Genomic DNA, 144,179 nt, shown 5'->3' with positions numbered 1-144,179 from the left:
AGAAGCGTTGTTGTCGCGGAACTGTTGTAATTCCTGCAAGACAGTGACACGTTCATTTATGTCAAAAGGTGTTTCTGCTGCCTCCACGCCAGGACCATCAAGATCTGGAATATACATTTGAGTTCCAGACAGGCACTGGTATGAAGTACAACCTCCCCAGGGACATTCTAGGCAGATTGTTAAGTGCTCTCTGCCAACTACGACCCGTACCTAAGACTCTGGCTGTTAAGGACTGCTTTATATCACGGTTTTACTTGCTCCACAACACTATTTCCCTTGGGATGAAATGGAGACGAGTAATGGAGTTGGACCCCTAACGAAGCCATGGCGTCCCTGAATGCTCTTGAGGCGAAAGCAGGGCCTTGGTCCGAGTGAAAAGCTGGAACTGTATATGTGCTGATAAAGACTTGCAAATCTTTAATAACATTCCGAGCGTCAGCCAAGCGTTGTGGCCACACCCATAGAAATCTGGAGCAAGAGTCAACAACGACTAAAATATATTTGTATGCACTGTCCAGTGTTAGGGGACCACAATGGTCCAAGTACACACTTTGTAATGGTTCGTTGGAAATTAGGAAAGGTGTCTGCAGTGGGCGTTTGGCGGTGGAACCCTTAATTTGTTGGCAGATGTCACAACAAAGGACATACTGCTTGGCCTGTTTGTATAGACCTGGCCACCAATAACGTGCTTGCAATAATGCTGTTGTAGCCACCACATCAGCATGGGAAGATGCAACCCTGTCATGCACTGCTCTAATCAACTTTGATCTAATGTCTTTGTTGGGAATTACTCAAACCCCCACGCTAGGTATTTTTACTTCGGCGTCAAGGCTGCCCCCCTTCGGTAGGAATATTTAGCAGGAAATGCTTTTGGATAGGGCGTGCCTTCAGCCATACCTTTCACGGCAGCCCATATGTCATCTTCCGGTTTCTTTCCAAAACGGGCTACTGCAGCAACAGCAGCCATAGCTACTGCTGATTTGGCTGTTTCATCAGCCAGTGTATTTCCGGCAACGTGTTTTCCTATGTGCTGTTGTCCAAGTGTATGTACAGCATGGAAGTTTGGTAGCATTTCATTTAGATCCACTACTTTCCCCAACAGAAGTCTGTGTTTGATGGGGTTGCCTTTATAATCTCTGAACCCAATCTGGCGCCAGTAATGTAGGTATTCTTTGAAGGACTGGACACAATAGTACGAATCACAAGAAATCAGTGTTAGCTGTGCAGGATCTGTGTGTTCCAGTGCCATCACCAGAGCCTTTAGCTCTGTTAGTTGTGCTGTGCAATCCCCTAGGGTTTGCATGAATGTATACTGGGGACAAAATTTATTATCCTCCATGTAGCCACTTACGACTGCGCATGAAGCGGAGTATTGATGTTTTGTGCCAATTGCAGGTTGTGCAGAGTCATCGGTGTACATGACTCTTTGATATTGATCAATAGGCAATGTATTTGCTGGAACTGGGTATTCTAGTTCATATTGCAAAAATTCTTGAGTTTGTAACTTTGGGTTGAAAATGTAATCAACATCAGTGGCTGTCAGAGATGTTGCCCATTGAATCCTTTGTGGATGTAATGCTTTAGCGTTCAGAACGCTGGATGTTGCCCATTGAATCCTTTGTGTATGTAATGCTTTAGCGTTCAGAACGCCGGCTTTGGTAACAGCTTCAAGGGCTGGAATTGGAGAGACAACAATAATGCGTTTTCCCTGGGCTAGCGGTCTTTCTTTAATGACGGCCATCTGAACAGCAGTGAGAATTTTCTCATTTGGAGCAAAGCATTGTTCTGCTGCTGAATACAAATATGATTTGTAAGCAATCAGGACTGTCTCACAATTCATTGAAAGTTACGTAGGTGAAACCAATGGCACCAGCAATTACTCTGATGATCAGATGTTCTTTGTTGTCCCTTTTGTTTAGGTGTTGTGCTGCAAGCATGTCTGTTTGCAAAGCTCTGAGAATGCGTGTGTTCAACTATCCAAAATTTACTTGAAAAGTCACAACGTATTAAGTCATATAAAGGTTTTATGCGTGATGCGTAATATGGAATATAAGTTCTGCCAAAATTTAAGAAACCCAGTAGGGACTGGAGTTTTTAAATTGTTTTTGGAGGTTGTAACTGTGCGCTTTTTTCCAAGAATTGTGGCGCTAGGCTCTTTCCTTCGATTGATAGCTCATATCCCAAAAACAGAACACTAAGGAAGGTTATTTTTGTTTTATTGAAATTGAATTTGTAGCCAAACTCGGCAAATCCCACAACAATGTGGGCTAGCCATCTTAAATGTAGCATAATTCATAATTTATGAGATAAATATCATCTACACAGGACAATGCTTCAGGGTCAATGTCCAATACTGAAGTCACACGAGCAGCGAACAGTCCTGGACTGTTCTTGTACCCCTGGGTAAATGACAGAATTTTTGTGGGAGCCTAGTGTGCTGAAACTTGTTAGGTCTCTACTCTCAGGCGCTATATTTTGGCAGAAGAAACCATTGGAAATGTCCAGTGTTGTTTTGTGTTTTTTGCGCACTATGTTGTTCATGAGTGCTGTGCTATGTAAGTTTTGTATAGCATATGTGCATGTATGACTGTTCAAATGTCTGTAGTCTAACACTATTCTGTATGAATGGTCAGGTTTAGCTACTGGGAATAAGGGATTATTTATTGGTGAAACGCAGGGTTCGATTACGCCCTGGTACTCCAGTTATGTGAGGATTTCTCTCACGCGTGCTTTTGCATAATGTTTTATTGGATATTGGGGTTGTTGTTGGAATTGATTTTTAAAATGGATTACATGATGGGGGAGTCTTTATCCCATCCTGCGTGGTTGTGCTATAACGCGGGTGTCTGCACCAATGCCCAATCAATGGCTTAGGACTCTGCTAGCTCCTCGTGAACAAGAGACAAGAATGAAGCTTTGATAACATCTTCCCTATATGGGCAAGTAAGGACAAATTCAGGTGGGCAATCCTCTACGGCCAGTAGAACATCATATATATTTACGACGCGGTCCCAAAAGATTGCGTCAATTGTGCGCTCAATGTCTCCTTCTAACTGTATCGTTACTTTGTACACCCTATCAGGTGTGGAGACTCGCATGTCCACAGTTTGTACTTGTAGGAAGTCATCAGTTGCTTTCACCTCCAGATGCTCTAGAAGATTCTGGCGAATTATTGTGACCTCTGCCGTGCTGTCTAATAGCGCTAATGCCCACTTTTTGTTCTTCAATATAGCCCTTTTCTTTGGTGGCATGTCGGACTGCAACTGCTGCCACCCTTTTCTTTTTGAATTGGGTTTTTGTTGGGGAAGTTTATTTTCTTTTTTAACAGAAACTTCTGTTTAGCGTTGTGATTCCTGTCTTGGTTTCACGTACTCAGTTCTTCGCTCTGACCGCCCACCTCTCTCACTGAGTTTTTCCGGTGAGTCCTGAAAGGAGCGAGATTGGCGTGTATGATTATATTGATATCTGTCAGGCGTTTTTATTTTATCTCTGTTTCTGAGATTAGATCTATTTTGTGGGGTCTCTGTATGTGGAGATTCTCCCCTTTCTTTTTTATGTGTTTGTTGTTTTTTATCCCAGCGTTTCTTGGTATCCTCATGTGCAAGTTTGATATAATTTATATTAGATTTACCCTGAAGTTGTAGTTTTGTGGGTCTGGCCCCCAGACTATTTTGACCAATGCTAGAGTAGATATCCACAATAATCTTTGACAGCTCACATTCTTGATCCTGTGGAGGAACATCCCGGAGCCAAATGCGCACTGCTAGTGCGACTGCTTCCCCTTTAAGGTTACTTAACATATTTAAGGATACTGTGGCAAAATTGCCCATTAGTTGCATCCCCAAGTGCAGGGCTGGGGCAGCCCCGTAATTATCTTGAATTTGTTTCAACACTTCCGGTAAATTGGCAAGTGTCGGTGTACCATGTGCGGTAGTACAGGGTGCGGCAAATACTGTGCCCCAAGAATTACAGTTATCTATAGTGTGAAGGATTCCAAATGGCAAGCACATAGCATATATTCTATGCTTATCCTGAGGTCCTGTATGGGGAAATACTGCTTGGAGTGCATTTATTTTTTGAGCTAACCCAAACGGTATTTCTTCTTGTTTGGCGGGTACTTTACCCATGATCCAATGTACATTTGCATGATTAATGCCTGGCGTTACTGCATGTTGTTGCACCAAAGCAGCACGTGCTGGGTTTGTATTTACTGTTTGCATTTCAAACTGTTCTAATCGTCTATATATTTCTGTCAGCTCAGCGTATAAGCAGCAGACTTCAGCTACTGCCAAGGTTGCTGCATGAGGGTGTGGTGTATAAGTGGCCAATAAAGGCCACGTAGGACCATCATTACTTAGAAGACCTAACCTAACATGTAAAATTGTATGGGGGAGGGAGCCATCAAGCCAATTATTATGTTCTTGATAAGATAGTGGTATTTCTAGATATGCATATGCTCTGTATTGTGCAGGTATATTTGCAGGTGTATAGTGATGAAATGTATTTCTTTTCCCATCAGCTGCTGGAAATGTGACCACAGAATAGAACATTTCTGTTCTATAGGCTGGATGAGCCTCAACAACAAATGTGACTGGACTCCCCTGGGCGTTAGGCAACGCACCAGTAAATGTGCAGTAAGGGGTGGTTGCATATTGACTGAAATTGCTACCAGTTACGAATGGTAAATTATGTTCAGAGATAAGCACACCAAATGGGGATTATCCTTTTAATGGTTCAAGCTTGAACAACCTACTGTATTAGTTAGATGCTCCCTACTTAGCTGAGGAGGAAAATCCTCAATACCACGGACGTCTACATACATAGTACTGAGGTTTCTTTGTATGTAGTGTGACAGAGATATTCAGGAGGACCTGAAGATTAGAGCCTTACCAAACGTTTGCGGCGCCATGTCGCGTAGGCTCTCATTATCCTAATGAGACTACTGGATTTGAGCAGCAGAATCACCTGCAGTCTGGGGTACTGATTCTGAACCCACTACAGGTGACAACTGTCAGCCTAATCCGGGTTTTCCTCTGGCTAACTAGCAGTGCCTTGTCTCCACCCAACAGCAGGGATGATTGGGCAGCCGAGCACATGACACAATTGACTCCTCAGGGAAATCGTGGTCACTCAGGTCACATACGTTTCTCTCAGTTACATTAGTCTCACATATACAAGGACAATCAGAGGCAGTATATGTTTCAATAAGGTTTTAATGAAGCAACTGTATCTTAGATAATAAAGCATGTACTGCAATAACCAAGACGATAAAGCATGACAGGATTTAAATAGTGACAAGGAGAGTAAAGCATAGAAATACCGCTACCATATTGTCACTAGGATCATTAAAATAATTCCTACTAAGGCTTTGTTAGAGCACAGCATGCTAAGCTCTAGTTCTGCCCTTCAGGTTCCCCTGGGAAGACATCATCCCTCATACCTGAGCAAGAGGCCTGTAGCCTACGGAAGCAGCTGTAGCGAAGCGTACAGCAATCAGCATACATTTGTGGTCATCTGCCTGGAATCTCCCTCTAACGTGTATGGGGCAGAGATGTGTTTTTATAATAAAACAGCTGATGTTCTGACAAAATGTCCCTACTTAAGGCTGTGTGTGTTTCTATGAACACCAGAGACAAAGCGTTAGCATGTTTGCCGGCAACCTATCTTACTGCAACCTTAAGAAAAGCACACAGTGAAATAAATGTTTTGTTTTAAGAACGCAGTGCTGACCTAGGCATTGAACAGCTAGATAGAGAGAAAATAAAACAAGACTGCAAATGTGGCTGTTGTTAAAATAATAAACAAAGCTGAATAGAATCTATCTAGGTTAAAGTGCACAGCGGCAGGCTGTATGGAGCTATAACTAAAATGGCTACACAACAGTCCCAGAGGGGTCCGCCACCACCAGGGAGTTTCCATTGGAGGAGGAATCAGAATATGTTGTTGTAGCTCCTGTCTCCTCCATGGTGCTACCCTCGCCCTCCAACTCACTGGTCCCCTCAGCATTGGTGGACACTGCCTCCTGGGTTCCGTGGGCTGCAGCTCCCCCACTCACTGGTGCCCCTGCTTCTTTGCCAGATGATGCTGATGCACACAAAGACAGGATAAGAAAAGAAGAGAGGGTGGGGAAGAAAGAAAGGGCGCACCAGCTTAATCACAGCAATAACATCACATATGCATACTAATCACAATTACTCACTGGAACTAACACTGTGCAGTAACAACCACAATACCAAACCATTGCCCCGGAGCAACAGCAGAAATGAACTCAGACACTACCATCTGCACACCTATTGGGACTGACTAAGTCATGTCTGCCATGGTATTCCATCTACTTGCCAATACCAAATGTACATACCACTCACCATTGCTAAGCTGGACTCTACATGAGTAGCCACACAGGCATATTGGGCCATACACTGACTACAACCTTGCACCCAAACACCATGGCAGGCATCAGGACAGAATTCCACACAGTGTGTACTCACCCCCTTGTGGCTGCTGTGCAGCCTTCAAGAGCCGATCCAACTCCGGATTGGCCACCACCAGTATACGGGCCATTAGGGGGGTCAGGGTCCAAAGGGCACCACTCTGTCATTGGGTGGTCGTCCTCTGCTGGGCCTCCGCGGTCTTCCAGGCCCAGGGCCGCAGGTCCTCCCACCTCTTTCTGCAGTGGGTGCTCCACCGGATATGTCTGCGCGTCCTTGGTGATGGCACGCCATAACCCTTTATTCTGATGGGCACTGACCTGCATAGGGAACACAGACAGAAGGACAGCATGAACTCCACACTACATTCTGTTACAGCAATGGCTCACATACTGCATAGTTCCCACATTGACCTTACACATAACTCGTACCTCAGCATACACCTTGCATGCAGCATAGACTACACTCCCCAAATGACACCCTGCCTGCACACACATACAACTACATACAGCCATGTTGCATTAAATTACCCAAAAGGTGCTCACCTGTTGATCTGGAGGCCCATACAACTGTCCATACAAGGGTAGGACCCCATCCACAAGATTCTAAAGTTCCTCAGATGTGAATGCCTGGGCCCTATCCCCTCTAGCATGGGCCATTGTGGGTTCCAGACACAGGACACAGCAGCACACGCAGTGGCAGTGTTGATGTGGTGAGAGTCAGGAAACAAGTGAAATGGGATTCAGAAAATGGCAGTCACAACCGTGCCGGTAAAAACCGTCACCGCTGGCGGTGATCATCATTGGCCCCTGTGCTTCTTAGACTGCCATGTTGACCAATGAGAAGTTGCACTGCAGTGCAGACCACCCTCCGCCATGACGCCAAACGCCAGTGGAGTGAGGACACTTCCACCTGTACCTGCATGCAGGACTTGAGTTGCCATTTCCTGTTGCTGGCACTCATGCCAGTCAATTCAATGTGCGTCATAGGTACCAATGGTAGACACCAAGGCAATTCCAGTCTGCTACATACTTTGGTTTGGTTGTAGCCTCTGGCACTCCAATTAGATCTCACACCAGTGCACTGCTTGCAAATGAGTAGTTGACAGAACATATAAAATGGGATGCTACAAATCACGAGACACTACTCTGACTAAATCTGTGTGACACAATGGCAAATGAAAAGCTTATATTTTTTAGGAAGTCTGTTTGCATGTAGAGGACACAAGTGCAAATTACAAGCATTGTTTGCGTGAATTGGATGTGAGTGCTCTGTATACTGTGATATTGTGTGTCCATCCTTCCTGTTGTCACACACTTCTGATGTTGTGTTTACTTAGATACCAACCACCTGGGAGGAGGCAAGCACCCGTGTACAGACCTCTAGTCGACTTGGCTACATTGGAGGAATGCCACATTATACTCTCTTATCGTCTGGACAGGGTCACAATTGCTGAACTCTGTCAACAATTGGAGCCAGATCTAATTCCTGCTATTTGTAGCACTACAGCAATACCCCCTGCAGTATATGTACTGTCAGTGCTCCACTTTCTGGCCAGTGGTTCTTTCCAGATCACTGTGGGCTTGGCTGTAGGTATGTCACAGCCAATGTTTTCAAATGTGCTGAGAAGGGTTTTGGCTGCCTTGCTGAAAGACATGAGCAGCTATATCTCATTCCCCCACAGTGATGATTTGCCCACTGTGAAGGCTGCATTCTACACCATGGGACACATACCACATGTGATTGGGGCCATTGACAGGACCCATATTGCCTTGGTCCCCCCCCAGGGCAAATGAGCAGATCTACAGAAATAGGAAGAGTTACCATTCAGTAAATGTCCAGGTGGTGTGCCTTGCTGTTCAGTACATTTCCCACTTTACTGCCAAGTTTCCAGGATCTGTGCATGATGCCTATATATTGAGGAATACCAGAGTCACACAGGTGATGGCCCAACTACAAAGAGAGAGAGAGAGTGTGGCTCACAGGTGAGCTTGATGTTTCACCCAATGTATGTCACTGTATACCACCTAGAGTTGTCCTCTGTGCTATTGTTTATGAGTAATGTGTGTCTCTCACTACTTCCAGGTGACTCCGGCTACCCAAACCTATCCTGGCTGTTGACATCATTGATTAATCTGAGGACAGTGCTAGAGAATCATTACAATGAAGCACATTGTCGGAAGAAGAGTAATCAATAGGACTTTGGGGCTGCTGAAAGCCAAGTTCAGGTGCCTCCATATTTCTGGTGGATCCCTACTGTACGCCCCTGGGAAGGTCTGCCAGATAGTGGTGGCCTGCTGCATGCTGCACACTTTGGCCCTCAGACGCCATGTGCCATTCCTGCAGGAGGAGGGGGAGACAATGCGCCTGTGGCAGCAGAGAACACTGAAGACAGTGATGGGAATGGGGATGAGGAGGATGTGGATAACAGGACACATCTGATACAGCAGTACTTCCAATGACACTCAGATAAGACTGTATTTCTGTTCATACCTCCATTACAGTTAAGTGCTGTGTGGCTGCTGTGTTGTGCCAAGCACAAATGTGTGCGTTATGTGACCTGACACTGTTCCATCTGTGGTCAGTTGCGCCAGTGGTATGGTGATGGTGATAAAGCTTATTCAGCCCAGGCAATGGGTCAGTAGTTTAGCATTTTCAAATACATGCCCACTGCAAACTGTGCCCTCATTCCATACAGCACTTCGCATATGTTGCTGGGAGTGTCATGTCACTTACAATGTGCTTACACAACCGTTGTGTGACTTCCATTTCCCTGACAGTGTGGCCCAGACTAGGTGGTCCAGAGGAGGGATAGGCATACTGACAACATGGTGTCGCTAATACTGTGGTATCTTGTGTGTGGGACTGAATTGAGTTGTTCCTCCTCACTTATGGTGGTTGGAGTCAATTGCTGTGCAAATTTCTGAGTTGAACTGAACAGCTGAATGTAGACTGCTATGTTACATGGGCTCATGTTGCTCTACTTCCTTTACTTCTCAATTGATTGACACTAATGTTTTCCCTTTTTTGCAGATGTTGGTGTGGTAACTACTGTGAATTCATGTGATGCCTACAGGCTGCTTTCACACAGTTTGGTGGATGGTGACATGTGGCCTGCTCTCAGACTGGTTATGTGTACACCCAAAGTGACTGTCCATTGGATGGCTTCACATTTTACATAACATTTGCACAGGATAATAGAGGTCAAGCCATCGCATATTGTTGTAATCATATCACAAAATCTTCAATTGTGTTCAAGTGTGTTTATTTAATTGACATAAGAGAAGGAATAGTGCAGTAGAGTGGGTTTGATGGTGGACAAAATCTTCAGTATAGTGGCCCAGTTGGTTTGTAGCTCAGGCCCTGTATCCATGGGGCCATAGGTAAAGGAGCAATCGCAGTCCAAAGTAAATAAGGTGTCTCAGTGGCACACAAGGGAGACATTTGAAGGGGCTCATTTCCTGGTGGTGGTTTGGGTCTTGGCTACAGTCTCTGGTGTTTGTCTGGGTCGCAGGGAATGTTTGCGGGTGGTTCTTCTGCTGCAGAGGGAGGGGTACTGGTGGCCCGTGAGTCCATCAGCAGGTCCTCCTGTCTACTAGCTGCAGGAGATATGGAGGGCTAGTCAGTACACTGGCTAGTGGAAGGGGCGCGCTGGTGTGTTGTGTACTCACGCATGATGTTTGCCATGTCACTCAGCAACCCTGCAATGGAGGCCATGTTGGCATTTAAGGCGTGCAACTGAGGCAAGACCTCCTGGTGGTGTTCCCCCTGCAGCCTCTGGTTCTCCTGCAAGATGGCAATTACCTTGCCCATCCTGTCCTGGGATTTCTGATGCGCTCCCAGGACAGTCGGTTCCCTGGTTAGGCCCACCCCTTGGAGCACACCTATCCTCTCACTGGCCCTGACCCCCTGTGCCTGTGTCCCCTGAACTGTGTGCCCACTCCCACTGACACCAGGACCTTCATCGTATTGCCTCTGTGGGGTCGACCCGGGTCCCTGTACAGGTGGGCACACTGTTGATTGTCATGTCCTGGGTACAGAGGTTTGGGGACATTGGGTGTCTGCTGTGGAATTGGAGTCCGATGTGGGGTGCCTTGTGGTGGACTCTGTGTTGGCTGGGGTGTCCGACTGACCAGTGGTTCCAGATGGACCAGGGAGTTCATCCAGATCCAGACATTCAGAGTTGTTGTCATCACTGGAGCCTTCTTCTGGTAGAGGACTGGGTTGACGTGGCACATGCTGGCTGCTGAGATTGGCTGGGGTACCTGTGGACAAGTAAAAGTTTGTTACAGTCATTGTCAGTTACATAGTCAGCATTTCTGGCTTTCCCTATGGGGTGGGTCTTGTCCTTCCACCTTTGCTTTGTGTATGGTGATGGATTGTGGGATTGGTAGTGCTACATGCTGCCCATGTATTACTGTTGTGTGTACAGGCTGAATTTGGAGGGGTGCGTTTGCAGTGGGTAGGGCATGCAGGGGTACACAGTTTAGGGTGGTTATGGGGGTGGTTCTGTGTTTGGGATGGAGTAGGGTGAAGGGAGTCAAGGTGACAGGATTACATGGCGTGCAGGTATCGGTGGTGGTGGGGTAGTAATGATGACTTACCAGTGTCCATCCCTCCAGTGACTTCAGTGAGGCCCTTTGGATGCAGGACAGTCAAGACTTTCTCCTCCCATGTTGTCAACTGTGGGGGGAGGAGTTGGGGGTCCACCGCCAGTCATCATGACAGCAATGTGGTGCCTGGATGTCATTGCACGCACCGTCCCCCATCGGTCGTTCCACCTCTTTCTTATATCGTCCCTTGTGCGTGAATAGTTTCCCTTGTCCACATCTTCATGGCAATTTATATCTCCTGGACTTGTGCACCGAACAGCTGTGGCTCTACCCTTACGATTTCTTCTACTATCACCCGCAACTCCTCATCAGTGAAACAGGGGTTCATTTGTGGGGACATGCCTATTGTGTAGTGGGTGTAGTGTGTATGTTGTGCAGAGGGTGTTAGGTGTTGAGGTATGGTGTGTGGTGTGTGATGCGTGAAGGTTGTATAGGTGGATGTGGTTTATGTGTGTAGTTCTGTAAATGTTTGTGTTAGCAATGTGTAGCTGGATTTTGGTGTTTGCAAAGGATTGTGGGATGTGTGGGGTGTGTATTATAGTGCTGTTGGTAGGTGTGTCCAGTGTGTGTATGTGTGTCAGGTGTGGGTTTTTCAATCTGGCCAATTTTGGCTTCTGCTGGTGTGGAGTGGCCAAATCGACTGTGGCGGTCTGCACCACCAATGGGTAACTGACATTGAGTGACCACTCTGGTGATTCGTGGGTCATTATTTGGAGGGCGGTGTGTTGCAGGAGGGGTGGGGAAGGTGGTGGGACCGACTGTTTTTCGCCTTCATTCAGTCTAGCAGGATTGTTGTTTTGGCTGTTTTCTGGCAGTTTTGTGTTTGTGTGTCATAATATGGCAGGCGGATTGCCGCCTCCGCGGTGGTCAGTTTGTGGCCAGCACTATGGCGGTCTTTTGAAAAGACCGCCAAAGTCATAATGAGGGCCATAGTATTTATGTAATTATAAAATTATAATTAATTGTAAAATATCCCTTTGAATTTAAAAATGAGCAATAATATTTATGAAAATATAAGTAAAATTATTCTATTGATTTACTATATACATCATTTTTTATAATTATCAATGTATATTGAAAATATCTTTAGGTGGGCATATATTTTTTAATATAAAATTCATAGAAAATAAACTTCATTTAATTTACTTTATTTATATTTATGATAGTTTTAAGCCAAAGTTACGTTAATAGCGTTGTAGAATTTTTTCATTTTGTTCTACAATAAAAAATAAATATGTAAAATTAATTTACAATAATATTCAACAGTAAAATATTGTTTTTTATTTACTTATAATTTGTATTGGATTTTGCACTTTTGAATATCAAAGCATTCAAAGTAAGCCTCTTCATCACTTATTAGTGTTGTCAAATTAGTTCACTTACAAGGATTTAAGAATTTGTTAACTTTGTTTGTGTCTATAAAGTATATACAAGACAAACTGATAAAGCAGCCCTCTGTTAAGTCTGTCGATCCTTGCTCTTCTAGGGTTCCCCTTATAGGGTCCTTCCAAATCGGCCTTACCCTACATTCTCCAATCGCCCTACACTTGTAATGTAAACACATTAGTTCCCCATCCATTCTACAGGACACTAAACATTGTGGTGTACAAACCATTTACCATCTCTCTCATTCATGTAATGCTCCTCCAAATGACATTTTTAACTGTAGCTCAAATATCATCCAGAATATTGGTTTATACATTACTCAGTTTCTCAACAGAGCGGGTTCCCTGTCCCGGATCCATTTAGGGAGGCCTGGCATTTGGGGGTCTGTTAACAATCTAACCATTTCAGCCCGACACATTCAATCATTAGACAATTTACTATCCCATCAAGTGCTTTTCATATGGATCTCTTCTGAGGTGGCCCATCCTATCATACTCTTTGCCCACATGTTGAGCGCTGGAGTTGTGGTGGCAAGTCAAAGTACTGCAAATTTGTCTTTTTGCTTTTACCAGGCCCAGCACTGCCAATTTTCTTGTTATTTTCCTTAATTACTTAGTCCTCTGGAGGAGCCTCAGCAGACATTGTCTGACCATTAGGGGTATTGTGTAGCCATTGCACTGCTTTAATATATCTAGTATCTCCTCGCGGCATCAGCTCACAGCCTGCCAGGTCCATGTTAAATGTACAAAGGCCGCTCCTTTGTGAGACATCTCAGACATTCGGAGATTTGCTCTGGATGCATTTTACTCAGTATAGCTAAGGTTAGGTATGTCATTGGGAGACACTTGCATTGCGTGAATGTGAAGCACAAATTGCTCAACAACTCTTTAGTTGCTGCTCGTACCCTATCCCTCTTTGCCTCTCTTATAGGCTCTTCCATATGATCTTGCCATTTGTGAAATACCTTCACCCTGTCTAAGGGCTTATCCGCATGTAGCGCTCTATACATATTGGATAACAGCCCCCTACGATGTGATGATGCATACAAGTCCACCATTGTTTGTGTGTGAGGGGGCGCCTCTGGGAAGTTTGGCTGCATTTCCCTGGCCGTGCGTGCAAGTTTGCTCTACAGTAAATGCCCTAGCCTTACCCCAAATGTTTCTTGTGGGTTGATTAAAGTTATAAATCTACCAGCAAGGTAGAGATCGGCTAGCATCGTACAGCCTTCCTTTCCAATTTGCGTCAATCACTCTTAAAATGACAGTGAGGAAACAGGGGTATACTCCATATGTGGATATCCAGCTCAAATGGTGGTCGCTTCAAAAAAACTTTTTAGTGCTATCCCCCAAGCCCTGCTGGCCTGTTTAACAAAAAAACGCCATGCAACATTAAAATATTGCTAATATTGTTTTTCAAGATAAGTTTTTTATTTTTCCCTATACTTTACTACTTTACCTACTACTGCGGAGTCTCCCACAGCTTTACTCAACAACAGTAAATTAACATCTCTATCTATCTGACCTATATATTCTGGGAATTGTCTAGTAACCTAAATGAACTGGTTGAGGGAGCGTTGTGCACAACATTTTCAATGGATCATTTAATCTCATCCCATTCCCCTGGTCTAGCCAAACGACCAGGAAGCATTTTTGAAAAAATAGATGTTACTGTCTGTGTTTTTCCAAAATGTTCATCAAAGCAAGCAAAATATATACTGACCCCTTTCAGCCAATAGACAGACTTTGCTTAGACTTCAGAGGGAGACTGTGTACTTCCAAACACAGAGACCTTTGCCAGGATAAGCCTAAGGTTTTGGCTATTTGCATTTCAATAAAAGGTCGAGATATCAGACCTGGAAAACTTGCATATGCAAATTACTGTTCCCCAGAAATAACTTAAAAGTGTACTCCCTGATGTGCCAGAGATTGTCGTTGCAGACTGGCTAATAAAAGTACAATGGCGGCATGAGAGAATTTGTAGTAAATATTGTAAATGACGTGGAAATGGAACATGAATGTTACATTAATATTTGCCAAGGTTTCCTAAAGGACGATTTAAAAAATATATATGATATATAGTTATAATTTGACTCCAACTCTCATATACATTTAGGTATGCAAACATCATTATCTTTTATAATGAGCGATTTTTTACATTGCACCCACAGATGCATGTGCATAAATTGCATGTAAACCAAGGAGGCAAATTCCCAGTTTGTGCTTGTGGGCACAAAAGAGGCTGTATATGCATGCAATATTGCAGAAGGACTGCAGCCCCCATAATATGCAATCCTTGAAAGACACGTGCAGTTTGTGAGAATGCACAGGAAAGAAGGAATGTGTGTGTATATTGCATGGGTCCATAGAAGAACTATGCTAATGCTCACTATGAACAAGTCCCTCAATCATAATTATTTCTCCTTTCACACGTATAATGTGAATAATTAGCAAACTGAGGTACCTCTATTCCATTCTGGCTACTCCTCGAATAGTGGGATAGAGGCGTACTGCAATATACATTGTTGTTACTTATAAAGGCTATTAACTACCACATGAGCTCATCTATGTACCTCTTGTATTCCTGGTGAGAATTTATTCATGCTGCTTGCTTTCTCTCGGAAGGCTTGTCTGCATAATTAGGGTCAGGGGATCCTTTTGTTAGTTTGCTCTGTACCTCCCAGACTTTTAGGGGCAGATTTATGAAAAGTGGAGCTGGACCTAGTGCAGCGCCACTTTTCTTGCACCCCTCGGTGCCCTCCTAATGCCACCATTGTGTGCCCTATTTAAAATACGGTACACCATTGTGGTAGTCAGGGGTACTAGCGCCATAATTTTTGAAGATAGTCTGGTGCTTTGCAGGATTAGCGTAAAAAAATTTCACACTAATCCTGCAAAGAACCGAGAGGCCCTTTAAAAACAATGGGATGCTCCCTTTAATGCCTGCTATTATCAGGCATTAAAAATGCCGATAAAAATGACGCAAAGAAATCTTTTAGATTTGTTTGCGACATTTCTTCGGTCCCCCATCTCCCATCAACACCCCCCTTGCATACATTATGCCTGACGCAAACGTAATGTGGCTCAAGGTGCTTCAAAGTGGCGCAATGCAAGCATTGCGTCATTTTGTAAATACGGCATGGCGTTTTTGGCCTTCCATTACCACATTAGTCTAAAAAAAAAATGACGCTAATGTGGTGTTGGAATGGCACTAGGCCCTCTTAAATCAGGGCCTTAATTGTTACAATCCAGTGTTTTCAGACTCATCTGTGAATCTGGAGTTTTCCTCTTCATCTTCACCTGCTATTTACTTGCTGTTCAGCCATGCCCAATACCATCTTAAGTATGACTAGTATGATCTGAAGCTGTGGATATGAATTATATATCTGCTGTCAGATTTCTGCATTGTAATACCAAATGTCACCACATATTTGTGCTTTGGTAAAATAAGCTGTGCAGGTAATAATTAACCTTTCATCGTATTGTGGCTCGAAAGCTTGATATCATTTTTTATTTTATACAATTTTTGGGCGATTCATTAAAAATCTATAGTAACTTCGAGTGGGGGTCTTTTGCTGCAACACTCTATCAGGAAAGGTGGTAAGGAATGGAAGTGCTGTCTTCTATTTTATACTGAACACTATCGGATGAGAGAAGATCTCAGGGAGAAGCCTTCTTTTTGTTACTGTTTTCTCATTGGGACAGATTTGTTTCGTGGCTACCTTATTAATGGGTGTTATATTCACTGGTGGTGGTTTCAGTAGTCTAAGCTAGGAGGGCCCTGGAAGATGGCAACTGAAGAAGAGGCCTTGCTGGAAGAAAGAAGACTTCTGAATCCTGCTGAAGAACAATAAGTGGAATCCGGACTTCATCTACTGCCTCTTAGGGGCTGGAACTGCTCTCAAATGGTCAGTAGCTGACCTTCTGTTGCCTGCTACAGGGGCAGAAAAACAGAATGACCCTGACTCCAAGAGGGTCCAGCTCACAACAAAAGACTGGATGCTGCAGGTGCCCTGGATGGGCATGATTTAGTGCCTTGAAGTCTGTCTCTGGGGCTGCAAGGCTGACTAAAAGGATCTTTCTCAGTTGTAAAAGAAAAGTGAGACTAAGCCAGAAGGTAAAAATGCTGACCAACATGACCCAATTGGCATATCCGACATCCACTCTACCTTGGTCAGTTTGAAATCACATCACTGGATCAGTCAACTGGAAAGTGTTATTTTTCAACAAATGTTTACTTTTCCTAGCACTCATTTCCTTAAAACTTTAAAACTGAACTTGCCATCCAATTACACACCTTACACATTATTCTAATCAGTCCTTGAAGGTTGTAGAAGGCTATAGTGAGCCCATATGGCCCCAGAGCGTTTGCTGTTTACCATCCTTTGGTTGCTTTGATAATCTATTTGTTAATATTATTCCTATTGAGCCCTTCCCCCTGGTCTAAAGAAAGTTGTGAAAACCCCAACATTTTCAGATATGGAAAGTGCCAATTTCCGCTTCCTGGGTCTGCTGAATATACAGCTGGATAGTATTCCCTGAAAACTTCTCTAAATTAATGTACTGTACTTTTGTAGCCATGTTCCCATCTTGTATTTTGGTGCATAGGCTCTGGACTTAGGATTGTCATTTTTGCAATTTGAAGACCAGTGTTTCTTGGTTTTATTCTCTCAAGGGTGCCTGCATTGGTGCTGGGCAGCAATTTGTGCACCAGTGCAGGGGGAAGGGACAGAAATGCACTGTATTTCTTAAATACAGTGCATTTGTGCTCTTTCCCTGCTGCCCTGCATCACTTTATTGTAAATATGCCCCAAAGTTTTCACCATACATATCATTTGCATGATTCTCAAAGAACGCCCCACCTTTCTGAAAATTAGGCAGATTAACCACTGGAGGATTTCTGAATTACTCTATGATGGTTTTTGGCGGTTTCTATTAAATGTGAATCTTTTCAAATGTCCACAAATACCTAGACTGCACTAATGTCTTGCATCTTCCTATGTATTAGGCAAATTATCACTAGAGTGGAGCCTTGAGATGTGAACAGTGGTCATGCTCCACCCCAGTGTCCATCGATATATTTAACAAAGGAAAAACCTATGCATGATATTTCTGCAACACCCCATTATTTTAATGTCACATCCTTTAGTGGTTGCAGATAAGAGCAACCATTCGCATGACTTTGGGGCAACAGTTCTACAAACAAAACTCTGGCCCATATTTATGAAACCTTGGCGTCGCCTTAGAGACATTCATTTTGGTGCTAAAGCGGCACCAACCTAACTACATATTTATATTTTGTCGCTAGACCCATCTAGTGTCAAAATATTGGAGCTAGCTCCATGTTTAGAATGTGTGAATCCACCTTGTGTCAATGAGATGCAAGGTAGGTGTTCCCGCCCCAAACATGGTGTTAGCCCCCAGTGCCATATTTACCTCCTGGTGCAGAAATGACACGCGGGTGGGAGGCGGACCTAAATAATGGTGCTAAGCCTGTTTAGCACCTTTATTGAACGCCTGGGTCAGACCAGGCGTTAGAGTGCAGGTAGGCCCATTTCCATGGTGAAACACCATGGCATGGGCACAAAGATGCCCACCCCAAGCCCCAGCATCACCTCCACCTACTCCACAGGGACACTACAGAAGGAGGAACCCCATCCTAGGTAAGTTGCAGGTAAGTGTTTGTGTATGTGTGTGGTGTGCCATTGGGGGCCCCTTACATGGGCCCCCCTGCCAGGCACTGGGTATGTACGGCTTGCCCAGGGGACACTGGTCCCCTGTGGTGGGCATTGGGGTGGTGGGCATGACCCCTGTCTAAACTTAGACAGGAGTAATTTTTGGGCTGCTTGTGCATCAGAAAATGACGCTCGACTGACTAGCGGCATAATTCTTTGGCGCTAACCTGCCTAACGTCATTTCTGACCCACTAGTGCCATTCCCCCTAACGCCCCCCCCCCCCCCCCCACCCCCGGCTGGCGTATTTTTTTTACGCTAGCCATTCCTTAGCACCATTGTGCGTCATTTTCTAAATAAGGCGCACGGATGGTGTTAGTGAATGGAGTTAGCTCGTGTTAAGAAAAATGATGTATAACTGCGTTAGCGCAGTTGTGCACCATTTTTCATAAATATGGACCTCTGTGCGCAGTTCAAAACTGGTTTGTGTAACTCACAATTTTAAAAATTGTCCAGCTACCACTTTTCCAAAGTTGCATTTGTTATGATATTCAAATAGTTCACAGATTTAATCAAGAGTATGGCTGTGATTTATACATGGTAACTCTGAATGAATTACGAAGGACAAGTTCTTCTCCTGACATGATCAGCAGTGAGATTTTTTCACCACTGCTGTCCCTTAATTTGCTGTGATGAGCTCTCTGACCTATTGCTAACAGAACGTGAACTGATGGACAAGATAATACTGCTGTCAAGTAACACAAGCATAGGTAATGCAACAGGTCTCGCATTAGTGAGAGTTAGTGCTGTTGGCTTTATAAATGATAAGGACAACCTCGTATTTGATACCTTATAAATATTTAGCCATGCAGCACATTAAACCTTTATCAGAAATAAACTGTGTTCATGCATTCCTTCATACACTTGGCATTAGAATGTAATGGTCTGAACAGCCCCTTCAGAGCACCACAGTAAAAAGAGCATTTGGAAGAAACATGGTCAGGTAACCATATATTCAGCCCATAGAGGGCATAATCATATAAAAAAGAATGCTAAAATATTTTGGTGCTACTCCTGCGTAGTACATCAGTAGCGTCATGAAAAATGATGCTATTGGCCCGTACCCTGCGCCATGGTGCACTGTATTTTAAATACGGCACACACATGGTGGTGGTAGAGGAGTGCTAAGGGGCGCAAGGAAAGTGGCGTTGCACTCGGTGCAGCGCCACTTTCCATAAATCTGCCCCTCAGAGTACAGTGTCACAGAACGCTGCCAGAACTTCTTCTGACGTCAGAAGCTCAGAATGTCCCCCAAACCAGGAAACAGCTTGAGAAATACCAGGCCCTCAATGAAATGGCTGAAATATTTAGCCATGCCACACATTAAACCTTTATCAGAAATAAACTGTGTTTGTGCATAACTTCACACACTTGGCATTAGACTGTAATGGTCTGAACAGCCCCTACAGAGCACCGCATTAAAAATAGCATTCAGAAGAAACATGGTCATGTAACCATGTAGTCAGCTCCTAGAGGGCATAATCACATAAAAAGAATGACAAAGAACATTGCAGTGTAACCATATAATCAGCCCCTTAAGGGCATAGTGTATTACACATTTTCAGGCCTAGCAGGCCTTTCAGATATTTACCTGTGGAGTCAGCGGCACAAGGGTGCAGTGCTGCAGGTCGTTACTAGATGTCCATGTAGTGTCAACAGCAGAAGGTGCAGTACCACTGGTGGTGGCTAGATGTCCCTGTAGAGTCAACAGCAGAAGTTGCAGTACCACTGGCTGTGGCTAGATGTCCCTGTAGAGTCAATAGCAGAAGGTGCAGCACCACTGGTTGTGGCTAGATGTCCCCCTGGAGCCAAAAGCAAGCATTCAGGGGCATATTTATACTCCGTTTGCGCCGAATTTGCGTCGTTTTTTTCGACGCAAATTCGACGCAAAACTAACTCCATATTTATACTTTGGCGTTAGACGCGTCTAGCGCCAAACTTCATGGAGTTAGCGTCATTTTTTTGCGTGAACACCTTCCTTGCGTTAATGATATGCAAGGCAGGCGTTCCGGTCTTAAAAAATTACTCCGATGCTATTGCGTCGGATTTATACTCCCGGGCAAAAATGACGCCCGGGAGTGGGCGGGACTAAAAAACCTGCATTTGCGCCGGATTTTAGCGCCTGGGTCAGGGCAGGCGTTAATTCTGAGCCCAGAGGTGCCCTCCCAAGCCCCCAGGGACACCCCCTGCCACCCTTGCCCACCCCAGGAGGACACCCAAGGCTGGAGGGACCCATCCCAGGGAAGAAAAGGTAAGTTGTGGTAAGTTTTTTTTAAAAACATTTTTTGTGGCATAGGGGGGCCTGATTTGTGCCCCCCTACATGCCACTATGCCCAATGACCATGCCCAGGGGACAGAAGTCCCCTGGGCATGGCCATTGGGCAAGGGGGCATGACTCCTGTCTTTGCTAAGACAGGAGTCATGTTAATGGCGTCTGGGCGACCCAAAAAAATGGCGCAAATCGGGTTAAGGCGATTTTTTTGCCTCAGCCTGACTTGCCCCATTTTTGGACGCCCAAACGCCATTTTTCCCTACGCCGGCACTGCCTGGTGTACGTGTTTTTTTTTCACGCACACCAGGCAGCGCCGGTCGGCTAATGCCGGCTAACGCCATTCAATAAATACGGCGCCCGCATGGCGCTTCAGAATGGCGTTAGCCGGTGCTAATTTTTTTGGCGCAAAACTGCGTTAGCGCAGTTTTGCGTCAAAAAGTATAAATATGGGCCTCAGGGTGCAGATTCACAGAACACTGCCAAAACTTCTTCTGACCTCAGAAGCTCAAAATGTCCCCCACACTCAGAAATGGCTGAAGAAGTACCAAGTCCTCAGTGAAATGGCTGAAATATTTAGCCATGATTTACATTAAACCTTTATCAGAAATAAACTGTGTCCGTGCGTTCGTAAACCTTTATCACAAATAAACTGTGTTTGTGCATTAGCAGAAGGCCCAATACCACTGGTCGTGGCTAGATGTCCCCGTGGAGCCAACTGGGTTAGTAGTGCCTTGGGGCAATTCTCATCCTTCAGCCCTTGGATTGCATAGTGCATTTCACCTTTGCAGGCCACGCAAGGCTATCAGAATAATATTACAAACAATGCCTTCATAACACAAAATGTGCTCAGCTATAACAATAAAAAAAGTGTCAGCTATGAGAGAATTTAATTATGCATTGAATGATGGAAGAGGTTATGGTTTTGGACCCCCTCTAACCTCATGTGGCCCACAAGAAAGAGCACATCATTCTGAGGCCCATATTTATACTTTTTTAGCGCCGCATTTGCATCTTTTTTTGACGCAAAAGCGGTGCAAAGTTAAAAAATACAATGATATTTTGTAAGTTTCTGCTGCTTTTGCGTCAAAAAGCAGCGCAGATGCGGCGCTAAAAAAGTATAAATATGGGCCTGAATGTTTTGGTGGTGGTCCTGTTGTCCTAGGACCACCACAGGCTGAGTCATGGCCAAAAATATATTCCAAAAGGAATGCCTGCAAAACATTATGGGGTGAGTTTCAATGCATACATTAAACCTTATTCAGATTTAAACTGTATTTGTGCATTAGCAGAAGGTGCAATACCACTGGTGGTGACTAGATGTTCCTGTTGATCCAACTGAGCTAGTAGTGCCCTGGAGCATTTATCATCCTTCTACCCTTAGAAAGCATAGCACATCAAACATTTGCAAGTTGGGCCCGTATAACACAAACTCTTCTTTGCCATGAAAACAAAAGCTCCAACTATAAGAGATATTAAATATGCATTGAATGGTGGGAGAGGATGTGATTTTTGGGCCCCCTCTTACCTAGTGTGAGCCGCATGGCCTGGACAGAAAGAGCACATCATTCTGAATGTTTTCATGGTGGTCCCATTGCCCTAGGACCACCACAGGCTGAGTTATGGGCAAAAATGTGTTGTAAAAGGAATGCCTGCAAAGAATTATGGGGTGAGTTTCCCCAAGTGCATTGAATATTGTAGTATTGGCTCTCATGCTGTGTGGTGAGAGCCGCTGTTGAGGATTCATTCCTGGGTCGCTTTCATGCTATATAAAGCCACTAAAAAACATACAAAACACATGCCCTACAGAACTACTTGCCGTTACTAATTAGGTAAATTAAGGACCAAGTGAAGGGCAAACCCTGGAAACGAACTACGCTTGTAAACACAGGTGCTTATTGGTGAACACGAGAGGCAGGAAACAAAGAAAAATAGTCTGTCCATTCAACAGAAGCTCATTCCAGGTGTAATTAAACTGTACTTGGCCGGTGCTCATCAGCCAAATACAGGAAGTGATGTATGGGCAGCCAAACAAATTAGGAGGCAGCAAAACAAGAGCAATACTGCATTCAACCTATGGTAAGCGGCAGGCAGCAAAAGTCCTATTCTCCCCGTCATAGAGGTCTCGCAGACAATGCGTGCAATCTGTCTAGACTCAACCTAAAAATCATGTTTCATATTAACAGATGGCCATGTAATACCTGTCTTTTTTGTAATTTCCAAATTTCTGATATTCGTGGGTATGTAAATCATATGTCTGTGTATTTTTGACAGTATTTTGATTGCTGGATTCCAGTGTTGCTTCCACACATTGTTGAGATATCAAAATGAGATGGTAAATGTGAGACCTGTTTTCACTTTGAATTTGACATACCCTGGTATACTGGCATCTCCTGAGCTACTTTCTTGTTCTTGAAATATAAATGCTTCATAGCCATACACAACATGTATTGTATTGTATATTTATTTATTGAGTGTACGGCTCCCCGAAGGCTTCACGTGCTAGTTGAGTCTGAGCCTGTGTCCAAGATCCAGAGATATGCAGGATTCCTGATGCTAGTTAGTGTGGATATAGCCAAGTTTTCAATAGTTTCCCGACGGTGGTTTCATTATGTTCTTTTCTCAAAAAGGCCAGCATTGAATTCCAAAGTTTAGAAGTCAGATAAGAAAATGGTCTTTCCCACCATCTGCACCTTTGGGTTGTAGAGACCTTCAACAATTAGTTTTTTGAGGACCTTAAAGTCCTTGTAGGATTGCACAGAAACAAAAGGGCCCTGGTCAGAATTGGTCCCTTCTGGTTGATTCCATTGTGTGCAAGGCACAATGTCTTACATTTAATTCTTTCCACCATGGGGAGCAAACGCAGGTCGCCACAGTATTTTTTACTGTTACAAATTTGGGTATGTTGGGTGGTTCTAGCAGCCGCAATTTGGTCTACTTGGAGTCTCTTGATGATCGCTTTGGGTGAGCCCATTTACAGGTAGCCCTCATAGTCCAGGTGTAAGAGAATACATGCCTGAAACACTATTCTCCTGGATTGCATGGGAAACAGGTCAAGGATTTTTTGTCGGGCTTCCATCAATAAGGTGCGGTCCAGCCACATGTCCAGACTTTTTATTGAAGATGAAAGCGTTGGAGGAGTGCAAAAGCATTCTGGCCATCTGAGTGGTGCTTGTGGTGTTGGTTTATTCCCTGAAAGCACCATCTCAGCTTTGCCTCCATTTAGTTTCAGTGAGCAATTCGCCGTCCAACAAGCCATCTTCTCAAGGGAAGGGGCTATCTGCTGTTGAGTACCTGTCTCCAGGGCAAGGGACACAACCAAATGGGGGTCATTTGCATAAGAAACAATCAACAATCTAAATTCCATAACAATATCAGCTAGAGGCCGTACATATATATTGAAAAGTGTGGGGCTAAGTGCAGAGCCCTGCGATAACCCACACTTCAAGGAGACTGCTTCTAAATAACTGGTGGGGGAGCTCATAGATATGAAAAGACCTATCTTTTAAAAAGGGGGATTGTCATCTCAGGTACTGCCTGTTATTCCACATTCACGCATCCTGACAGCCAGGGTCTTATGATAGACCGTGTCGAACACTACGCTCAGGTCGAGAAGGATCATGGCTGTAGATCCTCCATTGTCCAGCAATATCTTTAACTCCTCTGTCACTGCTACTAATGCCGATTCTGTATTATGATTTGGACGGGAACCCATCTGGGTAGGAATAAGAAGGGAATTTCCTTCTAAATACTTTGAGAGACTTTGAGTCACATATTTTTCCTAATACTTTCCCACGAGTGGGCAGCAGGGAGAAAGGTCTACAACTACAGGGACATGCTGGCTCTAAATAGTTTTTTTCAACAGCAGTTTGACTACCGCATGTTTCCAGACGCGTGGAACCATTCCAGTAATAATACAAAGATTTCAGGGGCTTGTTAGCGTAAAATTTGTGGTGGGGCTGGGTCAAAAGGAGATGCTGATTTAACTTTATCAAAGAGAGTTCTGAAGGCTTCCCTTGTGATTAAAGGGAAGTTAGAGAGACTAATCATCTCATTCAACGTAGCATATGTACCTGGTGAGAGGGGTAAATTATCCTTAGTCTTTTTAAAATCATTCTGGCAACTTTATCTTGAAAATAGGCTGCCAATTCATGCTCCGAGTTTCTGTGGGAGTGGGCAGCGAGTTTTCAGCTTTGGAAGTGGTGAGGGGATTCACAATGCAAAAAAGTTCCTTCGGAGCACTGGCAGCATTAATCATCGGAGTTTCATAATAGGAGGAGTGAGCCTTCTTAATTTCCTGATGGTATGTTTTGGTTTTTCTTCATACTTTTGTCTCCATTTCCTTTCTAGCTCTTTGCACTTTTTTAAGGAGGCCATATGAATGTTAAACCATGGTGCCCTTTTTTCTTTGTTTCTTTTTTTTTATAGTGATGATAGGATTGTGTCATCGAAAGAGTTACGTATCCATTTTTCTACCTTATCATTTGCCTCTGATGGGTCGTTTCCTAAGGCTGGCTTCTTCCTTGCCAGAGAGGACATCCAGGTCACTTTATTCAACTTTGACCATCTCTGGCCTTGAGAGGTCTTATTACTAGTGTCCGGTCATGCAGAAGAAACCTCTAATATAAAAGGGATCATAGCATGGTCTTCTAAGTCACAGGGCATGGTTTACCCGTCTTTAAGTTCTGGTCATTGCTAAACACTGGATCTAACAGATGTCCATTGTCATGTGTAGAGCTTACTACTCTTTGTGTAAGCTGCAGGCAGCTTAGATTGTGTAATATGCCAGCCACTAAGGGTGCTAAGCTGCTAACATGTTGTCTCCATCCAAACGTTTCTAATGAATACATCCTTTGTTTAATATAGCCTGGTTTTCAATCAATGTAAAATGGTGTTATGTTACACAACTCATATATTCTTAGGTAAGTAGCATGCATCACAGTTTAATGCAGATAGGTTACATTTATATACACATCCACATACTCAAATGAGAAAATTCTGTGATTTAAATGTACTGAAAAATTAGGGGTAGGGATTAAACCTCAGGAAAAACAGTTCACTCAAGGGTGTGACTGAAAGAAATTTGCTGTTAAATGCCACTTGTGGACTACAGCTTCTATTGTGCCATCCATTACAGTGGAAGTGCAAACATTGCTACAGGCCTACTCTGTGTAGCCTGACTGCTGAAGTGTAAAACCTGCAGCACAAATTTCAAAATAACCCTTTTTGAAAGGTAAAGACCTCCCTTTTAAATATTATCAAGTCATCCCGTGTAGGCTTTGTAGCCCACAAGGCAAGATGCATGCATTTCCAAGCGGGGCATGTAGAGAAATAGTATTATCATATTTATCACAGTGAAAAATCCAAAACAGCAATATTCACTTAGCAGGCCTATGTAGAAAATGTTGAAGTAAGATTTTGAAAACATATAATGGAAAAATAATCCTTTATCTGCCTTAGCTTTCAGAAGAAAATAAGAAAGAATTTTCCTTATCCTCTGCCAACTCCAACTGTAGCTCAATGCTCAGCCTTGAACGAGAAGAAAACGAGGTGTGAAATTCCTTCCTGAAGTTATACATTCGGTAGACCTGAATGGCCAGGGATGATTTCGCAGAGCTGTGCAAAATCTACATGGTGTGGGCATTGGCCATCCTGTTATTGCACAGTGTCAAATATGCATGATAGGTCTGTGTGAGCCACATGTAATACTTTGGTGCACTTGAAAAGAAGTAAAAGCGATGCCAGAGCAATTCTTTTTCAGATTTGTTCTATCCCTTTCTGGGTGCTGTCTGACTTCGCCTTTATCCTACCAAACTTATGTCTCCTAGTTTGTTGTAGGTGCAGGGCCTGCTAAAAACTTTATTTTAATGTTAAATGTGGGAGGACACTAGTGCACTCCCTTACACATCCACAACCTGCAGAGTTAGGTTTAGGGTGGCTGCAGATTTCAGCCATTTTGAAAATGCCCTGTACATGGTACTTTGGGCCTGTTTGCAGTAAAGCAAATGAGAACCATTGACAGAGTGCCACTGGGAACTTGGACCTAATTGGTGAGGGAATTCCCAGTAGTCATTCCCAGTCAGTGACTATGCAAGGAAAAAATATTGCACCCTAGGTCACCACATCAGAACACTTTCTGGACCCAAGGAAGAACAGAAGAGGACTGGACCTGCTGTCTGTGCTTTTGGCTTCTGCCTGATATCCTGAGGGTCCATAAGTGCCTCATTTATACTTTTTTAGTGCTGTCATTTTTTTACACAAATGCGGCGCAAACGTACAAAATATAATTGATTTTTGTACGTTTGCGCCATTTTTGCTTCACAAAATGACACAAAAATGCGGTGCTAAAAAAAGTATAAAACAGGTCCTAAGTGCCTTCTGCTGAGTTCCTGGGTCTTTGAAGTGTACTCCTGTAAATATTTGGCCACCAGAAGGCAGTTTGGATACTTTGAAAACATTTTGCTCCATAGCTCCAGAGCCTAAGTAGTACACACTGCAGAAAGTGTCCAACTCGTGTTCAATGAGGACAGATTGAATTTCAGCTTCAGTTCTGCCAGCAGATCATTGAAAAAAGTTATTTTGTTCTTTGTTAGGACTTGAATGATTTTTTTCACTAAAAAAAGTGAAAATCTCCAGAGCATTAGCCAGACCAACCTGCTTCAAGTGTCCCACATAAAGTTGCACAGCAGTGCTACAGTTTCAGCTTCGACCTACTACAGAAGGATTTTTAACTAAAAAAAGTAACACGCTTCTGTGGATCTAATCCACTTGTTGCATCCAACCAGTGCTCCTGTGCAGTCGGCCTTAAGTCATGCCTAGTTCCTGATTTTCTGTGACCACTGACAATCATTGGCGCTTTGTGCTTTTTGGTTCTGTTTCTACTGAATTTTTTAAAATGTATACCTCGGTTAACTTTGTAAGATTTTTTTCGTTTTCATGTAATTTCATTTATTAAATGTTTCTAACTTGGTTTGAGACTGCTTAGCATAAATATCTTCCCTATTGCTCTAAGTTAAGTCTGTCTGAGGGGGCTGAGCTCATTATAATTTAGTAACTTTAAGGGTTCACCCTGACAAGAGCTGTGAATTTTCTTTGAGGTAGGCAGCCGCCAGTAACAGTGGACAAGTGTACTCTGGGCATGGCCATTGCACCCTGTGCCATGCAGGGGGCCCCACGTTAGGGCCCCCAATGGCACTTTAAAAAAAATAAAAAATACTTACCTATACTTAACCTACTCACCTGGGATGGGGTCCCCCAGCCTCTGGTGTAGCCTCTGGTGTGGGTGTTCCTGGGGCTTGGGGAGGGCACCTGTGGACCCATTCCATGGTATTTAACCGTGGAAATGGGTCCACAGGTCCCCTAACGCCTGGTCTGACCCAGGCGTTAAATAATTTGGCCCCTCCTCCCACCTGTGCATCATTTTAGCACAGGGGAGAAATATGGGGCTATGGGGATAGCACCTTTTTTAGATGGGAACGCCTACCTTGCATCTCATTGACGCAAGGTAGGTACACTCATCCAAAAAATGGTGCAAACTCCTATATTTTAACGCTAGACATGAATAACATCAAAATATAAATAATGAGTCAGGTTTGAGCCAAATTTGCGTAAAAAAGTGACGCAAATTAGGCGCAAACAGAGTATAAATATGCCCCCCAATTTCTTACAGTGCCATAAAAGCACAACGGAAAAGGTGTGGCATATAAGCAAGGCTACTGCTAAAGTGGTATATACCAAAATGTATTTCCCTTTCCTGAATAATGAGAGCTCCATGGAGTTATTCAGGAAAGAAGCCCCTGCAGAAGGGGATACTCACAAAGCCTGTGATCAGATGATGAGTGGAATCTGGTTTCCACCTAATAAAGTAACAACAAAGATGGGTTATGTGGGAAATCATTTTAAGAGTGTATGACCTTGATACCTAACTTTGCCTACAATGCTGTGCCATTATTACCAATGACCATCAGCGATATGAGAAACTATTGACAAGTTGTCTCAAAGCCAAAAGAAATGCCCTGCGAGAAATAGGATTTTAAGAAAACAGAGGAGTACCTTGGTAGTGAGATCAAGAACATTGAGTTAAAACTGGGTGAACCAAAAAAGAATGTGCCACTTAGCTAATCTTACCCAGTTTGTACCAAAGACAGAACTGAAGAGTAGAGTACGCAGATTACAAGGATATGGTCGGACCTTGGTAGGATGATATCTGGGCCTTTGTCCACTTACTCTAAAAGTTGAACTACTACTGTGTAGCTTGTTGTATCTGGGAAAGTACTAGGGTACTGATAATGTTAATGTGATATGTGCAACCAAGATATGGCATAATGTTGAAAAACCTAAGGGAGATCTCAGGATAAATACTGCACACTGACGAGGATATGCATAAAAATTCCTTAATAAATGTATCTCCGTGTCATATAAGAAAAGATATAATAAAAGTTAATGTCTTTCTAGGAATCACACTAACAGAATGATTAATACATTTTTGGTTACAGACCAAATGGTAGAACTTCACCCATACTAATCTGGAGCAAGAATCTGCAGTCGAAGAAAGTACTGGAGCATGTGATTGCTTATATGTGGTGATAAGTGAAAACAAATCCAAGAAACTTCACAAAAATGATAGCAAACTAATGATCTTTAAAAGTGTCCTATCACTCTAAGGTGCCTACATCCTCTACACGTATTAATGTACATGGAAATGTATTATCAAATCACCATTGATCCTGCATCCCTCACCCAACCCCACCCCAAACCTAAAACCCCCCTGACCCCCCACCCCTCCCCAAAACCAAAACGCCCCACCCCCACACCTAAAACCCCCTGACCCCTCACCCCCTCCCCAAAACCTAAAACGCCCCACCCCCCCAACCCCGCCCCCAAAACCTAAAACCCCCTGACCCCCACCCCAAACCAAAAACCCCCACGCCCCATCCACCCCAATCCCACCCCCAAAACCTAAAACCCCTGACCTGCCACCCCCTCCCCAAATCCCAAAACGCCCCACCCCCCCCAACCCCACCCCAAAACCTAAAACCCCCTGACCCCCCACCCCCCCCAAAACCAAAAACCCCATGACCCCCTACCCCCTCCCCGAAACCAAAAACGCCCCACCCCCCCCAACCCCGCCCCCAAACCTAAAATCCCCTGACCCCCCACCCCCACCCCCAAAACCTAAAACCCCCTGACCCCCCACCCCCCCAAACCAAAACGCCCCACTCCCCAACCCCCCTAACCCCACCCCAAACCTAAAACCCCCTGACCCCCCACCCCCTCTCCAAAACCAAAAACGCCCCACCCCCCCACCCCACCCCCAAACCTAAAACCCCCTGACCCCCCAACCCCGCCCGAAAACCTAAAACCCCCCTGACCATCCACCCCTCCCCGAACCAAAAACGCCCCAGCCCCCCCAACCGTGCCCCAAAACCTAAAATCCCCTGACCCCCACCCCAAACCTAAAACACCCCACCCCACCCCCCCAACTCCACCCCAAAACCTAAAACCCCCTGACCCCCCACCCCCCTCCCCAAAACCTCAAACGCCCCACCCCCCAACCCCACCCCCAAAACCTAAAACCCCCCTGACCCCCACACCCCCTCCCCAAAACCTAAACGCCCCACCCTCCACCCCCCACCCCAAAACCTAAAACCCCCCCACTTACCTTAGTCGTCCCCCTCGTCATCTGCGTCGTCCTCCTTAGCCGACTCCTTGTTTGTACCTTAACCACGCATATTCGTTGTTCAGGACATGCGTAGTTAAGGCACAAAATAACGAAGTTGTGGTTAAAGAAAGCGTTGTTCCGCTTTTGTTAACCACGACTTCATTATAAAAACTTCAGCATAAATGAGGTTTCCCATCATTATTATCACCAGCTGCAGTATCAGCATGGATAAACCCCAAGGGCCAGATTTACAAGTAAGTAGCGCTTCAGCTGTGATGCGCCACTTTCCTTCCACCACCTATCAGCACCTAACAACACCATGGTAGCGCTGTATTTAGAATACGGCGAACCATGGTGCATGTTGGGATAATAGCATCATAATTTATGACTCTGTTGTGGTACTTTGCAGGATTAGCGCCATAAATAGTGGCGCTAATTCTACAAAGTAAAGGGAGGACCATTGAAAGTAATGGGCGCGTCATTTTAATGTCTGCTCTGAGCAGGTGTTGCAAATGATGCTAAAAATGGTGCAGTGAAATGTAAATTTCACTGTGCCATTTTTATGGGCCTCCCGCCACTGGAACACCCCCCTTGCATGCATTATTCCTGGTTCAAGCATAATGCGGCACAAGGGGTCACAAAGTGGTGCAATGCAAGCATTGTGCCACTGTGTAAATATGGTGAAGGAAAATTGCCTCTTTATGCCACATTAGTGTAAAATAAATGACATTAATGTGCCGCTAAGAGGCGCTGGGGCTTGTAAATCTGGCCCCTAGATCATTGTCAGCACTTCATATGAGAACACTATGCAGCAAAAATCCCTCCAAGTATTTCCAGATACTAATGAAGATTTAACCTCTGCTCAAAATTAGGCCTTTCTAAACCTTGTGAAGGATTTGGAATTTTTAACACAGGGTATGCTTTATGTCATCCAAGTTGTTTTGCAGATATGGTTACCAATTATTGAAATTTGTTGTACACAAATGTTTGATACAAATTTATGAATTTTGCACCTATGTTTGCCGTGCATCCTCACATGTACAACATGTAAATTGTCAGTGACTTTAGTAGTAATGGTTGAATCAAGAACTCTGTGTCAGTGCTTCCCTCAATGAGGGGCCAGTCATGGGCCAAGAATGGATAAATCAAAAGGAGACCAGCAGTATAGATGCAAATCATCTATGGCATTGGGAAGGACCAACACCGATTTCAAGATGTGGGTCCTAAAGATGCCAAGACCCAATATGCTATTGTTCGTTCGTTCGTCAGCTTTATTTCGGTAAAAGTAAATACCATAAAAGCACACCACAATTCACAGTTTTACAAAGCAGCAAGTTATAAACAGAAGATTTCGAACATAAGAAGTTGAATTACATAAGAAGATGTTAAACTTGGGAGTTTTCCTTCTGGAAGTTCAAGCCATATTATAAAATCATATGATGGTGCAAAGATTTGCATGTTGGGCATCAAGATTCAAATACAAGCCTAACCGAACATGTCACAAAAGGAGACATTTCTATTTAAGAATATAAGAATATCCATACATTAAAAATGTTTTTAAATATTAAAAGTGTTTATATTAACCATACAAATTCTTCCTTTAAAAATTTCAAACCATATTAAAAGATCATGTAGGAATACAAGTATTTTGCATGATAAATATCGAAAATCAGATACAGGCTTGGCCGGTCATATTAAATATAATAAGACATTTCTGCTTAAAAGAAAAAAATATATAAAAAAAAGTCTAGGCATAAAAATACTTTAAGCAGTAAAAGGTAATAGATGCCTGCATTAAAATTCACTGATGAGTTCATCAACAACCGCTCCCCACATCTATGGTCGAGTTTACCTCTATTTTTTTAAGCATGTTCAATCTACAGTGCCAGATGGAATCTAAGTATTTTGCCAGGCAACAAACCACTAGAACGGATGGATCAGATTTAAAAATTCTCAAGGCCAGTGGACAGTTCTTAAAACCCATTTTCCTACACAAGAGGATAATCCAACGAGCTCTCTGGTTTTGGTATGCAGGACATTGAAAGAGAATGTGGGTAAAAGATTCTTCCCTGGCACAACCCATTGGGCACATCTTCGAAGTGCAGCTAGTGTTGGCCCATTTATGTGTTAAGATGCGCAAAGGGAGAGAACCTACCCTAAATCTAATGTACAATGCACGTGCACGTGGAGAGAGAACTATGTCCATATATTGCGCAGATTCATAATGGCATTTTATTTGTAAGAAACTGCCCGTCATGGATGATGGTGAGACAGCAGACAGTTGTGAAAGATGCACATGGAGCCAAAACGCATCCTTCAGTGTCTGTGTTGCGTTTTTTGTAATGGATAGCGGATCCTTCCAGTAAGACCCCAAGCCAAGTAGTGTGAAAATCCCTTCTACATACACACACCACTTGATTTTTGGACTGGTATTATTGGCCATCAGGTTGACTAGCCCACATCTATAGGGAATAAGAGAGTCTAATGACCATAGACGGATCCAATACAACAAGGGCCTGAGCGCAGCAATCTGGCAAATGGGAGGCAAGTTTAGGTCCATTCGAATGGGGAGCATTGGGGTACTAGAGGGAACTCTTAGCAGGGACCTTAAAAAAGAGTTTTCCACTTTTATCAGATCATCTAGATTACAGTGGCCCCACAGCTCGGCTCCATAAAGGGCTCCCCCCCTTGCTTGTAATTTGTAAATTTCAATTGCGGGTGTCACGGCAAAGCTGGGAGATCTAGCTGCAAATCTTATGATACCGCTCGTCCGTTGTTTCAAGTGGACATTTGCTTTCTGAAGATGAGAATGCCATTTTGTTTCAGGCCTAGATATTCAAAATCGCCAACTCTTTCCAATGCGGCGCCCTCTAAATAAATGGGGCGCCGCATCCTACCTTTTTTATCCCCAAACACCATACACTTAGTTTTTGATCGGTTGATTTCCAAGCCGTGGTCATTACAAAAGGTCATAAATCTTGAAAGCAGGATTGTGAGACCTGTGGCTGTTTGGGATATCAACAAGGTGTCATCAGCAAATAGGAGGCAGGGGATCTTCTGCCCTCCTATTTTGGGGGCGTCATTGGAGCACTCCATAAGATACGGAATGCATGCGTTTATGAAAAGGATGAATAAGGTAGGGGCGAGTACACAACCTTGCCTCACACCACGAACAGTGGGAAATATTTCAGTTAGTTCGCCATGCTGGCCCCATCTGATTCTACCATAATTTCCAGTATAGAGATCTCTAATGATATTTAAAATAGGGCAAGGGACTCCCATTTTAGACAAGACCTCCCATAGTTTATTGCGAGGTACCAAATCGAAAGCTGATTTTAAGTCAACAAAAGCTACAAATAGGTGGCCTGAATTCACATCAACAACTTTCCATTTAATAGAGATAAAGCGAAACATCTGGTCTATTGTGCTGATTTTTTCTCTGAAGCCCGCTTGGAGGTGATTTAAAATTTGGTTATCCACTATCCATTTACTCAGCCTGCTCAACAATTGGTGGCAAAATATTTTTTGGAGATTGTCAAGGAGGCTGATGGGTCTGTAGTTTCCCGGGGAATTCCTCTCTCCTTTCTTATAGATAGGCACGATAATAGCCTCTTTCCATGAGTCAGGGTAGGATCTGGTAATCAAAATGGCATTAGAGAGCCTATTAATATACAGGCTCCAGGTATTCAGGTCCGCTTTAAACATATCAGAAGGAATCCCATCCGACCCAGGGGCCTTCGCTGCTTTTTGGGCTGTGATGGCCAGGGCGGTTTCGTTCAGTGTAAAGAGGGGCAAAGAGGACGCGGGTGAATAAGATGTTGTCAGCTGTCCCAGATTTGGGGCATCGAGGGCCAATGGAGAGCCGTACAGTTCTTTAAAATGGGAAAGCCAGGCATCGGGATTAATATGAGACTCCAAATAAGGGGCTCGGTTCTGATCACTACGAGATACCAAAATCCAAAATCGTTTGGAGTCATGAGCTCTAGCTGCCTCAAGTAGGTCACTCCAGAGCTCCTCTTCATGCTCATGTTTGCTCTTATTGCATATAAAAGCATAATTACGTCTAGCATTGATGATACCTAGTCTGTCCTTTGTCCTTAAGACGCTAACCAGGATATTTTTAGCCTCTCTACACCTCTTGTTGAACCATTTGGAGCAGGGTTGGGGGCAGGAGTTAGTCAGCGGCCTTGGGCGTCTAGAAAACAGCTCTTTCAGGGTAGTGAAGAGGTCCAAATGGAGGGACGTAACTTCAATTGGAGAAAAAGTAAGACTATGGTCAAATAACTGGTGGGAAGAAATTAGATCACACAGTTTTTCTCGGAGCTTGTTCGATTTCTCAAAGGAGTCCCATCTTACTGTGCGCCTATTGCTAGACAACTCCATAACAGCAGGTAAAACAGAAGGAAATACGGCTCCTGCTAGAAGAGGTCTCTTGTACGTAATCTGTAGAGGGGCATGATCGCTAGTGTATGGATTGCCCACTTCCACATCTAGTATGTAGTGCCAAACTCTTAAATAAAAAAAAATGTAATCTAGTTTACTACTATAGGAACCCCTGAAAAAGGTTGGTCTTGCGGGGGTGTCAGCTGGGAAACGGCCATTGCCAAGACGGAGACCATGTGATATCATAAGATCTATTACCTGCATTGCCCTAGCGCAAGGTTTGTATAAGTTTTGCTGAGTGGAATAGGGAGGAATGTTCCAAACACTATCTTCAGGTTGCATGACCTCTATAAGATCTAAATTGATTTCAAGCTGGACATTAAAATCCCCTGCTATTATAATATGATATTTAAGACGAAAGTCTGAAATAAGAGTATTTAATAGCTCAATGATAGTAGAGCAATTATTGGAGGGTCCCGGCCTGCTATAAATATTGATACAGAGAACGGGGGAGCCTGAGATTGGTTGGATAGCAATAGCCAAAATGTCATGGGAGTCCACGTATATCTCCTTTATTCCTCCCACCTCTGTCGATTTTACCCAAGTACATAAGCCCCCTACTGCCCTACCTGCTAAAGACGGCATAGCCGGCATAGCCGGTTTAAAAAAGGAACTAAACCCCTGTCCATATGTGCAGTTTTTGGCCCATGTTTCCTGGAACATACATACATTAAAATTTTCAACAAATACCCCCCACTCAATGTCTGCAAGTTTGCCATTGATGCCAGCCTCATTCCAGGACAAAAGTTTTGCTGGTGTCTGGGCAATAGAGCAGCTTGACTTCACGAGAGTGTCATCTGGAAGGTTGCTGTCAATAAACTTCTTCATACGCGGACTTGTAAATTGATTGATATTAACGAGTCGTGAACCCAGAGGGGAAGCAACACCTGGGCTAAGTGGATAGGGTGAAGAACCTATAGCCCATCGGTCTAAGCTAGGAATGGGGACGCAGGAATTAGTAGAGTATAGTCAATCAATGTCAGAGATGGCCCCCTGGAGATCGAAATCAGGTGCTAATTGGCCACTAGAAGTAGGGCCGGAGCTGGTGTTTGGGACAGGGTCAGATGGTACACCTTTTGGGGCCTGATGGCCTAATGGCCTGAAATCTCGATGGTCTATAGAACAGCTCGAGACCCAGCTGGCTGTTGTAGGGAGGGGGTTCGGCTTCATATAACCATCGGTGGGTCGATTGGCGCTGAGAGAAATAGCAAATGGCTTCCTATTTATATTGCGTGCTTCCATATCTAGAAGACCTCTTACCAGATGGGAGTTTTTTAAATTGAGTTTTATGAAGTCTCGACAACCTGGAAGGCCATTCGCTCTTTCGGCAGATAAAATGTCGTCGTGGATGACTGAGCCACAGCCTCTAACGTGTCTCAGCCAGTGCGTGGCCTTATTGGCTAGTGAGGCTTTGTCTTCTCGTGTATTTGGGGGCAGAGGTGGAACATTACACATATATATATAATTATTCTTCGTTGGGTCAGAGTTTTCATGGGAAGCTTTAGTAGTGTCCCATTTGAGAGGGATTAAAGGAAAGAGGAGTGTTACGTTCAAAAGAGGACATATTCTGGCTGTAAGAGTGCTGCCCTTCCATAAAGGCTGCTGTGCTTGATGGCGGTGGCAGGGACTCAGTTGAAGAAACAATTTTTACGTGTGAGTGGTTGGATGTTGTAGAGTTTGGTTTGGGCTCACCAATAGGGAGAAGAATTTTACCTTTGAGAAGAGTAGTAATTTCGAACAGTAAGGATTTCAGCTCGCCTATTTCGCTCTTAAGACTAACCACCAATGCTGGCAAGTTATTTAGTGAAGGAACACTCTCCATATATGGCAAGGTCGTAGAGATTGATATAGGATTTTCCAGAACTTGGGGGGCCAGAGAGGAAAAACGGTTAGAACAAGGAATTGAGAAATGTGTAGTATTGTCGTTTGGTACTTCAGAATCAAGATGAAATGCAGATGGGGAAGAAGAACTACCAATATTAGTAGGGCCTTGGGGGGCTGATGAAGTGACGTAACAGTTTGTGGTTTGGGGGCAATATGCGAACTTGGAGTCAAGAACGGGATGAGAGTACCAGATTTCGTCTCCTTTCGCCTGATCCTCTCCTTATTGTTTAAAATCTGTTCAACTTCTTCAATCAAGTCATCTATTTCCTTGGCAACACAGTTAGTATGTGGTAATGTGACTTTATTGGTTTTAAGTATCTTAGATTTTGCAGAGCCCAGTGCAGGGCTACCTTTCGCCTTACGCTTCCCCATTGAGGATTAAAGCTACAGAAGCAGGGCAAAACGGAGTTTTAAAGTTGCTTCCCAGCACTATATGAACTAGTAGCGTACCTTAGGGCCCAGAGGGGGGGCCCAGCCCGGCCTCCTTCGGTCTCTGACGGGCGCGGACGGGCCCGACCTTGCACCGGGCTTCACCCGGGCGCGTCCCGCGCAGCGGTGTTGCGCTGTGTGCTTTATAGCGCCCGCGATCAGCAGCAAGTGGCCCCAGGTGGAGAGGAGCAGGCAGAGGCAAAAAAGAGCCCGGGACTTGGAGTCCCACCAGGCTCTATGTGGCAGCAACCAAGAGGAGTGTTGCGCGGTGTGCTTTATAGCGCCCGCGATCAGCAGCAAGTGGCCCCAGGTGGAGAGGAGCAGGCAGAGGCAAAAAGGAGCCTGGGACTTGGAGTCCCACCAGGCTCTATGTGGCAGTGTGACTTTATTGGTTTTCTCTCCGGTGGACAATATGCTATTGGGATCTGACACAAAACAAACCTAGGTTTCCGCTACATAAAGATGGAGGTCTGCTGTCACACATAGGCCCCAATCCCTCTAATCGCATTATGGCCCATATTAATACATTTTGACGCAAAACTGCGCAAACGCAGTTTTGCGTCAAAAAGTATAGCACCGGCTTGCGTGATTCCAGGGCACCAGCTGGGTGCCATATTTATGGAATCCCAGAAGCCGGTGGAAAGGGTGGGCTAGTGTCAAAGAAAATGATGTTAGCCGGGTGGGGGTGGCGGCATGGGAGAAGGGGGTTTCGCACCACAAAAAATTACCTATACTTACCTGGGATGGGGTCCCCCATCCCCTGGTGTCACTCTGGTGTGGGTGGGGCTGTTCCTGGGGCTTGGGGTAGGCACCTGTGTGCTCTTTATATTGTGTTTGACCATGGAAATCGGTCCACAGGTCTGCTAACGCCTGCCCTGACCCAGGCATTAAATAGTGGCACTTAGCAGACATAGCTACATTATTTAGGCCCGCCTCCCCCCCGGGCACCATTTTTGCATGGGTATAAATAAGGCGCTAGGGCCTCAGAGTCATTTTTCAGATGGGAATGCCTACCTTGCATCTCTTTGATGCAAGGTAGGATCACTCATCCAAAGAATGACTTTAACTCCTATATTTTGATGCTAGATGGCTCTAGTGTCAAAATATAAATATGGAGTTAAGTTTGCGCTGAAATAGCATTAAAAAAATGACGCCATTTCAGCGCAAACAGAATATAAATATGGGCTTATGTCATTAAGTGTTGGAAGCTGGTACTTGTTACATTTATTAATGAGGAATGAGTTACATTAACTTTTACACATTTTCAATGTATGCCTTTGGAGGACTTTCTAGATCTCAGCAAAAGGACAGGCTTTGTTGCAGCAAACATTGCACAGTACTCTGCCTCTTCTGTAGAACAGGTCTTAGTCCTAGAAAGATTCTTTTGAGAAGTAGCAAATACATTTCAATGGATGTACCTGGTGGATCACAAGTACAAAAAGTATAAATATGCCCCTCTGTTTGCACCGAATTAGCGTCATTTTTTTCACTCTAATTCCAAACGAACTCCATATTTATACTTTGGTGCTAGACCCGTCTAGCGCCAAATTTATGGGATTAAAGTCATTTTTTGGAAGTGGAAACCTACTGTGCCTTAATGGGATGCAAGGTAGGCATTCCCGTAAAAAAAATGACTCTATGGCCTTAACGCCATATTTAAACTCCTGTGCACAAATGGTGCACGGGAGGGAAGATGGGTCAAAAAATGGTGCAAAGCTCTAGACAGGTTAGAGTCATTTTTTTTTACTCTAACCTGCCTAATGTCATTTTTCGGTGCAAAAATCCCTTCTTCCATACTACCATCCCAACCCGACTAAAGTCATGTTTTTTTGTAACTAGCCTACCCTTTGCACTGGCTTGCACCATTCCATAAATATGGTGCCCAGCTGGTGCACAGAAATGGTGCAAGCCGGTGCTATACTTTTTGGTGCAAAACTGAGTTGGTGCAGTTTTGCACCAAAAAGTATAAATCAGGGCATGATCAACATCTTTTGTAGCAGCAATATCAGGCTTTATTATAAATGAGATCAATGTGTCACAAAATATGAAAACTATTTGAACAGAGAAACAAGATCACAGCACATTTTTTTCCATGATTCTCAAAGTGCTTGCCCAACTTTTAAAACAATATAGAGTTTTAACTATACCTTATGCAACTTCTAACGAACCTTGCCAATATGCCTCACAGAAGCTTGAAGTCTGATTTCCTAATGTGTGCTAAGCACTTTCAAACATGAGTCTAGTGAAGTGGTTCTTAACCTATGGTCTGGGGACCCCTGGGGGTAAATGACGCCTACTCAGGGGGCCTGCAACTGCTTAGAAAACTAAATATTATTTAAAGATAATATATGTGTGTGTACAAATAATGAGGTGAAAAATATAGAATTGAAGATTTTAAAACATTCTGTAAATGTGCACGAATTTGAAATTGGAGGCTAAACATTAAGGGGTGCATTTATAATCTGTTTGCACCGAATGTGCATCAACAATTTTGACGCACATTCGGGGCAAACCGTGCACCATATTTAAACTTTGACGCCCGAGCCCGCATTTGTCAAAATTCCTCCGTGTGCGTAATTTTTTGGGTGCGGGAAACTGCCTTGTGTTAATGACATGCAAGGTAGGCGTCCCCGCCCAAAAAATTACTTTCAAGGCCTGTACTCCTTATTTATACTCCAGCGCCTTTTGACGCACATGAGGGGGCAGGCCTTAAAAAACGGCGCACAGCCTGATGTGCGCCGTTTTTTAATGCCTGGGTGAGGGCAGGCATTAAGGAACCTGTGGGCTCACTACCATGGTCTCTGACCATGGAAGGAGTTCAGAGGTGCCCTTCCCTGCCCCCAGGGACACCCCCTGCCACCCTCGCCCACCCCTGGAGGACACCCATGGATGGGGGGACCCATCCCAGATAGGTACAGGTAAGTTGAGGTAAGTATTTTTTTTTTTTTTTATTGGTATAGGGGGGCCTAACTTGGGCCCCCTACATGCCACTTTGCCCAATGACCTTGCCCAGGGGACAGAAGTCCCCTGGGCATGGCCTTTGGGCAAGGGGGTATGACTCCTGTCTTTGCTAAGACAGGAGTCATTTCAATGGGGGTTGTGCGTCAAAATATGGCGCAAGTCCGGTTTGAGGTATGATTTTTGACTCAAACCTACCTTGCACCATTTTTTTACGCATAACCCCCATTTTCCCCTACGCAGGCGCTGCCTGGTTTGAGTCATTTTTTTTACTCAGACCAGTCCGCAGCGCCAGCTAACGTCATTCCTTAAAAAGGCACCTGCATGGCACATAGGAATGGTGTTAGCCGGCGGTAAAATTTTTGACTCAAACCAGCACCTGCGCTGGTTTACGTCAAAAAGTATATGGGCCTAAGTGTCATATTTATAAGCCGCTAACGCCAACTTGCCCAACATTAGCATCATTTTTATGATGCTCATTTGGCCCAACGAGGCCACAATCCTTGCGCCACATTTACAAAGTGGCGCAATACATGCATTGCACTACTTTGTAACCCTTTGAGCTACATTATGCCTGCACCAGGCATAATGTATGCAAACCGGGCTCAGAGCAGGTGTTAAAAGGTGGCTTTTCATCATTGATAATGGGCCCTATGTACTCATCCGGAGCATCGCCAATATTTTGGCACTACTCCTGCAAAGTACATCAATAGCGTCATGAATATGATGCTATTGCCCCCTACCAGCAGCATGGTGTGCCGTATTTTAAATACGGCGTACACATGGTGGCTGTAAGGGGGGCGGTAAAGGGTGCAAGAAAAGTGGCACTGCACTAGGTGCAGCGCCACTTTTCTTAAATACGCCCCTAAGTTGGAGTCGTCAGACTGATCTTGTGAGATCAGTGCAGATGCATCAAACAGAATATGCTATGGAAGATGGGTGGCCTTGGATGAACCTAGAAAAACATCGGCCTTCCCATTATATAACTGTTGATTGTTTTATATTTATTTGTAAATTGAGTATCATATTTCGGCAATTGCCTATTTGTTTGATGCAGGCTTGTTTCTGTATTTTTGTTTATTGTTTTGAGGTTATAACCATCTAAACTGCTAAAGCCAGGGTCCCAGGCTTTCAGTAATGACTTAGAAGGGGTGCCCGGATTCCATTAATGAATAGGCGGGGGTCCCCAGATTTTATTAATGATTAGGTGGCAGCCCTGGGATTTCAGTAAAGATTAAGCATGTGCATGATTTGAGAAGAATTCTGCACCAGCACTTTGGTGTTTCCTGGCACTATTATTGAAATAGAAGCTACTATGTAATACATTCCTCACTTCTCTATGGAAGTCTTTTTCATAGGGGCTTATTTCATAATTGCTCAGCCATCCTTTAATTGTCCTCTAAAATGCACAATTATCCAATATTTACGAAGTATTCCTAGTGGGGGAACCTCCTGCCCAATAAACTACTTGGAGCTGCTCAGTCCTGCTTGCTTCACTTGCTCACTCTATGGAGGTTTGGAAATAGAATGTAGCCACTGTTGTTTTCAAAGTCAAAATTCACTATCTGCCACTTTTCAAGTCAGAACTTTTTCTGTAGATCAGAAATTGCAAACTGATTTACACATCATCCCTTATTACTCTAGAGTATTAACACACATTCTTGTGTAGTACCTAGAGTAAGCCTCTATAAACTCTGTTACCTCAGGCCACCAGCAGTTGCTGGTGCCTTCTGACCTTTATGCTGGGTTGAACGTGGACAAAAAATGGCCTGGGCATACAAAATGAAAGTGGACCCATTCGCAAATTAAACTAAAAACATATATCCCACATCTGCAAATCAGGCCAGTTTTGAACTTGTACAGACACGTTGTATGGGTATTTTGCAAGGTGTGCGACAGTGCATGCATTTGTGTTTGCTGCAGCAGTGCTCAGGGTAAAACGAGGGAAATCAATAGCAAAACTCGACACACGAACTGCTAAAAAACCTGCCCACACACTGGTCTGTCAGACCAGCCTATCAGGCACTGCCTGATTGCCCTATAGACCAGTTCAACACTGTCTCCATGATACTGTAAGTTTTTCTTTTATTCAGTGACCTTTGTTGGGAAGGAACACAAATGTTCTTATTCCAGAGTGTGCTGAGAGACTCAATTATTTCCTTGTATAAATTAAACAATAGCCCTAAACGACTGATAACAGGCCTCCTTGTGCTGGATGTTGAAATAGTGTAATGGATGTCCCTACTAAACCTGGAACAAATTATGAGCTAGCAAGAGCTCTTTGGTGTTCTTAATCATTTAACTCCTCACTATAAGAAATGACCATCTTTTGCATGTACCAGATTTTTGTTTTAACTGTTTTTGCTGGTTAGATAGCTCAGTGCACTTTACCCATGCTAACCGCCGTAAAAGTGACTGTGCTCTTCCTTTCAATATGATGAAATTGGTATACCCCTAATTGGCATACGTCCCAGGTATATTGTACAAAGTCTACCAAGGTCCTGTAAGTTAAGTGTCAATGATGAACTGCAGCACCCACTGTGACACCTTCTGCTCTGAAAGTGCAAACAAGACTACAGGCCTACCATTTGTAGCCTGACTGTTAAATTTTAAACTTTAAACTCAACTTGTCAAAAAAGCAGGTTGACGGGTCAAAAATGTCCTTATAAATATTAATACTTTACCTCTGATAAGACCTTACTGCCTACATGGCAGGGATAGTAGTATTTAAAAATAGTACATGTAAACATGTAATGTTACACATGCCCTTTCAGTAAAAAAGCATCAAAAGCTATTTTCACTATAGAAAGGCTGGCTGTTCAAAAGGAAAGCTCTGGATTGTATTATTATATTTAATCATGCTCATTTCTTTTAGGAAACAGCTAGATATAAATGTAGAGATGATTTGTAATAGATATTTCAAATCGAAATTAATAGTAAAGTCAAATTTGTAATAACTATTAAGAAAAATGTACTTTTGGAAAGTTTCCTTTACCTTGACTAGAGCCTCTGGGAGCCCATTTGCGTGATCTCTAACTGCTGCATGGAAGATGTGTAGCCCCCATGAGGTGTTAACTTGCTACCACAGCATGGACAAAAGGTCTTTGGTGTGTGGAGGTGTTGTTTCCTTGACAGGATGGCCTGTGGGCTGGGCATAGGAACTTGATTACCTTTAAAAAGTCCTACCCTGTCACCAGCAAATACAGGAAACACCTGGTCCTGTCCCCTCCTTTTGTCTCCCTAGTCAGACAGACACCAATCCCAGTGGGAAGGGAGCTGCCCTCAAACTTGTTTCGAGCGACCACAGAAGATGGGTGGCTCATTTCCATGGCCACACATAAGGGGTGGGCACAGGAGCTCGGCACAGGGAAAGAAGGTTTATGACAAATTGGTTTTAGGCAGAGAACGGCATTGTGGGATTGTTTGCACTAGAGTATAGTGGAAAAGCTGTGAAACTGGGTAGGGTTTCCCCAAGGACCTTTTACCCCATTGGTTAGGGAGTGGCCAGGAGTTTAACACACCCATAATCTGGTGCATAGTCAAAGAATCTGATTGTTTCTGTTCAGAGCTTTTCCACAGCTGCAAATCCAATTCAGCAGGAGCTCACGGAGAAGGTATCCAGGTCTGGGGGAGTCCTCTTTGGCTACAGCCTGCAGCTTTGCCTTGCTGGAAGTAACCAAGTTGCAGAAAAGTGACTAGGTCCAAAGGTAGAAATCTTCACCTGGCGAAGGTGCCAAAACTCTCCAGCTGGTGAGGGCCTTTCTTTGGGTGTGAAATTCAGCCTTTCCCCCCAAAAGTCAACGGTTTCCCTGGGACTTGGTCCAGCAGCTATCCAATGTCATGGAGCCCTCTTAGGTCACAGCTTACTGCCTTGTCAGGATGAAGATTTTTGACTTCCATTTCAAAGACTAAGAAACTGATTTATATATGGGCGGACGGCCTGTCGTTCTGCCAGGGGGCGGACTAAATTAATCCATTCCCCTGGTGGACTGACCACCGTCCACATTTATGAATGACTGACAAGCAGGTCATTGATAATGCACTTGCCATTTATAATTCATTTGCAGGAACCAGCATTACTGTGGTTCCTGTGAATGCATTTCACTGTTTGGTGCAGGGTCGTGTCAGCAGGACTGAACCCTGCAACAAACTGTTTTCTTTTTTGTGAAAAAAAAATAAAAGTCTTGAAACTGGATTTTCCTCTTGAAAATAAAAAAATAATGTTACATGTTACAGTCCCTTACTGCCAAGGTTTGGTTGGCTGTGATGGACAGTAAAAAAAAATGGCTATAGTTTGGGGTGATTTCTCCATTAGGGCTCTGGGGCTGCACCCATCTGAAATTCCTACACATTTACCACAAAAAATATTAAATAGATCAATTTATTTAGAGATACAATCATATCTCCATAGAAAGTTGATGCATTTAAGTCTGGGCTGTCTGTCTGAGGCTGCCTTCCCTACCACGCTTTGAAGCAGGAGATGGAAACCAGGCAGAAATGCAACTTTCTGCAATGTGACACACGATGCAGGGATGGTGTTTCTAAAGCAAGTCATTTCCATTGTAGTCCATGGTGGTATCAGCTGTAGGCCAGTGACAATGTCGCAGTTTCGGGTGTCAGAGTCTGCATCCCTGCATGAGGCCATACTTTCATTATTCACAGGAATATCCCACCCTTTCCTATTTTGTACAAGGTAGGAGTGGATGCAAGCATGTGGTCTTATGCTAATCTTGTGTTGTGTATATTGTGCTAAGCCCTGTGGTCAATCTAACCTCCGCTACTGAGACAACCCAGGACCTGACTGCACATCACTGGCCCCTATAGAAGGGTAGCTGCTCTATTTGTTCCCTCTCGAAGTTGATCCAAAAAATAAGCAGGCTTTTGTTGCCTTGCGAAGTTGATCTAGTTATCCGAGCCAAGTGCAAAAAGATATATGTGCTTATAATACGGACAGTTATATGCTGTATGGCGTTAAAACTAGCCCTATTTTGATGCTTGGGGCTTTCATTGAGAGCTCTGGCACTGAGCCTGAAGGCAAAGCAAAATGCCTATTGGTGGGATGGCCTCTTTGCAGAGCACACAGAACAATGGTCATGTTTTCCAGTTGCAATTGAAATTCTGTGTAAATGTACATGAGAGGGGTACACAGATATCAAAATATTTACAAAGCAAAAGTAACAGGAAAAAAGCGCTTAAAAATGAATGAGTGCAGAGTACTTTAGGGGTGGTGAAGTGAGGGAGATGTGAGGAACTGCATTTGGGGTAGTGAAAAGAGGGTGCTGAACAGGTAAGAGATTAAGCTGGAGGCGTGCAGATGGATACAGACAAAAAGAGCATACATATCTAACATAAAGCACACTTAACTGAAGGCCAATACTCCTTCACAGGCTCCAATAATTTAATTCACAGTCCCACAATTTCAAAAATAAGACATTTACAATGTTAATTATTTATAACAAATCGTTGTTACTTAACTATCTTAAAAACACAATTGGGAGTACGGGGTTCTTGTAACGGGGCAGGTCAGTAGTGTATCATTTGTAGCACTATGCCCCTCGTGAACCTCAACTAGAGGCAAGACAAGGGTGGACTTAGGTGTATGGAATGGAAGGGGAATTTCCTTTACGGACTAGGTGGTCTCACACACTCTATGGTGTCATGCTTCATCATATGACCACCTAGCCCCACCCAGGTAGGACAATGCCACCTGGGCGGACTCAACCTCACTGTTAAAGCAACAGGAGGGAGTGCGTAAATCAATTCTGGTTCTGGAAAAGGGATCCAGCTAGAAGAAATAAAAACACCTAAACAGATACCCATGTAAGTATTTTAATAGGAGGTTCTGTTTGATGTGCTTAAAAAGAAGACTGGGACACCAAAGTGAGAGTGATGACTCACTGGGTCTCACTTCATTCAAGCGGTCCTGTGAGAGGTTGGTCTAGGCGCATAGAGAGCGCCCGCCTTTGATGCAAGTCTGACTATAAGGGGACGCTCCCTCTCCTGGACACCGGAGGCTAGTAGCCTCTTGTGATAGGGTACTCCCCAGGTATTTCCTCGGCAAGGTAGGCCCCCCCCCCCATCCGGGTGTCACTTATTATTTCTACTTAATTGTTACTATCTATCAAACGCTTACTAAGCATGTATAGCAGGGATCCTTCGCCCTGATGAATACCCGAGACCTTCCATAGCTCTATTTTGAGGGCAGAAACATGTTGGCTTCTTCCTTTTAGATAGGAGACCCAGTGAGTCATCACTCTCACTTTGGTGTCCCAGTCTTCTTTTTAATCACATCAAACAGAACCTCCTATTAAAATACTTACATGGGTATCTGTTTAGGTGTTTTTATTTCTTCTACCTGGATCCCGTTTCCAGAACCAGAATTGATTTACGCACTCCCTCCTGTTGCTTTAACAGTGAGGTTGAGTCCGCCCAGGTGGCATTGTCCTACCTGGGTGGGGCTAGGTGGTCATATGATGAAGCATGACACCATAGAGTGTGTGAGACCACCTAGTCCGTAAAGGAAATTCCCCTTCCATTCCATACACCTAAGTCCACCCTTGTCTCGCCTCTAGTTGAGGTTCACGAGGGGCATAGTGCTACAAATGATACACTACTGACCCGCCCCCGTTACAAGAACCCCGTACTCCCAATTGTGTTTTTGTGTTGGTTTTTGGGAGTTGAGTACGGTTGAGTTCTCCATTAACCCCCCACTCCCATAATTTCTCTCTCTGTGTGTTTTGACTTAACTATCTTAAACAGCTAACAACTATTGACAAAGCTAATCGTACCGGCATGTTTTCAGTGTGTGTCATTTCTGTTATATATTTGAATGCAGTAACATCTCAGAGAGAGAAACCAAAATACTGGTCGGGTGGCACACTACAGGAATCACAGAAAGTTAATTTACATATTCCCTTTTAGTGAGCCCCTGCTTTTTTTCTTACCACTTAAAGACTTGTCTGTACAAATGTCAATATCACTCTTTCCATCCAGCAGCTATGAGTACTTCCCGAAGCCTGGTTAGAGAGTTTTTTTTTCCAAAGTTGATGCCCTCATGCAGTGCAGGACACTGGGCAATCACACACTTTAAAGGCCTGAAGCTGCTGCGCTGTACAATTTGCACATTACAGTATCTGTTGAGCACATTAATGCAGTAAGATATGGGACAGTTCGTAATGTGTTTACTAAGTCAAGACTATATATTAATACTGCTTTATAAACCTTGCCTAAATTAATTTGTTTAAAAAACATCATTTGCCAAACGTTGTTAAATTATTTTCTGGGAAGAGCCCCCATTCCCCACACCGCCACCCCCGTACCCATTCCGGATTCCACATTTGTCCATTAAGCTTACTTGCTTCTTTACCTACATAAAAGTCATATCCAACTTTTATGCCCCACCACTTTCAAATGTTACCAGCCTCCTCTGGCTATATGTTCACCCATCCATATTGGTGGGTGGATATATAGCCATTTCACCTACGTTTAAAATAAAGATATAATTATTCACCATAAAAGGGTATTACTTAATTTTTAGTTATTTAAACATTTTTATTTTTCCCTGTATTTAACCATACTGAAACTGGGGAGTTTAAATGGTAGTCAGAGATTATTGCAATGCCCAGTTATGAACCCTTTAATGCCACTGTGGACTAAAAGGTGTTTGCTCATTTTCCACTATCCCCAGAATTGTATTGATTTGACTTCTACGGCTCTGGCCAGCTATTCTGACTTGATTCAGAACCTCCCAAATGTTAACAATATTCTACGACATGCGACCTGGGAGAGGGCCATCAGAACAGCTCAGATACTGTGTTTGCACATTCAGTCTCGGCATCTGTGTGACCACATATAGACAGATGACCCATGTGGCTGAAGTCTTGACCCTTCACCCGCATTGTCCCTGGGTTCAGCACTGACATACAGATAGAAATATAATTCTCTATGCGAGTGGCTTACAACAGTGAAGTACACAGGGTGCGTATTCCTATTAGGGAAAAGTTTGTAGCAGCATTGTGCATGCAGCTTCATCCAACCTGCACCAAGGCAAGACTAGACTTCTGTGATGAGATGTGTATCTCCTGCAGCCCTGAAGCCCTGATGCCCTTTGAGCAAAAACATTTGCAGATCATGTAAAGTTTGGTTAACAGCCATCAAAACCGAAGGCAGTCGTCCACCAAACTTTGTGTACATTGACAGGAACCACTGTGATGGTGGTTTCTATTAAGGTTTAGAGTTCACAGCAGATATCTCCATACTTGGTAGATGTTAGTCTGTCAAGATGGCAGATGTAACGTTCTCCTCCACACTGACGGACTATACTACCTCCGCCAAACTCTGAAATAGATCATAGCGCACTTAATGCCAACTCTTGTAACAATACATTCCATCTGAAAAATAGGAACCCAGTCGAAGAATATGGTATAAAGGTTCATGTGATATTGGATAAATCGGCAGAAGGAAACTGTTCCATCAGTAAGCAGTCTCAGAAATACATGAAATCCTTTTTTCTAACTGCAGAATTTATCAACTTCAAATTCTTTCTCATACACATTGTTGTGATATTCAACATCATTGGCACATTTTCGCTTTATAGACATTTTAAACAGAGTTTTGTTTGGAGATATTGAGTGAATCAAAACCTGGTTCCCTTTGCTATATAAGGATTCCTAAAGTCACAACGCGAGGCAATGCCAAAACACACATCCTAGAAAACAACACTGTTGCCCGTCACATGTGAGCTTTAAAATTTCAATCCCTGTGCAAATCCCGGTTTGCAAAGTATAAGATTACCTTGCAATATGGGGTTTACCACATCTGGTAGTCATCAGTGAATTATACTTTGCATCCTAAAGTTTTCTCAGTTTCAGTTTTGACTTAGTCAAACTTGTCAAACTTTATTGACGAATAGCTGCCTGGGAATTACCAGGACAAGAAAGATTATGTACATTGTGTGACTATTCTGTTACGCCCCCTTTCTGAGTCTGCATTCAGAATGCGAGGAAATAACTAGACCCAGCAAATGTGTAATTTAATGGTGTCCGTATTTACTGGGTCCAATAAATACCTTATGCCCATGTGAGCCGCTCGTGAATGGTGCCTCAGAGAAAACCTGAACAAAATGATTTCCCACAAGACATTGTAGTCAGCAAACTCCCGCCACCACAACAAATGTACAGTTAAACATGTCCTTGAGGTGTACATCTGGAGTATGCAAAAGTGAAACTTTCATTCATTAAACCTTTTAAACAATGATAATTGAATATTTCAAAGTTGTCATAAAACTAACTCTAGGGAGCGACTGACAAACCCAGATGTTTGGGAAAAGGATTTGTCAGAAATCAAACATGTCTGCCCCCATCTGCAACAAATTATTGTTTATGTCATTTCCCCTGTTAAAGTAACAATTGTGTAATTTAAGTCTATGAAATGGTCAAAAGATGCAGCACCTCATGGTGCTGATCCATTTATCAAGTCCAACCCTTTAGCCAGAGGTACACTATGGGAAAGATTACAATTTGAAGAGTACTTACACAATATATATTTCATCATTAAAATACTGCTAACTTGAATACAGTAAAAGACACATCTGCTACTGAAAAATGTCAAAGATATCAAACCAAATATAGTAGGACACAAGGCCTTATTTAGAGTTTGACACACATTGTTTCTCTGTCACAAACAGGACAGGTATCCCGTTCACACTATTACAAATTCATTATGGATATCCTGTCCACACTGTTACAAGCTCATTATATTCTACGACACTTGTTATTAGGCGGATGAGATATCCATCCCGTGATGATGGAGTAACTCACCTGAAGAACTCTAAATCAGACCCTTAGCCTTCATAAAACTGTTTTAAGACTAACCGCTATTCTATTACAGTTAACCAAATATACATGAATGGCAAGCTATTTCATGTGGAGAGAGGGCTGTTCCATACTCCAGGGCCCTTTTAGGTGAAGGTTTCAGGCAAGTTGTTCTACACCTCAGGACTACACTAAGAAAAATAGGTTGTATGTTTACACCACTGAGCTCCCTGAGAAGTACTCTGAAATACTCTGCTGTGTGAATTATGGTAGAGACACGTCGTAGGCGGTGTTTGTGGAATGAACTGTATGTTGAGAGTAGTGGTTAGAGACAGATTGGTAATCGCATGAAAGCGAAATCATTTCTAAATTTGATGGGGTACAATATCTGCTGTAGGAAAATATTGTCAGGCCTTGCACAGACCCCTTCTCTTCTAGAGAGAGGGATTCGGGATGATGAAATGAAGGCTCTAACTAAGAAAATATCAATTAGAGTGAAACACAGTATGCAAGAAAAAATAGACTCCAATGTATTCACATCTAAAACCACTCTAACCTCCCAGCTAAGAAATAACTAAAGATGCCACATTGTAGCAAACTAACCCATGACACAACAGTGGCTGAATCGGGGTTCTCAAATGATTCTGCAGTGGCAAGAGTCCAAATGTTGTATGGCTACAGGATTTCGATCTGCCTTAGAACTCTTTAATTACAAAAGAAACATTGGTAATTGTTTAGGCAAATGGCTAATGGTAGTGGTATAGATGTCCTTTTTAGAAATAATTAATGCAGAATAATCATCAAATTGCAAATTCCAAATCGCTGTAGTAGGTGGGTTAATTTGGATTGGTCAGAGGGATATATGAGCAATACCAGGAGGTATATGAGTCAAGATTTCCCGTTCCACTCGATGGGTATAGGGCAAAGCACTTCTTGTCAATAAGTGTATGGTCTTGTAGCGTTTAGGTTCTAAGATCGACTCTGTGTTATAAGAATCTAATGCAATGGAACCTAGGGCTCGGGACTCTAGGGTGAAAATGGATGCTACAGTTGATGAGAGCAGCACAGGAATTGTGGAGACTGTATACAGTGTTGTAATAAATGTTCACTAACTAGCAAATTGTGTACGCCTTATGTTTTTTAACATCCATAGTGCTTAGGACTAGTTATTTCTAATACAGACCTAATATTATTTTGTTTATACCGCAGTTAATACCACTTGTTGTAATTCTATTCGTATATTTTTTTAGTTTGATATCAAGTCAGTTAGGTGATATAAACCGTACATTTTGTGACATGCAAATAAAAAATAAAAATTCTATGAAATTAATAAAATCACTAATAAAAACAACCCATGATCACATACGGATTAATACCTCCAACTAAGAAACAACAAAACAGTACAAGATTAAAAAATAATACACAAAAAACAGCTTAAAAAGATAGTTACTATGCGAACTCCCTCCCAGTATGGCCGGAAACTGTATGAACAACACAGCCCAAACCTAAAAATACATAGTATGTTCTATAGAGGCAAATTGTGCAATAATGGCAAACTGGCTATAGGGTCAAATTGTGCAATAGAGTCAAATTGTGCAAAACTACATGCAAATTCACATTCCACAATGTAAAAGATGGTAACCGACTAAAAATATCGATTACATAGCTACCACACATTCCTAACTAAACCTGGTCATGATAGCTAACTTTCCAGATACCACAAACAAGAATTTTGCTAATGCCCAACATACCTACATATTATTACACTGAAAAATATGTGTGGGTGAAAGTAAAAAAAAAAAAAACTATAAAGTGGCCCACATTGACCCTGTCATAGCACATTAATTTACTTTCAGCATGCTGCTGTGCTAAATGGCAAAAAAAAAAAAAAACATTAACAAAGCCCATAGATCCAGCATAGGCCACTCCTAATGGCTTTGCTGAAAATTGTTGGTTTTGTGCATCACACTTACCAGGTTGCTGGCTGCCGTCTTCTCCAGACCTCTGTAAATGAGAATGCTGAGATATTTAAGTCCTTTAGAGATCCACAGCATTTCACAGCCACATAGGCTGTGTTTGTTGACAGCCATAAACATAAATCATTATCGAATGATAATGTGGACAGTTGTAGAGTGCGTATAAGGTGCACAGTTGTAGGGTCTCTTCTAATGCTAAGTTGTCACGATATAAGATCTATAGAGTCCCTCATTGTAAGTAGCCTATTAAGTCAAGGGGATGTATGAGGATGTGACTATCTTTGTTGTGGATTGTGGCTACAGAAATCCGGGTTTTATTTTTTCGCAGTTCGCAATCTGTCAGTGTGCGCAGATGTGTACAAGCAAACATAGACATATATGACCTATTTGGGTGCCTTTATTGTACAAAATGCAATTGTATAAACCCCCATATTTCACAGCAAACCTGCGAAATATGTGTGTCATCGTCATTATAACAGCACATAAACTACTCAGAACTTTACCACTGTCTGGGCTACTTGTATTATTCGTCATGGTGGATCAAATTATGCAACAAGGTTCTCTTAATTATATGGCAATAAATGCAAATTATGTGGCACATTCCCTAGCATTGTTATTTGCATTCACCTTAGCTATGTGCTGAAGCCACAGAATCACATAAATCAACTGACCCTCACAATTATGCACTGTTTTATCAGCAATTTACTAATGTATGGCAAACCAATATATTCTAATTGCAAGCAGTGCTCATTGTTAGCTGCAACACAAAGAAAACAGATTTTACATTTAATTCAAAGGAACATTTTTTGCTACTAAGACCGTTTGACTAATGGTCACAAATCTTTCCACCTCAGATTCTTCCTGGAAAGTTTCTGGGTGTTCTGTCAAGTGGGGACCAAGAAAATAGAGGTCCCAAAACACTTTTTCCCCATACATTTTTTATCAGGAATTTTAGGCAGCGTTACATCCAAAATAGATGAAAATAAATACACCAAGTTTGGCTGAAAGTTTGTTTTTTACTCGGAAAACTTGCTTTTTTTGATTTGGTGGAAACCTTTTGAGTGTTTTTTGATAAACTAAGGCTCAAAATGTAGAGAAAGGGTACTAGTCAATCTTAATTGGTTTGTCACCACCTAAACAATATGTTTTCCACCATGCATTTTCCATAGGGAATTTTAGACATTGCTACAGCCAAAACATCTGAACTAAAATACATCACATTTGGCAGAAAGTTAGACCTTTACTCAGAAAACATGTTTTTTGTGATTTGATGTAAATCTGTTGAGTAATAATTGAGCAATTAAGGCGGAAAATGTGTAGCTGTACTGGCCACTTTAATGGGGACTTATCAATCCTGTTCTGGCAGCCATTACTGGACTCAGGGCCATGGTACATGTGTCCTGTAAATTCAGTTGGGCATGGTAAACACACCCTAGCCCCTTGGGGGGTGGGTCCCTTTGATTAACCTGCCACAACATTGACAACATGTTGTGGCAACCATAACAGAAATCTAGGACTTGGTCCCTATTGAAATGCATTGAAGTGAACGCTTGTGTTTGAGGGTCACCGAAAGGAGCAAAAGGAGCACTTCTAAAGGGTGATATCATATTTGAGTCACAATATAGATCATTTTTTGGTGGTATCATACTAATGTTAGCAATTGTGGTGTGTTCTAAGATGATTTTACCCTGTAAAAAAAGATCAATCCCTGCTAGGATTTGCAGACCTGCCAACTCACACGGTGCCACTGTCAGACCCACAATATGGGCTCCCTTCACATGGTCTCCCAGTAAGGATCAAAATCCTACTTACTGGTGAAGTTGGATTTAATATTACTATTTTAGAAATGCCACTTTTAGAAAGTGGGCATTTCTCTGCACTTACTGCCATCTGTGCCTTACAACCTGTCTCCAATCCATGTCTGGTCTGTGCTGCTTGACATCTCCCCTTGTGCATTCCACCCAGACAGTCTTAAACACGGGATACTCTGTCATATCTGCATCCATCTGCATACTAAATGGGTTTCCTTGGGCAGGAAGGGTGGAGGATTGATAACCCCCCATAGGGATCCTGGCAGACAAGACTGGGTTGAAAGAGGAAATTGTGCATTTCAAAACCACTCTTTGAAGTATCTCCCACTTCAAATGAATTAGACACTTCTGTATCTACACCAGGACTCTGTCAGAGGGACTGCCTGGCTGCCAAAGGATTCATCTGGACTGCTTTGCTGAAATAGACTGCTGCCCTGCTTGTTGCCCTGCTGCCTGCTGGCCCCTGACTCTGCTGGGAGGACTCTACCTTCCCCAGAAGTGCTCTCCAAGGACTTGGATTGAGCTTGCCTCCTGTTCTGATGTCTCAGGGCTACAAAGAATTAATCAAAGAGAAAAAAATCCCTGTGCATCATAAAATTGATGCCACACCTGTAGAAATTGATGCAGCACCTGCCTCACGGCTGAAAAACCACTGCATTGCCTACCGGATCGACGCAGTGCCTGCTCCTTCTTACCAGCAGAACAAGGATTTTCAACGCACCATCCCTGGGTGTGAAAATATCCCTGCATCGCAGTGAGGACCCAAGACTGTGCTCCTGAAAATCAACGCATCCGCTTTCAGCATGGAAAGAAACTATACACTGTCTGTGCCGTACGAGAAAATCAAACCAGCGCCTTATTTTTCAACTCATCTCCTCGGAACCAAGGTTGCTCTCCTTTAAATCGATGCATCACCTTGAAGTGTGGAAAGAAACAACGCATCATCTGTGCCGTGCTGAAAAATCCAATGCATCACCATATTATTTGACGCATCTCCTCCTCTACGACCCCATGCGCTGTTATTTTTGACGTGTACTGTGTGTTACAAGGATACAACCACTGATTCTTAAGGATAGAGACTCCGATAAACCTTTAAAAAGTGATATCTTGACGTGTGCATATTGGATTTTTGTCATTTTGCTCTTTTTTTAATTCAGATAATTATTATACATTTTCCTAAACTGACGTAGAATACTTTTTGTGGTGTTGTTTACTGTGTTACTGTATGAGTTATTGCACAAATACCTCACACATTGCCTTCCAAGTTAAGCCTGCCTGCTCTGTGCGAAGCTACCAGAGGGTGAGCAAAGGATAATTTGGATTGTGTTGTGACTTACCCTGACTAGGATTGTGGTTCCTACTTGGACAAGGGTGTATACCTCTACCAACTAGAGACCCAATTTCTAACAGATGATGTCAGGTATGCTACTCTTTTGTGATCTATACAGAATGTTAATGATCTAGTTGTTCATTAGAAAACTGGGGAGAGGGCAGGGGCATGGACTCAGACAATAGAGGGCATGTTGGAGGGAGCAGGAGCCGAGGCAAGAAGTTGACCATGCTGGGCAGGTCGGGGGGGCAGTGGCAGAACAACAGACCATACAGAGCATCTGGGAGGGGCAGAAGTAGAACAGAGGGCCATGAAAGGCAGGAGGGAGGTGGGCAAAGGCAGAAAACTAACCATGCAGGGCAGATGGGAGAGGCTATGACAGGACAATGAAAAATGAAGGACCGGAAAGAGGGGCAGTTACAGAACTATGGACCTTTGGAGGGCTGAGGGTATGGTGCAGGGGCATGCACATGAACAACAGAGAGTAGGGGATAGGGAGGAGGACAGGAGCAGCAAGCAGACCACACAGGGCAGGTAGGAGAGGCAGTGGCAGCACAGCTGACCATGAAGGACAGGAGGAAGGGGCAGTGGTAACACAACAGACCATGAACGACAGGAGAAGGTATGGGCACAGATTCGGATAATGAAGGGCAGGGGGGAAGGGGCAGCGAACTGACTACACAGGGCAGGTGGGAGGGTAGTGGCAGCATTGCAGACCATACAGAGCAGGCAGGAAGAGAAAAGTCAGCTCAATTGAATATGGAGCGCAGGAGGGAGGGGCCAGAGGCGTGTACATTGGCAACAGACGTCAGGGGAGGGGAGCAGGGACAGCAAGCTTATATGCAGGGTGGGCAAGAGGAGCAGTGGAGGCACAACATACCATGGTGGGCAGGAGGGAGGGGATAGGGGCAACCACATGGACAACATAACGAAACTGGGAGGCGGTCAGGAGCAGCAAGCTGACCATACAGGGCAGTGGGAGGGGCAGTGTCAGCATAATGGACCACGTATGGCAGATGGGATGGCTAGTGGCAGCACAACAGACCATGGTGGGCAAGAGGGAGGGAGCTAGGGTCATGCACAAAGGACAATGGAGGGCAGAAGGGAGAAGGCTGGACTCAGAGAACAGAGAGCAGTGGGCATGGAACAGGGGCAGCAAGCTGACTATGCTGTGGGCAGTGGCAGCACAACAGACCATACAACACTGGTAGGAGGGACAGTACCAGCCCTATATACCATGGAGGGCAGAAGGAAGGGAATCAGACATGGATGCGGACAATGGAAGGCAGAAAGGAGTGGGCAGCAAGCTGGCCAGGTTGGGCCACTGAGAGGAGCAGTGGCAGCAGAACGGATCACATAGGGCAGGCAGGAGGGGACGTGGCAGCTCAATAGCTCATGGAGGGCAGGAGGGAGGGGGCAAGGGCATGTACAAAGACAACGGAGGGCAGGATGGAGCTGGGCAAGGGCAGCAAGCTAACTGCACAGATATCATTGAAGGGACCTGGCAGCACAATGGAGCACGCAAAGCTGAATCGAGGAAGGCATGAGCATGGACTTGGACAACAGCGGGCAGGGTGAGGGGATAGGGACAATATGCTGACCACAGAGAAAAAGGTGGGAGGGGCTGTGGCATCACAAAGGCAGACATGGGAAAAGTTGGGCATTATGGGCAGCAAGCTGACTATGAAGGAAAGGCCTACAGGGGCAGGGGAAGCACAACAGATTATTGAGGGCAAATTTCAGTGTTTTTTTGGTTTTTAAACAGTAGTTTTTATCAGATTTTAACATCTAACTATAACATTACTTTAACCTGCCGTCTGATACAGCAAGTGGCTGGACAGAATTAGACCAAATTTGGAAAAAGTTAGACCTTTTCTCAGAAAGCATGCTTTTTGGTATTTGGTGTAAATCTGTCAGAGGTTTCAAGAAATGATCATTTCAAAAGATGGTCCATGGGCAACAAGGAGTTAAAAAGTTAGATAATCCTGGATAGTTAATCCCACAGGAATCCCATGGTAACAAAATGTAAAAAAAGATTGCCTTCGAAGTGGGTGACACAGAGTGCCCCACCAAGAGGTTACAATATTTTTTTTGGCCGGCGGATTCTGCATTACTCTTGTTGGCCCCAGCAAGGCCCTCCCTTGAGGTACCGCTTTACACTGGCAGGAGCCACTGTCTAACTTTCTACCCAATAGTACCATGGTACCATGCAAGATTGCCTAAGAATGCTTGCATAGTACTGTGGTACCATTGAGTGTATCACAGTAATGCAAAAAAGGAGAAAAAAATACAGGTTGGTCTCCCGGGGGACATGTGGTTGGGTACCAACAGGGGTTTGGGTGCAAGGCCTGGCAGAAGACCAGGCCTTGTGGCCAAACCTTCTGCCATGCATGGCCAAAGTCCATGCACAGCAGGGGGTTGGCTGGCCCTGAGGGTTGTACACAGGGCAAATCTGACAGCACCTGAAATGGCTCGCAGAGGTATGTTTCAGAGTAGGCTGTGTTTTAAAGAAAATGCATGTTGCAAAAAGTCTTTGAGAAATGGCAAAGCTTCTGTTGACATCAGATTATCAACCAGTGGCTACCTGGGCAAGTGGCCATCTTAAATAGTTGTAATACAGCGATGTAGACAATTCCACGCAGTGAAGACTTTTACAAGGTGTGGATGTTTATTTATAGAGCTTTGCTGAAGATTTTAAGGAATTGCAGATTGCTGATTAATTTGGTTTCCAGATATCGTTTTTACCATTAAAACTATTAAATGCTGTAATTCGCTTCAGGTCAGCAGGAGGGGCTGATGGCATAGTGCGTTTGTTATGGCTCAACATTGCAGAAGACCAGAGGTACGTTCAGAAAATATTTATTTGAGCTGGATACAAGACGAGCTGTTTGTGACACACAGATGACCACCAAATGTCATAGCATTTAAAGTACATCCCTGGTACAGTGTTTTACATTCTGCGTGGAACCTTCGTAATGCAATGAGAAGGCTCTATTACAAGCCCATGTCTCAAGCATGCACTATAATACCTCAGTACTACATGGCTCTTCCCTTTTACAAAAATATACACGTAGCTAACATTAAAATACACATGCTAACATTAAAATACATATGCTAAAAATGTAAATCAAAATAGAATGCACATAGCTTATCTTAATAAAAAAACTACCCTAAACATTTCTGGCCAAAATATCAAGCCAGACTAAAATTGGAACAGGAATAGATATAAAATACAGAAACATGCCGATGTGATACATACAAAATATTGTTCACATTTGCCTAATATTAGACTTACAAAGAAGATGAATAAAAGGTTTCAGACACAAAAACGAACTAATATAACTATAAGTGTAATTTATCCCTTAAAATAAGTAGTTATGTTTCCCACTCTGTCACTGCATCTCACACTCATCCCTTGATCTGATTTTACCAACCTTGGTCTGAGGTTGATTGTTTCTTCACCAGATCCAGGCTTCAACAAATTCAAGTCAGGAGTCAATGAATCTTTTTGTTATTAATTACATCCTTCCCATCACTCACTTTCACCACACTCCAACTGTTCCACCAATGTCCACCTTCCACTCACACACGGTTCCCTTTCACACCTACCACTTTATCTGGAACTCCAAATTTGGCCCCACCCTTAGTCACATGTACTGGTTTACACATCTGAACAGTCTCTCCCATCTTGAGCTCTGGAGCCTTGACCCTGTTCCTGTAACCAAACTGTTTCTTCTGTTTTTGCTGTATTTTTCTACTCTTGACCTGACACTTTCATCTGACCATTTATCCTGACTCACTTTAACCCACTTATTCCTACATGCGGGACAGAAACAAGTAGTAGCTCTTCTTCCTCATAGTTATTCAAAAGGTGAAACCCTAGTTCACACATAGGGGGGTGGTATGATAAAACCAAAGCATACTCTTCAACGCTTGTGCCACGACTCACTTGTTTCCAATAGCTCACTGAATACACTGCCTCAAAACCTTGTTCATCCTCTCAACCAATTCATTCATTTGGGTATTATATAATGGACTTTTGACATGTTTGATGCAACTTTATTTCAGAAAAGTTTTGAATTCACTAGAAACAAATTGGACCCCATTCTCTGACACTAATGAAGCCAGAAAATCCTCTTTCGAAAAAATGTTTAGGAACTCAACCACCACTTTGGATGGGACTTCACTCACAAACCTCACCTCCGGCTATTGCTATATTAGTCCCTCATTACTAGTGCAAACCGTGAAGTTCTAGCCAAAGAATATAACAAACCGACAATATCTATTACCACTTTTTCCCAGAAAGCTAAGGGCAACACAATAGGACACAACGGGGGAGTCCTTAATTTCACTTGTCACAGCTAGAACGGATAACCCACTTTTTAACAACTTGATCAATCTCCCTATCCATAGAAGGCCACCAAAATGACAACCTTATGCATCTCTTGGTCATAGTAGCACCTAAATGCCCTTCATGAGCCCTAACTATGATAGAATTCCTTAAAGTAATGAGAGGAACAAACGTGTCTCCCCTTAATAATACACCATGCTCCATGACAACTCCTCAGCAATTTTGACAAAAGTTTTGAGATCACAGTCTAGATTCCTTTCTTACGGTCATCCTGATTCTACATAATTCACAACTAGACCAAAGGTAGCATATTCTTTCAGTGCCTTGCTCCAGTCCTGCTCTGTGAAGGTTCCCAGCTACAGTAAATCCAGAGCTGCCACTCTATGGTCTTCCGTGTCTTCTTCACTTCCCAATTCTTTATTCTCCTCTATGAACTCAGGTGTTCATGAAAGGTAATCAGCACATCCATGTTTCCCACCAGGAATGTACTCAGGTACTAAATCTTCATCACATAACAATATGTAATATTATTAATATAGATTAATAGCTTCATTGAAAGCCTTGCAATGCTGGGAGAAAAGCCTTGGTATTATTCCCACTCAAAATGTAGACCAAAGGTTTGTGATTGATCTGGATCAAGAAGTGTTTACCCCACCTATAATCTGAAACTTCATGACCGCCCACAAAGAGGCCAAAAGTTTCTTTTCACTTACAGAATACTTATTTTCAGCACCAGTCAACACACAAGATGCATAACTATTGGTCTGAACTTGAGAATCCTTTACTCTGCTGGGACATGCACCCAACCCCACATTAGTTGTGTCCACTGTCAAAAGTACATTGACGTCCAGGTTCATAATTTTTCAACACTCTAGAGGACGTCAATTGCTCTTTCACCCACTCAAACATCTCTTGACATTCTGTGCTCCATTCAAAGGCAACACCTCCCGTAATATAACGGACAAGGGTCTCAACTTTGTTGCATAATTCTGCATGAATAAAATTCACACAAACCAAGAAGTGACTTCAACCCAACCTTGTCTGTTTGCGGTTTGGCCTGAGTAATACTCTTCACAAAACAGGGTTTAGGTTCAAATCCCTGACCTGTTACCAAATGCCCCAAATATTCCACATTGTCCCTCCCAACTTCGACTCCTTGGTTCTGGAATCTATTCAAGACTTCATAAAAAATCCTGTCATGAGTTCGTCTGTCTGGAGCATAAATCTAGACCTCTTCTTGAAAGATTGACAAGCCTTGTATCTACTTTAGCATGTTGGGCATCACCCTCTGAAAAACTGAGGCTGTTGAAGCTAACCGAAAAGGCATACAACTGTACTGGTTTCTCCCAAAAGGGGAAGCAAAAGTCATCATATGCCTCAACTCTGCCTCCAACTTGATCTGATGGTAGACTGAAGCCTGATCTAATTTTGAAAAACAAATTGCCTTTTTCAACCCGTACAACAGCTCACAAATGTTGGGCTATGGATGCAAATGAATCCAAATCTCTTTGTTGAGACAACGAAGGTCAATACACACGCTCAAATCCCCATTTTGATCCAAGCAACTACTAATGGTGACAACCACAATAAGAAGCAACAGGTTCAATTGTACCTTTTTACACAACATACCAATCTTTTTTCTAGATCCTTGCAAATGCTAAAGGGCACATTTCTGAATTTATGTTTAACTGGTCTTGCCCCTTCTTTTACAATGATTTTGTTTTGAAAATGTTTGATCTTCCTTAATTCGCCAGAGCACACATGCGGCTATCTGTTCATGATCCTCTCCAGATCTTCATTTTCTCTAATGGCTAATACTTTTTTTTTGGTTCCTGGTTTCAGAATCATGCAAATAATCCCTGGTGGAATCATCCTAGAATATTAAGGCCTTTCTGGGCTACATAGATTTTGCCTACTATCCTTCGACCCTTAAACTCCAAAATATCATCAATGTAGCCATATAAATTAATACTGTGGGCCTCATATGACACATCCATCCGATCAAGAAGTAGTAATGTTTGGCCTATTTGGCAAACTTTGTCAAATAACTGTTGTGTGATCATGGTTATACATGCACCTGAATCCACCAGTTACTTTTAAGAGTTTAACGACTTACATGACTTCCACATAAGGATTAATACCTCAGCTTGGGTCACCAGTTTTTACATCATCAATCTTAGCTACAAGGACCATGTCCCTCAATGCATACTTAATTGTCTAGAACACTCTCATCAGAAACACATTTGATCGATGATGTCGCTCTTGGGCTCTGACCTTGGCAAACCAATTAACTCAGAGACCCTAAAAGCATCAAAGGTGCTTGTAAAAACCTGGGCCCATATTTATACTTTTTTAGCGCCCCATTTGCACCGCTTTTTGACGCAAAAGCGGTGCAAAGTTCCAAAATACAATTGTATTTTGGAACTTTGTGCCGCTTTTGCTTAAAAAAAATAAAGCAAATGTGCCGCTAAAAAAGTATGAATATGGGCCCTGGTTTCTTGCAAGGAAGAGGCGGGTATGCTTGTCTTCGGGCAATCATAAAAGTGCCATCCACCAAGAAGGACTCATTGTTAACTTGGGCAGGAGACAGCAGATAAGCCCAAGCAATACTTAAAATGTTGTGATGCTCCCCTGCTGGCTTATGGCCACATCACCGTAGGTGTTACCATCCCTCTTAATAGCAGTGCAAAAGGTAAACTTCTGTTTATACACTGCATTGTGCAGGGCACCTTTGTGTTGCAGCACCTGCTATTCAGTCACCATGGAAGTACTCCCCCCTGCCACCTTGCAGGTACCTCAGCACACCCTGTGTTCAGTGCAGATGCAGAACATCCCACTGGGCCTCTGCAGCCTTACCAGCCACCCCTTGGTGCCAACAAGGCACTTGGTTAAAGACCTAAGCAGGATTGTGTGAAATCGGTATCCTTGTCTGCATGCAGAAAGGAGCAGTTCATAGCCCATCGGACATACTAGTTGTTCAGTTGAATTAATTTTATTATAATAATGCACTTGACTGAGAGACAGTTTCTACAAGATGGTCACATTTTAATACAGAAAGTACAGCATATAATAAATGATCTGCCTGCTCGAGTGACTACAGAACTTATCCCCTAGTGCAAATAAGCAGGTTTCTACCAGCACGAGAAGCTATGCAATCCCTCAGTCAGTTTGTGGAAAAATGTTTGCACCTGCACATGGTGCTATACTTTGGCAGTGATTAGAAGCTGTGGCATACATACAGGAGGGTTTTTTCATAACAGACTGTTTTATATGTTTTCACATGAGTTTTTTTAAGGGATTGCCAGTTCCCACAAGGCCATGTTTCCACCGAATCTGCTGCTGCACACCAGTGTAATCTTTTCTCCTCAGAGCAAACAAACTACCAGCTATTTGTGCTGGTGAAAGGTCCCGCTGTCTTGGGTGCAGTCATATGCCAGAACATTTTGATGTATGCTAATGGAATGACAGAGGACAAAGAGAACAATGCCCTGCACTGACATTGAACTAGTGCATCTTGTGTTCCATCGCACTGCAGGTATGGACAGTAATAGTGGGTGGGTGCACATAAACCCTGCCCATGTATCAGACATAATGCCCAAAATATATAATAAGATAGACCTTCTTGCTGAGACTTATATTTAAGCTGTCTCAGCTTTCCTATAACATGCCACTTATTCAGGCAGACAACGAGCCAGCAGCAAGGCTTAATGAGTTGAACACTGGAAAAACCAATGATCTGAACGTGACCAGTTTGAATCCAGCAAGATGGACTCAGCCTTTCATCCTGCTGAAGTGAGTAATTTGAGAACTTTTAATAGGTAATAGTAGTATCAGATATTTACAGTGCTTAAAACATCATATATGCACTACAAAGCACTATATAAGAACTGCTAGTTACCAAAAAAAGTGTTCCTGGGGGTAATTGGAACACAGTGCTAACTATCTGTGGTAAAGCCACTAGATTGCTGCTAATTAAAAAAAAATAACTTACAGACTAAGGGGCATACTTATACTCTATTTGCACTGAATTAGCAAAAAGAAATATGCTAATTCAGCGTAAACTCAACGCCATATTTATATTTTGACTCTAGACAGGTCTAGCGTCAAAATATTGGTGTTAGTGTCATTTTTCAATGCGTGAAACCTCCTTGCGTCAATGAGATGCAAGGTAGGCATTCCCATTCAAAAAATGACTTAAACACCCTAGCGCCGTAGTTATCCACCTGGGCAAAAATGACTTACGGGTAGGAGGCGGACCCATAAAATGACGTTAAAACCGATTTGTGTCACAATGTAATGCCTTGGTCAGGGCAGGCATTAAAATGAGGCAAACACACCACTACTTAAGGAGAACACACAGAAGCAACATTACAACCCACAGGAGAAGATGGAGGTGATCATGATCCAGTTGCTAGATGGCGCAGAGGACAGCAGCAACTCCTGCACTCACCACCACGACAACGCACCCACAAAGGCAACGCAGAAGGCAGGAGAGGGTCTTCAGAACCAGGATATCCCTCCTTGGCCTCAGGGACCTGGACATTATTAGGACCTACAGACTGAACCGGCAAGCCATACTACACCTGCTGCACCACATTGAGCCACAAAGTACAGCCAGCCTGCACACCCCACACAACATACCAACTATGACAAAGCAGCTCGCTGTCTTGCACATGCTGGCAAGTGGTTCCTCCAAACAACGGGTGCACTGGTCGCTGGTGTCTCACAGCCATCGTTCTATGCATTCCTGCCAAAGGTGTTAGACGCTGTAATCTCCCTGACACCCAACACATCAGCTTCCCTAACACCCAGCAAAATCATCAGGAGAACAAACAGGGTTTCTACCAAATCCATGGCTTTCCGCATTTGCTTGGTGCAATTGACTGCACCCATGTCCGGCTCGTACCACCTGCAGCAACAGAGCAATTATACGGATCGCAAGCACACGCATTCTAATAATGTGCAGGGCATAGTTATCGGGAACTATTCATAAACATTTTGGACAAGTATCGTGGGAGTGTCCATGATGCCTACATATTCTGGCACAGCAGGATCAATGAACAATTCCAGGATGGACAATTTGAAAATGGCCTACTTGTGGGTAAGTCAACAAATCTAGCAAAGTACACACCACACACCAAACCTGCCTGACACACAAGACCTACACCACTACAGTAACATATGGCCAGGGTAACACACATGTGCAGGTTATAATACATATGCATTATGCTGCAATACAACACAATCAGTGTTCAACACTAATACATACACCCACGTGTACGGAACACATCCACAACTTGACAGGCACACCATGGGAAGGGCAGGTGCAGACATGTACCCTTTGCTAACAGCAGAACTACACACACCACTACGAATGTTACCTACTATGTACACATCAGACACACTACACCAAACAAAGAATAGCACAAACATGTCAATGGCATATACCATGCCCATGTAATGTAACTTCCAAATAGGCACAGATGCCTCAAGTCATACTGTGCAAATCACTGCCAGAACAAATATCAAACACCACACAACTTGCACCTATATCAACTGCATCTCATCAACACATACCTAACTTGCGTGGAGAGACATCTGCCTGTCGCATTGGCTCACACACATAGGAATATAATATCAATGCCCATTACATACCATGTGCCAGATGTGTGAGAAGTGGTGCCACATCTACTGTAGTGCAACCTCACATGCAACACTCACTGACTTACAACACCATCATGTCTGTACCAGATACAATAAATGGCCTAACAGGGGGCAGAGTCACTGTCAGACAGTGCAGATCAATGATGTCATAGTGGGACCCAGTAGGAGAAAACAGGACTTCACTGACCTCACATGTACTGTGTCAAGGGACACATTTGATAAGTAGCTGATCTCCATCCCATAGCTTGCACTGTGCATGTGTTGACAGTATAAATGCACATTAATGTTTTGGAAGATATGAGAGGCACTGGTAGTTATGTTGATCACCCTATGACAATGGGATACGCACCCTAGGACACCTCATGGCTGCCACCAACATTACGTGCCACTCTGGAACACCAATGGACCTATGTAATAGCCGACAGTTCCATTGTCATGGCCTGCACTGTATGTACAAATTGGCAGATGACCATTTCATGGCTTGAAGCCACACTGTAAATTGGCCACCCTCCCATGCTGTATGTAGTGTGGAAGGGGTGTGCAAAGTTTCTTGCTGCAGGTCTGTCACCACAAGATATATAGCATGATGATGCTGCCTCACATGTAGCTGCCTCCTAAGACCTGAGGGAATGCCAATAACAAACACCACCCCAGGGGTTCTGTATGCAGGTTGCTAAAAGGAAGTAGACTGTGCTATGAACTCAGATGATTGTTGCACCAATGCATGCTGCATACTGCTGCACACACAAAAAGAGAAAATTGGCCAAGAAAAAATATATATGTACAGAGCAGTGTACCGTCCTGCACAGACACATCCACCTCCACAAAGCAGCTAGCCAAGTGCTATGGTGCAGGGTAGGTAGTGTCGGTGCATGGCTGCACGTGAGCAACTGGCACAGGAGACAACAAAGGGTTGCCAAGTAACATGTCACACATGGGGCATTCTTGCATAGTCGAAATGTTGCAGGACAGTGCAGCCAATTTTGGAGACATGTTGTGCATTCCCACTTACCAATTTCAAAGGCCTTAAGTATCACACATCATCTGCAATGACACATGTCAATAGGGATGGGATGTCCCGGCTCTGTAGTGCTACCATGTTGCCACCAAATCTGACCCCATTGTGTTGTGAGGATGTGCCATGTCCTCTCTAGTGATAGCACTCTGATACAAAGGTTCACTACACAACGCATGGTCCATCAATGTGGAATCCAAATCATATGTTCCAGGTCCTTGAGCCAAACACAACACTGTCATGTCCAACAACCTAGTGCTGAGGAAACATTACACAAGGATAGGAACTCACACCATACCACAAATACATATGAACCACAAACAGCTCTAAATATCAACTGCCATGCTATATGACATACCTGTTGCAAGCCCTAACAACAACTTACTCCTTTAATCTTTTGCAGAGGATCAGGTTTATGGCATACAGCCATGGATAATTGCCCCATTTCCATACCCAAGCACAGGAGCAGAGCGTGCATATAATGAGGGACATCGTAGGACATGGACTATTGTAGAGAGGACATTTGGCATCCTGAAGTCCAGATTCAGGTGCCTGGACATCACAGGAGGCAGCCTCCTATATGCCCCATACATCGTCTGCAAGATAATCTTGACATGTGCCATCCTGCACAACATATGTGTGCGGATGAACGTCCCCTTATATGATCAGGTTGATGACCTGCCTGAGGAAGAGAAGGAGGATGGTAGAGAAGAAAATGAGGGGGAACAGCACAACACAGCTGCTGGGATACGCCGCAGACTGCACATTGTTGAAAACTTCTTCACTCAATAATCACTTAACTCACCTTGTAGATTTTGTCAAATAAACACCTCACTTATTCACACAATCCGGGTTTGGTGTTTTCAGTCTCCAAAACATATCCCTCAGGATTGTGAGTCTAACCTCAGGGAGCATGTCACAACCACTAATCTGAAGAGTACTGTAGTAACATCACATGTGAAGCATAAGAATGAACTGCTACCATCACACACATCACAATTAGCCTCATCACTTGAATGTGAAAAGTGAAGGACACAGTCTATGGACCACAGCATATTAATTACATCCACGTTGCCAACTTGTACAACAGTAGCTCATCACACACAGCAACAACATGTCCAAATAGAAGGTAAGCAAGGGGGCCACACATGAGGCAGTGGACATCAAAATATGGTGAGAATGTAATGTTTGAACAGACCACTAACACAACTTAGTGTGAGTTGCAATGGCTGCATGGAGCATGTGTGGGACATAATTGGTGACAATGGTCACCACGATTAGCCCAGGTATGACAAGCAATGGAAGAAATGGAGCCTGTGCAGTACATCCATGGAAATCAGTCCTGCCACTGCCATGGGGCCCATTCCTGTCACAGGGTACACATGACCTCACACTTTGGACAGACACGTCTGTGAAATGCACATGTATGGATGAGGACATATGCAGCTAGGGCTGCAGGTCCACCTCAAAAACATTATTATTACTATGCAAGATGTAATGATTTTCAAATGTTTATTGTGTTCTATACATGATATGTTTGGAATGTAGGCAGAGTATGTCAATCACAGTATGTACCAAATATGTACACATGTCAGACATATGTGTAGTCCACACACAAGTCATCCATATACTCAAGATCAACATATGGAGACAGTTGTTGGGTAACATTTGCCAGATTGCATTCATCAGCCATCATCAACAATTCCTGAGCTGTGTATGTTGTCTGAAATGTGATGCTCTGTAAGACAACTACACACAGCACATAAGTGAACACAATTCACAATCACATACCATGATTCTTGCATAGTACTGACTGCCATACATATGTGGATACACTGTTGTCACACATACATACATATGCATGACGTGTATACATTTGCATGCTGTTGATTCTGTAACACACACATTAGTGTAACAGACCAATCACACCCACATCACATTGTTCCATGGACTACCACATGTGGCCATGCACAAAAGGCTATATTGCAGCCCAGCCCATTCAATTTGTATGTTGATACAGGGTGCATCCATTAACAATGGACAAAATCACGTAATCAGGAATAGAGTAAAAAAAATGACAAAGTATATGACCTATGGGCCCTTAGTGTGATTTCCAGCTTTGCACTCATCGCAATGCTGATTTACTGCTAAATCAATGCTTAGAGGTAATGCGTCAATATAAAAAGGCGCATACAAGTCATGCGTCAGAAATACTCATGCAAATATCAAATGCGTCAAAAAAATACACGCATTACAGAAAACGTGACGCAAGGGGACAGGAAGTGATGTAATAGGATATCCTGTTTACAGGCATGGTACATTGAGTGTACTTTCACTTTCTCTTTACAGTCTGTGCCTCTTTTGACTGTGTGGTTGTGTCTGGGAGTTGGCAGTGTCTTATTGCTATGTTTTGTATCTCTTGGTGTCCCTCCTGTTGTGTTTTCTGTTGTATTTGATTGTTATTTGTCCCAATGTCTGTGAGATTGAGTGTTTTTTGTATTTTTCCTTGTACCTGTGCTGTGCGGTGTCTGTCTGGGTTAGTTGTATAGGTGGATTGGTTGGGATTGTTATTTTTTGGGTGTTAAGTTTCCTTTACTTACTTCTGTTTTTGCTACTTTATTTCTCATTTTCAACCTGTTCCCCAGTGCAATGTCTTGTAGGGGGAGGCAGACCAGAATGGGGGAGAAAGAGCTGGGAGGCTTTGTGTGGCTGGTAGCCCATTAGCTCCCATTGGTGTTGGAGATGGGTGTCCATGTGATACAGAGCAAATGGATGGAGACGAGGCAGCTGCGGTGGGGCAAGGTGCTCCAACACCTGAAGAGGGTGTACCACAGCAGCTGCAACGACCACAAGCTAAAGCATTGCCGGGCTGATCTGGTGGCCAGGGAGCAGGATCTTCTGGCCCATCTTGGTGTGGTGATCTGTGGCCCTGTTGATGAGTCTTCCATTGGCAAACTATTTACTTTTCATCGCACTTGAATGACAGTAGCAGATGTGTTGACGTGCTGCATGCAGTGCTTGTGGACAGGTTGCATGCAACCAGAATGAAGTGTCACTGTGCCAGTATAGACATGGGGTTCACATATCCTACAATTTTACCAGTGCAAGTCAGATGTTAGGTGAGTTATGCACAACCTTCACTAAGTCACACATTTCAGGGGCCATGGCAACATATGTGCCCCAGCATTGTGTCATGTATGACAGGTCAAGACACCGCCGACATACCATATGTAAATGGATTGTGAATACAAAGTAGGCAAATCCATCTATGGCGCAACATTGTCAGAATTTCACTTACATCATCCCTGCCCTTATGTTTACAAAGAGGGCAAACCTGCATTAGGGGGGACTGGCAATGGGGCATTTGATACCATCAGCCAGCTGTGACACATCAGTCATGGATTACTCAGTGCATGAAAACTGCAGACTAAAAACTGAGCCACTTGTCCTCCACAAAGTGCCTCTGTGTGGCTTGCAGGACAAGCCAGAATACCTGAGTCAATTGTCTTGCAGAGCACCAGGATAGTGTCATGTACCTGTCACCCAACTCACCCTCATGCCATGGAGTTCCATCTTCTACAGATGCCACATATGGTTGTTGCAGGGTGTAGCACCACATGAGTCTCAGGCCCAGTGCAAGAGTGCAGATGTGTGGCTTTCACTCACCTGAGTGTCAGTCTCAGTGTGAGTTCGCAGTGGTGTGTCTGTTGCACTGTCCACAACCTGGATAATTAGCTCACTCCTCTGAAATATTAGACACTGTAATATGTTGTCCACTAGTAATGACAGTGATATGATACTAACAAAGGTTTTCCATCCATATATTTCAGGTGGACCTGCCCCCTACACCATAGGCGAAGTGGGTAGATTTGAGGACCCAGATGTGTCCAGTAAGTGTGATTTTGTCTGTCCTGTGCAGTGGTTAACACTGGGTGCGACACAGTGAGTCATGAGTGTTGCACCCATTGCTAGAAGTGATGAGCTGTCAAATGATCAGAAATCAAAGTAGGCTGGATGGTGACACTGTGTCACATTTAAGTGGTTCCCCATGCAGATGAATAGAGCCATATCTTGTGAGGCTTGTGGTGCTCAATGGGCAGCATTGTGTAAACAAGGTGATGACAAGCCACATGTACGCCCATATGTGACTTAGATGTGCACTGTTGTGAAAACAACACAGTGATGCACCATTTAGTAGACATATTGGTGCATCCCTGTATTTTAATGTACATGCAGGACTGGGTGGCCAATTGTCCCCCAGCATGGTGCCACTTATATTGTACTCCACTTACATGACACTTATATGGAATGTAATAGACGTGCATGCAGGTCAAGTCCAATTCTGTGCTGGCATGGATATGGGTTTGTGAGGAATGGTATAGGCTGTTCAGGTATTGATGGGTGTCTGCACCTGGACACATGAATGTAGATGTGATAGACCTATGGATATCGGCTTCCTAGTTGTCATCACCTAACATATGGTCCACTTCCTGACTCAATGTATGAATGGGCATGCCTTGGTGGATGACCTGGACAGTTGAGTTGATGATCTGCATGGCCAATCCCCCCTGAGGCACAGGGGGTGGGAACAACACATTTGTACGTAGATGTGATGCTCACAGTGTAGGTGACAGTCATTTTGATCAGGCTTGCATGTGTACCTATCAACACTGACCCCTTATGGTTACCAACTGCATCCCATACTCCCAGTAACAGATACAAGTTACTGGTCATGCATGTTTGAAAATTTGACACAGATGATGAGGAATAGTGGCCGTAATCAATGTGATGTTGATGTTGCCTTTGCATTGCCACATATGGTACAAAATCAATGTGTAGATAGTAAGCTAATTATCTGTACATACTCCACACAGTGCTGACACTGATGGTTGCCTGCCTCATTTTAACAGCTGCCAACATGAATAACGATGAATTCCGTGCCTTTCAGAAAAGGGCAGTGCGCTATCGGCACATATTGGCAGTGGAATCTGGGTTCAGGAGGATGGCACGCCGCTATCGCTCAGAGCGATCCACCAGTGAGTGGCAGGCATTCAGCCAAGGGGAATCCACACTGCCCACACAGGGTGGACCAAGCTTCACAGCCGTGCAGTCGACCACAGCTGCCAACATCATAATTGCTCCAGCTGCTGCACCCTCAAGTTCCATCCCAGAGCCAACCACACCTGCTGCATGGACATGAGTACCATCAGTGACTTACAGAGGGATGTGACACAGGTCCTCCAAAAGTTGGACTCAATTGAGAAGGAGGTGGCCAAGAACACTAAGATACTCAAGTACATTAAGAGGAAACTCAAGAGGACCAACCTCTGAATGACATGATGTCACTCTTTCCAAGTCCAGTCCCCTCCCTCCTCATTTTTTCTAGATGTGTAGTGGTTATTAGGGGGTTAGTTTTAGGTTAGACTAGGTTAGTGGGTTAGTTAGGATAAGTAGGTTTGCGGAGTGGGTTTTCTACTCTTTACACTTTACTATGTGGGTGGGTGGAGGGTGATGTTGGGGCTTTTATGTGTTTATAAAATATATATATATATATATATATATATATCGCGTGTAGCAATTTCATAATCCAGAAAAGGATAACCGGACACAATGACCATGCAAATTTACATTTATGATAATTATTATAAATGTAAATTTGCATGGTCATGGTGTCCGGTTATCCTTTTCTGGATTATGAAATTGCTACACGCGAGATTTTGGGCTCCTGGAACCCGTGCCGGACCGCTTAAGAATTCGCCTCGTCACTGACCAGGACTGTGTTTGTGTTTGGATATATATATATATATACATATATATATATATATATATATATACAATTTAAAAAAATCAAAAATACCCCCAAAATATATATTTGTTTAGTAATAGTTAGTAAATGTGCAGTTTAGTCTATGTTGTCCTGCATGTGTCTTGTAATATAAGGTGGGTACGGGGTGAATGTTTAGAGTGTGTCATTAATGTGTTAGGTAAGTGTAGCACAGAGTAGTTAGGGTCTGTTGTGGGTTATGTATAGTTAGGATAGGTTAGGTTAGGTTAGGATAGGGTAGGTGTTTATAATTAATATTAGTTTTGTTAAAATCAAAATAAAAAAATTGGGGTACTCCCTTACTTCATGTGTCATATGTTTGGGTCTCAGGGAGTACAGTGAAAATTGTGTGTTGTCCTGCATCCAGATCCCTCTCTTGTCATGTTCATCACCTTCTTATGACTGAGCTGTCACATTCACAGCTACAACACATCTACTTGTCTGTGCATCTGCCATCCAGTGTACCCACCACTCAAGGTGACTATGTTGACCATGTATACGACAGGTAGGTGTGGTAATTCAGCTGTCATTGTATGAGTTTTGTTTCGGAATGTTGGGCACTGTGGGACATTTGACAAAAGCCTACATTTCATTCCTGCTAAACTGACCAGTGGCAATTACAGATGAGGTTGAGTCCCTCTGTTTCACACCAATGTGTTCTACTGGTACTCCCAGCTGAAGATGTTGCCCGAGAACTGTTGCATAGCCATTCCTGCCATACGTAGTGGGTGCAGCATACATGGGTTCAACATATTTTACATACTCAGTGAATTGCTGGTAAGGGATGAAACCAGCAATGACGTTCTTCATGTTGGTTACCATGTGCATAGATATGTGCCCGTATATTCATGCACTCTTGTACTGACACTGTGACTTGAGACGTGTTACACACATCACAAATCCTAGGCGTAGTAGATGTGTCACAACACACAAAAACATGCTAGTTGTGTAGGCGGTGTTTAAGAACAAGTGTAATAGTGCAATATTTACAATGTCCAGGTCTGTGACCCCATTTGTGGAATCCATCCAATTGTGACACAACACAAGTTCAGGGTTGAAGGTCATGGGGCATGTTTGGGTAAAGAGTCTTTCAGGGCAGGGGAATGTAAATTGCCAATTGAAAAGTTAGAGATGATTGCAGTCCATAGCAGAAAGGTCAACAGTGTGTTGAAGAAGAGAGCATATCTGCAACAGTGCTAACACTGGCATGATGTCAAGCACAGGACAAAGGAAAACACTGCCCATGTGGCATGGGCTGGTGCTACTGGGAACTCCTACGGGTGAAGATGATCCATTCCACATCTTCATCCTCCAATGTGTGTGGTGCCTCCTCTACCCTTGATGGTGGTAGTGGGAAGTTAGAGGGGGCCACACACACTTCAGTGGCTGGAGATGTGCACTCCCTATTCCCGGCAGCTAACATCTGTGACAGTACATATGGCATCCCTGCAGCAAGGAGGAGCTGCTGATTTTTAAATATAGCTGCAACATCCCTGTGGTAGGCAGCCATGCCTGCCCCGAGGGAGACCATTTCCTGGTGCGTGGAGTCCATTTTGTCCTCAAGCACGCTGATGCCAGTTTGGGAGTGCAGTTGTTGTGGCCTCTCCCTCATGGCAGCAGCTATGTCCCTCAGACACTCCTGGACTCCACCCATTGGAGTGAGTTAGTTGGCTGCAGTCTTTTCTGTTGTCATAACCATGCACGTCTGCATCCCCTCAAGGCTGGCTGCCATAGTTTGCCTCCCCTCCCGCACCTCCTTTGCCAGCTCCCGCTGGACTCCTACCACTGTCCTCTCAAAGTTGGTGCCTGGGTCCTTGGAGTTCTCTGCTGTGTCGGAGCTGGCAGGTCATACTATTGGGGTGATAGGTGGGGCCTGTGGGATGTCTGCTACATCAATACTCCTCCATGCGACTGGAGGTGGTATCTGGAGGTTTACAAGGACTTCTTGGAGGGTCTCGTGGCTGATTGTTGCCATCTGGGTATCATGGTACTCCAGGACAGGCAGATCCACAAGAGAACCATTATCCTCTGCAATGAGATGGTGTAAAATTAGTCTATCTGTGTTGTGGCAGTTGCCAAGTCACATCACTGACTTGATATTTGAGGCTCATTGTCATGTAGTGTGGTTAGTTTTACGTATTCATTGCGCTTTAGCTTCAGGCTTTAGGCCTTTGTGCACTTTGCCCTGAATATATTTTATTCATTTGTTGACAGCTTAGAGCCTCTGTGCACTTTGCTCTACATGCTTTTTATTAGGCTTCGTACTGTTATTTTTCAAATAGCCAGTTCTACGGTGTTGTTTTTTATTCATATCACACTGTTTTGCCTACTTCAGCACTGGAGTTCTCCATAACATATTTACTCTGTGCTTCAGTCAAGGATACAGTCTGGTACATTGCCGATAGACGTGGTAGGAGTTTAGACTTGGCATTCCTGCGTAGGGACATTTTGTGATCACGATGACATGTTAGTTATAGAATCACTTCCTTGTCCCAATACACGCAAGAGGGAGATTCCGACCAGGGAACCACAACTAGACGCTGACTGCCTCGTTGCAGATGCTGAACCAAGATCACAGGTCTTTGCTCAGGTATGAGGGCTGATGTCTCCACAGTGATTCTAATAGGCAAGCTAGAAGCCTAACATGCTGTGCTCTAAATAGAACAAGCAGAGGGAGAGTAGAAACTGTTAGACAATATGATAGCTTTGTTCTTATGTTTTACTCTCCTGGTGACTATTTCAATCCTACTGTCTTGTATCGTTCTGGTTATTGCGGCTCACGCCTTAATATCTAAAATACAGTCGTTTTATTAAAAACATTATATAAAACTTATACTGTCTTTGTCATTTGTATATGAGATCATATTGGAAATAAGATAGTTGGTTTGGATCTGTGTAACCACGACTTCCCTGAGAAGTTCCAAAGATGTCATGCGCTCGGCTGCCAAATCATTCCTTCCACATGGGAGAAATGAGGCACTGCTAGTTAGCCGGAGCAAAAAACGGATTTAGGGTGACAGAGTTCTTTACATGTGGGTCAGACTCAGTCCCCCACACCGTTATAGATCCTGCTACCTAGAAATCCAGTAGTCTCATTTAGAATAATGAGAGCCCACGCGACAGTCATATTAGGGCCATATTTATGTAAAAGTGGTGCAGCGTGGTGCTGTGCAAAAATTGTCTGTGCCGCGTCACTTTGGTAACACAAGGATGCACTGTATGTAAGTGAATATGGGGCACCCCAGTGTTGTCCCCCGTGCTGGTGCAAAATTCAGCTACCAGCATCAACACAGGCTTTCTTGCACCATCGTGCAAGGATGTATGCATTGAGGGGTGTGATTGTTTATGTGCGTGAAGGTGTCCCTTCCTGCACATTAACAATCACTAATGGTGCTTTGGCACTTCTGTGTGAGCTGTAGAATGCAGCACACACAAAAGAGCCAACGCGTCATTAACATATGATTGCTTATGTGCAGGAAGGAACACCTTCACGCACATAAACAATCATTTCAGGCATTTTGCTCTTCCTATGTATGCTGCAGAATGCAGCACACATTGGAAAAGCAGAAAAGGAGGAGGTGTAAATATATTCCTCCTCATTGCACCCTGCTAATGCCACCCCTGGGGCTGGCATAAGAGTTTTGGCCCTGTCTCAAGTTGACAAAATTCCATTTATCTGAGGCAGCATCAAATTTCAATGGGTGTTGATGTGGCACGCCAATAGCAACATCCATTGCACCACCTTCCACGCACAGTGATGGTCAGGAAGGGTCCGTATTTACAAGGTGACATGAAGCCACAAAAAGTGGCTTAATGCCACTTTGTCAATACGGCGCAGTGCTTAGCGCCACAGGAGCGTCACTCAAAGTGATGCTCCTGTGGTGCTAGGGGCCTATGATGCGCCCCTTTGTTCCAAAGGATTGTTCCTATACATCATAGCCGCAGTCTACAGCCCTATGCCCCACCTGCATGTCACATGAATGGAAGCCCAGTTGGCACAATTGGCTGCGTCATATCTTCTAAGTGTGTTGCCTATCCTTTTTGTGGCTTGACGCCATGTTTTCATTTTCTACCCTCCCTTTGCATCCATTTGCATGGTGAAGCCTTGCAACGGGTGTTGCTGTACTCATGCCACAGCACCACACATGGCAATTTTCACCTGTCACAGTCTTACATGTTTCACATACACCCATGCTGTGCTGAGACCTTGCACCACCCCAGGGATGGCATTGCCAGGTACTAAGATCTTGTTGCCATTTATGGCTCCTCATGATGCTGTTTGTGTTTGTGTGCTACATTGCATGGCACTCATGGACCTCGCAGAGTTCAGTTTCATCTCCTGTCTGTGTAGGTTGTTTGTCTTACTAAATGCCTATGTCCCCCCCTTCAATACAGCCCTCCTTGCACTATGATACATGAGTGCAGCGTGGTGACAGTACAGCTCATTTGACACTAGCACAGGGTTGAACCCAGGCATGGGCAGTATGGGTATGGAATTTCTGCTGTGTACATCATTCTGTATGTGACAGTGCCTGATGGTAAATGAGTCTATGGACATAGCCATTAAACAGGAGTTGTTATTAGGTCAGGGCCTGAATCATGTTCTCATTTCATTTGTATCAGTCCAAGTGGCACCTGACTGCCATTGTGTATTTGACCACTCCCAACAGAACAGTTGGTAGTGGCAACTGTTGTCAATGTGGAATGCCCCATGGGCCAATGGCCTGGACATAGTAGGTTACCAGCAGCTTACAGACTGGTATGGCATCTGTCCTGTGGCATCAGACCAGTGTTACGTTCAACACTACCCTCCAGGTCTGTTTCCGCATTTCCACCAGTCTTTGCATGGCGGTGTAACCCCCATGAAATGGTTGTTGGTGATGTGGTGTGGTGTGGACCTGGGTGCCCCTGCACAGCCCATGCACTTGGCATAGGCGATCCATACCCTGGCCTTTTGCACTTTCCACTGCTTGATTTGCAGGGCTAAGTGCAGCATGTGCTGTTACACCCAATGCAGGCCAAAACTGGCACTGACTCTATTTGATCCATCAACAATGTTTACTAAGTGCCATATCAGACAGATTTTAAACCGCCATCCCAACGTGTGACTCATACTGCCATGTGCAAAGGATACACTGCACTGGCAGTCTTACCACACCGGGCTTGCCCATGCACCATCCCCGTCCATTGATGTGGAATTATCTGCCATTATGTTCACAGTCCTACCCCATGTGTTGTATGTGTGTGCTTATTTCTCCATTCCCATGTGTCTGACATGGTTGTGTCAGAGTAGTTGTGTGCTCAGCCTGTGACTGTTGTGACCTAGTGTTTGCTATCTGTGGTACATATTTTCTGTAGCAGTATATTTCAGTTCAGCATCCAGATGTGTGGTTCCGCACAACTTCAGTTTAGTTGGTCTGGGTAGTGGCATGTCACCAATGATACTGGTCCAGCCTGCTAGTCCCCCAGCGCCTGTTGAGTTAATTGTTCCATGCACCCAGGGGACACACTGACTGTATCATGTTCGGATGGCTGCCTCATGTGAATGTGTTGCCTATGTGTGGTGTGGTGGTGCTACCGGCACATGCCTGGGTACTGTTGGGACAGTTGCAATGACTTGAGTGCTGTGAGATGCAGCACACATGCGTTTGGGCAATGAGGCAAGGCAGTTACAAGGTGTTACTGCAAGGGACAACACTATGAAGTAATCCCAGGAATAGTGTTGAATGACTACCTAGTCTCCGAGGCCTTGGTCGTGTTGGTGGTGTTGATGTGACTACATGCAAGGGATATTGTGATGTCACAACCAGTGGCAGAGTGATTATACATGCCATCCAGCCCATGTGGTGCATTTGTACATGTAGCTATTTAGGCTTGGTGTTCTAAATATGTCCAGGTTGTGTATGTGTCCTAGTGCAGGGCACTACCAAGGCGTAGGTACATGTGTAGCTTACGTTGGCATGGTGCAACTTGCTTATTGTGCATTGTGTCCCTCTGCGCTCCTTTGACATGCATTGTGTGAGTCATATGTGCCTCCCCCTTCTTGCACTTGACATTTTAGCATAAATTTCCCCCATGCAACTTACCCTGCATTTGTGGTGTTTCCTGGTATTCTGCGCTGTCCTGGCCTTGTATTCCTGTGACGATTTCCTCTGGGATGACCGCTGCAACCATCTCCTCCATCTCGTCCAAGTCCTCTTGTTGTGCTGGACTCCCACCTCCAGTTTGCAGTGCTGCCTCCCTGTTGCACGCCATTTTTTCCTTTGTCCTTCTCTTGTAGTCATGCCAGCATTTCTTGCACTCAGTCACAGTTCTCCTGACCTCTGCCACACTGTTGATCTTATCCACAATCTGCTGCCAGATTCCCTCTCTCCTTCCAATTGGCAATTTTGAGGTGAAGAAAAGTTGATTTTGATGCTTCGTCATCTCTCTCACCAGTATTTCATGCTCTGAAACAACACTTCCTCTTTTTCATCTCCCTACCCTGGGTTTTGTTTGTGTCCTCCTGGCTGGTTCCTGGTTGAATGGGGTCTCCATAGGGTCTCTCCTTGCTTCCTGGATCCATTTTGGGACTCCTTTGCACTGTTTTCTCTGTTAGCGTCTGTTTGTGATGCTATTGCAGTAAAAAATGGTCCATTTACGTTTTGCAACATGTTTACATGTCGTAAACCGGATTAGACTCATTTTTCCACCGTTAACTTCATTTTGCCTTAAGACAAGGTGCAATGGTTAATGTAGGAAAAAATGACTCTAACCAATTTTTAGCGCCACCCAGTGTCATTGTATAAATATGACAGCCGAATGGTGGTATATAATGGCACTAGTTAGTGTTAACCTTTTTGACATAAAACTGCATTAGCGCAGCTTTGCATCAAAAAGTATAAATCTGGCCCTGATTGTCTTAGACCCTTGCTAAGTACTCAGCTTGACATAGTAGGCAGAGTATTATCATCACATCCAACATAGGACATACATCATGCATTTCTATTGACGCCAAGCACTCAACATCCAGTAGTATGTGGAAGGCAGAATGTTGCACAAGCGTGCAACATAGAACAGCACTCCATTAGAGAATACACTGTGCCCTATGTCTGTATGTTAGGAGTTTGGTTTTAATGTATTTTTTTCCAGTTTATAACAAAGTACTGTAACATGTAACTATAAACAAGTATGAACCTTATTCTCATATGCATTAGATATTATGTAATTTTGGTACCAAATCAAATTGTAATAAAAGCAAAATATCTCTGCAAGCACTGGAAAAACACAGTCTTTTTCTCTTTTTATGCGCACAAAAGTCTAAATACTGATAAACATTGGATTTTTAAAGATTTTGAAAGTACTGGAAAACACTGAAAAAATCCCACTGAAATTCACAACTGACGGACCTCACAGGATGTTGTGCCATGGATTTTGAATCACACAACTACACTGTTTACAGCATTTTTCCCCGCACATTATTTTGTAAAATGGCTTTAATTTATTGACTGACAAGGGTAGTATAGGAAACTTATTACTGTTAATCATAAATAAATTAGAAGCTCCCATCATCATCACAGCATCAGTGTTTTTTGTAAATTCTGCCTGTTCACGAGCTTGCTTACATTACTACGTGGATGATGAGTAAAATATTTATTTCGTTATCAGAATCCTTCTCACCTTTCTCCACATGCCACTGGGCACTCGTGTTTAGACCTTTTCAATACTATTACAAAAAAAGGTCTTTTTGTACTTCCTTTATCTTTGCTGCTTCACAAATAGGCTTAAAAACAGTTAAAGCCAGAATATCTTCACTACATAATCCATGCTGTGCATATTTGTTTGTTTTTTGTGAACAGGCCGCGACAAAATCCAAACACCTATTATGTACAATGTTCATTATCTGTGTATAGAATTTGGTGTGCAGATAAACACAAACTAGGGCCCATATTTATACTTTTTGATGCAAAACTGCGCAAACGCAGTTTTGCATCAAAAGTATAGCGCTGGCTAGCGTCATTCCAGAGCACCAGCCTGGTGCCAAATTTATGGCATCCTGCCTGCCAGCACAAATGGTGGGCTAACGTCTGGGAAAATTACGTTAACCGGGTGGGGGTGGCAGTATGGAGGAAGTGGGGTTCAACCCAAAAAATGGCACTAGGCTGGTTAGAGGCAAAAAAATGCCTTTAACCATCCTAGCATCATTTCCTGATGCGAAACCATCCATACCACATGACTCGTCTCATAAAAGACAGAAGTCATGCCCACCAACCCAATGGCCAGCACAGGGGACAAGGGTCCCCTGGGCATGGCTATTGCACTCAGTGCCATGAAAGGGGGTCCATTTCAGGGCCCCCAATGGCACTTTAAAAACATTGTAAGAATACTTACCTCTTCTTACCCTACTTACCTGGGATGGGGTCCCCCCATCATTTGGGATCCCTCTGGTGTGTGTGGGTGGGGGTGTTCCTGGGGCTTGTGGTGGGCACCTGTGGGCTTTTTCCATGGGGTTTGACCATGGAAATGGGTCCATAGGTCTCCTAACGCCTGCCCTGACCCAGGCATTTAAATACTGGTACTAAGCAGGCTTTACGTCGTTATTTAGGCCCGCCTCCCTCCTTTTTTGCACGGGAGGATAATTAAGGCACTAGGGGCTTTGAGTAATTTTTTGGACAGGATCGCCTACCTTTCATCTCATTGACGCAAGGTGGTTTCACGCATCCCAAAAATGACTTTAACTCCAATATTTTGATGCTAGACGGGTCTGGCGTCACAATATAAATATGGAGTTAAGTTTGCACTGAATTTGCATAATAAAATTATGCAAATTCGGTGCAAAAATAGTATAAATATGCCTCTAGAAGTGTGTTTTTTTGCACAGCACATCCCAGCAAGTTAGTGAGCTATCTCAGTGATCCACCATATGTACATACCCACGTACAGGCTGCAAGGCCCTAGACCCTCTTGGACAAAAACCAAAGCTCATCTGAAACTCTGGACCCATTGGGGTGCCTCTGAGGGGGGATCTGCCTAAAAGGAGCTTGCGACATATCCGTATATAAACAGAGTGAAAATATATTTGAACAATATTAAAATATACTGAAAACGTACTATAATACTACTGTAATATAGATGATTTAGCACTGTGCAACGAACCCATAGGAATAATTATTACTGCACCTACTTGTACACATAACGATTTGTCCTTGAAAGAGCTAAAGGTACTTGGGCCCATATTAATACTTTTACACCCAAAACTGCGTTAGCGGATTTTTCTGTGTAAAAGTGCTCCGCCGGCTAGTGCCAGTCCTGGACACAGGCCAGGTGCCATATTTATGGAATGGCAGTAATGCCTGGTTAGCGTCATTGTAAATGACGCTAACTGGGTAGGGGAGGTGTAGGGGGAACCACAGGTTGTGCACCAATTTATGGCGCTACACTGTTTAGAGGCCAAATGCCTCTAATAGAGTAACGCCATTTCCTGGTGCACAACCCCCATGAACATGGCTCCTGTCTTTGTAAAGGCAGGAGTCATGCCCACCACCCCAATGGCCATGCCCAGGGGACAAATGCCCCCTAGGCATGGCCATTGGGGCCAGTGCCATGCAGGGGGCCCCCGATATGGGAAAAAAAAGAATAAAATACTTACAGGGACTTACGTGGGATATGTCCCCCATCCTGTGGTGTCCATCTGGTGTGGGTGGGTGTTTCCCTGGGGCCAGGGAAGGGCACCTGTGGGCTCTTTCCATGGTCTATGACCATGGAAACATGCCCACAGGCCCCCTAACGCCTATCGATACCCAGATGTTAAATAATGGTGCTAAGCAAGCTTAGTGCCATTATTTAAGGCCCCTATTCCCCGTGCTTGATTTTAGCACGGGGGATAAATATGGCATTAAGGCCATATCATCATTTTCTGCACAGGAACACCTTCCTTGCATCTCATTGATGCAAGGTAGGTTATCACGTCCAGAAAATAACATTAACCTCATAACTTTGGCGCTAGACGGGTCTAGCGCCAAAGTATAAATATGGAGTTAAGTCTGCACTGAAGTTTCCACACCACAAATATTTTAATGTGCTGCTATAACTGTAATGATTAGAACAGCCCAAACAGGACACCACAATGAAAATAGCATTTGTAAAAAACATGGTCATGTAACTATAGATTTATCCCCAAGAGGCAATGACCACACAAAAAGAAAACAGCAATAAATAGTGCAGTATAACCATATATATCTGATTCCTAGAAAACACAATGCATTATTATTTTATATATATTCAGGAGTAGCAGGACTATAACAACACCATTACAAAAAAGCTTTTAAAATACAGGCTAGTCCCAGATTTAAAACAAATTTTCTAGCTACAAGAAAGCTTAATCAGACACTGAATGGTGGAAGGGGTTATTATTTTGGGGTCCCCACTAACCTAGTGTGGGGACCACAAATGACACAGACAGAAAAAGCACAATTTGGTGAATGTTTGGGTGGTGGTCCCATTGCTCTAGGACCACCACAGCCTGAGTTATGAGTAAAAATGTTTTGTATAAGTAATGCCCTGCAAATCATTATGTGTTGAGTTTTCCTAAGTGCAGTGAATATTGTAGTATCGGCTCTCCTGCTGTGCCGGGAGAGCCGTTTTCGTTTTGAGGATTTCTGTTTTATGTAAACCATTCACCAACTTCAAGTGTTTTCAGGGGAGAGCCACAAGAAATTACTCTGATTAGGTAATTACAAATAATCTGACCAGCGCTCAAATACCTCCAATCAAGTTCACGCTTTTGTGAGCCATGCAGCATCAAGGGGAGAGGCAAAATAAATAGTTCGTCCATGCTGAAGTATACCAGCAATCGTGTAATAATCCATGTATTAGGGTCAGTCTGCAAGGCGTGACAAAAACAGCCTCAAGGCGGGACAAATGTAAAGCATTTACCAATGACATCAAGTGATTTTTGAAAGGCAAGACCATGAACAAGTGAAAGTGATGGGTTTGACATGGGCGTGGTTAAAAGCCCACAATAGTTACAACTGGTCAAAGCATTTGCGCACTTGACCTAAAAATCATTCCACAATCATGCCGATTTTGAGTAAAATTCGTGATTTGCAAAATGACTAAAAGCTGGAGGTCTGAAAGAGAAACTGAAAACAGGAAAGCGTGTGAATAATGTAGAATCTAGGAGTGTCCCACTTACAGGTAGTTTATCTTATACTAGGGGTGTAGGCGTGGCTTCAAGGTTGTATGCTATTGTGCTCGTCTCAGGAATGTATGTACTATATTATACCAAAGGGATGTCCACAGTGCCAGACAGAAGATGTCTTTTCAGTGGCAAATGCATACCTGTCAATCTCTTAACTAAAAATTGTGGGTCATGTGGGTAATACTGTTAAATTGAATAGCGAACAAACTGTTTATATAGGGCATTCAAGGTTTAAAAAGGGTTTAGTGGTATTATAGGTATTGTGTTTGTTAAGTAAATAAACACCAGTAAAAAGCAGGCAACAGCTACTGAATATGGGCCACTTGACAGACATGCTATGTGTTCAACATGTGGTCCAACATTATGTCCATTCGCAAGCGAATGGTGATAGAAAATTGCGCCCAGGTATAGTCAGTAAGTAAGTAAGTTGAATTACTTGAAATCCATAAATCCTATAGGATATGTCACAATGATTGCATGAAAGCACAATTTTTCTTATTTGGGGTAAATTAATTCGGTAATTTTTGACAAATATAAGGAAATCCAAATTTGTATATCTAGGTCGCAACGACTTCGCAAATACTTCTGATCTTGTGCAGAGATCTGATTGGCTGCCAACACTTCAACCAGGAAGTGTTGACAGCCAAAAACAAATGCAAAAAAAAGAAAAGGCGCAGGGTACAAATACCTGAACCCCCTAGCCTTGGTACTGGGGTCCCCTGGGACACCGCCAGGGCAAAAAAGTATTTTTAGTAACATTCACAGTGAAATTTGCAAATATCACCATTAATAAAAAATAAAAAACAAGTGCCATCACTCATGCTTGTTTTTAATAAAGCCGGTGGGTGGGCCAGGTCCTGGGAGAAGGACAGGTTATTTTAAAAGAAATGGAGAGGGTGCAGGGGGCCCACCTACAAGGGTCTTAATAAGCCCTGGGGACCACCACCTCCTCGGGCTATATTCAAACAATGTATAGGGGGCAGCAGCCTCTCTGCATGGCCAAAGGCTGTGCATGGGACAGGGTTGGGTGGTTGTACAGGGGAGTTAGGAAATAGAATTTAAAAAAATAGAAATTCACTTAAATAGTTAGGCAACTGGTGTGAGTTACATTAGGGCACCAGATAGAGTTACTTGAAATAACTATATCTATAACAGCTGAATTTCTATGGTTTTATATGTTTAAAATGTGAGCCTGTCACCTTTGGTTTTGTAAGTGAATATATATATATATATATATATATATATACATATTCCAGAACAGTGCCGCTGCCAGCCCGCTTTCAGACCATTTGTGGTGGCGTGAATGGCGTGACAAAGGCTGGTTCCAGCCAAAACGTGTTATTTGCCCTATGTTGCTAGAATAAATAGATTAAAAATTCACAACCTAGAATACCGGTTTCCTCATATTTTGAGAGCTTTTTTGTATATATATATATATATATATATATATATATATATATATACTTATACAAATATATATAGTTCAAACCCAGTAAAAAAGAAAGTTACCGGACGGCTGCACAAAGTCCCAGGGATCACATTAGGCTGAGAAATAGATGGAGTCTCAAATGAAGATCATTTGTCCGCTGTTTATTGTAAAAATATGAATTAAATGTTCAGAACAAATTCACAATCACGCTGTCCTGACCAAACGTCAATGTCTACGCGTTTCGGCTAATGCCTTCAACTGGACATATAAATATTGAAGAATCTCTTTCCACACCACTCGTGAAGGAGACGCCGGCACTCCAGACTTTTACTCCAAAGTCATCGCTATATTTCCACACCGACTGCACAGGCTGTACAAGTTGAAAACTCCCAAGGCTTTGGCAACGCGTTTCAACCATCGGTCTTCTACATAGCCCACCTTATTTCGATAACAAAAAAACAGTGTGATAAAATGCCATTGTAATAGATGGTATGTGGGTAGTACGATTTTTCTGGTTAAAAAATGTATATTGGAACATTGGCGGGCTATTAAGAATCATGATGCCAATTATCCGATAGCACGACTTTGGAGACATCACATGATGGGAAAGTTGACAATATGTTATTTTTTGGAATTGACAGGGTATTGCTGTCCCCAAGAGGAGGAGACAGGGAACGATCTTTGAGGAAGATGGAATCGAAATATATAATTAGACTTAATAGTTGAGCCCTGTGGGGTTTGAACCAGGACGAAGAGCTTTATGTATATGTGGGATGATGTATGTGATGAATATTGGAAGGTGGTGATTGATGACAATAAGGTAGACCGGGAGCTCAGTGATGTAGCCTATACCATCTAATTATTTGATATACCAATTTGATGTATTTTGTTGGTTTGGAATTATTGCACGATTGAATTTTTTCTTGAAGAGAAGTAATATGTAGGGGGTACTTTAAAATGATTGAAAATAAGTGAAACATGGATAGTACATGATATATAGGGGATAATTAATTGCCAAAGGAAAGAAAGAACAAGTGATGATAAACTATTAATATGTATAAATGTGTATATGAAAGGGGCAATCAATAGTATGGTAGAATGTGGTGTTCATTTTATTTTATTTTATTTGAATTGGTATGAGTATAATTGAAGTTGACAAGTAACATATTTCTAAGCGAAGATTTTTCTATGTTTATGAACAGACAGGATTTAAGGTCATTGGGTGATATAGCTTGTTTTTTTTAATTGAAATAAGGTGGGCTATGAAGAAGACCGATGGTTGAAACGCGTTGCCCAAAGCCTTAGGAGTTTTCAGCTTGTACAGCTTGTGCAGTCGGTGTAGAAATAAAGCAATGAATTTGGAGTAAAAGTCTGGAGTTCTGGTGTCCCCTTCACAAGTGGTGTGGAAAGAGATTCTTGAATACTTACGGAGCCTGCATCCGGAGCCGAGCACCAACCGCGTAGGCGGTAGTAGTCAGCTGCTGCGGGATGCTTTTAGAATATATATATATACATATTTGTCAATTTACAGCTCGGCAAGGTTGACACTGTGTCAAACCTATGCTTAAAGACTTTGCTGTAGAAATGGCAAAAGACTTTGTCACTATCTAGCACAGTGTGGATAGCACTGTGCTGAACCAATGCTTAAAGACTTTGCTAGATAAACAGACTTTTGAGGTGAGCAAATCTAGAGTGTTGCTGGTGTTGCAGGGTGCTTCTTACTAGAGCTGCTCTCCACCTAAAATTGGGAACGACCCAGAGTTCTCTATTCTTTTTTGCATATATATATATATATATATATATATATATATATATATATACATTACCTACTGACGGTCACCAGTAAGTAGTTATAGATATGGCCTAGTTTCCATAGAAATAGCGTTTTTTGACTTGCCTATATCTTTGGCATCGTTTGACGAATCTTCACAAAATGTTTAAATAAAGTGCACAGGTGATTCTGTTGTGCATGCAAAGTTAGGCGGTGATCCGTTAAGCAGGGGCCGAAAAGAAAGGGGAGTCTAAAAAAGTTGCAGTTCCCAGACGTGACTACAGCCCGAACCACTGGACGTTATTACACCAAATTTGGCGGAAAACTGGCATTCGGTACGCAAATTAGGCTTTCGCAAATTTGATTTAAATCCATTCAGTACTTTTTAAGATATCAAAGGAAATCCATATTTGTATTTCTGAGCTATCAAATAATATTCGCAAATTTTTGCGAATGCGCCTGCAAAACGAAGCACTGTAATTGACTGACCGCAACCTGACTAGAAAGTTGTGGCTGCCATTTTATTTCACAGAAAATGAAGGGGGGAAAATCTTAATTGTGTTCCCGGGCCTTAAAATAGAAATGATAAGAGGAACAAGAGGTCAGAGTGGAGGTGCCCTGACTCCAGAGTGTGATTTAGGTGTGTTTGAGGATCAAATTATTGGTGTAAAATTATTTTTCTGCACGATGCACAATATAATTTTTAAATAAAAATGAATGGACTCATACATACGCTAATTGATTCACACATACATGCACTCAGCAACTCATGCTCCCACTCACACACTCACTCAAACACACATGCCCCCACTCAGACCCCCTCATAGACTAACACACCAACTTCCAGACCCACTCAGACACTCATGCACCCACTCACAGATCCACTGACACAGACAGACCCTGTGCCCTTCAGGGTTGGGTGGTTATAAGGGTTTAGCTTTGGCCGTGCACAGCGTAGTAATTAAAATTACTTGCGTTAAAAAAACATAAAAATTCACTGAAAAAAACAAAGGTTACAAGGACGTTATAGTTAGGTTCTGAATTTACTCGTACAAAACCATAGAAATTCAGCAGTTATAGTAAGCGAGTTTTTCCAAGTAAACATAACTCACACCGTAAGGTAACTATAACTCACACCCTTGCCACGCACAGTTTTCTTATCAATAATCTTATTGCAAATGTTGCAGTGATAATATCAAAGATGCCATACAAAATCTCATCAATTATATAATATGTGGAGTAATTAGCTGTGCATGACGAAGGTGCAAGTTATAGTTACCTTAGGACACAACTTATAGTCACTTCAAAGAATTCTAACTATAACTGCCGAATTTCTATGGTTTTGTACGAGTAAGTTTAGAACGTAATGATTACGTCCCTATAACCTTTGGTTTTTACAGTGCATTTCTATGGTTTTTTAACATAAAGTAATGAAGGCTATGCACAGTGGAGTTTGGTCGCAAGGCCTGGCCTGTAGCCAGGCCTTGCAGCCAAGCCCTCATAACCACCCAACCCCATGCCACGCATGGCTTTTGCCCGTGCACAGCGCAGGTTGACCACAGGGCCTGTCTCTGCAAGAGGATTTGTGAGTGGGAGCTTGAGTGTCTGAGTTGGTGTGAAAGTAGGCGTGTGGAGTGGGTCTGAGTGGGTGCATGAGTGTCTGAGTGGGTGTGTGAGTGGGCGCCTGAGTCTCTGAGTGCATGTATAAGTGAATGAATTAGTGTGTGAATGAGTCTGTGGATTTTCCTTCTATGTTTTCACATTCGCAAATATTTTCTGAATAATTCATGGAAATTCACAAATTTTTGTGAATATCGCGCACGGTGATGCAAAATTATCTTAAACACATAATTTGCCTCTAAAACACAAATATGTCACAACCCTGGGGTCAGGGTACGTCCACTCTGACCCCTTAAGCCACTGTAAATTAAGATTTTCACCCCTGCGTGTCCCGTGAAATAAAATGGCAGACGCAACTTTCTAGTCAGGTTGCAGTCAGCCAATCACAGCATTCCTGTTGCCACGCGCATAAACGAATTAACCACAATGATCGCAAAATTTTGCGACCTGATATATGAACATTTATTTTTCCTTTAATCTCTCAAAAAGTACTGAATGGATTTTCACCACATAAACAAAAGCACAATCTGCGTATTGAAAGCTAGCTTTCTGCCAAATTTGGTGTAATTCCATCCAGTGGTTCAGGCTGTAGTCGTGTCTAAAAGTTCTATGGGAATTAATATGGGAAACGCAACTTTTCTGACTCCCCCTTTTTCTCAGCCCTCACTCAATGGATCACCCCAAACCCTTCTGTGTGCAGCAAGAACCACTGGGGCACTTAGTTTTGAAAATTTTGTGAAGATTCGTCAAACTGTGCCAGAGATATAGGCAAGTCAAAAAATGCTTTTTCTATGGAAACATGGTCCTAACTAACTATAACTACCTAGTGGCAATATATACTTTCCATCAGCTGTGTAAAAAATGTTCCCCCATGAGGGATCAGGGACCCCGCTATGTGTCCTATGGGGTCAGAGTACCTGTACCCCTTATCTGTTTTTGCACTGTTCTTTTCCCACTCCAGGGGCGATACGACAAACAAAATGGTGGCTGCAATTTTTCTGTCAGGTTGCGGCCAGCCATTCAGGGCCTTGCTTTTCCCCCAGATTCACAGATCCAGACTTGGATCCGGATCCGCGTCCCTATATATCCATATTTTTTTATCTTAAGTTACTCCAAAACTACTGAACAAATTTACACCAAACCACAAAAAGTGCAATCTGCGGAACATGATCTAGCTTCCTGCCAAATGTGGTGAAATTCTGTCCAGCAGTTTAGGATGTAGGCATGTCTAAAGACCCTATGGAAAAATGAATAGGGAAAATGTATTTTGGGGCCCCCCTTTTTCTCAGCCTCCACTTGATGGATCCCCCCGAAGCTTGCAAGACAGCAGCTGAACTGACCAAAGTATAAGTTTTGCAAATTTTGTGAAATGTTGTCAAGCGGCGCTAAAGTTATAGGCAAAACAAAACCCGCTTTGTCTATGGAAACTGGGTCCTAACTATAACTACCTACTGGCGACAGCCAACAGATAATATAGATATAAATATATATGTAAATATATATATATATATATATATATATATATATATATATATCATGATGAAGAGCTCATCCAGGCATGATCTCTTACAGAGCAGTCAAAGCAGAGGTAGCAGATAAAGCAGGCAGCACTGCTAAGACCTTGGATGCAACAAGTTTTTTAAATGTATTTTTAAATCATAAAGTGCCAAGAGCAAAACATGGCCACGCCTTTCGGCCGGAATCTTCAACTGGCCATTTAGATTTAGTGTGCAGAGTGTCTCTTAAAATGGGAGACGCCCCACCACCAACATTTTAAAAGACTAGACTGCTAATCTGTGCAGCTACTAGACCCCATTACATTTCACCTTATACATATATATTAAATGGTTTTTTTCTATGAAAAAACTAAGGCTACAGGGACGTTATAGTTAGGTTCAAGTCATACCTATAACTGCTGAATTTCTATGGTTTTGTGTGGATAGAACATGAACCTAACTATAATATTGCTGTAACCTTTATTTTTTCAGTGAATTTATATGTTTTTTAAATTTAAAGTAATGTATAATTAATGTATGTTGATACAACCACTACTGCATAGGGCGGTTGGTAACAGGTCCTGCCCTGAGGCCAACACCCCTACATACACTCAATCCCATGTTGCACACTTCCTTTGGATGTGTGCAGTGGGGGTTTGGTGTGTTTTTTTTTTTTAATTGTGAAGTTACTCTGGGGATCACGTTGAGTTCCATAGGGCATTCGCAGATTCTCATGTAGGCCAAAATCAAATTTGGGGCAATTTCTTGCCCATGAGGGATAAACTTGGCAGATTGAATAAATAATGAAATGAGAGCAATATTTTTGTGTCTGTATCAAGCCCTTGTGAGACTAGTCAACCCTGATTGGTTGGTGACAACTTGAACAAAACGTTTTGGCAGCCATTGCAAGACTCAGGGATTTGGTCCCTGTGTCCTGAAAATGAATAAAAAATATGTAAGGGGACAGAATCAGCACACCCAGAACCCCAAAGTGCATGTGGGGTGGGTCCTAATGGGACTCCCCTTTATTGGCTGGCCACAGCATGGACAACTTGCTGTGGCAGCCATTACAGGACTATGGGACATGGTTCTTATTGAAATGCATTGTAGAGAATGGCTTGTTTTGAGGGTCACAAAAAGGAGAATGTATAAAGGGTGATAACAGATTTCAATTACAACTTAAAACATTTGTTGGTCGTACTATAATAATTTTAGGAATTGTGGCGCATTTTAAGGTGATTTTACACTGTGAAAAATACTGACCCTCTGTTGGGATTTCATGAATCATGTTTGAGAGAAAACTGTTTTCTCTTATGATTATGGTAGGTGCTCAATAAGCTAAAATGAGAGCATATTTTCTGTAAATTCAAACTATCTTCCTCAGCCACGTGAGAGTAAAGTCTGACAATCTCAGAAAAATGTACTTCCATCAGGAGCAGCTGGTCAGTTGATTACCCTGTGTTCTACTGCAGCCTCCCAGAGAGTTCTAAAGAACAACTAGAGTGGTAACAGTCTTAGTTATGACAAATATGGGGCACACCTGAAGCCATTTTGAGTGAATCTAACTGATAAAACCTAAAACACTTAATTTGGAAAGGAACACAATTGGGGTTCCTTTTGTCATAGAAATTATGGTTGGTGCTGTAGAAAGCAAAATTAAGACACATTCTAAATGATTTAACAAATATATTCCTCATCTATATCATTAAAACACCCCAACATGCAGATTGAAACATGCACTTACAACACCAGCAGCAGACTGCCAATTAATGCTATGCTTTATTTTTTCATCATCCAATCTAAAGTTAAAACTTAAAACACTACATATCCCATGAGTAACCACAGTCACATGTACCAACCATAGAGCCCATAGCCCCATACAACCTCAGAAATGCCATCTTGTGACTTCTTTCATTGCTGCTTCGCAGCTAGTAAAGTGTTCATTCCATTATGTATTTTATACTTGTTTAATTAACGCTGTCGTTATAAAGCTTTGTTTTACATAGTGGGCGAGCGCCTGTTGTTTTACTACTGTTTAATCTATTGTAGTTGTTTGCACTGTATTAATCTTTGGACGAATGACCATTCAGTTGTCAGGCCTATTGTTCTTGCCAGGTTTTTGTTGCGTTTCTGTATCTTGCACTGTACATTTTCACCTCGCAGAGTGATGGCCACCCAACTATACGGCCTTGCAGCGCATGTCCCTTATGTGGAGTGTGGAGTGAAGGCAAGCGTTGTGAGATGGCCACAGAGGTAATCAAGCAGGTGTGCATGTTTGTTGTCCCCTAGCGGCTAGGCTCAATTTACTACAGCTGCACGGACGCATTGGCGGCGCGTTAAACTTTGCCAGTGCAGGTCACCTGTGAAGCTCCCCAGAGATGCCTTGATCGTATTTAAGCATTGTGGCTGCATAATTTTACTAATCTTCTCTACCTACAGTGCTGCAGGCTGCTCCCCCCACTTCTTAACTTCCTAACTTTTGTTCCAGCGTGCCTTTAGTCTGGAATTTGTTGAGCGCACTCCCTCTTAAGATTCTTCCTTTAAGGAACTATATATGTGTTTACTGCCCTGTACTGCACATTGTCTGTTGGCAGTCTTAAGAATGTAGGATCCTTTTGAAGAGGGCATGGATCAATACTACAATGACTCTCAGGGGTCCTTAGAACAAGATTTGGTGGAAGCATTGGATGCTTGTGTATATAGTCAGTTAATAAAGCTCTAGTTAGGGCTATGGGCCCTGTTGCTCAGCATCTCCATTTTGTGCTAGCCAGCAAAGTTGGATTCCGCCTCCCTCCTTCACAGGGGATACAGTTACTGTCCACAGGCAAACCAAACCCAAAGGAATGGCCTGCAAGAACGGCCATTCTGCTGCTTTCAAAAAGCTTGCAGACTCCATAGAGAAAGATCATGCATATAGTGCTCTGCCTGATAAGGCTTCTTCCCCTTCCCAGTGTTCTGATAGCTCTGATCATGATGAACCTGGGTCCAGTAAACATAAGCACAAGAACTGACAAGAGAAGTCCTCGGAGCTTCCTAGAGTATTGGATATCGAGCTGGCAGAGATTATTCATCCTTGCTCCACCTCCTGGTTCCCCCACAAGAAGTGGCAGACAAGTTTTGACAAGGACGTCAGGGCATGACTTTGACCAGAATGCCCTAGACCGGATCTTCCTGATACATTAACTGAAACCCCAGAGGTTGATCCCACCATGGTTACACTTCTCAAGAAATATTCAAACAATCCCAAAAAGGGACTTAATCGAGCCTGGCAGAACTGCCATGGTAAGTAGTTTGACGTCTCAGGTCCTCTCACAAAGATCCTGAAGTTGGCCTTCCAGGCCAAAGATTTAGATTCCCCCATTGATCCAGATGTCTTCATGGGATAGACCCAAATGGTGGTTTACCAGCTTGGCAACACGAACTGTGCAATCGCCACTGAGCGCAAATGCTCCATCCTTATCAAAACTGACCCTAAGCTGGCTTTGTCCAATGCAGGACCTGTTGCACAGGGTCTGATGTTTGGGACCTGTTCCTTAAGGAGGTATCCAAATTTGTCACCACTTACCAGACTCTCTTCAATGCCTGGGGGCCTCTAAAGAAAGTGATTCACCAAACCATTTGTTAGCATGGCTGGATGCTTTAGAGGGTGAGCTTTCAGCTGAGGTTACCAGAAGGACCACAGAGAGGCTATTACCAAAGATGCAGAGGAGATGATCAAGACTACTCTTATACCTCCACCTTCAACCTTTCCTGGAATCGGAGTGGGATAGAAGAGGGCACTACTGGGGAGAATAGGAGCCTCCCAGGACTTTGGAGATGCAGGTGAGAATTATTCCTCTTTCAGTGGTTATTTTGGGAGGCAAAATTGGTTTATTCCTGCCGAATTGGCAAATACTAACCCAAGAAGGTTGGGTACTCGAGTCAGTGCAAGGGTTCAAGTTGGAGTTTTATTACACTCCCTTTCAAGAAGCACAACCCAAAGTGATGTATTTTTCCCAACTAGAGCAAGATTCAATTTCTTCGGAGATTCAGGCTCTTTGGGAAAAAGGAGCAGGGTGCAGATTTCTCCTCACCCGTCAGCGTTTCTCAGTTCTATATTTCTCGTGGAACTGAAAGGGGGCGGATGGTGTCTGGTAGAGAATTTGAAGATGCTTGGTTAGTTTATCGGCATTTAAATAAGGAGGGAATTCATCTTTTACGAAACAGCCTTCAAGAAGAAGATTGTATGGTGCGTCTAGATTTAGACATCTGCGCTTTCTTCAGTTTCTTTGACTGGACCATTGTTACGAGTTAAAGGTCCTTACTTTGGCCTCTCCTCTGCTCTGTGCTGCTTTACAAAGATCATGAGGCCAGTGGTGGAATCCCTTTGAGCGAAGGGGATGTGCTCGATCCTCTATCTGGATGACATAATTATTATGGCCCAGAGTCCCCTAATGGTTTTATCTCACCTAGAGTGGATGATTCTTCTTCACCTGGGTGTCATTATAAGTGTCCAGAAGTTGATACTCCACACCTCGAATTCCATGGTTTTCAAGTCGATTCAATCTTAATACAGCTAGTCCTTCTCCTCTGAAAGTCATGAATATAAAGAAAAAGTTGAGGTCTGCATTGTCCAAACAGACAAAGGCCCTCAGGCTGGCGGTAAAGACTGCTATATTATGACCACAGTGGTGATCCCTCCCATATACAGCCAAAGAACTGCCTCAACTGCCAGCACGGTCCGGCCACCAACTACGGTAGTCGCCATCTGCAGCCCAGAGGAACACCATTTACCACCCACCATATTACGACATGGCAGACTACCAGGATTTCCGGGGTGGGACCACTGCCACGAAACCCCTGGCGGAAACGACCCATATAAAAGGAGACACTCACCTCCAGGGACACAGAGGAGTCCGTGGCTGCCATGGAACCCGAACTGGAAGTCCTGCTGATGCTGTACCACGCGATCGGAGTCCAGGAGCAACGATACAGACGAAGACGATAACAGGGAGTACAGCCGCCTAGCACACAAAGGAGGGAGGGTAGAGTGCGACACCCACCCACAACACACACCATACGCACATACCCCACATGGAGAACAATCCACTGAAAAGTACAACAATAACATAAGCCAGAAGTAAAGAAAGCCAGGACAAATACCTGTGATTCAACCACTGTATTCGGTGGGAATAGCGACCACAAAAAAATAAAAAACTGAACTATATAGAAAGGGCCATTGGCCAGTCCAAATGTCCATGGCAAAGCACAGGGCAAAGAAATAGGCCCAACTTGACTCCTGACAGCCCAAGTGACTCCAGTGGGCAGAGACATTAATATGGGAGGCAGGCACCTCAGGGGCGGGGTAGGGGTGGTTTCTTCTTGGAAGGGGGGTCTTTGGACTTTGGTTTAGGAGGGGTGGGCTTTTGCTCCTCTGTTTAGGGGTAGGGGGAGAGGGCCTGAAGGGGGGGAGTGGCTGCCCTGAGCTCTGTAGTGGGAGGATATTTAGCAGGAGGAGGGACATTTGCACCACCAGGGGGGACATGAGAGGACTGGGAGCTGGAGGGACTGGGCTGGGGGTGTGGGACCTTACGTTTCGGGACAGGAGTAGGGAAGAGGTCAAGGCAGGAAAGGAAAAGATTTTTAGGTACAGTGGGGCGAAATGTGGGAAGAGGTTTGGGAGTGGCGGTAGAGGGAGTGGTTGTAGGAGGTATAGGTGTGCTGGATTGGGGTGTAGGTGCATGTACGTGTGTGCGGTGGATGGCTGTTGATTGTCTGAGTTGGAGCGTTTACTTATTTTGGGAGGAGGGGGCAGAGAGGGAGGGAGAGGACAGACAGGTTGTGTGAATGTATGTTAGGGTGGTATCTGCAAGTAAGGTGGGTGTGCTGCATGTGGATGTGATGGTGGTGGTGGTGACTGTGCATGTGGTAGATTGGGTGCTAGTCTGCATGTCTGTTGTTGTGATTGTGGGCAAGGCTGAACAGGTGTCAGGATCTGGGACTGAGGATGCAGAGCTTGCAGGTGTGAGTGCTGATGTGACTGAGGGAGGAGGTGAAGGGGGAGACAGTGGGGGCAGTGGCTGTTGTTGTGTGTGCTTTTGTGTGTTGGCAGTGTGTATGATTGTGGTGTGATCTGTGGAGCTTGTCTTTGTGAGTCCTGCCATTTGTCTTGGGTGCATGCTTGTCTGATTGTGTGCTTGGGATGGGTGGGTGGAGAGGGCTCTGGGACTGGATACCGGTAGTTGGAGGGGGGATGGCATAACTAGGGACACTTGCTCCCATCAAAGAGGAGGCCAGAGCCTGCAACGATCTCTGTAGGCCAGCCATGCCCTCCTGGTTGGCATTGCAATGCTGCATCTGGGATGCCAGCCCCTGGATGGCATTCACTATGGTTGACTTCCTTACAGAGATGGTTCGCAGCAGGTCAGTAGCCTCCTCAATGAGGTCAGCAGGGCTGACTGGGGCATGGGCTGAGGTGCCTGAGGCGAAGGAGACGCCCACCCTCCTGGGTGAGCGGGCATGGGCAACTGGGTGGGGGGCTACTGGTGCTGGAACAGGGGTGGTGGAAGATGGCAATGAAGGGACGGTCCCAGAGGGGTCCGCACCACCAGAGAGCTCCCATTGGTGGAGAAATCAGAGTCAGTTGTTGTGCCTCCTGTCTCCCCCATGGTGCTCCCCTCTCCCTCCAACCCACTGGTCCCCTCGGTGTCCGGGGACACTGCCTCCTGGGTCCCATGATCCCACATTCGTCTTAAACATCACTCGTACCTCTGTGTACATATTGCATACAGCAAACAACACTCCCTAAAGGACATACTGCATGCACACACATACATCTACATACAGCCATGTTGCATCCAAAATATCTAAAAGGTGCTCACCTGTTGATCTGGAGGCCCATACAACTGTCCATACAAGGGTATGACCCCATCCACAAGCTTCTCCAGTTCTTCGGATGTGAAGTCTGGGGCCCTATCCCCGGTAGCACTGGCCATTGTGGGTTCCAGACACAGGACACAGCAGCTCACACAGTGGAGGTCTTGATAGGGTGAAGCCAGGAGACAAGTGACATGGGCATCTGAAAATGGCAGTTACGTCTGCACCAGTAATCACTGTCACTGCCGGCGGTGATCATCTTTGCCCCCTGTGTTCCATAGACTGCAATGATAACCAATGGGGTGTTGCACTGCGCTTCGGACCGCTCTCTGCCATGACAACAAACGCCAGCGAAGTGAGGTCACTTCCATCTGTCCTCTGCATGCAGGGCAGGTGGGTGCCATTTCCTGATGACTGTACTCATGGTAGTCAATTAAATGTGTATCATGGGTACATATGGTACACACCAAGGCAATTCCGTCTAGATTTTAGGTTTAGTGGGAGACTCTGGCTGTTCAATGAGAGCTCATACCAGTGCACTGCTTGTAGAAGAGTAGTTGACAAAACATGTTAAAAGTGATGGTACAAATCACGTCTCACAACTCCGACTACATCTGTGAGGCAATATGCAAATGAATGATAATGTATGGTTTCAGAAGTCCGTTTGCATGTAGAGTACACCAGAGCAGATTCCAATCATTGGTTGCCTGAAATGTATGAGACAGCTCTGTTTAATGTGATGTTGTGTGTCTATTCTTCCTGATATCACACACTTGTGATGTTTGATTTGTTTAGATACCAACCACTGCAGAGGAGGAGGAGGAATGTACCAGTGTACAGACCACAGTTGACTTGGCTACACTGGAGGAACGCCATATAATTCTCACCTATCATATGGACAGGGCCACAATCATTGAGCTGTATACACAATTGAAGCCAGATCTCATTCCTGCTCTTCGTAGTCCTACTGCTATACCTCTTACAGTACAGGTGCTGTCAGTGCTCCACTTCCTGGCCAGTGTATCATTTCAGGTGACAGTGAGCTTGGATGCAGGTATGTCACAGCCAATGTTTTCTAATGTGCTGTGTAGAGTTTTGATTGCCTTGCTGAAACACATGAGCTGCTATATCTCATTCCCCCAAAGTGATGTTTTTCCCACTGTTAAGGGTGCTTTCTACACAATGGGACACATTCCACATGTGATTGGGGCCATTGGCGGGACCCATATTGCCTTGGTCCCTCCCAGGATAAATGAGCAGGTGTTCGGAAATTGGAAGAATTACCATTCTACAAATGTGCAGATGGTGTGCCTTGCTGATCAGTATATTTCACACGTTACTGCCAAGTTTTCAGGATCTGTGCATGATGCCTATGTAATGAGGAACAGCGGCGTCCCACAGATGATTTCACAACTACAGAGAAAGAGAGTCTGGCTCATTGGTGAGCATGATGTTTCACACAATATATGTCACTGTATGTCACCTGGAGTTGTCCTCTGTGCTATTGTACACATGTAAATTGCATTTCTCACTATTTCCAGGTGACTCCGGCTACCCAAACCTATCCTAGCTGTTGACACCAGTGAGGATTCCAAGGACAGGGGCAGAGAATCAATACAATGAGGCACATGGACGGACGTGATCGAAAGAACATTTGGGCTACTTAAAGCCAATTTCCGGTGCCTCCATATTACTGGTGGCACCCTACTCTACACCCCTGGAAGGTCAACCAGATAGTGGTGGCCTGTGCAAGCTTCACAATTTGGCCCTCAGCATGGCATGTGCCATTCCTGCAGGAGGAGAGGGGAGATACTGCACCTGTGGCAGGAGAGGACATTCAACACAGTGATGAAGATGAGAAGGAGGAGTATGTGGGCAGCAGGGCACATCTGATACATCAGTACTTCCAATGACACTCAGGTAAGACTGTCCTTCTGTTTACACCACCATGTCAATGAAGAGCTGTGTGGCAGCTATGATGGGCCAAGCACAAATGTGTACATTCTGTAACCTGACACTGTTCCATCTGTGGTCAGTAGTGCCAGTGGTATGATGATTGTGAAAAAGCTTATTCTGCCTATGCAAATGTATCAGCTGTTTTGCAGTTTCAAATGCATTCCCACGTCTAACTGTGTCCTCATTCCATACAGTACTTAGCATTTGTTACTGGGAATGTTGTGTGAGTTACAATGCGCTTATACAACCGCTCTGTGACTTCATTATCTCTGACAGTTTGGCCTGGACTAGGTGGTCCAGAGGAGGGATTGGCATACTGACAATATGGCATAGCTAAAACTGTGGTATCTTGTCTGAGGCCCTTACATAGGTTGTTTCACTTCACCTCTAGTGTTTCCCTTTTTACAGATGTTGGTGTGGTCACTACTGGGAACTCATGTAATGCCTAGAGACTGCTTCCACATAGTTTGGTGGATTGTGACTTGTGGCATGCTCTTACACTGGTAAAGTATACCTCAAGCTAACTATACATTGGATGGATTCTCACTTTACATTACATTTGCACAGGATAATAAAGGTCAAGTCATTGCATGTTGATGAAATAACAGCACAAATCCTTCAGTTGTGTTTATTGAAATGACAAAAAGGAAGGGATAGTGCAATAGAGTGGGGTGATGGTGGATGAAATCCTCAGTGTAGTGGTCCAGTTAGTTTGTAGCACAGGTCCAGTATCCATGAAACCATAAGAAAAAGGAGCAATGGCAGTCCAAAGTAAACAAGGTGTCTCTGTGGCATACAAGGGAGACATGTTGGAGAGGTTCATTTCGTGACAGTGGTTAGGGTCTTGGTTACAGTCTCTGTGGATATCTGGGTCGCAGGGAACGTTTGCGGGGTGGCTCTACTGCTGCAGAGGGAAGGGTGCTGGTGGTCTGTGAGTCCTGTGACAGGTCATCTTATCCACTAGCTGCAGCAGATGTGGAAGGCTGGTCAGTATCCTGGCTAGTGGAAGGGGCTTGCTGGTGTGTTGTGTACTCATGCATGATCATAGCCATATCACTGAGTACCCTTGCAATGGAGGCCATGGTGGCATTGAAGGCCTGCAACTGCTGCATGACCTCCTGGTGGTGTTCCCCCTGCAGCCTCTTGTTCTCCTGCAAGATGGTAAGTACCTGGCCCATCCTCCTGGGATTTCTGGTAGGCTCCCAGGACATGTGACAGTGTCTCCTGGGCAGTCGGTTCCCTGGGTTGGCCCACCCTTTGGCACACAGATATCCTCCCACTGTCCCTGGCCCCCTGTGCCTGTGTCCCCTGAACTGTGTGCCCACTCCTACTGACACCTGGACCTTCTTCATCTTACCTGTGAGGTGTTGACTCAGGTCCTGTACAGTTGGGCACACTGTTGATTGATGTGTCCTTCCTGGGACCGAGGTTTGGGGACATTGGTTGGCTGCTGTTGTAGTGGAGTCCGATGTGGGGTGCTCTGGGGTGGGCTGGGTGTTGCCTGTGATGTCTGACTGACCAATGGCACCAGATGGGCCAGGGAGATCTTCCAGATCCAGACATCCAGAATTGTTGTCATAACTGGGGCCTTCTTCTGGTGGAGGACTTGGTTGACGTGGCACATGCTGCCAGCTGACATTGGCTGGGGTACCTGTGGACATGTATGATATTTGTTTATTTCATTCTTAGATACATATTCAGCAATTATGGGTTACCGTATGGGATGTGTGTGGTTTTTCCACTTTTGGTTTGTGTAAGGTGATGCATTGTGGGATTGGTAGTGCTTAATACTGACCATGCATTACTCATGTGTGTGAATGATGACCTTGGAGAAGTGTCCTTGAAGTGGGTAGGGCATGCAGGGGAAAAGTGTTGAGGGTGGTTCTCAGTTTGGGATGGAGTGGGTTGAAAGGAGATAGGGTGACGGGGAGACATGCCATGCAGGTGTACATGGTGGTGGAGAAGTAATTTTGACTTACCAGTGATCAACCCTCCAGTGATTACCATGAGGCCATCAGGATGCAGGATAGCCAAGACTTTCTCCTCCCATGTGGTCAACTGTGGGGGAGGAGGTGGGTGTCCACCGACAGTCTTAATTACAGCAATGTGGTGCCTGGATGCTACTGCACGCACCGTCCCCTGTAACTCATTCCACCTCTTTCTAATGTCGTCCCTTGTGCGTGGATAGGTTTCCACCGAGTTTACCTTGTTCACGATTCTCCGCCATAGCTCCATCTTCCTGGCAATGGATATCTGCTGGAACTGTTCACCGAACAGCTGTGGCTCTACCCTAACGATTTCGTCTACCATGACCCGCAACTCCTCATCAGTGAAACAGGAGTTATTTTGTGGGGACATGCCAATTGTGTAGTGGGTGTAGTGGGTGTGTTGTGCAGAGGGTGCAATGTTTGGTGGGGGTGCAGGTTGTGTGAGTATGTGGGATGCTGTGAAGTAGTGATTGGGTGCAGTGTTATCGTGTGTGTTTGGTGTAGAGGTATGATATGTGGTGTGTGAAGGGTGTATAAGTGGCTGAGGTTTGTGTGTGCAGTTCTGGAGATGTGTGGGCTGGCAACGTGTAGCAGAATTTTTGAGTTTGCAAAGAATTGTGGGTTGTGTGTTAGTTTGTTTTATATTGCTGATGGTGGGTGTGTACGGTCTGTATGTGTGTCAGGTGTGGGTTTTTCAATCTGGCTAATGTTGACTTCTGTTGGTGTGGAGTGGAAAATCGACCGGGGCGGTCAGCACCGCAATGGCTAACCGCCGTTGAGTGACTGCTGTGGTGATCCATGGGTCATAATTTGGCGGGCGGTTTGTTGTAGACATGGCGGGGAGGTTGGTGGGACCGACTCTCTCCCGCCTTCGTTGGCTCTGGCAGGATTGTAATTTTGGCTGCTTTCTGACGGTTTCGTGTTGGTGACTCATGATATGGCGGGTGGATTGCCGCCTCTGCGGCAGTCATTTGGCAGCCATCACCATGGCGGTCTTTGGTAAAGACCGCCAAAGTCATAATGAGGGCCAAAATCCTTGAGGTCAATAGTTCGGACTGTAGGTCTTCTAGCCTAATCAATTCAAGCCATCTTCCTAGGTCCTCTCCACTGCCGGGCTCTACAATGGCTCAAGATCCAACACTTTTGAATGGGGCTTAGTTACTCAAAGCATGTGTCTCTGTCAGAGGAACCCAGGAGAGAAATGTCTTAGTGGCTGGATCACATGGAAGCCTGGAACAACAGAGCAATCTTTGGATCAACCCTGGAGATGATTATAGAACTGGATGCCAGAAGGTGGGACTGGGGAGCTCTATGTGGCACAATTTCTATGGAGGGTCGGCACAATTTCTATGGAGTGTCGTTGGTCCAATTTAGAACTGTCTCCGCACATCAATTGCTTGTAACTCCTCGCGGGGTACTATGCAATCCGGAGCCTCTCCTTGGACAGAATGGATTTTTGCATCCTTCTGTGGATAGACAACATCTTCGCGGTTCGGTATGTGAACAAACGTGGCGGGACTAAACCTTGTCAGAATAAATTCCATCTTACTAGCATAAAGCATATAAGTATTACAGTCACACCAACACAGAAACTAAGAAAGAGGAATTGATATTCCTTAAAGGATTGCTTCTCCTCAACAAGAACAGAAATAAGGACACCTAGCTGGTTCTAAAATAAATAGGATAAGGTCTCAAAGGTTTCGGTGATAGAACAAGGTAGGTGCCAGTATCTGAAAGACCATGGTAGAAGTCTTTAGAAATAAAGAAAACAGTGTTAGCATAAAGCTATGCCCTGTAAGGGCAAAAGGGTCTGAGAGGTCTGTACCTGTCTGGCTCTAAAGGAATTTGCCTCAACTCTAACAACATGAATACTAACTTAAGATGGAAAGTCCCAGGCACATCCATATTTCTAGTCACGTCATCCAGTGGCTCCAATTATTTCTCTTTCTCACAGAGTTCACTTATAACATTAGATAAATCTCCCATCCCACAGAGGTCGGAGGACCAAGGTAAGCGTGAGCACCTTCACACCAGATACGCAATGAATAGGAGAATTCTTCTGATCATTAAATCGTCCAGTTCTTGCCAAACGTTTCCTTCTTAGGCCTTGCTATCACTAATACACAATACTCCTTTCTCTAGCTAGAAAATAACAAATGCACACTTGCAAAAGAAGAAACATGCAGAGCACAGAAAAATACATTTCACATTAAAGTCAAGGCCAACTCATGCTAACTTGGCAAATCATTGTTAATGTGCACTTTTGCAAGTGTAGTGTCGGAATAAATGCAAAGCGTGAATTAATTAAATCATTGTTACATATGTAATGTGCTTTCAATATATGCAATACATCAGAATATAAGTGTAAATGTGAATGAGAACTACAAATCCTTACGTTAAAGCTGAACATTAGAATTTGCATACAGATATGAAACACTAAACTCTACAGTAAATGCACCTTCAATGATACGGTTTGATACTTCACTTTACATTAAACATGTTAAGTGATACAGAATATGTGGTGTCGATTATATTTTGCGTTACTTCTGTCACGTTTGGGGTTAAAACCAAATTACACTTCTCCAAGAGACTGTGGCAACACAATAGACCATTGAGGGCAGAAAGGAGAGGCAGTGGCAATACAACTATACTTGCCAACAGACCCAATTTAGGCAGGAGATTTCAGATTTTTTATTCCTAAAAGGGCTTTATTTTATCTGAAGCTAAAATCTCTTCTTTTCAATGCAAGTCACTGGAGGAAATCAAATCCCCTGATTTTCTTTTAAAAATCTCCCTCTTACTAAGTTCAAAATGTTGGCATGTATGGAACAATTGATCACAAAGGGCAGGATGAAAAGGGTAGGGACATGGGCTCAGGCAATAGAGGGCAGGAGGGAGGTGGCAGGTGCATCGAACAGACTTTACTGGGCAAGCGTCAGGGATTGTGGCAGCACAATATACCACATAGGGCAAATGGAAGGACTGTGCAGTAAAACAGACCATGGAAAGCAATAGGGAGGATACAGGGCCATACACTTGGACAACAGAGGGCGGGACAGCAAGCTTTTGCATTTGCAACACAATGAACCATGGAGGGCAGGAGGAAGGGGCGGAGGCATGCCAAGGGGCCATGGAAGGCAAGAGGAATTGGGTAGAGGCCTGCAGATTGGTCTTGGAGGACAACAGGGAGCCTGTAAGGGCATACATATGGACAACAGAGGGAAAGTGGGAGTGGCAGGGAAACCACGGTGTCCCGGGTTTTGGCTCCCCGGGACACAGCAAGTGAGCCAGCTCTGGAGGATGGGGTCCCTAGGGCCAATAAAGGTGCATGTCCTCCTCCTTTTTAAAAAGGTTATCAGCCCCAGGGGATGGGGTCCCTGGAGCCCTTGAAGGCTTGGGGAGAGGGGTTGCGCCCCCCCCTTTCCTTATGGAATGTGGCCTCTGTGGGGGAGGCTCCCCAGGGCCTATAATGTCTTAGGGAGGGTGGCCATGCGACGTCTTCACTTAATCAAATAGTACGGCCCAGGCCACTATTTTTTTGCTGTAATCCTGCATGAGCCCAGCATGATCACGGCAAAAATTGCCAATTTTGTTTTATATTTTGGGCCCCCGTGTGAGGTGGTCCCTCTGGGTCCCACCCATGGGGCCTAAGGGGGCACATTATCTCCACCCTTCCCCCTTATGAAATATTTTTTTTAACCTCAGGACAAGTGACTCTGTCCAGTGTCGGAGTCTTGTAATGACTGCCAGCAACATTTTACTCATGTTGCTGGCAGCCAGTCAGAGTGCATGCTCCCACAGGAGAGTGACTCCAGCGTGAGCAAGATGGCACATAAGAAAAAAGCTGTCTGGGCCAATCACAGCACTTAGGTTTTAAATTAGTGCTCCCACAAGACTCTCCAGAAACAGTTCAGATTACAAATATTTTCAGTGTATATATATATATATATATATATATATATATATATATATATATATATATATATATACATTTGTCTGAAAAAAACAAAGGTTAAAGTAACATTATGGTCAGGTGTGGTAAAAAGATATGCTTTTGTTTAAAAAAGCCTTAGAAATTCACTGAAAAAAACAAAGGTTAAAGTAGTATTATAGTAACGGGAATATGTCAGTGAAAACATTAATGTTTCGAACTTTAAAAAAACACAGAAATTCCCCAGTAATAGTTAGCAGACCTAACTTTAAGTTACTTTCCCCTCCATGCACTGCTTATGACCTCACATATTACATCATTCATGACATGTTCTATGACATATATGACATCCCTCTAAAAATTTCAGTGAATGGCTAAGATTTTATTTTAATGTAAGTCTAGATATCTTTTACAATTCATAACTATAACATTACTCTCACCTTTTTAAATGAATGTCCATGTTTTTTTTATGTAAAGTCACATGTCCATCACAATACACTGTGGGGGGATTGAGGGGGTATATGGATGCAGTGCCTGGCCTAGCTTTGTCCATTGTGCTGTCTCCGTCAAAGCTTGCTGCCCCTGTCCCCTCCTCCTTGCACTCTATTGTCATAGTCCATGCCCCTGCCCTCTTATTCCAGCCCTGTTTAGCTGTAATTCTGCCACTGCCCTTCCTGCCTTGCACGGTTAATTTACTGCCCATACACATCTCCTCCCAGCCTTTCGTTGTCAGCGTCCATGCACCTGCCCCACCATACAAGGTCTGATGTGCTGCCACTGCCCTCCAATTAACTTGTTGTCCCTGCTCACTCCTCCTGCCCTTCATTGGCCAAGTGTATGCCCCTGTCACTACCCTACTGTTTAACATCCATGCTTAGCTTGCTGGCCCTACCTTGCTTCCCCATACCCTGCAGTGTCTGTGTGCGTGCCCCTAATCCCTCCTTTTTTCCTACCATGTTCCATGGAGCTGCAACTGCCCCTCCTCTCTACTCTGAGTATTTAGTTGAGCTGCCACTCCTCCTACCACCTGCCCAGCTGGGTCAGATGACTGCCATCTGTACCTGCCCCATATCCTGCCCTCCATGGTCCATTTTGCTGCCACTGCCTTCTTCCCTCCATGCTCTATTGTGTTGCAACTGCTCCTCCTGCTTGCCCAGTATGGTCTGTTATGAAGCCCCTACCATCTTCCCCTGCCATCTGTTGTCTGTGCCCAGTCCCTTCATTCTGCCCTACATTGTCCCTTGTACATGCACCTATCTCCTCCTCTTGCCCACTATAGCAGTTGTGCTGCCAGTAACCCTCCTGCCTGCCATGCATGGCCTTTTGTGCTGCCTCTGCCCCTCCCACCTGCCTTGTTCGGTCAGCTTGCAGCCCTTTGCTGCTGATATCATCCAGAGGGACCCCATTCCCTGGGGCACCTAATGCACAGTGTCCAGAGGTGCCCACCCCAGGACACTGTGGTTCCCTGCCTGAGAGAGTGCAGGTACACTCTGCCCGCACTATTTTGGGCAGGTAACTCCTCTTTGCTCCTGTCCAGGAAAAACATTAGAAAAATGCTCCTCCCACCCAGAGAGGAAGAAAGAAAAAGTTCTGTCTCCCACCAGCAAACAGTATGGTGCTGGCTGGGGAGTTGGCTGGGGTCACAAGGGTGCCAAATATAACTCAGAGAGGGAGATGGCACAGCCAACACTTCCCTTAAAATATGTTTGAGCCCCAAGTGGGAAGGTTCCTGGGGCCAAATATGCCTTTGGAAGGGGGGGCGCATCCCCCTCCACTAAATAATTAAAGTGGGTCCCAACGCTGTCAGTGCATCACTTTCAGTGATACACAGGTGGCACAGGCTGCTAACCTATATCTACAAGGCCACGCACAGCCACTTTGTGTGGCTTTTCATGGCCTTGTAGATATGGAGTAAGTTGCTGCGTTGCCTTACTTTGCGTCAGGGAGGCGTTTCCATGGGAGTTCCTATGGAACATCCATGGATTTTGGCAAATTCCCAGATTTACAAGATTTTGTAAACCTGGGAATGTGTCAAATGCCTATGCCACCCAAGGGTAAGAGTGGTGCAACAGGGAGAAAATATTTTTATTTCTCACAGTTTTTTCCTCTTTCTATGTGTGCTGCATTCTGCATTCTGCAGCACACATACAAAGTGGAAAACACCTCTTGTGTTTGTTTTTGTGCAGGAAGGTGTCCCTTTCTGCATATAAACAACCATCCCCACAACGCAGGCACCCTTACACTATGGTGAAAGGTTGCCTGCTTTGACACATGGCAGTCCATTGTGCACCAGCTCAAAGTGAAAGGACAGAAATGTGCTGTATCTTGTAGATATGGCGCATTTCTGCCCTTTCTCGGTGGTGCAGGGTGGCGCAGCCAGGCACTTGCTGTACCTCACTGCACTATGGGCCTTGTAAATACGGCCTTCTATTTTTATTCTTCCCATTTGCAAACATGCTCTCTCTTTCATCGGAAAGAGGTCTGCACCAAGGATTGAAGTGTTTTTGGTGGTGTAACAATGTGTTATAAGGAATAAAGCAACCCCTGCCATACATGATTAGGATATTGCATGTCACCTTGAAGTTCCGTAAACATTAAAAGGAACTCAGCCTTTTCAGCTATTTTCTAATGACTACAATGGTGCACCGTATGTTAAATACAGAGAAACCATGGTGCCGTTAGGTGCCGATAGGGGGGTGAAGAAAAAGTGTTGCATCAGAGCTGATGCACCACTTTTTCATAAATCTGGGCCAAAGACTTTTGTGAGTAGAACTTTTCCCTTAAGACTGCAAGACTTGAGACGACCTGTTTGACTATACAGTATAAAGACATTTACATTCAGAAATTCTCCCTTTTAAAATTACAAACCTTCTACTGTGCTGACTGTTGTATTAAACGTAACTAATACTCCAAAGCGCATTACATTTAATTGAAGGTGCTCATTAAGGGTAATGTTTTGAAGGTCACTGTTAAAGGAGAAGGGCTCCAAATGTTCAACTTATTTGTAAAAAGCGTGTTTTCAGAGCTTCTAAACTTTAAAGAATAAATAATTTTGCGAATGGTATTTTATTGATTGTTACAGTAAGATAACATCACAAGCTTTCCCTTCTTCTCCCTCCATTGGGGTCCAATTAAGCACGGGATACCATCCACACTCGCAAATTCTGTGATTTTCTTTAATACACTGGTGAACTTAACGTCTAAAACAGGAAAGTAAGATAACATAAAATAAATAGAACCATAAAAAACGTAATAGACCTGTAAGAGGCATGTGATGTGATGTTACAGACAAAAGACTATGCGAAGTTGTTCCAAAAGTCTGGTCTATGATGTTCTTGAGAAGCACCTTTGTGGCTAGGTTGAGCTTCAAAAGTTTATCTATCACACTGCTGAGTGATGGCTAAACAATTGTTCATGTCCTCTCGGTCCTGGTTGATGTTCAAGGAAGCGCTTACATTAAGAAAACTGAAAGATGACCTGGGTGTAGTACGAATGAATGTAAAAACAAGCCCTTACCTATGTTGAAGTTTAGCCTTGAGACGTTTATACAAATTAAATAGAAAGGCAGATAGCATTTACCATTGAGGGACACCATTGCACAATCGTCTGCTTTCAGAGGAAAAGACAGGAGAGCCACCACCCCACCCAGCTTCGATCAATGTATTAATTAAGAAGCTGTTGTCATGGGTATTGAAGGGAGCTGACAGATCTACATGAATCAGCACTTTGACACCACCATCAACAAGCTTCCACAGATCTTCTAGAGCAGAGAGCACCACTCTTATGTTCTATGTCTGAGTTAAAACTCTGCTTAAAATAAGTCACGGGGCTTTATCGCTTCAGTAAATTCCATCAATTGGCGAAAGGCAAGCTTTTCTAGCAATTTGTCTAGAAAAGGTAAATCCCCTCCTTCTGGATGCATCTTCTTTAAAAAAATCAAGGACCCTGAAACAGTCCTCAGAAGGTGTGCTGTGGTTATGGGAGTTTATCCCTCCAACAATTAGAACCAAACCCTCCTGTGATCACTTCAGGAAGCTCATCAAGGATCTTCTCTTCTCTTCTTTTTTTTACAATAAAAAGACTTGCCCAACATCTGTCTAATACGAGTAGAAAAAGTCAAATAAACTTCATGTGGTGAACATTCTCAGTGACTTCTTAACTTTTTGGATTTCATATGTTTCATCAATATCGAGCCCCAACATGCTTGCTCTACTAATGCTCCTCCTGCCCCATTGTGTTCACTCACCCCAGTTTTTTCTTCCATTGCTCCGCACAAAGTTTCATTTTATTCTCTAGCATAATCCTATATAAAGTGCCATAATACCATATTGAGTCTCGATCGTAATATAGGAAAACGTAAATTAATACATAATTGAATAAAGATACTAAGAAGAAATTACTAAGAGACAGGTGCACTAAGAATGCATTTGTTAAAAGTGTTCACAAATTGTGCGCTGTGGTTTACTGAGTCCATTCTATGTTTTTTTCGAACCAACCTATGTATTAATAGGTAAATTCTCCTAAACCTGATTTTTAGTGGTGACAATTTGACCTACCTCATGAATATTAATCAGTTAGGTTGAAAATTGCAACACACTGTGAACTGCTGTCATCATAAGAATAGTGGGCAAAGTCTGTGATTGCTTTTAAACAAAGCATTTTTTAAACAATGCGACCCATTTTCCTTAATGGAAAATGGGTTGGGTTGTTAAAAAAAATTAAAATGTTAAGTAAATTTTTTGTAAGAATAGGCAGTGGTCTATAGGACATTGCCTATTCTTACAAAAAAAATTTGTCATCATTCACAAAGGAGATAAGGTCGCTTGGGGACCCCTTTTCGATTTGCAAATTGATTACCACATTTGTGTAAGCGGTAAAATATTAATGTTTTACAATCGTTTGCAAAAATGAATGCATCTCATTCTGAATTGGTATTTAGAAGGGATGTCATAAACATGTCCCTTCTGGGATGTTTGATTGCAAACCAATTTTGATATTTGGTAACACGTTACTGAATCGCAGTTTAGTGTTAATACATTACAAAAAAAACTTTTCTGGTCCAGACGGTCTGATTCTACAAGGTTCATACATCTTAGGTTGACCGTGCTCAAAAAAGAGTTTTTATGCAGAGGTTTTAGCATCACTGACTTCCGAACTGTGGGCACAATACTGTGGCTGAAAGTGTTATTCAATAGTGAACGAATGTCGTTAACTACAAGTAGGAAAAGATGGTGTGGCACTAAAATGTCGCCTTTTTGAAACCACTACCCTAAGCTGGGACTCTATCACTAGCTACTTCAGAGGGGCCTTGAAAATGAGATCAATATTGGACATTTTTGGGCAGGGCACATTTTTTACAACAAAAGTCTACAATAATTTTCATGATCTTTCAAAGATGAAATTTAAGAGTTCTTCACAGAGTTGTCACAAGGCTGGAAAGGCAGATTAAGTGACTTTAGAGCGCTGTCACTCAGAGGCATTATGAGCAATTTCCTTTGACAGATTAGCTGCCTCAGTAATTACTTCAGAAATGTATGCCTTCATTGCCTCTCTGATCTTATTTTTAAACTCAGTTGCTAAGGTGACATAAGCATGCCTTACTTTTGGCGAAAGATATCATCTCCACGCCTTCTCTGTCGCTCTGAGATCTGGCACTCAGCCAGGGTTGCAGCCGCGCAGACATCTGCAGTCAGTGCGGCACAGAAGCACGGATCGTTCACTTGTTACTCCTTTTTCTGAACACACAGGCCCATATTTAAACTTTTTGATGCAAAACTGCGCTAACGCAGTTTTGCGTCAAAAAAATTAGCGCCGGCTAACGCCATTCTGAAGCGCCATGAGGGCGCCGTATTTATTGAATGACGTTAGCCGGCGTTAGCCGCCGGCGCCGTCTGGTGTGCGTTAAAAAAAACAACGTACACCAGGCAGCGCCGGCGTAGGGGGATATGGGGCTTGGGCGTCAAGAAATGGGGCAAGTCAGGTTGAGGCAATTTTTTCGCCTCAACCCGATTTACGCCATTTTTTTTCACTCCCAACCCCCATAGAAATGACTCCTGTCTTAGCAAAGACAGGAGTCATGCCCCCTTGCCCAATGGCCATGCCCAGGGGACTTCTGTCCCCTGGGCATGGTCATTGGGCATAGTGGCATGTAGGGCGGCACAAATCAGGCCCCCCTATGCCACCATTTTTTTTTTTTTTTAAACTTACCTGAACTTACCTTAATGTCCCTGGGATGGGTCCCTCCAGCCTTGGGTGTCCTCCTGGGGTGGGCAAGGGTGACAGGGGGGGTCCCTGGGGGCATGGGAGGGCACCTCTGGACTCCTTCAGAGCCCACAGGTCCCTTAACGCCTGCCTTTTGCAGGCGCTAAAAAACGGCGCAAAAGCGGCCGTACGTCATTTTTTTTGACCCGCCCACTCCTGGGCGTGAATTTTGCCCAAGAGTATAAATCCGACGCACATGCCTCGGAGTCGATTTTTTAGACGTGAACGCCTACCTTGCATATAATTAACGCAAAGTAGGTGTCCACGCTAAAAAATGACGCTAACTCCATGGACTTTGGCGCTAGACGCGTCTAACGCCAACGTATAAATATGGAGTTAGTTTTGCGTCGGAATTGCGTAAAAAAAACCGACGCAATTCCGGCGCAAACGGAGTATAAATATGCCCCACAGTGTTTACTTTGAGGCAGTAGTTGCAGTTGGGGCCCACCAACACGTATTTTTAGGCACCAGTACTTAATTTTCCTCATCAGACTTTAAACCAGAACAAGAGAGAGAAAAAACACAAAAAGAGAGGAAGAAGAGAAATACGGAAAACAGTGGCAAAAGGCGAAAGCAGGGTCGAAAAATAAAGTTCTGATGTCAGTTTGATGGACAAGGAGTGTCTGATGACAGACTGAAGATGAGCGAGGGGAAATCAAGACTGTGCAGCCTTGGCATTCAGCACCATGACCTTCAAAGCGCTGGCAGCACCTTCTGAGCAAAAGTTTGGGCTCTAGCACTTACTATTTTACAAATTAAGCACTGTGTATAAGTGGTCCCCCAGTCACTGGGTGAACCTTGTAGGCCTGTACAATGGTGAGTGAGGTCACATTGCAGCTTCTGTTGCACTGTATATATGTCGGCCAGTGGCCTACATGCTTAGCTGTGGGCGAGAGTCAGGGATAACAGGGAATACCTATTTGATCTCAGGGACTCCTAATCCTCATCTGAAAGATCACCCATAGGATGCACAAACTGCTTGCCATCTTCTGAGTGGTGCACTTATATTGTGTCGATGCATGGCAATTTTGCCTACACCTGGTGAGTTCCATCAACAATCCTGGAGCACAGGTTAAGCCATTCTCTCATTTGCATATGGCTACACCCCTATATAGATGCTGGTACCCCCTCCGAATATTTAATCCGCTGGAAAAGGTGTTACAGAATGGGCTGCACAAATGTTGGAGGGCCTTCAGCAATTCTAAAGTTACAAAAGAGTGGAAAAATAGGGTCAAGCACTGAAGCTGCTCGCTACTATGGCATATGGTGACCCAAAAGTGGCTGAATATTACCACAAATGCAAGGTAAGGGGGATGTATCTGTTTGGTTAGGATCAAGTTTCTATCCAGCATGAAAAGGTTGCATCAACCATGTAGATATCATTAGTGAAACATCACCCTGCAATTGTAACTAGTTCTCCAAATGAAGATAGCTAAAATAAAAAAATTAGTCCAGAGGCCATTGCGAATGGCTTTGCTGCAACTTTTTGTGGAACAGTTCATGAATCTAAACGACTCTACAATGGAGAAAAGGGGTGCTATCCATCACTTACTCCTGTAGTCTTCTCCCTTGAATGTTGGTTGCCACTAATATCTTGTGGGCATTTTCTATGTGAGTGCATACCTTTAACTTTTACTTGCAAGTACACTTAAACTTTGCACAAGCAATTTGCGAACATTTGGCATTCAAGTGATTAGATTGTTTTGGTTTTCCACATGAATGAATCAACACAAATCACACTCTCGTAGAAAACAGCTCACAGAAGTACAGATTCTCATGCAGAAATTTCCCTAACACTAAAATCTGGGACTGATTCACCACAACATTTATTACTATGTGAGTAGTCTTACATACTTTTGTGACTCCATCCTGAACCATCCAACCAATTGTTAGAGAAGGTGCAACTCTTGTTTGTTTGTACTAAATATATTTGAATGCAGCCTGAATATTTCCATTGTATTCTCATTTTAGATGTTGTGGGGCTATTTCACAAAGTGAAATGCCTTTGTGAATATACCCCATTAACTTCTCATTCTTTTGCAAGAAGTACATTTATTTCTTAATTTTTTTAAAAACTGTGTGACTTTGCATACCCATTGTCACAGTTGGTGATATATGCATTTGATAGGGGAGAAGGATACATGTAAGGAGCAGTAGACCTTAAGCATTCTGTGGTTACATGTAACCAGGGCCAGACTGCCTATAAAACAATCAGGCAGTGCCCAACAGACTGGTTTGAGAGGTCAATGAGCAGGTCTTTTTTTAGGTCGCAACCTACCAGATAGCAGAGCTGTCTAATTTGCTAAGAACATCCTGGGGACATTCAGAAAGTTGACCTAGTAATGCATTCTGCCCATTACTTGCCATTGACTCTGTGGCTTGTAACTCACATGTCCTTGCTTTCCATTTGCAGGCTTTAATTGTTTTAGGCTGGCCAGCTTGAGTTTGTTCCTTCTCTTGCTGAAAAGTTATTCACAGAATCCTTCTGAGATCTCCCTTTCTGTAAACAGTGCTGTAAATCTTGTTCTCACCTTGTTATATTTGCTGTGCATTCAAAGACCTAGGTCAAATGCCGGTCGCTGTCTTTAAAGGTCACTTGCTTATTTTTTTTCTCTAACTTCAAGTTGATAGGATGTATGTGCCAATCTTGCTGCATAGTGGGTGTACGAAATAGTTTTTTCTAGCACACAACAATATTTAAATGAACTGTTTAAATATTTGAGAATATATCAGAATTATGAACGCAAAAATGAAGCACATTTTTTGTTATTTCTGAAGCGTTTGAAACAAATATTTAAAAATGAACACAATGAATCCTTAAACTAGGTGATTATATTTCCACATATTTTCGTCTGTGTACTATATAGTTTTATTAGTAAAACTGTATGTCTGTGCAAATTTAATGGTCATTTTAATTGAAAATGTGTTGTCTGTAATGGCAGTGTGCTACCACACAAGGTATACTCTATTCTATACTACTCCACTCTATTATGCACTACTGCACTCTACTTTGCACCACTCCACAGCATTCTGCACCACTCCACTCTATGCCACTCCACTCTATGCCACTGGATTCTAGGCCACTTCACGCTACGTCTCACTATTCTACCCTGTACCACTCTACTCTGTGACAATGCACTCTTCACCACTCTACACCACAGCTCTTTTCACCACTGCATTTTACAGCACTCCAGTCTAGGCCACACCAAGCTACTCTGCACAGCTCTACGCTTCGCCATGGTACTCTATGACACTCTACAACACTCTGGAATACTGCACTCTATGTCACTGCACTCTGTGCCAACACACTCTAAGCCAATGCACTTTACTCTGTAACACTCAACTCTATGCCCCTGCACTCTACACCCATCCAAAGTACACCATTCTAATCTACTCTGCACCTCTGCACTCTACTTCACTTCACCTTAGGCCATTACACTCTATGCCACTCTAAACAACTGCACTCTACCCTGCACCACTCTACTGTATGCCACTTCACTCTGTTTTGAAACAATCTACCTCACCCCACTTCACTCTACTCCGAAACAACCTACTCTATGCCACTGCAGTCTATGTCAATCTGCTCTACTCTATGCCACTGCACTCTATACCACTCTACCCTTAACCCCTGCACTCTATGCCAATGCACTCTCCACAACTGCACTGTCACTGCACTTGCCTCTGCTCTCTATGCCACTCTATTCCACTCTTCTCCACTGCACTCTGACACTCTACAATGCAACACAACACTACCACCACTGAACTCTATGCCACTCTACTCTGCAATATGCCACTCTACGCTACTCCAGTCTATGCCACTGCACTGTATAGCACTATACTTTATTCTGTCACATTAGGTGCTGTTCTACTCTGCATCACTCTACACCATTGCACTCTATGCCACTCAACTCTCCTCTACACTATAGACCACTGCACTCTATGTCACTTGGCTCTACTTTGTTCCACTGCCCTCTACATCAATCAACTGTACGCCACACCTCTCTACGCCACTGTACTCCATGCCACAACACTCTGCACCACTGACTGCACCACTCCACTCTGGGCAACTCCACGGCACTGCAGTGCACGCCGCTGAAATCAATGCCACTGCACTCAGTGCCACTGCACTCTATGCCACTGTACTCTGCAACACTCTAGGCCACTGCACTCTACACCAGTCCTCTCTTCTCCTTTCTATACCACTCTAATGTAAGCCACTTTATGTGACTCCCCACTACGCCATTCCACTACACAACACTCTCTGCTACGACACTCTACTACACACTGTACTCCATTGTTCACCATTCCACTCTACGACACTCCACCCCACTCTTCTCTATGCCGCTAACTTTTAGCCATGCTGAACCGCAGCCATGCTCGTGTACAACATGGCAAAAACACATTGGCAAAGTCAATAGGTCTTGCATAAGCAAGACAAATTGGCTTTGCCAATGCTTGTTTGAATATTAGTGGCCCTGTTTTATGGTTTGCCAGGGTTTTGTTTCTGACAATTTCTCTGATATTGCTTGAAGCAAGCTCACACCCATGCGGTCTCCCATACCGTGAAAAACACTTATACAGCGGGTATATATATGTTCAAGATTGCCCCAATTTGCAAACGTGACCCGCTTTCTTTAGCTATGTATTTCACTGAGAGCCTATTTTCTGTCCCAGTCCTACCGTGCATGTAGCAAGCTCCCAGTGGAAGTGTTGGAAACAAAACAATAAATCAATTTGTAACTGTTTTACATATGCAATCAAGGTTGAATGCAGGAGGGATACATAAAGCAGTCGAAAGCTCTAGTGAAAGTGAAGAGATTAGTCGCGAGAAAGGACAACGATGCCCACTGCGAATCTAATGTCGTCCCCTGAAAATTATTTTGTTTGCCCTACCCCGAAAAAGGAGTTATAACAACATTTATAATCTTTATACTTCTCCTACGGAAATCCCCTCCATGCAATAACCTTAACGTGAACCATAGGAATGTATGTGCCTGCATGTGCAGTTTAAAAAAGCAAGAACAATTGTGTACTTATACAGGTGGAATTTATTAGTATTAGAAAAATTCTACAGGTGTTCGCGGGAGTAATATCTTTCTGGCATAAAGTAGACACATCCATTTGGAAGACGTGCATGATCCCATGGAACCATGCAAAACAATTTTCGTATTAACAATAATAGTGATAAGCATTGGAAAAACCAAGGGTTCTGGCCTTGGAAAGTTGCTGTGGTGGTTATTTGTATTGCAAACGTCACCTGTGAGCAGCAGCCACCTGCCTGCAGTAAAGAAAAAATAAAGAAATAGCCATCCTATATCATTTTAATAGAACGGTGCAGATGTTTTCGGGCACGCAGGTGTACTTATAAGAAGTATGGAAAGCCTTTTAAGCCAGGTGTGCACACAAAGACATTTTAAGGCATAGGCAAAGTGTGCATTTGCCCTGGGCCCCCACCTTTCAGGAGCCCCCTGGCAAAGCGAGTGGACAGTCATAATTTCTGCCGTAACAAAATTGCTCAGAAAAAGGCACTTATTTTTTAATTTCACAGTGGAGCACGATTAACAGAAACATAGCGCCACATTTAATAAGGATTTGAGCCAGGGAAAAGTCAAGCAAAGTGACACAAAGCAGATCAAGCTCTTGCAATGGTTCTTACATTCCAGTGCAAAGATTATAATGCACCGGAAAGGTGTTTTTTTCTAAGTGGAAATAACTCTTTCCGCTGCTGTGCACCACTTTGTGTCAAGAGAACATTAATTGGCTGGATTAGCGCATGCATCCATTTTGACACAAAGTATGAACTACTAAACTAAGATAGCCAGACTGGGCTTTGTGTCACAAAATAATCCATCATGGAAGCAGGCATTAACCCGGAGAAATATTTTCATTTCTGCAAACATTGCACTGTACAGCACATGTACAATATTTTTAAAGTTCAAAATTGAGTTTAGGCATATGATGTTGTACTGGAAGGGTATGCTTCCAGTACAAATCCTGTGCTAGACAACACACACACACTTCTGCGCCATGGTGCAAATTTTGGCCCATATTTATACTTTTTTAGCTCCGCATTTGCACCGCTTTTTGATGCAAAAGCATTGCAAACGTACAAAATACAATTGTATTTTGTAAATTTGCAACGCTTTTGCGTCAAAAAATGACGCAAACACGGCGCTAAAAAAGTATAAATATGGGCCTTTGTGCGCTATCTTAGGGGCAGAGAGCAGCAGCTTGCCATTGATAATAATATGGCTTTGCGCTGCTTTCTCGTCCTTCTGCGACTCAGCACTGCAACTTTTGTTGTTGACCTGAATTGTGCTAAAAATAAATCTGCCCCCTTGTGTCCATGCCTTGCCTGCCCAGCCTTGACCCTCTCATTCTCACTCAGTTAGAGCCTTTTTCAAGCTTTTTGTGTGATTTCTGTCCCTTTACATCACCTCAATTAACCCTGTCTCTTAACTTCTTTCTCTCTACTCCAGTATGTGGCTTCTTCCTCTCCCTCTATCTCAGCCAAGGGGGGCAGAGAAAGGAATTTCCTAATGGCTCTCAGGATCCCAAAACATGATGTGGCTAATCTTATGGCCCGTGTGTCCTTAGTTAGAGCACTGTCCAGCCAGACCCCCAGGCTTTTTACAGCAGGCTTGGGAGCAGGAGGAGAGCCAAGAGAACTAGGCCATCCCAACTCCATCTATGTATTCAGAGAATTACCCAGGATCATAAGTTTTGTCTTTCTCCGTTTAATTTTAAAGCAGAGTTATTCATCCAGTTTGCCACTACAGTAAGACAATGGCCTAAGCATACGAGATTATAGAAATCCTGAAAGCCAACATAATATCTGCCAGGGGCTGCATATATACATTAAACTGTGTCGAGCTTAGAGGGGATACCTGAGGGTCTCCACATATCAGAGAAAAGGTATCTGAGGTGCAGCCACCCTCAAACACCTGGAAAGACCTATTGTTAAGAAAAGATTGAAGCCAAGAAAAAACAAGGCCAGCCGCTCCCACACTCTGGATTCTCTCAATGAGGGTCCCATGACCGACAGTATCAAAAGTTGCACTAAGATCAAGGAGGACAATAGATGCTGTGCCTCCCTGATCCAGCAGCATTTTGTCCTCTTCCACTACTGCCAGGAGAGCAGTTTCTGTCATGTGTTTGGGTCTAAAGCCGGTCTGGGTAGGGCGGAGAATATTGTGCTTCTCGAGGTACTCCGAGAGATGATTATTCACATGGCTTTCCAGAACTTTTTTAATCCAGGCAGAAGAGATATAGGCCTATAATCCCCTGGATGAAGGGGGTCCAAGTTAGTTTTCTATAGAAAAGCTTTTCCATTGCATGCTTCCAAGGTGAAGGTACCATTCCTTCAGCAAGGGAAGAATTCAAAATACTCAGCAATGTAGGCCTAATCTATTCAAATACCTTAACTAGGATAAAAGAGGGCAGGATCCACCAGGGAACCAGATTTAACTTTATTTAAAAGTATTATAAGGCCCTGTGGAAGGATGTCGGGAAAAGTCCTCAAAACCACGTTGTTGCCATGGTGGCCATCACTGCAGACCTGAGAGTGGAGGGCTAGATTAGCAGGGGGAAAGGTGTGATAGATATTGTCAATTTTATTCAGAAATAATTTTTGCAGTGTTGTTACAATGAGGTGAGGATGGCTCTAACATGGGCGAGTAGGTGGATGGATTTAGAATGGTTTTAACGATCTGAAATATTTCTCTAGGTGCATTCGGGCCATTTTTATTTTGTACCCATAGTGATCTTTCACTGCGGAAATAATTTTATGCTGGTATTGTCTGATGGTCTCCCTATATTTAGCTTTACTTATCTCTGAGTAGTCTCTCCTCCAGAATCTTTCTGCTTTCCTACATAGTTGTTTTAGGATTCTAAGTTGGAGAGCGTACCACAGAGCAGATAAGGAATTAGATTGCCTGGTTTGCATTGTGATAGGAATTACTGAGTCCAAGATTGGTTAATCAGTGAGAAGTCAGTGTATGCCATGGTCAGATCAGGATTTAATTCAGGTTCTGTATTAACCAGGGTCTGTTTTAGGGTTTCAAAGTTAAGTTTAGACCAACAGCAGTCTTCCTGTAAGGGAAGAATAGGAGAGTAGCGGGCGTAGGGGCGATGAAAAATAAAATGAATCAAAAAATTATCCGTCCATGTAACAGGAACTGAGCCCTGAGTTTTTAACAGGGGGTCATTAGAAAAAAAAAACAGGATCAAGCAGGTGTCTTTCTCATGCGTAGAGCCAGAAACCAATTGGGTTAGGCCAATTGCAGCAAGCTCCTGCAAAAGCACTGTTGCTTGCGTACCTGCCGGATTGTCCAAATGGATGTAAAAATTGTCCAAAAGAGTAAAGTTAGGTTTTAAGTTTGCCAAATTGGCAACCACCTCAGGAACAGACTTTAAAAAAATCATTAAACGGACCTGGGGGCAGAATAGCAAAATTCCTGACAAAGTGTAGGGGTTCGATTATATGGCCAAAGCCATACTTTTAAGGCCAAAAAGCAGACAACGTTCAATGATATATCTAAAATTTGTCTTGAAAATAAAGGCTATTGCTCCACCTCTCTTGCTAACTCGGTCTTTCCTTTCAAATATAGTAATCTGGGGTCAGGGCCTGTACAAGATCCGGATCTGAGTCCTCATGCAGTCAGGTTTCCGTTAGAAAAATGGCAGCAAAAACAAGTAGCTTGTGACTGGGGAGAGACCTACAGTTTACTTGAAACAACTGTTGCTTGAATTTAGAAAAAGGTTTGATTATAGACTCAACTGTCCCTGGAAGGGGCTCTGAACAAAAAAAGCATTTGGTTTGCCCTAACGCATATCTCTGAACTTCCTCTTCTCACTCTACATGTTTCTCTTCCTACCCTTCACCCTCTCTCTGCCTCTCTCTCGTTCTCACTTCTTTGTTTACCTCCTCTTGTTTAGCTCTCGCTACCTTTTATCTCTTTGTTTTACCACATGTCGCTGTCTACATCTACATCTTGCTGCCTTTCTCATTATTGTACATCCCCTTTTATCTACCTCACTCCATGAAGTACTGTATATGTCTGTCTCTCCAATTCCTTCTCCCTCTCTACCACACTCTAAAACCCTACCTCTTTCTCTAGCTTTTTCTTCTTCTTTCTACCTCTCCTTATCTTTCCTTCTGCTAACTTTATTCACTTTACTTCAATCCCTAACTCATACACCTTTCAACATTGCTTTCACTATGCCCTTCTCCATCTTCATGTCTCTAGATATACTGTTCCCTTTAAGTCTCTGTACATGTCTTAGGTCCTGCCTGGTCTCTTGTCTCTTACTCAGCATGGTAACATGTAACTGTCCAGCCAGAGAGGTGCTCGCATATAAAGAAGAGAAGAGTGACAAGGCAAAAAAAAGGAAAATCGAGAGGATGTTTTTCGATTCTTACCAATGGAATGGTGAAAACTCTCAGAGCAGCTCTTTGATTTTAACTACTTCAGCACCAATGACAGTAGTGAAAGAGGATATATTTGTGACTACAAATGTCTGACAACTAAGGCTAACAATTTTAAGCATTATATGCATGTTTTACTTTAATAATATGCAGTAACCCACTAAACACCTACAAGTTTTCATTTGTGTGCTTTTCCTACAATGGGTGTAACAAGCTCCATGGACACAGAATTCCACATAAGATGATGTTGCAAATAAAAACAATCTAGAACCAAACTCAAAAAGAAATAGCTTTATGAATGCTTGTTCAACCTTTCTTTTGGTACTATTTGACTGATGGACACCAAGCAGCTTGAGTTTTCAGTTGTTTTTGCTTGCACTTGTTTTTTTAAGGATTAACATATAATTCAATATTGTTTGGAAACACGAGGGCTTGAATGAGTTCTAAAGTGGTAATAAATTCAATGTTGCTCCAAACAGGGAGATTGAAAAATATCTTGCCATGGGTCCACAAATCCTAAAGATGTTCCAATGTGCACATCTGAGTGGGAAAAAAGGCACTCACTCACAGTGCAAGAGAGATAATGGCTGAAGGTGGTCAACTCTATTCCCTTAATCTCTAGGCTGTGGTCAGCACAACAAAATGTGAAAGACAGTTGAACAAACCCAACCCAAACCCAAACTCCTTCCAACCACAAACAACATGCCACTCTTCACAATTTTGCATCCCCATATATATTACACAACTCACCATGTCACTGGCAACTACCATCTCCACCACCGACACACACACAGGTCCAACCAAATGCCTTCTAAGCCTGCTGGATGAGAAACATAAAATAGAAAAACAACACTATCATGACCCTTCTACAGTTAATATCAGCACTAATGGCACACTTGCTACAGGTTCAAATTATACTGATCATTCTTCTACAAAACTAAATTACACCACCACCAATACACAATTTCTAAACTGTCTACTCATAAATGCTCAATCACTCTCTAAAAATAAGCACTACATCTACGACCCTACACCAACTTCCTCCTGTAACTTCATCCTCCTTTATTGTATACCATTTGTATTGTATACCATTTGTAAAGCGCATTCCGGCCATAGCGTCGAAGCGCTGAGAAGAACTGGTGAGTCGTAAAAGTAAAAGGACAGAGCAGGATCTGTCTCCAGGCCATTCCATGGTCACCGCCTCCCTAATGGGAGAATAGCAAGGTTTAAAAAAAATTCTGAAACAGTGGTATGACTCTGTCTGCCTAATAGCCTGAGGGAGGGCATTCCAAAGTCTGGCTGCCCCCACGGAAAAGGTTTTATCCCCCCATCTCGCCCTATGACAGCGAGGCACCAAAATAAGCTGCTGAGTTGAAGATCTAAGCAGCAGAGTTGGCTGGTAGGGCTGCAATTCTGATCTAAGATAATCGCAGCGATCTTGATGGTGGGCCTTATAAGTTAAACAAAGAGTCTTAAACTTAATCCGTATTTCCACCAGAAGCCAATGGATTATCTAAGGCTCCTACTAGCTGATGCCGAGCGTGGAAGGTCTAAGACCAAACGGGCTGCACCATTCTAAATAAGTTGTAGCCTGTGGAGTGCAGACTTGCTAACGTTGAACATTAAGGCATTGCAGTAATCCAATTTCGACATAACCAGTGCCAGGACCACCACAATTTTCAGGTCTCCCTGAAGGAAGGGAAACATTTTCTCAAGCATTCTTAATGCCCAATAGCAACATTTAACCGTCTTGTTAACTTGTTGCTCAAATGAAAGGGTACTGTCAAATACAATGCCCAAGTTTCTGGCCGAGAAGCGCAGGACTTAACAGTCACTACAGGGCTCTGGTCACCATCAGGGGCTCCATAGCTTAGAATGTACTCCGAAGAAAATTATTTTGGTCTTTACCCCATTAAATTTGAGCCAATTGCTGCTCATCCAGATGCTGACCTCTCTCATGCATTGATAGAATCTATCCGCCACCTACTCCCAGTTGTGAGAGACCGGAATAATCAGCTGAGTGTTGTCCGCATACAACACTATCTGAAAACCGAAAGGCCTGTGGTGCCACGTAAAGATTAAACAGGGTCGGGCTGAGCGAAGACCCCTGAGGTACCCCGCAGGATAGTTGAAATGGAATAGCCCTGTAATCCCCACAGGACACTATGATTGATCTATTTGTGAGAAAAGACTTAATAATGTTAAGTGCCCTATCTCTAACTCCTGCCTGATGCATACGCTGAATCAGCCGTTGCGGGATATAGTGTCAAATGCTGCACAGAGATCCAAAAGGACAAGGATAGCACCCTCCCCCTGATCCACTCTTCGGCGAATGATGTCGGCCGAGGCTATCAGAGCGGACTACCACCTAGCAATTCAACATTCCCAGACAAATTTCTGGACACAGTTTCAAACTTTATAACACTATACTCCAAACTATGCATTCTTGGGGACCTACATATTCGGTTTGACAACCCCAATGTGCCCCATAAAAAAGCTATCATCACTGGCCTAGTCACATTGAACCTACATCAGATTTACACAATCCCACAGACATTGCTAGACACATCCTAGATGTCATTTTTGAAAACCCAGAAATAGTTACTGTTCAAAGCATCACACCAGTCAAATGGTCAGATCACCACTAGGTAACCTTCCAACATTACCAACCACAAATCAACACACCCAAGACCACCTTACATACATCCACCTATCGACCATGGAACAAACACAATTTTGAAAATTTAGAACCACAACTAACAGCCAACAGAGATCTAGACACAATAAATTGTGTTCAAAACCTTTATGAATGGCTTCAGGAAGCTTTCAGTATCCTAATACCACTAAATAAAAAAACAGGACAAAGGAGAACAAGCACCTTCGAAAAATATAGAACTAAAAAAGATAAAACAACAAATCAGAAGGCCACAACGAACCTGGCTCAAATCACACAACATTCGAGACAAACTTAATGTTACAACCCTGTCGTCCCATCTCTAGGGAGCGCTGTAAGGGGACCATCGGAAGCCTGCGAATCACCTTAAACACTTATCTAGAGTCCCTTGCTGACTCCTGTTTGTTTCTCTTTTCTCCATGGTACACTTGTGTAGTACTACATTTGCTTCCTGGGACTGCAAATCCCACAATGCACAGCCTGGTAGTCAGGAAAGCCTGGATTCTGTTTCCCATTGTTTTCTATGAGAGAAGTCCAGTTGCTCCTTTTCACCTGATCCTCTCCTCCAGGACTTGCAAGTGTCTGATATTACACACACCTGAAACCTCTCCTGTGCAGCCCAGTTTGGAACTGCTGCCATTTCCTTAAGATCCCCATCGTACATTGGAGTTCGATTCCTTTGTGTTACAGACCCTCTATCGGATGGTGTTCCAGTTTTGTTCCTGTTCCTGATCTGTTCCAGCTTGAACCTGCTTCCTGTGTCTCTGCCCTGCTCCTGATTGTTCCAGCCAGTGTCTGCTCCCTATCTCTTAGCCTTGTACCTGTTTGTTTCCTCCAGAGCCTGCTCCCTGTGTCTCTGTCCTGCTCCTGCCTTGTTTCCACCTGAACCTGCTCACTGTTCTCAGTCCTGTTTACTGCTTTTTCCTACTCCCTGCATTCCAGCCCTGTCCTTGCCTGTTCCAGCCAGAGCCTGCTCCCAGTTTCCCAGTCCTGTCTCTGTTTGTCCCAGCCAGAAGTTTGCACCCTGTTTTCCAGTCCTAGTCCTGCCTTTGCTTCGGTCTGAGCCTGTTCCAAGTTCTTGCCTCTGCCTCTTAGTTTGTTACCTTCTGTTTCCGTTTCTTCTTGGTTATTTGTGTCTGGTAAGTGTTCTATCAGTCTTCACCAGTGTATAAGTGTCCTCCTTTGTACTGGGGTTGGCTCCTGGTTTCCAGGAGGCAATTCCAGCCACCATCCTTGTTCAGTGTTATACGTTGTCTTTCGTGCCAAACAGTGACAGTGTGCTATTGCTGTTTTCTCAGGAATCGCCACTGTGTTTCCAGCTGGACCCACAAGAGCATGTCTTGTGTATGTAAGTACTTTCCTTGTTTGTGCTCTAGGGTCCAGAGACAGAATCACCTCTGCTGCCTCCTTTCTATGGGGCTGGCAGAGTGACTATCTGTAAGAGCAAACTGCACAGAGGCATTGACATTCCCTGTCACTGTGGGAGTTTCTGCTCCTTACTCTGTGTACAACCCCAGCATGTTTGTCCATTAGTAATCTGTTTCCTGTTTGTTCACACAAGGGTTGCTCTGCTTTTACTTTCCTCTGCCTGTCCTTTCAGTGTATGCCTTTAGCTGCTCTTCTGCCCCAGTATACTACCTCTTTAGGATATTCGGTGACCTCAAGGGGTGTCCCACCCAAAGTCCTGATCAGACCCGAACGAAACCGTGACACTTCAGCTTTATAAACATAACAGAACATACAAATCTTCAATAAGTAAGCTAAAAAAGGGTGCTACTTAGACAGAATTCAATATGCTATATCTGCAAATAAAGAACTTTATAAAATTCTCCACGAGTCTCGAACACCTAAATGCATGAAAGGAACTCATCCCTTTACTCAAGATTTCACAGACAATCTGGCAAATCATTACACAGACAAGGCAAATACATTGGACTCCTAGTTAAAATAAAGGAAAACCATCAGGACCAAACTGTTTCCAAAATCCCCTCCAAGAGTAAGCCAACCCAGCCTATGCACTCCTTGAAACCAAATATCACAAAGTGAATTTATGGATCTGGTCAAAGCAAGCGGGCCTTCCGGCTGCCGTTCTGACCCTTGTCCACCACACATCTTCAGGGACATTCTTTTATCTACTTCTGCTGCCACACCAGTAAGAAGAATTGGCAAAAATTATTTAACCAAGGGAATTTTTCCTGAAGACTACAAAAATGCATGCATAACCCCATTACTAAAAGAAAACAAAACTGGACCCGCATGACCCCAACAACTACAGTCCAATTACAAATGGACCTTTCCTGGGCATAATGATAGAAAGAGCAGCTTTCACCCAGATGTCACAATTCACTGAAGATAACGTCATACTTTCAGACTACCAAATTGGATTCTGCCAAGGAAGAAGCACTAAATCTGCTCCCATAGACATTTCGGATTATCTTTAAAACACACCAGAATGCAATGGAGTTGCTGCACTACTTCTCCTGGACCTCTCATCTGCATTTGACACAGATGACCATGATACCTTCATACAAAGACTAAGAAGCTGGCATAGAGGGGACTGCTCTCGACTGGACCACACCCTACCTTCAAAACAGAACTAATGTTATCTATACTCCCCCTTTCTGATCCAAACCCTACTTCACAAAAGCAGGGGTCGCTCAAGGCTCAATCATCTCACCTATGCTTTTCAATATCTACGTGATGTCATTACCGACAATGATCAATGAATTTCAACTGACATGCTACAACTATGCAAATGACACCAAATACTCCTTAAACTGGAATGCCCCAAAGACATTGGAAACTCACAAATCTTCAGTTGCCTCAAAGGCGTTGATCAGTGGATTACATTAACCATCTCAAACTGAGGTGCATATTTAAACTTTTTGATGCAAAACCGCACTAACTCAGTTTTGCGTCAAATTCCTTAGCGCCTGGTAGTGCCATTCCATAGCGACAGAAGTGCACCATATCTATGGATTGACAGACGCGGGTGCTAAGGAATGGCTATTATAAAAAAAGACGCTAACTGGGGGAAGATGGCAGTAGGGAAAAAGGCACTAGTGGGTTAGAAATGGCGCTAGGCTGGTTAGCGGCAATAAATATGCTGCTAAGCAGCCTAGCATCATTTTCTGACGAACAAGCACACACATACGTCTCCTGTCTCAGTAAAGACTGGAGTCATGCCCAACACTCCAATGGCCAGCACAGGGGACCAGTGTCCCCTGGACAAGGCCATAAGACCCAGTGCCAGGCGGGGGCCCCATATCAGGGGCCCCATGTGAGGGACCCCCAATGACACAAAAAAAATACTTACCTATACTTACCAAGGGTGGGATCTCCATCCTGTAGTGTCCCTCTAGTGTGGGTGGGGATGTTGCTGGGGCTTGGGGTGGGCATCTGTGGGCCCATTCCATGGTGTTTGGCCATGGAAATATGTCCACAGGTACCCTAGCGCTTGGTCTGACCCAGGCGTTAAATAATGGCGCTAAGCAGGCTTAGCACTATTATTTGGGTCCGCCTCCTCTGTGCACGTATACTCGCTGGGCGTCCTGACTTGGAGGCGCCGGTATTTGGATTCCGGAGATATTGTTTGAATTACTTGGCGTTCTGATACGGAGTCGCCAAGATTTACATTTGGGAATTTTCAATTTGAGATTATTGGGTGCATTGAAACCTATGCTTGGTGGATTTTGACATTGCAAGTTATCAATTACGGATGACCTGACATCACTGAGTAGTATTAATGGTGTCATTGGAGGTTCAAGCCCTGAAGAAGTCGTAAGGGATGTTAATTATTCCCAAAGACGAAACACGTGTTGGCTGGGAGTTGGAAGTACATATTGCTTTGGATCGTGGACTGATCAATATGAAATCATACTCTCAATAAATCTTGGACTGATTGATTACCTGCACTGATTCACTCTAAGACTCATTGGTAGGATTAATGACTGATTATCGTAATAACATGTGATTTCTTCATCTTATTGTTCACTGTATATGTTAGGGGCACCTCGTTGTGTATTGTCTGATTTATGAGGTTTTTTTGTTGACCTTTAGGGTTGGGTGTTTCCCTAGTGGGGTTCCCCATTATTTACTTGGGGTGGATTAGGCACCCTGAGCGCCATATTTCCTCAATTTGCACCCGGTTCTCTGTGTTTTCTCCTCTGTGCACGTCATTTCTCCACCAGAGGATCGATATTTGGGGTTTAGGGGGTTAGTGTCATGTTGTGGACGCGAACGACTACCTTGCATCTAATTAGTGCAAGGAAGTTTTCCGTATCCACAACATGACACTAACTCTAATATTTTGACGCTAGAGGGATCTAGCGTCAAAATATAAATATGGAGTTAGGTCAGTGCTGTTTTAGAGTCAAAATAAATTACTCTAAAATGGCGCAACCCAAGAATAAATATGCACCTGAATACTTCCAAAACCGAAATACTCACACGTGGCGATTGGAAAAATTATGACCTACTCTGCCCCTGGCCTGATGATCTGGGACCCCCTCCTAAAGTATCTAAAAAAGGAAGAAACCTTGGAATTACCATGGACTTCAAGTTAACAATGAATGCTCAAAGGGCAAAAAAAGCAAAATCCAGCTTCATCACCATGAAAACTCTGTGACGCATCTTCGCCCATCTCGGATTTCCACACAAGGTGCAGACTACTATCTCTCTTGTGCAATCTAAACTGGATTATGCCAAAGGCCTCTACCATGAATCATCTCTATCTACTATGAAAAAATTACAACGCATTCAGAACTTGGCTGCCAGACTACTCCTCCATGTAAAGCCACAAGCCCACATTTCCCCTTGAGGGCCCTACATTGGTTACTGGTTGCCAGAAGATCCACCTTGAAGCTGCTGTGTATCACCCACAAAGCAATACATGGAACAGAACTGCTTTTGATCAGGAAGAAGATCACCAAATACATTCAACAAAGAAACCGCTCAAGATTGGAACCCCGCCTCAAAACACCACCATACAAGAAAAAGACAATAGGTGGGACATCTTTCTCTGTTCAAGCGGCCAAATTATGGAATTCATTACCCCAAATATAAGATCCACGGATAACTATCCTATCTTCAGAAGAATGCCAAGAGTTGCCTTTTTCCTACATGACCAGCATACTCAAACAGCAATGGACCGCATATCCCTGTGTATGTAAACATTTTATAATCTAATTATATGTATATATGTAGATATGTGTATTTCTTTGTACAAATATGTATAATAACTATTTTATCTTAAAATATAGACATGCTTTTTAGGCCTGGTTAACAAATGTTTATTTTACCTACTGTTAAATGTGTATATATATATATATATATATATATACATATATATATATATAAAAATATATATTACGTATATATGTGTGTGTATGTATGTATGTGTATATATGTATGTGTATATTATTCTATGCTTGACATGTTCATAGGCCATTGCAGTTTTTTGATTAGATTCTTATGAGTCTCTGTTTTTATTTTATCTATCACAATAGGTAAATATGATCTTAACTATTTATCTACAAGCATTTCACTATTGAAATATTGAGGGCAAAGAGAATATTGTTATAAAGGTACACAAATAAATTAACTTCAAATACTGCAACTCTTGAAAGTCTGTGTTTATACGATATACCTTTAAATCTCAATAAATGATATTCCTTGCACATATATTCCCTTGCTATGTAAGCCTGCATTTATATATTCACAACTTTAGTCCTACTGAGCAAGAGGAGAAAAAAAACATTACCCTCTTGAAAGCTTTACTCTGTCTCACCATCACCCTATACCTCTATCAATCTGTCCTCTATCTCCACCCTCTGTCTCATCCCAAACCCATTCCACTACTATGATCTCCAAAATTGCCCTCCTAGACTCTTCCCTCCTGTACCCCTCCTGGCTCACCCTCAACCTCAGTTCACTACTATGATCTCCCAAACAACCCTACTAAATTTTCCCCACTTATCTCTCCTTTGACTTATCCCAAACCCAATTTTACTATTATGATCTCCCCAATCCCTTTCCACAGACTCTTCCTTCCACTTCCTCCCCTTTACGCATCCCAAACCTCATCTTACTACTACGATCTCCCAATTAACACTTCTGGATTCTTCCCGCCTCTAGCCCTCCATTGTTCTATTCAATCCAACTAACAGACTCACATGCCCTCCTCTCAAATTAACGTATAACTCCTTATATTAATATTGTACTGATATTTCCCTATATTAATTCACCACTAATCCTTTGGGTTCCAGAGTAGCATGCTACTCGTCGAAAAGCACTTTGACGCCTTGTCAGGGTAGTAAGCTCTATATGAATACAATTACAATTTAATTTTCATTGATTACACAAGTCTGGCATGGATACAGCTATTGCTGACTATGTGAGACCTAAAAATTGCCCTGATCGATTTGCGTCTCATGTTGTTTATTCAGACAACAAGACTTACTTCATCATCTCATTGTTTCGGGGAATTTTCCATCTTCATTGCTTTCTTAAGTTTTTGTAATAGCTATCACTGATATACTGATGGCATCAACTATGCACTGAATCTTATGCACATTTGTGTTTCTCAAGCCTGCTGCTGCTGTGATCTATAAACGTTGTTCTGCCCCGACCTGGTGTCGCTACACAGTTTTGGAGATTACACACTCCGCAGTCTGTTTATGGGATTTTGTAATGTCACAAATGTGCTGTGTTAGTGTTATGAAGAATCCTTAGTTGTCCTTAGTGAGGTCCTTGGCAGTTGTATTCATGGTGTCATGTTGGATATCAGCATCCACCGTTGAACACTATATATTAGTCAACAACATCTCCTTCAGGAACACCCCCCTACCCCGGATGGCAGACAGCTGTGAAGAAGACCTCACCTCCTTGTCCCCTTCACCCATGTACTCCGACATATGCCCACGACACTCTCCTTTGTACCATTAATTGCATTTAAGCAACAATTTATTTTCTGTACTCCCTACTTTGTACTGCGTTTCTTTGTTTTCTTCTGCTTATGATTTTTTATGTAAGCGACCCGCGCCCTGGTTTTGGTGAAACGTGCACCCTGGCATTGGCTGTTTGGTAGGGATGATGTTACTGTGCATCTGCACAGCAAATACCTTAAAAAAATGAGCTGTTCAGATTAACAAAGCATGATGTAAATGGTGAAAAAATAATGATATGCAGAGAATAGGAAAAAGGAGATGGTTGTTTTTAGGTGTTAAAATTCCTACTTATAACAGTGGAAGAACTTGAAAGCCTTAAAGTATCAGCAAAGTTGTCAGTGTTGTTGTAGTGCGGCAGGTGTTAAACATGACTGTGGTCTGTACAATGAGAGGGGCACTGTAAGAACACAGAATCTCTCTTAGAGCTCTAACTGGATGATTTGTAAGCGCATCAGGTAAATTACAGACTACATAACTGCAAGTACATCTGAAGCAAAGGCAAACATGCCAGCAGAGAAATGCCCAACAAGCGTGCAGGGAAAAATGACAAGTTCAGGGGAGTTGCAGGTGGTGTCAATTGTCTTAGTCGCTTTCCACAGTGCCACAACAAACGTCAGAGCAGTTGTGGAAGGTTGGACAACGCCAATCGTGAGATGAAAGGCATTCAAGTGCCTTAACCACTGCATGTAAGTACGCACGAATCTGTAATCAAGGCCGGGCTTTGAAGGTAAACCCCCTCTCACTCAAAACAACCTCAAAGGAAAATCGATACCGAATGCTATAGGTATGATGTGTGCAAGGTGTATGTAAACATGGGGAATAATAATTTGGTGAAATTCAGATTCGTGAATAGAAATCCTCGAAGAATGATTTTCGTGAAAAGGCATTTTTTGTGAATTGCCAAAATGGCAAAAAATTTGCACTAGACACAGCGGTCCAGAAATACAGCCTGGGTCAATTTATAACTTTTTTTTAAAACAATGGTCAGCACGCACATCAATTCCCAAAATAGAAGGATTTAGAATGTGGTGTAGTTTTTTCTTGCCTGATAGAAGTGTCACCATTGGTTCTAACCCACTTTTTTTGATAATTGGGGCAAAAAACGTTTCAATCTTCATTTTTTTTACAGAGGAGATCAGATACTCTGGCCAAACGTTTTGATGATTCTAAAGGTCGGCACCTTTGTCATTTACACTTGAGGAAACCGGCAAAATAGACAAAATGTTTTTTAAAATTTGAAAAATAGCAAAAAGGTGCTTTGTAAGTAAGTGTGTATCCTTTTTTTCAAACAATTGCATTTATAGTACATATTTGAGATCATCCTATGCCATATTTCATAAACTGGCAGAGTTATTAAAAAAATAATCCCAGTTTCGCTACTTTCGAAGTTTTGGTCATCTTTTCCTGTATTTGTGGTTTCAGCCGTTAGCAGTTTTGGGGGAAAGGTGAATGCACAAAACTATACATTTCTGAAAAGTAAAGAAAATTCTGAATTCAGCAGTGTCATTTATGTAGATTGTTTATAGATTTTCCAAAGAAACTACTAGTTGAAATCAGAAACTAGTGAAAGAAAGCAGGAAAAATAATAATAGGAGACTATGTTTATATCTGATTGAACTGAATCATAAGTGGTGTTGAGATCAGTTTGTTAAGACAATCCAGAAAGACCTATAGCCCTATCTAGATCGAACAAGACATTTGCTGCTGTGAAAGAGGATATAAATGTAGGATGCATTTCAGCGGTTTGAGATGGCAAACATAGCTCTGGGTCGATCACATCTGTGGAGCAGATTAAATATATTGTATTGCACTACACATCAAAGTGTAATGTTTATGCCTAACTTCAAAAGTAGGGTTACCTGTATCATTGAGTGAGATGTAGTTACTCACCCTAACTTGCTTTTGCCGTTTAGGTTATGTGCCTACTAGAGAACTCATTCTGTTGGCTCTTGTGTCATTGTAGCTCTTCACTAATACCAAAGTCCCTAAGGCTTCAAAAGGACATGTGTTCATTTGCACAAATCAGGAGCCCCATTTTACGCTTCACCCGCTAGCAAAGTCTCTTGTGTTAAAAAAAAAAAATCTTAAAAAGAGCTTCAAGCCCACCTATTACTTACCTATACTTACCATTGGCTGGCTCCCACGTGGCTCCCACATCACTTTACTTCTCATAGGCTGGCTCCCACATGGCTCCCAAGTTACTCTTGTTTCCTTGCTTCTTATTGGTCAGCATCTCTTCCTCGCATCCGTCTTCCTCTGCTGGTCATCGTAGCTTCGTCTTGGGTTGTATGATGGAACCACACATGCCAGAACAACACATGCCTTAACAACATGGTTGGAACCACGACTGTGTCGTTTCCATGCATGCCTTTTCCACTCATGCCTTTACAATTAATTTCGTTGTAAAAACATGCCTAGTAAACATCTGTCATGCAACCCCCCCACCGACCCCGAGGCCCAAAAGTACCCCTACCCCTAATACCTAAACTACCTGCCCTGAGCCCTAAAAAAAAACTATCCCATCTCCCACCGCCGCCCCTATAAACTAAAGTTCCCTGACCCCCCCGACCTGCCCAGAACCCTAAAAAAAAAAAACTCTGACCCCCCCGCCCCAGCTCCATAAAACTAAACTACCCGGATACCTCCCAACCACCCTGAGCCCCAAAAAGAAGAAAACTATCCCGACCCCCCTACCCCAAAAAAGTAAACTCCCTGACCCCCACCCGCCCTGAGCCCTAAAAAGAAGCTACTCCGACCCCCCACCTCTGCCCCTAAAAACTAAAGTACCCCAACACCTCCATCCACCCTAAGCCCAAAATCCACCCCACCGCTAAAAACTACCCACCAACCCTGCCCCAACCCTACTTACCTCACTGCGTCCTCTCCCGATCCTTCCTCCTCTTTTCTCCTCCCTCCTCCCACCCTTCCTTAAGCCTTCCCCCACTCCTTTAAAAATAAACTACACCTCCCTAAATAAAAAATAAAAAAAAAAACCACTCCTGTCCCTAAAAAAAATAGCCTGACCCCCACCACCACCCTATAAAAAACAATTGGCCGCCCGACACCCACCCACTCGAGTGCCTTAATCCATTGCCCACCCCTAGCCCAGCCCCAGTTACCTCACTGCATCCTCCGAGTAGTTCAGCAAATGCATGGTTAAGGCACAAAAAAAAGTCATGTGTTGTTCAGGCGAACGTGGTTACACTTGCTTGGGAAATGTCTGCATCCTTAAGGACGTGTTGTTAAGGACATTTCCCTTCATCTTGCCGTGGCTCCAGGACCAAGTACTGCTACCGATGGCCAGTGTCCTTCCACTGCAGGTACTCCTTCATGTTCTAGGCTCGTTATCTGAAGTTGAAAGGCAAGATGTTAATTTTAAGGTTCTTCCTGCATAGTTGGAGCTGCTGTGCGATGACCTGAGGTTGTGATGAAGCACCGGCACACCAGTCTGAAGATCTGGTGGGTGATGAACAAAGAAGCAGGTTCAACCATCATGCCAGTGCAGGTCTCAAATGTATTATTTGTGTGCACAGAGATATTTCAAAGAGCCCTCCTAATCATGTCTTTCTGCAAGAAGGGGGCGAAAACTTGCTGCTGCAGCCGGCCTTTCGAAACTACATCCTTTCCACCTGTGCGAGCACAATCAGGTCTCATCTCCCTCCGTGGTCAGCCTCACATCCCTGGGCTCTCATCACTCCTCGCACACACATTTAATATCAACCCTCGAGGGTGACCACCCTTCCTTAACTTCGACGGACAGTACATAATTCGGGTGCAGTGTCCATCTTACATAATGAATCTTCTCACAGACACTGTTTGCCTCTAAGACAGATGCAAAATGACAATGCCAATTATGTGGCTGCATTTGTCATCCAATCAATATCCTGGGCTGTGGTCACTGTGCACGAGCTGTCCTGGGGTTGGCTTATGTCAATCCGCCAATCCTAGCACTCAGCATACTGCACCTCATGCTGACTGGTTATATATTTTTAACTTAGGGTGTCCTGAGCTCATTTTCGGTTTTTACTTCCTGCTTGCATTTATTTATTGCAGTTTTATATAAGGTGAACGCAATCCAAAGTTATTGGATCGCTTTACATAAGCACCAGTTACATTACGCAGGCCTGCGTTCTCTGGTTCAAACCAGCAAAGGAGGCAAGAACTGGACCCAGAGGATGGAATTCGAATGGCCTGCACCAGTTCTGCCTGGCCATTACCACAGCTAGCCAGTGACTCAATAAGAGTCTGGTTAAAAGACCCGACTCGGCCCCAGCCCCTCCCTTCCTCCACGAATAACAATGTATTCTCTCTGTATTGTGCCTCTCTGTAAGAGCTTTGACATTTCTTCATCAGGGTTGGAAAATATTGACCTTGGGTGTGTGTTAAGACACTGCACACAGTAACAGATGTGCAGATAAAAACAATGCTACATTGACGCTTTATTAGCTGCAGTCGACATGATATAGTGTTTAGTGAGAGGTCTACTCGACGCAACATTATTATTTGCCATATTAGTGCGCTAAAAAAGGGATGTTACAGGAAGATACTGTTGTGGGGAAAATTTAAAAGGAAGGGGTGGGAAGAGTATATCCTTAAAGCATATTTCCACTTACAATAATTATTTCATGTTTTCTCTAGTGCACACTAGGATCTTTGGCATTCTGAGCCCTGTGCACTGTAAAAAGAACAAAACATAACTCACAGAAAATGGGTATTACAGGAAGTAAATAATATTGTCAGCGCGGTATATTAGTAAACAGCAAACTTTTTCACTATCTACTTCCTGTCTCGTGCCTTATTCTGCCCGTCTCTCCTTTTAAGGGTCGAGTACACGCAAGCATGCTGAACCATATTGTAATCTCAATGTGGGCTACTAACCACGCCCATGTCATGCCATCACTTTCATTAGTTTGTGGGCTTCCCTTTTAAAAAATCGATTGATTCCATTTGTGAAAGGCATGCATACTTCATGCCTTTTCTGGTGTTTAGCCCTCCTCAAGCGCACCGGTAAACTACTCAAAACATACGAAGCTCCGTGTTTTCAGCTGGTTTCTCGACTACTTTATCTTTCCATTTCCTGCGCAGCACGATCTCGCTGGACAGAAGTCGAGCGCTTTGCATGACATCGACCCTGTTACATGGATAATTGTACTTTTGCTGGTTACATGGATAATTGCACTTTTGGCAATAAGTTTAATTGCAAGCGAACTTCTGTTTCCTTTTTTGTGTCTCTTTCACGCTAATGGCAGCAGTCGGCTTGCATATGTGAAACTGTTTTACTTTTCATTAGCAGTTTATGTGGCAAGAAAAGTCCGGTTAGGAGTTTACAACGCTGATAGCTCTAATGCGAGCAAACACGAGACCCATTGCATTGCAAATGCTTGTTTATCCTGTCTCTCATTTGTTTGCGTCTGTCCCTCTTATTGTGCACCTCCCTCTTTGTATTGTGCATGTCTCTTGTGCAGTAGCACTTATGCCATGTGCCCTCTGTTTGCCTTCCTTAAGCTTTCTTAGCTGCTGCTAAGGTGAAATATTGTTTAGTCAGAAGTGGCCTGGCTACAGTCATTGTTGTGCAATTCATTCAGTGCACACAAAAAACAACAGGATGTCATTTGGAGATTCTAAAATGGGAAAAGGTTAAAGCGCCCAAAAGGTATGTGCTTAAATGCAGATTTTCACTAGGATAAATTATCTCACAGCTTTGGCTAACACACCCTTAGACCCTTGACGCCAGAGGTGGGCCACACTGGGAACCAAAAGCAGCCTTGGCAGTTTTATTAGACCAGCCCTCATACTGCACATAACCCATGGTGCTGTGCAACATACCTAAAAACTTTGACAAAGCCAATAGATCTTGCAGAGGCGAAACCTATTGGCTTTGCCAATGCCTGTTTAGGTTTGGCTTGACGCTGCAGCAGTCACAGACGTATTGTTACCAATTCATAAAAATATGAATAGAGTGGGTTTTGAGTCTGCTCTGGAGGATTCCTCTCTGACCTTATTCTATTCACAGTTTGGTGTCACTTCCCCTCCTATAGAGTGCTTGCTTTGTGATTTACAAGGGAACTATTTTGCGCACCAAAAGTACACTGAATCATCACAGATTATTTTTATTTAATGATACACTATATCCAGAAGGTGATTGTCTTTGGTTTTACTTTTTTCACTGCAGCAGGATATTTTTAATATGTTATTGGGCTCTCACAAGGTCAGCCAGACCTATTGGCTTTGCCAATTCCTGATTGATTTCAGGTTTGGAGGAGGTGGCTTTCTCTGCCGTCAACTGTCCCTGTCACCGATGTTAAGGGACTGTTGATGTTGAGGGCATAAAAGCAAACATCTCTTTGCTTCCTTCACTCAGATTGTGTCCTTTACCATCAAGACTCTGTGCTACTCTTGAGGTGCCAGGGCAATAGGAAACACAGTGTGGGAGCTGGTGTAATGTTGAAGTACTGGGCAATAATATACTCTACTCTACATTGAAGTCCCTTTCAAGAGAATATAAGGAAGTTGTGTGTCTTCAGAACCTTTCAGTTTTTAAATGTTCTAATACAAAGATACATATGTTCCAATTTTTGGACATAAAATAATGAAATTTCAAGTAAAACTGAAAAAGAAATACATTGGTAGAATTGGCAGAGCCGGCCTCCAAGTGTGACTCAACAAGTTTCCAACACAGAGAGGATAGGGATTGATGAACAATGAGTGGAGATTTAAAACCTAAGTTGCTTTAAAATGTTTATGAGTAAAGTGTTAATGTGGTTTATAGACTTTTTTCAAATAGGCACCAGCTTCACGTGCTTGACAAGTAGTTGTGATAACCTGTTACTGACATTCAAACTTGTAAACTTCAGCTCAACCAGACTCCTCCTTAAACACAAATATTCATGATTACCAACGAAGATCAAATATTTAATCGCAGAGTAGTAGAGTGCATGTATGGCTCACAAAAATTCGTAAAATGTAATTGTTCAAAAGGCTGTTCAACTAAAATGCAGATTTTGGTTAGTCTCACTTCTGTCAGGCCTGTCTAATGGTCTCAGGGGCAAGAGCCGTTTTCAAGATTCAATGTACTTGAACCATTACAATAGAATTACAATATAACTCACTCGGAAGAGATATAGACTAACAATCAAGTGTTTGATTCACAAAGCTTTTTTTCCATGAGTAAGTGTGACTTACTGCTGGAGAATCAGAAACAACTTATACCTACGAGTAAAAATATCTTTTTGAGCCATACCTAAAGTTGTAAAGTTGTCAACCTTCACAGCCAGGTTTTAACACCAACATTCTGACTTGGCTAAACAATTCGTCTTAAATATTTGATGTTGCCTCCTTGTGACAGTTTTCTAATCTGCAGATGTGTATGAGTGCTTAGTTTTAGAATTTGGAATTATGTGACAATGGAGGAGAGAATTATGCGGCGAGGAGAGCATACTATGTTGCAAGAAAAGCAAGTGATGCAGCATTATGCTATACAATCTGTGGTAATATCATCTCAGTGTTTTTATCATTTTAACACTAATTAATACAAAAGAGATCCCACTTATTCAGACGCCCCTGGGCAGTCAGGGATCTATATGCTCAGACTGTATCAACCACAGCCTCTGGTGTACTGTGACGTACCCATACTGTTGAAACCAAAAGTGATTTCCATGTGTACCCCTTTATAACTTGAATCCCAGGGTAAGAGTGAAGCAGCCAAGGCTTACTCATGAAGGTGGCGTGCGGTTAGAATTTATGTACTTAATAATACACAAATACAGACCACAAACACAGTCCAATAACAAAAAACCCAGTCTGTGCATGTTCCTTTAATAAAAATAAACACTGCACTATCAAAAAAAACACATAACACAATACTACACATAGAGGTTTTAGAAGGAACAAATTACCAAGAGGGCTATTTTCATTGTTAAAAGAAGCTGTTGATGGTCAGAGTGGTATGTACCCCCACTGGGAGCGGGACAATTGTGCCAGATGCTTTTGAACTATAGTTTCTGGGTTTCCACTGGGTCAAGAGATGGAGCTCAGAGAATTGTTCTCATGTGGTTGGGATTGCGGCCTAGTTCTCTTTTATCAATGGGTCTCACATTGCTTCCCCACCCCACACTGGGGGTTTGCCTGTAGTTCAGAGTACATTTGATGTTGATCTTAATTCGTATGTAGGCCATGCCAGTGCTTTGTGCTATGTTTCGTGTTGCTTGGGGGTTATGCACTGCCTGGCATCTGGTGCAGCAGTGGTACTTTCATAGCAGCTAGTGTATGACAGTGTCTGTCTCACCATGCAGATCAATGGTGAACAGAGGGGGCGGGGTGGCCAAGATGGCTGCTAGAGCGGACGCCTTTGAAAGAGCTCCGCTAATGGCCTACAATTATCCTTTAAATCGAGGATACTAAACACCAAAAACTCGGAGCAGATGTCGTACTAAAGACGCAGGTAGCCCAGGGGAACGCAGTGTTTGAAACCTACACCACGAGCGGACCAAGAACGCAGGGGCTTGATGACGGGATGAGACAAACACGAAACTGAGGCCGAGCTGGGGAGCCGTCCTCGGCCTGCGTGTGCTGCTGACGAACCGTGGCCAGAGAGCAGCCGTGCGCCGCCGCACTCGGGCGGGTACCCCTCTACCCAGCGCTGAACCGTGAAGGCTCCAGAAGACAAAAGCACCAAACCAAAGGGAGGTGAGGAGAGCTGCCGCGGCGGGGGCCTACAATTATCCTTTAATTCGGGGATACTAAACACCAAAAACTTGGAGCAGATGTCGTACTAAAGACGTAGGTAGCCCCGGAGCCCGGGGGGAACGCAGCGCTTGAGACCTACACCTCAAGCGGACCAAGAACACAGGGGCTCAACGACGGGATGAGACAAACACGAAACTGAGGCCGAGCTGGGGAGCCGTCCCCGGCCTGCGTGTGCTGCGACGAACCGTGGCCAGAGAGCAGCCGCGTGCCGCCGCACCCGGGGCGGGGACCCCTCTACCCAGCACTGAATCGTGAAGGCTCCAGAAGACAAAAGCACCAAACCAAAGGGAGGTGAGGAGAGCTGCCGCGGCGGGGGTGGTGGGCCGCGGGTGCCATTCTCTGCGGGGTAGCCCCCGCGGACTGCGGAGGATCGTAGGAGCGGTCGAACACGATCCCCACTAGAAGGTAGATGGGCATAACCCTCCGGATTAGAGCTGCCTAGTGCACGAGCGTCCCCACCCGCCCGACACTGGGAGATCGCCGCGATTCCTACCGACCTGTGCGCACGCCATCGGGACCGAAGCGGACACGGGGCAAGGTCTGCCCCGGAGGTCAACCCAACTATCAATATGAAACACAGCCTGAGGGGAACAGAAGGGAACCCATGAGCTGACACACTCGAGTCGGAAACCCCAGGGAGATGCACCTCAACACTAAGACACGCCAGCTCACGGCATAGGAACACCGGACCCGAGGCAGACTGCGTGGGGCTACAGGGTCGAAAATAGGAGTCTATAGGTACCCCCCAAATGAATCAAACAACGTAGGGGACAGAAGATCACAGGCATTGACGAAATCGACCTAGTGGGAACACAATAGGAGTGTAGCAATAAAGAGAGTAACCGCGATCCCCAGTGAAGAAGGAAATTGAGATATCACCAAAGGGATCACAAAACCCCGGAAAAGAAACAGAAAAACCCAGAACAAGACAGAGACTTCCTTCACAATAACCAGCACGGGAAAACAACAGGCACCTCATTGCACAATACTCCTAGTGAAAGAGACATTAAGAAAATTGAATATCAACAAACATTATATACCAAACCAGACAATCCCGACCCCGGCGGACACTGCGAGGGGGCACACAATTAACATTCCCCAGAACCAAAGTCAAATGCAAGGAATATCGGAAACTAACTGCAAGCATATATGAACCGCAACTGCTAATCAAAGCACAGACGAGAGGCCAGGGCGCAATCCACTACTCACCCACAGCCCCCAAGCCATACAGCCAACAATACTGCCCTCCCTCCCAGGCCCACAGATAAAACATGGTTAAACCTAAACCCACAAGAGGACAATCTGAAACAGGCACCAAGACCCCGCCACTAGAGTCATGCATGGACATCACAGCCATCGCCCTACGTAAAGTGACCGAAACTCTGGCCACTCGCTCCATAAAATTCGACAGAGTATTACAGGCCGTGCTGGAAACCAAAACCTCCCTGGATGCCAAAATAGATTCAGTAGCAACGGAGGTCAACATCTTAAGAGCTGACCACCGCAAACTGACGGAAAGGGTTAACACTAACGAATCGGCCATTGTAATGATCCACCCCGACATCAAGGACCTGAAAGCCAAACTTCAACAACAAGAATCCAAAATAATAACGCTGCAAAAACGAGCTGAAGACGCAGAGGGCCAATCACGCCGAAACAACATTAGATTCTTGGGATTCCCGGAACGGATAGAACTTCCAAATGCAGAAACATTCCTCGAACACTGGCTAAAAAAAACTGCACTAACGCAGAACTCTTCACCTTTACTATCAGTGGAACGAGCTCATCGGATACCGGGAGGCCCACCGCGCCCAGGAGCACCCCTTCGACCACTGATAGCGAGATTCTTGAACTACAGAGACAGAGATCAGATCCTACGGGAATTCCAGACCTCGGGTCCTGTAAGCATAGAGAACGCACAAGTCATGGCCTATCCTGACTATACAGCAGATGTTCAGCGCAAGCGCACCACATTCATCAAAAAAAGCAAATTCTACGAGACAAAAACATACCCTACTCCCTCATGTACCTGGCTAGATTGCGAGTGGTGGACGGCGAGAGAACCCATATCTTCCCGTCTTCTGTGGATGTATGGACATGGATACATGCAAAAGGTTTCACAGACCACGTTGCCGAACAAACTGAACAAAAAGACTGGCACACTCAACGCTCCAGCAGAGGGAAGAAAATGGGCCCGGGACCCAAATCACACCCACCCAGATCGCAAGCAGAAGCTGAGCAACTACAAGTCATAAAAGACACTAACATGTTCTCGGCCCTACTCTCAACACTCAACAACGAAACCAGCGTAACAGGCTCAGACTCACCAAAAAGCAATAACAGTCCACGTCGTCGCCTCTGTTATCTGGCCCGACTTTTGCACCACGCACGGCTGACGATCTCTAAAGGCTTAACGTCTTTGTCCCCACATGATGAGACCACAAATGGACACCACCTCGGTCTCAATCAAAGTAATAACAACTAAGGCCAAAAGACACCAGACATGGCACATGCGTTCACTGGCCCTACTCGAGGACAAACCCAAGGATAATATTGAACTGGATACCACATACCAGATAATGCGACTTTGTCCCGAGAACAGGAAAGCTCACAAAGGAAATGAACACATCCGAACAGGCAGACTTCGCTGACCACCCCCACATCCATCTCCGCCCTACCCCTTAACCCGAATGGGTTACTGCATGGACATCAACCGAACTACTACCCAAGTTGGCACCAGTTGTGCCCGGTTAAATCCATTACTAGTAAACTATTTTCTCTTTCCTTTCCTCTCTCTTTGTCCTCACCCTAACTGTCACCGTCATGTTCTGGACTCGGCTGTGCTGGGGGGGAGGGAACGAACGGGGACCAAGGGAAAAAGACGGAGGGTCAAGCCGAAACTACTTGTAAAATGCGCCCTATCCAACATATAACAACAAAATACAATGGGGTCTTATAACATATTAACATGGAACGTGAGAGGAATGGCGAACATAAATAAGAGCAGTAGAATATATGCGTATCACAAGCGACACAATACACATATAGCGATACTCCAAGAAACGCACCTATCCGCTCAAGAATTACACATAATCAACAACAAATGGTCGGGCACAATATACTGCACTAAAACATCACATACGCAAAAGGGGTCCTAATCTGGATTGCTCCTGGGATCCCGTACCTGATAAATGAAACACATATAGACACAGACGGCAGATATGTCTACTTGAACGGTGAATTAGACGGCAGACAATTAGCCATAACTGGCATATATGCACCCAACACATGCCAGGGGGAGTTCTACAAAGCTACATCTAAATTACTAACACATGACTTATCAATGCCCACTGTGTGGGGAGGAGATTTCAATGGAGTCCCGGACGTAACGCTAGACAGGTCACACCCCCCATTGGAGAATACACACAGCAAAAGACTATCCCAGACATTAAAATCCTGGATCTCAGATAGGAGACTCAACGACATTTGGAGAGACCTACATCCCACAACTAAAGAATACTCCTTCTATTCCCCGGAACACCAACTACACACACACATCGACTTAATACTATGTACAGATGAGATCACGCACCTAATAAAAAATGTCTTCTACATGGCTAAGACACTGTCCGAACACTGCCCACTTATGGCCACACTACAATGGGGCAGACAACATACATGTATCCCCATGTGGCGTCTACAGCCCACATTGCTACAAGACCCCCCCTTCCGCAAAGAAATAGCAGATGACATTGATACCTATTTCAAAACCAACACGGGATCAGCATCAACAAGGCCAATGGAATGGGATGGACATGAGGAAGTGATGAGAGGCATGTGCATGACAATAGCAAGTGGAGTGAAGCGTGCACTGACGTCAGAACTCAGGGAAATAGAGAAAAATAAACGCAAAGCAGAGTGCAAAACAGCGATACAAGGCGACGCTGGTAACAACATACTCACTCTTCAAAAGCAATGGAATGAAGTAGAATCCCGACTGAGAAAATTCGACTACCGCCACTACACGAAGCGCCTCCACACGGAAGGAGACCGCTCTAGTAGAATGCTAGCATGGCTGGTGAAGGGAGAACAAAAACGGGCTCCTATCAATGCCATCCGTCTAGACACAGGCATAATAATCAATACACAGACAGAAATAAATAACGCCTTCAGGCATTACTATGGCACCCTGTATAAAGCAGGATCTCCTCCACCTCCGGAACAGATAAAAGCCTTCCTCCAGTCTGCTCAGTTAACTTGCTTAACGGCGATTCAAATACAAGAACTAGACAAACCCATAGATATAGATGAAATAATACAGGCCATACAACAATTAGCCCACAATAAGGCTCCAGGGAGAGATGGACTCCCAATTGAATACTACCAATCTTTCCCAGCCCAGACATTGGCCCCTTATCTAGCAATGATTCAGGAAGCATACGCCATGGGGCGACTACCCGATTCCCTACGAGAGGCAATGATAGTAGTCCTTCACAAGAAAGATCGAGATCCTCTGGATGTCCGCTCATACCGCCCACTATCATTATTGAATACAGACTGTAAAATACTAGTGAAAGTACTAGCGAATCACCTTCTCCCAATCATATCTACCTTAGTTCACCCAAACCAATCTGGGTTCATACCAGGACGGAACACTTTCGTCAATATTAGAAACCTGATACGTCTAATAGCAGAGACACCATAAACCGACACCACACGAGCGGCAGTATCCCTCGATGTCGAGAAAGCGTTCGACACACTAGGATGGCCACACTAAAAGAAATGGGATTCGGCAAAGTATTCATACGCTGGATATCAGTCCTATACGCTGACCCAAAAGCGCGAGTCAGAACAGGAACAACCATCTCTGAGGAATTCTCAATAGGGCGTGGCACCTGGCAAGGCTGCCCCGTCACCGCTCCTTTTCGCACTAGCAATAGAGCCACTCGCAGCCAGACTGCGTACAGAGGCAACACGCTGGGGCATACTAGATGGAGAGAACCACCGCATTATTTCCCTATATGCGGATGACGCATTAATATTCCTCCGCAACTACCCCAAATCCTTACCCGACCTGCTTCAACTACTGAATTCTTTCGGGCAGCTATCTGGGCTACATGTGAACTGGGCAAAATCATGCCTGTTTCCAATGAGACTGCAACCAGACCATCAAGACAACCCGGACACAATACAAGGCTTACAATGGAGAAATACCACTTTTAAATATTTAGGTGTGCATATCTACTACAACGATGCACATTTAAAAGAAGGAAACTTAGAATGAATGATCAGATCAGTAAAAAGCTCACTGCCCTTCTGGTGCTCCTTACCATTATCACCGATAGGTAGAGTCGCAGTGGCTAAGATGATAGTACTCCCCAGACTACTATACTATTTCACTGCACTACCACTAGTACTACCAAAATCACTCTTTGTACAACTAACAAGAATACTGACCGATTTGATATGGGGAGGGAAACGACATCGTGTGGCCCTAGCCAAAGCTTACCTTCCTCTAGAAAGGGGAGGGATGGGTGTCCCACAATTCGAAATGTATTATGCAGCGGCGCAAATACACTGGATTATGAAGTGGCTGGAGGACCCACACGGCCCAGAAATCAGCGCTCTAAGCACAAATATAGGTCACCCGGATATACTAAGATGGCTCCTGGGCCACAAGGTCATCCCCAACACAATAATGTATTGCTAAAAACAGCTGAACGCATATGGCGCCGATATGTAGACATAGGAACACGAACTCCGCTATATTCACCCAAAATACCACTACAGGCCACACCAGGAGTAGATAAACTGCGTGGCAGACTAGATTTATCAACCTGGGTCACGAAAGGAGTTAAGACGATAGGGGACCTCTTCTCGGATGGGCAATTCCTCACCTATGAAACGCTAGCTGAAAAGTACAATCAAGGCAGCGGCGAATTTATCACATACGGAGCAATACAGTGGTTGATACGAAATACATGGAGAAGCAGTAATAATGAACCACAAACATCACCAGTCCTACACAACCTACTCCAGGGATTGGGAACACAGTCAGATATCTCTTGGTTATACAGGACCCTACAAGCCAACCCAGAGGTACCACAATCACAGGCCAAGATCAAATGGGAAGAGGCAATACATACACCTCTGAGCACACAAGCATGGACCATGGCTCTCGCAACTACACGCGAGATATCACGCAATGCCCGCTTCCGCTATACACAATTCAACTACCTACATCAAACGTACTTAACACCAGCCAGAATACAACACATGTTTCCGCAAGCAGGGTCTGACTGTCCAAGGTGCGGTCA

The sequence above is a fragment of the Pleurodeles waltl genome, chromosome 9 (assembly GCF_031143425.1).
Source record: "Pleurodeles waltl isolate 20211129_DDA chromosome 9, aPleWal1.hap1.20221129, whole genome shotgun sequence".
Classification (NCBI taxonomy): domain Eukaryota; kingdom Metazoa; phylum Chordata; class Amphibia; order Caudata; family Salamandridae; genus Pleurodeles; species Pleurodeles waltl.
The sequence above is the reverse complement of the archived record's forward strand: the minus strand, read 5'-3'. Positions refer to the sequence as shown.